This window comes from Mytilus edulis, chromosome 1, assembly GCF_963676685.1.
Source record: "Mytilus edulis chromosome 1, xbMytEdul2.2, whole genome shotgun sequence".
NCBI lineage: Eukaryota > Metazoa > Mollusca > Bivalvia > Mytilida > Mytilidae > Mytilus > Mytilus edulis.
In genome coordinates this window covers 114,428,025-114,551,591 of record NC_092344.1, presented here as the reverse complement: position 1 = coordinate 114,551,591, position 123,567 = coordinate 114,428,025, and the positions used below count along the sequence as shown (strand labels likewise).

The window sequence follows — 123,567 nt, the reverse complement described above, 5'->3', positions numbered from 1 at the left end:
CAACAAACAGAAGGATAGGATTAAAACAGTTGGAAGCGAAACCTGAACATTAGAACTGAAATTACAACATCAACGATTTTCTATCAAATGCATAATTACTCTTGTCTCCAATACTTAATCAATAGCCTACATTTAGTGGCATCTGATTGGTAGAAAATAGAACTTCAGAAACAATGAAAAATGTCACCCTCATATGTAGACTGACTGAAAAAAAAATTCTACGATCTACGGTCATAATATGAGATAATTTATATACATCTGTAGGAAATTAATAATTTCCCGATTTAAACAGCAACAAATAAATAGTGAATCTTTCATAGTTCTTGTACATAATATATAGTATACTATTGTCTTTTTTTGTCTTATTTACTCTGGTTGTACCAATGTTAGATACCTTCCTCTGCTTTTAAACTCACGTTATTGCTTTTATATTTATATTCAGCTGTCCCCGTTTAAGGGAATGACTTAATACAATACAGTATGCGATGAAACGAAATCGTAGTAAAATAAAATGATAAAATATCATAAGTTTGAGAAAGTTCAAAAGTTTATATATGTCGCACTGGTCCGTGTCGTATAGATTCGACGATAACGTGTACGAGTTGTTGTCAGTTGTGTTGTATGTCAGTTATGTATGTTTTCACAGTTTGACTGCTGGATCATACCCGTTTTAAGTTGTTCGCCAGATTTTTTCAATCAACTCTCACACACAAGTTAGTGGGAGGTTTATATATATTTAAAGCTAGGTTTAACCAACCAATGTTTTGGAAAATGTCTGTACCAATACAGGAATAAGACTGTTGTTTTTTTACTCGTTCGGTTTATGAACTTTTCCTTTTGGATCTACCTTGGAAAGCGATGTCTTTGTTATACTTTTTTTCATATCTGTAGTTACTTGTCATAATTGTTTAGCTAACATCATGCTATACAGTTCATATAATTATAGAAGTTCGCATTTCAATTCTATATGCACAGTTTATATTATTTCATTTGCATTAATTTATATATAGTTTAGCTTCAATGCGGTTCTTCCGCTAACTAGTTCAGTTAGTAATATTGAGATGATTTAACAATATAATTTTGCCATTAAGTTCACGTATCTAGTCGTAGGTACATGTAACTCGATAAACTCATAGTTTTGATCGTTGGTTTAGTTTCGTCCTTGATCAAGGGTGGAAATGGAAACATCTATCTGGGATCAACCTAATCCGTCCTAACCATTGGAGTCAACACCATTTGGTATCCATTATTTGTGGTTATAAAACCCGAACATTAACCATTCTTTTTTGATAGCCAAAATTCATTTCTTATATATTTACAGTAAAAAAAATGGCTATTCCATGAAAATCGCAAATAACCCAACTTATAAACCTATCCCAGAATGGGAAAATCTATATCTTTTTAAATTCCCCATAAACTTTACAATTTAAGTATCCACATGTATTTCCTTAATTGTCTTTAGATAAATGATAGTGCTTCAATCTTTTAGTGGATATAATGAACCAAAACGGCGTCCTTTATGATGACTTGTCTGGTTGTGTTACCTTGTTTACTTTCATATGGCGTTAGAATATTAACTATTAAATACGTTGTTTTAAGTTGTTGTACTAAGTCAGGAATATGACAGTTGTTGTCCATTCGTTTGATGTGATTTGCCATTTGATTAGCGACTTTACTATTGAATTTTCCTTGGAGTTCAGTATTTTTGTGATTTTACTAATTTTTTTTATAGATGGCGAGGAAATCAACACCGAAGTCCTTGGTAACATCACTTTTATGAGTACTAAATACATATTTTTGTAATGGTCTCAAATCAAATGTGTTAATGAAACTAATTAGCTTACTCTTAAATGCTTATTAAAAATGATATTCTTACTAAATTAGTAAATGTAGCAAACACTATACATTTATATTCTGATTGATTTTTCCCCAATTCACCGAGGCCTGTTTATATATGTTACAGTGAATTTGTATAATCAGGGATTATGTAGAATCCCTGATTTTTCAGGGAATATGTAGAATCACTGAAACCATTAGTAATTATATATAATCCCTAAAAATGACCAGTGATTTTACATAATCACTGAACATTTTAATAATTATTCTACATATTCCCTAATATGATTTCAGGGATTATCAATAATTTAAGGAACCTTTGTTTGTTAAAAAATAAATAATATAGACAAATTATAATTTTTTTCTTTCATATTCCTTGCCAGATGAAATAATTTTGCTTTAAAACACAGAGGATAATCATACAGATATAACCAACACAGGATTTCGAATTAAAGTTGAAGACTTCAAAATTAATAATAATCAACCTTCCCTTTATAGCGATAACTTGTTGCTTAAAAGCCAGCGTTAAATGGATATTCAAGTTCTATTTGTAAATCTAAAGAGCTTGTTATTTGTAGCAAAGAAGATAATGGAACTTTTTTTTTTTTTTTTTGTCAAATGAACAAGAAAAATCAAACTGAGAGAACTTACGCATCTAAATGTCATGATGATAAAACAGGCAGAACTAAGGACTGATAAATAATTTTTTTTAGAGGAAGCTGGCAATTGGTGTAATATTTTCATAACAAATCCGAAGGGAAAAAAGGAAAGGGAAACCCAAAAAACATAATCATTGGCAATTGTTCACAAAAATTCTGAAAAAGAATATTGTCTGGCCACTAAACATGGTATTTTGCGCGAACAGATTTGAGGTTGCTTATTTCCTTTTTTTCGGGATACCTTGAAATGGTTTTACTGAACACTTTATTTTTCTTGGGTGTGTCGAAAAATTTGATCCGATCTGTGAAGGAAAAAGTGTTTTAAAATGTGGATATTGTGATAGAAACAGATGTGAAGCATATTATTTTAATATATTGTGTTTAACATTTTAAAATATTGTGCCTAACACTTTAAAATATTGTGCCTAACATTTTAAAATATTGTGCCTAACATTTTTAAAAATGGGGATTTCATTTTAATATTTTGTGCTTAACATTTTACAAGTTTATGTTTATAATGATGTTTTAATATGATTTTGTAGAATAAATTATTTGACTTTAATTCATTTTTTTATAAATAAAACTATTTCTTCAATTCAGTTATTATGTATAATCCCTAACGTTTTTTCTAGTGATTATACATAATCCCTGAAAATATTAGTGGTTATACATAATCCCTAAACTAGACAGTGATTCTACATAATCCCTGAAAATTTCAGGGATTCTACATAATCACTGATTATACAAATTCACTGTAACATATATATGACTGGAACTCATACTGATGCCTCACCGAGGCCTGTTTATATATATGACTGGAACTTATACTGATGCTTCACCGAGGCCTGTTTATATATATGACTGGAACTTATACTGATGCTTCACCGAGGCCTGTCTATATATATGAATGGAACGTATACTGATGCTTCACCGAGGCCTGTTTATATATATGACTGGAACTTATACTGATGCTTCACCGAGGCCTGTTTATATATATGACTGGAACTTATACTGATGCCTCACCGAGGCCTGTTTATATATATGACTGGAACTTATACTGATGCTTCACCGAGGCCTGTCTATATATATGACTGGAACGTATACTGATGCTTCACCGAGGCCTGTTTATATATATGACTGGAACTTATACTGATGCTTCACCGAGGCCTGTTTATATATATGACTGGAACTTATACTGATGCCTCACCGAGGCCTGTTTATATATATGACTGGAACTTATACTGATGCTTCACCGAGGCCTGCTTATATATATGACTGGAACTTATACTGATGCTCCACCGAGGCCTGTTTATATATATGACTGGAACTTATACTGATGCCTCACCGAGGCCTGTTTATATATATGACTGGAACTTATACTGATGCTTCACCGAGGCCTGCTTATATTTACTGATGCTTCACCGAGGCCTGTTTATATATACCGATGCCTCACCGAGGCCTGTTTATATATATGACTGGAACTTATACTGATGCTTCACCGAGGCCTGTTTATATATATGACTGGAACTCATACTGATGCCTCACCGAGGCCTGTTTATATATATGACTGGAACTTATACTGATGCTTCACCGAGGCCTGTTTATATATATGACTGGAACTTATACTGATGCTTCACCGAGGCCTGTCTATATATATGAATGGAACGTATACTGATGCTTCACCGAGGCCTGTTTATATATATGACTGGAACTTATACTGATGCTTCACCGAGGCCTGTTTATATATATGACTGGAACTTATACTGATGCCTCACCGAGGCCTGTTTATATATATGACTGGAACTTATACTGATGCTTCACCGAGGCCTGTCTATATATATGACTGGAACGTATACTGATGCTTCACCGAGGCCTGTTTATATATATGACTGGAACTTATACTGATGCTTCACCGAGGCCTGTTTATATATATGACTGGAACTTATACTGATGCCTCACCGAGGCCTGTTTATATATATGACTGGAACTTATACTGATGCTTCACCGAGGCCTGCTTATATATATGACTGGAACTTATACTGATGCTCCACCGAGGCCTGTTTATATATATGACTGGAACTTATACTGATGCCTCACCGAGGCCTGTTTATATATATGACTGGAACTTATACTGATGCTTCACCGAGGCCTGCTTATATTTACTGATGCTTCACCGAGGCCTGTTTATATATACCGATGCCTCACCGAGGCCTGTTTATATATATGACTGGAACTTATACTGATGCTTCACCGAGGCCTGTTTATATATATGACTGGAACTTATACTGATGCCTCACCGAGGCCTGTTTATATATATGACTGGAACTTATACTGATGCTTCACCGAGGCCTGTCTATATATATGACTGGAACGTATACTGATGCTTCACCGAGGCCTGTTTATATATATGACTGGAACTTATACTGATGCTTCACCGAGGCCTGTTTATATATATGACTGGAACTTATACTGATGCCTCACCGAGGCCTGTTTATATATATGACTGGAACTTATACTGATGCTTCACCGAGGCCTGCTTATATATATGACTGGAACTTATACTGATGCTCCACCGAGGCCTGTTTATATATATGACTGGAACTTATACTGATGCCTCACCGAGGCCTGTTTATATATATGACTGGAACTTATACTGATGCTTCACCGAGGCCTGCTTATATTTACTGATGCTTCACCGAGGCCTGTTTATATATACCGATGCCTCACCGAGGCCTGTTTATATATATGACTGGAACTTATACTGATGCTTCACCGAGGCCTGTTTATATATATGACTGGAACTTATACTGATGCTTCACCGAGGCCTGTTTATATATATGACTGGAACTTATACTGATGCTTCACCGAGGCCTGCTTATATTTACTGATGCTTCACCGAGGCCTGTTTATATATACTGATGCTTCACCGAGGCCTGTTTATATATATGACTGGCGCTTATATTGATGCTTCACCGAGGCCTGTTTATATATATGAATGGAACGTATACTGATGCTTCACCGAGGCCTGTTTATATATATATATATATATGACTGGAACTTATGTGGAGCAGAATCTGCTTACCCTTCCGGAGCACCTGAGATCACCCCTAGTTTTTTGGTGGGGTTCGTGTTGTTTATTGTTTAGTTTTCTATGTTGTGTCGTGTGTGCTTTTGTTAGTTTGTCTTTTTCATTTTTAGCCATGGCGTTGTCAGTTTGTTTTGGATTTATGAGTTTGACTGTCCCTTTGGTATCTTTCGTCCCTCTTTTATACTGATGTTTGTATTTGTTTATCCTTTGAATAACTGGTGATATTGTTTTTCTACGAAAAGAAATAAAAATATAATGTTTATAATCTGTTATTGTATAATCAGTTGTTCATTGACGTCAAAGCCAACTGTGAATTCTAGACATATTAATTCTGAAGGCGTAAGCAATGGTAAATCTGCTAAGTACACGATTTTCACAGGAGGCGATGTAACATTGTGATCAGGTGTTCTCATTCAGATAGGCGATGTGGATATTGACCAACCAAATGGACATAAATTTATCTGGCTTCGTATAAAAAGAAACATTAAAAAGATGCTACTGTGCTCGATAATAAGTAACATCAACAAGTGCTGGATACCCGCTGTACGTAAGGAAGGAAAAAACAAGAAACAGAAACAACAATGTGAGTAAATTTAAAAGATATTATTATTATTTGCTTCCTCTATTTTTTCATCGGAATCCTCCAAACTTTTTATACGCAGTTCTGTAATCAATATGATGTTTTTCCCCACCCACTTTATGTTGCAATGTCGACGAAGATGTTTATAAATCACTTATTTGAAATGGTCTTTATAATAATATTTATGTTTTGGAGCTTTTGGGATAATTTATTATCATTATTATTATTATACTAAGTTTCATTGTCAATTAAATTGTATTTTATGCAACTGTCATGACTGTCATACAAGAGAGAGGTTTAGCAGGCTATGAAGCCAACGAAAAATGCCTGTTCCAAGTCAGGAATATGACAGTTGTTGTCTATTCATGTGATGTGTTTGAGCTTTTGATTTTGCCATTTGATTAGGGACTTTCCGTTTTTAATATTTCTTTGAATTCAGTATATGTGTGATCTCACTTTTTTTGTATAAAGGAGAATATCCAATTCCTCCTTTTTTGTTAGAAAATTTATTACTTTATAAAAGAAGTGCTACAAATATGACTCACACAGATTAATACTCCTTAATCAATTGGAAAAATTGAAATCATTTTTTTTTCGCATATCATTGTCAGTTCATTTACACTTATTTTTTCTGTCAAAAAGAATACAATGATCAGTATTTTAAACCAATTAATAACAGATTGTGTCTACCAAAATCCAAAATTCACAGACTTGAGTAAACTTAATCTCAAATTATTCAGAAAGCAATGTTTTATCTATCTAAAACAGTTCTAACATTGTTGGGCTGGTGTTTAAACGAATTATATATATACATTAACTATTCTTTTTTTAATTCAGACTACACCCATTTTATGATTTTTACAGTTCGTACAATGACCATCATTATAGCATCAATATAAGATACAAAAAATAAAACAAAACCATATGTACATTTGCCTAAATGTGAGCATGATCATAATTCTTTAAAAAATTCATATTCAATAGAATGAGAAACGGAACTAACCTTATTCAAGCTATAACAAAGAACTCACAGCGGGTAGTCTCAACAACAGCAGCCAGCAAACAAAGCACAAAAGTACTAACGATTGATGAAGTAACAAGACAAACTGTACGTTGTATATACAGAGTATTAAATTAACTTCTTTTTAAACATCAGAATCATGCACGGTATAATAAAGTTAAATAAGAATGTTGTAAATAATAGGTTTTGCTATTTGCTAATTCAAAATTATGTGATATCACGCATACAAAAAGTGTTTCCAGGCATGTTTGAATACGGTATAGTATTATTTTTATTTAAACTGTATTAAAATTCGATAAGATATTTTTGTTCGGCATATATTTGATTATTTTATTTAGCGTTGAAATCCTGACACTCAGATGTAGATGCTCGATCATTGATTCACTGATGTCCAATAGAAAACACTTCAAATATTTATCGCGAGGATAATTCAAACCATCATTATATCTGCAAAATGTGTCGAACGAATTGAGGTGCAAAAAAATTGAAATACCATGTACAACAGATTTGTTGAGTGGGAAAACATCAAACATATATGTTGCAAGAGATATTTAAATCGCGAACTATAATTTTAAGTCAACACTCCGACTTGATGTAGACAACACTTTGAACATCCACCCACATCTATAATTAGATACAAAAATAAACTACATCTGCATGAGTTAAAAAAAGCTCGGAATTTTAATTCAAATAGAACCAGTGTTAATTTTTATTTAGAAACTTCATATCACATCAGCAGTAATAGAGATTAATATTGAATCTTAGTATAAGACAATATAAGTTGGACTAACTTGTTACTAGTCCTTCTTATGAATTCTTTTGCAAAATAAAATATGTTTAAACTAAACTCGAACAATTATGCATAATGACCAATCCATTGTTCTTTCCAGTGTCCATTCAGAAAATCTCTGGACAAAATTGAAAGCGTTTTGAGACCAAGAGAACAAATCAAATCTTTAATTCCGAATAGTGAAATACAATCGTTTCAAAATGTGCCAGGACCAAAAGGGCTACCAATCGTAGGAACATTATTTGACTACTTCAAGAAAGATGGACCTAGGTTCAATAAAATGTTCGAGGTAAGATATATCAGACAGTATTTACCTTCTGTTTTCCTCGAGTCTCATAAAAGTTCCAACAGATTATTCATTCAGCATCTTATTACACTTTCCTGAAAGTTTTCTGTAAAGTTAATACACAAAAGAGCTTTGAACGCAACACTTTTGTTATATATAATTATTTTTTCAATAATAAATTTCTAGTTATTACCAATATTTCGAATTTGGAATAAAAGTCAAATAAAAAAACTATTCAATTTTTTGTGTTTAAAACACTGCGACTCAAATTCAGATTCATTCAACATGTTGTCGTGTATAAATAAAAACAAAAAACTTTCCTGGCCATCACCCTTCAATTCTCCTCTCCCAAATAAATATAAACCAAGCGAACACAAACCGCAACAGAAAAAAAATAAACATGACACGTGTGTTTAGTATAACCTTCATATGTTTTTGTATCATAGACAGAAATATGTTTATCGAATGTTGATTTGAAAATTACTTATTATATTTTTGGTATGTATTTATCTTTAGGCATACAGACAACGAGCTATAGAATACGGGCCAATTTATAAAGAGAAAATTGGTCCAATATCATCAGTAATTATAAGTGATCCTTTGGAGTATAACAAGGTCATTCGTGCAGAACGCAAGTATCCAAACAGAAGAGAAATGGAACCAATGGCACACTATAGAAGGAAAAGAAACATGGGTTTAGGACTAGTAAATGCGTAGGTATAATTTTTAGGCATAACAAATGACAGATACTACTCGTTACGTTGATCAATTTAACATATTGAAATGTCTAGATGCGTTAAATTTTAATTAAAAGCTAATTTTACATTTTAGCAGCTTACTTATTGTTTTGTTGAATATCATTTGATTGTTTCCATTTTATGGCCATAATCTGATCTTTCAATTTTTCGACTATCCTGTAGACAATGAATCGCTGTATTATCCACCACTAACCTTTTATAGCCGTTCATAGAAGAGATCGCAATAATTACAATCAACCATCTCTTTTAATATATTTATAGGAAAACCAACGTATCATATGCTGACCAAATATTTTTTAACAGTACATTTTTTTGTACATTAATACCTATTATATATGTTTGTTTTGTTAACACATCGTTGTTAATATAATGGAATTGTATTCCACTGTCATACACGTGAGAGGGTTAGCTAACTATAAAACCAGGTTAATATTCCATTTTCTACATAAGATAATGTCCGTAGCAAGTTAGAAATATGACAGTTGTTATCCATTCGTTTGATGTGTTTGAGCTTTTCATTTTGCCATTTGATTAGGATCTTTCCGTTTTGAATTTTCCCCGGAGATCAATATTTGTCTGATTTGACTTTTGAAAAGAAATAAAATGTCAGTATAGAATGAAAAACGAGAAAAAAAAACACAAATTCATATCCTAGTTTTGTTTTTGTAGGCAAGGGGAAGAATGGCATAAACATAGAACAGTAGTCAGTAAGAAAATGTTGAAAATGAAAGAGGTGTTGGGTTACTGTGGTGAAATGGATACAGTAGCAGACGACTTCATGAAACATCTCGTGTCAAGACGAGATAACCACTACGAGATCCAAGGACTTGAAACAGACATCTTCAAATGGGCCATGGAATGTATGAATCAAGTTTCCTGACATATCAATTTCTGTTTGATGCTGTTTATCTTCTAGTTATATCAACGCTTTATTGATAACATTTTTCTACATTTTGTATTTTTTTAAATCTTAATGTACAGTCTAGTTGTACTGTTTCGGAATTTGCATCGTGTATAGGTATATTGATTTCTTAAGTAAGTAAGCCATTTCCCATTTTCTTTTTTGGTAAAATTATTTGTTATTTCAACCTATTTTAACGTATTAAATGTGTTCATGCTCATAGTCATACGATATTTCATTACATACAATACTGCTTATTGAATATAGAAGCAAGAATATTAAGTGAAAATACGTGAAGAAGTTTCAGGACATGTACTAAAATTATTCTCTGTTTATATAATTGCAGCCTATTTCCTTTTCAGCTATAGGTACTTTTTTATTTGAAGAACGAATTGGGTGTCTTGGAGAAAAAACTAATCCACAAGCTCAGGACTTCATCGTTAATCTACAAGGCTTCTTTAAGTTGATGCAACCATTGATGTATAATGTTCCATTGTACAAAATATACCCCACTAAAACTTGGAGACAATACGAAGAGTATACAGACAATATTCTAAGAATAGGACGCTCATTTGTTGACAAGGTATGCCCTTACTTTACATACTAAAATACAGTTTTCGATCACAAATAATTGTATAGTTTCAGCGTTGTTATTTATAGTGTGTATCGGTATGTTTCCCGTTTGGTTAATTCAAGAGATAGGAGCCAGTAAATATGAATAAATTTGGATAAAGTTTAAGTATTAAAGTCGTCAATGAGCGAAAAAGAATTATTGATTGTTGTGAATTGTCTAGTGCCAACTAAAGCATATATATTTATGAACAAAACTGAAAAGTGCAAATCCTGTTTCGTACTAGTTTAATGCCGACACCCTCTGACGGATTTTAAACGTACTAGTTTACACTGAAACCATGTTTTTTGAGGGGTTTAAAAACATAAATAAAATGAGTAGTGCGGGGAGTGTCAGTTGGTGATGCCCGGTTTTTCGAACTGGGAGTTTGATTTTGTACAACTACTGGTTTGCAATTATTAAATGTCAAAGAAAAATATATGTTTTTTTTTGCTTGTATGTTTGTTTGGAAAGGTTGAAAAATATTATGAGATTTTGGATGCAAGTGTAACGGTTTATTTATTCCTCTGTGATATTTTATCCTTAGGATAAACTGTCACGGTAAATATTTTCCAGGCATGGTATTTCACAGGTAGAATTTTTCCAGAGAAGTGAAAATCTATCTGTCTTATGCGGATAGTATGTACCGGTATATATTTGCCATATCGTATTGCATAGAACCTTGTGAAATATCACGGCCGACACTCGGCTAACCGAGAGATTGGTCAGTTAATCTATATTGAGTATGCGGCTATATCGGTGGTTGGTCTGTTAATCGGGTTGGCTAAAGTCTGTTAATCAGGTGTTATCGAGAAAATCATTGAAAGTTCAGCATGTTTCATTGTATAACTTTCTAAATATATTTTCATCATAAAAAGTAAGCATGTCTAACAAAACAATTCAATGTACCGAATTCAGTGGTGTAATTATTATTTTTCTAGCTTCGATGTACGATCTATAAAACGAAAAGGCGGGTTACTCATCAATAAATTTATACACATTTTACACATATAAAATGTACACAAAATGACAAATTGGTTAAATTTACTTGCATTCAATATTTTGAACAACGAAAAAAGAAAGACATTATGTTTGTTAATCATATTGATATCATTGTGTGAAAAATCTACACGAAAATATGTATTTTGGTGACATAAATCAATCTTTATTTAAAACCTGGTCTGTTAATGGGTCGGATGTATAAAACCCGGTCTGTTAATTGGTCTGTTAAGAGTTATGAATGGAAGCAATTTTTATGCAAACAATTATCATAGAACGCAAGATATCTTTTTTATCGAGGACCTTGAATTTCAATATTGTTGAAAGCTGAACAGACATGTATACAACTAAAACCAGGGACTCTGAAAGTTTCTATACTAGTATATACTTAGTATAGAAAGTCCCTGCTACAACGAATGGGAGTGTTTAACTACTAAGGCATTGACCAAAATGTCCTCGTACGATCGGGAGACGTTAATACAATGATCCAACAGCTGATTCAGCCGATTCACAATATAAAGGGAACTTCCTCTGCTTATTTGAGCCCCTAAATAAATGTGAATAGTTAAGTTTTATTCAAAATTGTAGAAAGCAAAGTTTCATATATGTGTTCTCGTACGAATACTGAATAACAGACCGGGACGGCCACACGAAAAAAATAAAATAAAACAAATACTGAAACGGTTCACTATCGATAAAATTTCCGGAAAATGACATATATCACGTATCATGAGAACACTGTTAAAACTGTAAACTTAGGTTGTTTATAATGTAAATTCAAGTTCTTCTTGTACATATTGTCAATATTTCATTTTATTACTTAAAACAAAAAAAAAATCCCTCCCCTGCCTCATAGGTAGTTACGGCCCTAGCTGACAACACATGAGCAATGAAACATAACATATACGGAAACAACACATGAAATTGAAAATTGATAAAAATGGTTTCAAAAAGTGTAATATTAAAGTAATATTAATTTCATCCAAGATTGATCGCATATATCATGTTGATTCTGTTTAATTGTCATGAATGACACAAATTGGTCATCTAAATTGGTAACCAGTATATAAATCATAGATAAACGTCGTAATGTAACTAAACATCAGTAATAAAATATATTGGGATGACAAAATATGAAAAATAAAGAAAGAATAATGAGTAAGATATATAAAATGTAGAAAAAAATGACATAACAATTTAAAGAATACAGAAATAAACAATACCCCCAATCCGGACCCTCATGGCATACATGGAAACGCAGAATATAGAATTAAGAAATAATTCCTTCATGTCATGCTCTATGCTCATTTTAACATGGGTAGGCATTATATTTGTCGATATTTTACACTGAGCGTTAGCGAGGACTATTCTAATAGGACAAATACAGTATTTGTATAGGTCGAAGCGTACGAAAATACAGTAAAAATGATTGGCTGTTCCCGTTTCCTCCCCGGAAGTCTGTACATTACATATCATTTGATAAGTTTTAAAACTACGAGCAGGGTAAATATATGTTGTTTGATAAAGATATATAATAAAAGTTTATGTTAGCTGCTTAAATGTATGTATTTTAAAGGATAACGATGGAAATAACGTTAATATAAACAGTAAGTTCGTGCGCATGTGTCGAACATATGTCGTGCTCATTAGAACACGGCTTTGTTTAAAAAGCGTAATAAGAACGTCATATTAGAATAATAGATAAGGACATTAGAGAGTGATACATTGCTAAAAACGAGAGAAAAATAATACTTTTTTAAGAATACACACATGAAACACCGATGGCTGTTGAAACAGTAACGAATTGCGAAGTACTTATATTGGTGACAAATTCTAGAAGTTTACATGCGGACAACTATGGTGGCAGGTTAATGCCATTTTGCGTTTTCGCCTTTTATATTCTATATGGCGAAAACGCGAAAATGTGAAAGACAATCGATTTCGCGTTTTCGACTTCGCGTTTTCGCGTTTTGGACTTTGCGTTTTCGCGTTTTCGACTTCGCGATTTCGCCTTTTCGCGATTATGCGTTTTCGCCTTTTCGCCTTTTCCACTTCGCGATGTCGCGTTTTCGCGTTTTCGCCCTATAGAATATGAAAGGCAAACACGAAATGGACATCACCGGCCACCATAGACAACTGTAGTTCTCCTCTGCACTCTGTAGAAAGGAACTAAACGAAGTAAAATGAAATGAAACTTAAAATAACTAAATATAGCTGCATTCGCTCCTTTCCATTTACTTCTTTAAAATGATTTGTAAACAACATATGATTAAGTAATAGAACAAAAGAACCAATTGGATGATGCTGACGAATTAGGGTTTAACATCCAGTGACAAATATCATGTTCATATGAGAACGAGAACACGTTATATGTACCCTGTGTTGTATTAGAAAGACACTTTCAGTCGGAATTGAGAACGTGCTACTTCGAACAGACACAAAAATTAAGGCTGATTGAAAACGTCAATAAAAAATTCATGCATATTCCAGAGGCCAATATATAACACGCTATATTGAAGGGACACACCCTTCAATAAAATGCAAAGAAAGTCAAATTAAAAATGCTCTTTCTATGATACTGTGGCACCGTATTGTCATTTTTGTTTACTTAGGAACATCTCATTCTTAAATTTTTCAAGGGGAAAATATAAAGGTAGAAAAGTTATTGTCGTGGCTAAATAACTCTTAACTGACACAATTTCAATTGTCCAACACATTAACAGACTTTATTCCCATAATTTTCACTAAACGTGGTATTATTCACGTTATTTTACAATTATGAAATATTTACTAATGTAAATTTTTTTTTAGAACCACAGTACTATTTTTGTCCTTTAAATGATATCTAAATTTGTTTGTTTCGCCTTTTATTAAAAGAATTGCTATGCGTATAAGCAAAAATACTACATACTTGCGCGACGCCTTTTAGTTTTAATGAAAACTGCGCAGACTAAGAATTGTTTTACAAGTGCAAAATGTTCTATGATAGATATCATTTTGTCAGACACTTTCCTTTTTTTGATTTGGTTCCTATTACATGCCAAAAATCTGTATATTTAATAGAGTTTAACATTAAATTAAGCGTTTTACTCTAACAGACGTATAACCAACCCGATTAACAGACCAATCGCCCATATAGCCGCATACTCAATATAAATTAACCGACCAATCTCTCGGTTAGCCGAGTGTCGACCGTGAATATAGTCCCATTAATTAGTATGTAAGTTACTCGCAATCAATATATACCTGACTTTAATTATAAAATGTTTCACAAAGGTAGAACAAATTTGCATAATTTATCAAAGGGAGGTAATTATGAGCAATTTATATTTTAAAGATATAAATATAATATATTCCAGAATCTATTTCACAGTGAAATTTTTCCTTGAATGTTATTTTTTATATATTCATTTATATAACAAGATGACTTACAACATGATTTTTTAATAATACAGATAACATTTCACAGGTAATACTATCCAGCTGTTTAAATTGCTTTTGTTTCAATATATTGTTATGCTATAATTTATCTGATTTCCATATAATCAACAACACCATCTTTACTATTAACAGTAGTAATGCAACTATATTTCTACCTTCACGTTTTAATTTATATTTGTACTGAGATCTGAAAACAACTCACTTTTACATGTATTTCACTTACCTTATTTAAGAATTGAATGCTTCTTTTTGTAAATTCATTGGGGCTTCATTCTAAAAATGTGCGCACGGTCAACGCTTTTACAACCCTATGAAGTTACAAAAAGAAGCATTCAATACTTATAATTACATTGTTTAGCTATGATCAAGAAAACACGAATTTTATATTGTTTTTATTTAATTCACCTGTGCACTTTATTGTGGGACCACATGCTATCATGAATGAAAAGTTTTATTGAGTGATGCAATTGCTTACGGAATAACACGTGGTGTGCAGTTAGCCAATCAGAATAAAGTATTATAATGAAACATACATCTAATGTAATTATTTAATCATGATATTATTTCACAATTACGATCTTTGAAATTATTCTGGTTTTCTTTCTTATGTTTAATGATAATTTTCTTTTTAAAAAAATGATATTTACTTGAATTTTTTCAGGAAATTTTTTCAATGATAATTTGTGAATTAATTCCCATTATAATACATTTGTGTTTACAAAATAGGTTCAATTCAAATACACTAGTATTATTTCATAGTATTTGTAAAGGATAATGTTTTACTAATAACTATTCAATAAGTTAACTACCCAGATAGAATTTCACGGCAAAGGAAAAAATGTCCCAGGGAAATAATTACCTCCGGATAAAAAATAACAACAACTCCTGTGATATTTTTTCCTCCAGATTAAATTTCACCCGGATATAATTTTGCATTACATAAGCATGAAATATCCCTTAAATGTAAAGTCGTATATGGATAAATTGTATGATTGGTGTTCAAATTTACAATATGATAATATTGAAAATCTATATAAACAAGTCAACATCCTGATTTTTTTTCAGAAAGTTGCACATCTTCAGACTGCAGGAACACAAGATGATGATCGTGTATCATTTCTGACATATCTGCTATCCCAGCAATCTCTCACACCAGATGAGGCCTTATCAACTGCAGTCGATCTTCTAGTCGGGGCAACAGAAACGGTATTGAAATTTATTCTTCTGTCTGTAGCATTCACTTTTAGTGACTTAGTATTTAATTTTTATAGTGAACATTTTTGTTTGTACTATGCCTGTATCAGATGGCATGCACATGATCTTATAACAGAGAGGCAAACAGATACCAAAAGGTCATTCACACTCACATGATCTTATAACAGAGAGGCAAACAGATACCAAAAGGTCATTCAAACTCACATGATCTTATAACAGAGAGGCAAACAGATACCAAAAGGTCATTCAAACTCACATGATCTTATAACAGAGAGGCAAACAGATACCAAAAGGTCATTCACACTCACATGATCTTATAACAGAGAGGCAAACAGATACCAAAAGGTCATTCAAACTCATATGTCGATGATAAACTGATAACGCCATAGCAAAAAAGACCAAAAACACAAACAACAGTACTCAAAATGTACAACATAGAAAACTAAAGACTGAGCAACACGAACCCCTACAAAAACCGAGGTTGATCGCAGGTGCTTCGGAAGGGTTAGCAGACCCTGCTGTTCGAGTTGTACCTGTAGTGTGTTTCATGTAAGTATAAACCCTGTGCTAATGCAATATATACTATCATAGAATAGAGGAAGGGATTGTTGTTAATACGAAAATTGGAACATATCCATCGTACTTTTAACACTACCATCATATTTGTACTGTAATGCCATATCATAATTATTTATATTGCTTTTCTTCTGATTATTTTTTTTTTTCTTCCGCCTAATTTTGTTCTTGCGATAAACATTTGTTTCTCAATATGTCGCTTAGATATTTGGTATATGATATCGAACAGTTTATCCGCTTTTGAAATTTACCCTGTGTAACCGAATACATTTCTTTGTAGGAGTTATCTTCCCAAACACTGTTTTCCTTGTGTCCACGACTCCTTCGCAACTGTAAAAGATTACGACAAACTTATTTTACAAAATTGCTTGTTATATCCTTCTCATGATTTGTCCTATTTGACCGAAGAGATATGAACGCTCCATATGAGAGTTATTTCCCCTTATGCATTTGATATAAGTGATATGCATTTCTATCTTGTAAACCATAAGTGATAGGATCTTTTGATTTGAGGTCCTTGGTCCAAAAAAATGAAAATTAGGTCAAGGTCAAAGGTCAAGGTCATATTCTAATTTTTGAATTTGGCTAATTTTCACTCATTTTCATTAACCTTATAAGATATCGACAAATTATTTTGACTAAATTGTTACTTGCGACATGTCGTAATTTAATAGTTTTAGTTGAAAGGTGCGTAGACAATGAATGTGAGTTTTCGCCCCTATCATATCTAAAATTATGTGTAAAGTGATATAACCAGACACATTATACACATTTGTGTATATATGTCTCTGATATAACTTACTAACCATACATATTAGAGACCTAGGGTCTTTTGACTTGAGATCCTCAGTTTGTGACCTTGAAATTGAGGTCAAGGTCATAGGTTTATTTGACGTTCTAGATTTTAACCTTTGCTTTAAATTCATATCTATATATCATTAAGCCATATGAACTGACATTTTAGACTGATTTTTAATATTTTAATATCAAAATAGATATTAACTGGTGGAAAGACCTTCAATTGTTCTCTGAACAATTGGTTTTTAATTATTATTATTATTATTATCGTTATCTGTGAAAATTATCTTCTAGTACGGTCAACAAAATCGTGATGGTTTCTTTAAAATTTACTAAGAGACTCACCACTTAGAAGTCTTTGTTTAATAGCTTCCTTGTGAGCAGCAACCATTTTTATAGAAATTATGATATGAAATACAGGCCCTGTGGTATCGTATCAACTGGGGGACTGGGGGATATATACTCCGTATGCAAGCTGTGCTGAAATATTGCCAAATAGAAATTAGAACTGAAGCTGAACTCACCCTTTTCGTACAGTTTTGATTTCAAGCAAACATCATTGTTAATTTCTAGATGTCAGTTAAGTTACGAGACTGATAATCTGTAATAATGTAAATCGAATTAAGTAAATAAAGGTATAAATCAGTGAGGATACTTCCCTTATATTACAATATCATTAATTATATATCACATATGTATTCAAATATCTTGCAGACAACAACTGGTTCTTTATGGGTTTTATATAACTTAGCAAAGAACCCAGAGGTGCAAGAAAAACTTTACAGAGAAACACAAAATATACTTCACGACAACGAGCCGATAACGCCTGAAAAACTTAGCCAGTTGTCTTACGTAAAGGCTGTAGTAAAAGAGACATTCAGGTTAGTTAAGACCATCACCAAACACAAATACTAATACAAACGTGATGGCAATCGAAATTATGAACATACATTATAAATAAAAGTAAGGAATTAAAGATCACAATATTGATCTTTCAATGATTATGTACGATATAACGTGGATTGGAATTCTGAAAAAGTGTTATATATGCATGCTCTTCGCTGTTCTTCAACGATTTTCTGTTAAAATTTCGGCTAGATGGTATATGCCTTTTCAGAGTGAATTAAGTTTACTTTGTTTCGCTTCTCTTTCAGTGGTTCAAGATTGATCTGGTTAAGGATTGAAGTCATACCTTTTGGTTCGGAACAGTAATTACATAAGTATTTCTGCTATTTTCTCGACGTTTTCTGGTTGGTTCTATACATACTTTTGATAAGGATCCTATGCTGTACTCGTATTCTTTGATAAGCCGAATTAGTCTTTTGTACGCCTATAACATTGCAAATGGAAAGATGACAATAATATTTGTTGCATATATCCCATCATCAGTTGTATTGTATTGATTTAAACTCGGTGGTCTCTTTTGTGCGCATTTAACATGTTGGAAACGCACCTCATGAGTTTCAGACCATGTACCTAAAATGTTTGTATTTGTTCTACTCCAAACAGTGGTGTTGTTTATTCTCTATAGCACACAAAGTCGTTTTTTTAAATTCCTGACGTCCGATATCACATTCGTTAATATGGACGAGGAACATGTTCTTTTAAATGAGTTGGCCTTGTGCATCAGTGAAGAGACATTTATTCTAGCAATGCGCATATGGTGCAATATAATAGGTACAGCAGTTGTTATTTGAGTCCTGAAAGTACAAATGAAACTTCAGATTTGCTCCAGTTTTCGGTCTCGATAACTAAATTAACAGTTTTTACTTTAATCATACTTTGAACTTTCTATTCAGATTATATCCCATTACATTTGCCACTAGCCGACATATAGAGGACAAACTAGAAGTTGGTGGATATATGCTTCCAGCTGGGGTAAGTAGTTTCAAATTATATTTTTAAGGTAATTATATATGGATTATACCTGATATAAAGCTTTCATTTATCAATGTATTAATGTATATATTCATTGTACACTCATTTAGTTTACTTCAGAAATAGTTGTTTCTGAAGATTTTTTTTATGAATTATGTTGTAGAATACACCTAAAGTATGCATAGAACACACGAGATACCTTTTGTCGTTACATTTTTAACAGACCATCACTGTCTCCACTTAGAAACTACAAAAAAAAGATAAAAATTAGAAGCTGGAGACTTTTGTTGCATTTATGTTAATATGAAATGTTGTTCTTTTTCGATTTTATTACGTTGTCTTTAACGCATTCCGTGTATGTTCTTATTCAAGTACCAACACATGTTAGCATAAGTATAACTCTTTCATTGTAGACACATGTCCAAGCAAACTTATACGGAATGTTCCATGACCCTGCACTCTACCCAGAACCCGAGAGTTTCAAGCCAGAGAGGTGGTTACAGGGAGAAATGGATAGAACACTAAAGTCCCTATCAAATCTGGTTTGGGGTCATGGCGCTAGAATGTGTATAGGTAAGCATAATTATGTGAAACCAATACATTCATATCTTATATCATTTGATGGCGATATTCATAGCCGCAGAAATGACTCATGTCTCTTCAGTCTCCATTATTTACCGTTGCATCTAGAGAAGATGAAAACAACATATTCCTGCAAGATATCTGTCAACAACAATGATTGGGTAGAGACAGAAGAAATACTTCAATATGTACAGATAATTGATTTATTGCCTTACAATCTAGGTTCAATAAACATTTAGTACTTAACACAATTAATTTCATTTGGTAAGCTCTGAGACATGATTTTAGGGAAGCTTTTTTAAATTTCGAACGCGTTATGTAATCCTTCATTAACAAATAGAGAAATTGAACCATAACAGTACACAATAAATGCATTGATCAGTTACACAAGTGTTTGCATAAACAATAAAATATTTTATAGAACACTATTTTTCCCCGTGTAAAAAAGTCTAAAATTATGTTTTTTGTGAAGGTCAAAATCTATGTGTTTGATAAAAATGGATGTACAGATTAAATAAAATGTAATACAATTACATTGAATTCAACTGATTGTTTGAAGGGTTGTAGTATGTAGAGTTTAAACAAGAGGGCTAACGCATATCTGCTGTTTAATCAAAAGGGTTTAATCATATGTTCTTTTTACACAGAAGGATTTAAGCTAACGTTTGTTTCACTACGAGGATGGAAGCATATCTTCTATCAACAATATAGCGTTGAAGCGTATCTACTTATTCTGCTTAAGATATGCATAAAAAGAAAAGATATCAATTTCAGGAGATTAATTATTATCTTTACAATGTATATAATGTGTATTTACTCACATTTTAGGTAGGAGATTTGCGGAACAAGAAATTCATATAATGTTAACGAAGGTAATTAATGTTTATATAACGTAGAATGTTATATATTATAGTTTGCAACTGTTGTAAGAGGGAGGGTGGGTGTCTACCTTAGCTGTATTTAGCTCAACCTTTCAAATACATGTACAACAAAGTCCACATACACAATAGACAAAACGATACATAGAAATCTAAAGACTCAGCAAAACGAATCCCTCAAAAAACTACGGATGATATCAGGTGCTCCAGAATTGTTAGCGGATCCTATTCAACTTGTGGCATCTGTCATGTTGCGCATGGCAAGTACACATTTGAAATAATAATTCATGAAATGCAATTTATAGAGGTACAAAAGGTGTGCTTATAGAGCCGTTCACAAATTTAACAGCTGTTAGACGCCAAATATACAGATGTATTCTTTATCGAAATACAGTTACTCTAAGTTAATTTGTTTTTTAAAGATTCCATAACGACCACTCAAATTTGTCCGAATGCGTTCAATTTACATATAATAGTAAGTTTGAATAACATATATTTAATATTTCTCAATGTTTGTTTCCAGATTGTTCAGAATTTTAAACTTGAATATGACAACGAGGATATCGAACCAGTTCTGAACACAGTTATGACACCCGACAGACCACTCAGGCTGAAGTTTATACCTCGATCTGCTTAATACACATACTCTACTTTCAATCTGTGATATTCAATTCAGCATTCATTGTGATATTCTTACTTCATTCAGTATCAACACAAAATCCATTAAACAATTTACAGCATGCTCAATTTTCAAACTGTCTCGCAATATCAAGAGGTTAATAAATATCATTTTGAATGTAGTTCATCTTTATCTGTTGACTGCGCTATTAATGGTATCTTGGTGATGAATGATTCTTCCCCAACAGAAGCATCATAGTCCTACTAATATGCATACACATCTGAAATATCTTGAAATTTGAAAATAAAACACTTCGGATCACACAGAATTGTTTTGTTCTATGTACTTCTAATCTTTATCCCATTAGCCTACATTTTATAAGTTTTTCTGTCCTCTTTGTATTGTTCTGGTGACAATTTCTGAATGAATATATTGTATTATAAATTATCGTAATATCCTTTTGCTGAAAGGCTTTAGTTGCAATAAAATAAAACATTTTTTTATTATTTGTAACATTTTCTTATCATAGTCCTTTTACATAAAGATTTCACATATAAGATCATATCAAGCATGTCTTCAAATTGTATAGGAAAACAGAATACTAAAAAAAGAACTGTAAAAATGAAAATAAATTGGGTTTCAATTACCCGGAGCAAAATTGACATTAAATAAACAAGGTCATAAAGTTCATTACGTATTTAAGTACTAATAGATCTACATTCTTGGATTCCAATTTTTGTTTGTTTGAACGCTCCTGGTGCAGATAAATTCAGAGAAGTGTTTCGGAAGCACCAAATTGATAAATTGTTTTTTTCATCAGTTGATACACTTTTAAAGTAGGGATTGGAAAATGCAAAATATATTTAAAAACTAATCATATATATCAGGCTTATAATTCGGTAAGCCATATGGACGTTTCGTCTATCAGTGCTCAAATCAAGTTAGTCGAACAACTAAATATGCCATAAAGTTGTGCCAAATTTTTCTCAGTTTATCTGCCTACGTGTTTTGGAACAATACATTTACATGTGAAAATGACAGTTTCAATGATATTGCATAGCAACACAAGAGTGAAGACTATTGGGCTTGTGATACCAACGGGAAAAACTGTTCACCGTTTACAAAACTTTGAATTTTTCGAAAAACTAAGGATTTTCTTACCCCAGGAGTAAATTACCTTAGCCATATTTGGCACAACTTTTAGGAATTTTTGATCCTCAATGCTCTTCAACTTTATATGTATTTGGCTTTTTAACTATTTTGATCTGAGCGTCACTGATGAGTCTTATGTAGACGAAACGCGCGTCTGGCGTATGAAATTATAATCCTGGTACTTTTGATAACTATCACCACCAATTTCATCAACCATGCGATTGTAAAAACTAAGTTAAAGATACACAGCTTATAATGTGTTATACGGAACTAGTGTTTCGTATACAAAAGACTCATCAGATACGTTTTGATCATTACATGTTGATGTCTTATCAAATACGAAGTTAAAGATCATTACAACTTTAAGATGGAGACAAGAATACAGACTATTAAAATAATTTCACAAAATAGCATAGCAGGCTATAAAACTTTTTAGGCAACTATACTACATCTCATTAAATAATGTTTATAAATCGCCAAACCGCATCGTTTGTGTGTGTAACCACATTACATAAGCTGCTTGATTAATAAATTAGGAATTCACAATTCACTTGGAAACTCAATATCTTCTCCAAGACACTTAATAAAGAGAAAATCCTTGATAATCATAAATCTGATCTATTTTCCTTTGGAATTTCGACCAAAGATGAAGAACTTGATCTTCTGTCACTTTATTGGATATTTAAACTACATACGTGTCCTGGCAAAAAATGTTGCAGTGTATTACTGGGGTTTCAAAGTACTCATCAAAACCACTTTCTAAATAAATAACATCAATTTAATTAGCAATCAAAGCCGGTCTTCCAAGTTATTGAAACTATCTATTTATTCTGTAGGTAGCGTGAATACATAAAATCTAAGATTTTTTTTTATCTTGTTATAGTATGAAAAAAAACATTTGATTTGTTTACGCTTTACACAAGTATTCCCTATTCCAAACTAAAAGACAAATTGAAAGAGCTTGTCCTGCTTTGTTTGAAAAAAATGTCCAACGTAAATTCAAGTATCTTGTCTTAGCGAGGGATAAATCCTACTAAAGAAATCACTCTGATTCGAACAAAAAATTCTCAGAAACTGACAATATGCTTGATTTCTTGATTGACAACATATTTATAATGCTTGGTGGAAGTGCTTTTCAACAAACAATCGGCATTCACATGCTAACCAATTGTACCATTCATATGAGGCTGACTTTATGTTTCGGTTGTTCCGTTTTTTCTCCTCTTATAGTTGATCACGATTTCCTTGATAGAGGGTTGTTGCTCACAAAAAAACTATTAAATCAAGAGTTCCAAGTGGTGAAGTTGAAATCATCCCTGCCATCAGTTCATTGTTTTGCAATACAAACATTGTTTCTTAAACAGTTGGATGTGAAACCTAACTTGCTATATGTTAATCTGCAAATAGAATCACACTTGCACATATTAAGTCTTACGTGACTTAATTGAATTTAACTACAAAGATGTTTTATGTAAATACAGATCACAGTGAAGCATATGTCACAGTATGAGAGATAAAAGACGATTAAAGAAGTAAACAGTGCATTTCAATAGAATTATTTCTGGAGACAATCACTTTCATGTATTTATATTTCTATGTGTAGTAAGTCATTAAGTAACGATTCTTTTACAAAATGTACTTTTCCATTCTCAATTTTATTTTGTAAAAAGTATCGTTAGATTAAAATACAGTTCTGATCATTGAATACATTTTTTTTATTAATGTATATGTTAACATTGTTTGGTAAGTCATCATGTTTAGTCTTTAATTAGCAAAATCATTAATAGTTATAATAGTTTAGACATCTGTTTTTTTAAGTGCCGAACATGACTTATTCACAAACATGACTGTTTTGCTATGTGTGGATTTTTCATTGCATACTAGAACACACCCGTGATATCTCGGGTCCGTGACTGAATTAAAGTATATAACTATGCGCAAGCCTTATTTTAGTATTAGTATTGTCATCTGATAAAGTCATGCCGATTAGAAGATACACAGTTTTCTCTGCTTTCAAATCTTTCTGATTGAACCCGTCGAACTGGAACTTATCAATTATTGGTAATATTAATTATTTGGAAAACAAAAGGTCCTGGAATGGAGTATTTTTTAATCAACAGCATTGTCCTATATTAGTTATAAATAAAGTTGAATTCTTTGATTCGCTGTTTTATGTCATGCCCGCTTACAAATTGAAAACTGTACCTATACGCCTTATTTTTAGTCCAAATTTTTTAGTATTCGTATTGTTATCTTAGAAAGTCTCACTGATTAAAATACTACAAAAGGTAACAATTTGACAATTTAGTAGTGTCAACCCTGTGATTATGACCCGTGTAATATATAGCATATTAATCCTGAATACACCGTTTGTTGGTGCGCCTGTCAGATGCGGAACGTAGAGATAAGGTAATAGGTAACAGGTGAATATACTATTGGTATCGGTATCGGACTCGACCCGGAACTTCTTAATTATTGGCAATATTAATTACGTGGAAAACAAAAGGGCCTGGAGTGGTGTAATTTTAATCAACACCTGTGTACTATATAAGTTATATATAAAGTTGAATTCGTTGATTCGTCGTTTTTACGTGATGGCGGCTGACAGATTGGACCTCGTAATTTTAGTATTATAGATAAGACATGTCTCGGTATTTATACATCCAACATTAATGTATTTAGATATTGTTTTATGTCTTATCGATTGCAGTTTTAATTCTATTTTTATGGCCCCGCAACATAGTTGTCGGGGCTATATAGTTTTACCCTTGTCCGTCATTCCGTCATTCCGCAACAAACCATTATACCGACTTTTTTTTCTAGCGCCTTCATATATCGGGCTGATTTTTTGGTATGTGAGTTAATCATCGGGCTGATTTTTTGGTATGTGAGTTAATCATGATGAGTAACAGATCAAGTTTGATTTTCGTTCCGCTCCGCTAATTTTTGTCGAAATTACGGGTTGTGGACTTCGATAAATTGTTGAAAATCACAGTTATACGGACTTTTTTTCTAAACGCCTTCAGATATTAAACTGATTTTGTGTATGTGAGTTTTAATGGCATACGATTTTGGGCAGATTTTTGATATGCAAGACTACCATCATGTTTGTGTCCATTTTAGAGACCGGGCCATTCGAGTCGTTTTGACACATCCAGTTTTATTTTCTATTCTTATGTAAGATGTAGAAGTAAAGATAATTTATCACCTAGTTTATTTATATGATTTCAGTTTAAAGCAACCATATGCACCGACATAGTGAGATGATACAATTAATTACACATTTACCAACACAATTCTATTTTGATATTCTTGTAGAAGAGAAACGTAAGATACCAGAGGGACAGTCAATCTCATAAATCGAAAATAAACTGACAATGCCATGGCTAAAAAAGAAAAAGACAAGCAATAGTACACATGACACAACATAGAAACTAAAGAATAAGCGACACAAACCCTACCAAAAACTAGGGGTGATATCAGGTGCTCCGGAAGGGTAAGCAGATCCTGCTCCACAAGTGGCAACCGTCGTGTTGCTCATGTTATAACAAATCCGGTAAGTATTCTAATTCCGTAGGTCACATTCATGAAAGGGAAGGGGATTGTAGTTACGACGTAAGAAACATATCCGATATCATCTCGGAAACGGGTATTCCAAAACGGTCAACAAACTCGTGATGGTGTCCGTAAAATTAACAAAGGGATGATTTCGACTTCACCATTTGGAACTCTTGGTTTAATAGCTTTCTTGTGAGCAGCAACCATCTATCAAGAAAATCATGATACAAGCACTGGAATATCGTATCAATTTGGAGATATATACCCCGTATGCAGGTGCTTATGGAATGTTGCTACTTAGAAATGGAAAGTTCACTGAAATCATCTCTTTTGCCGTAAAGTTTTGTCTTTAATCGACCCTAAAATGTTTAGAAATTTATCTGTGACGTCACTCTTTGTGGCGTTGATACGTCATGTGAAGCTCAGTTCGTAATTCTATGATGCTGTTTTGTGTACTTACGTAAATTCATTCAAGGTGTTCGTATTTATTCTGTGGTTTGCGTGTCGAAATGTACTATTATATTATTTATTTAGGCATTTCTCGGTAATGGGTGTTCTTGCATTTATTTGTACTGTATTCCTGTCATGTTTTGTTGTCATTTTAGGGGTATTTTTAACATTGTCATCAAGTCCGTGATTTGGCTAGTCATAAAACCAGGTTCAACCCATCAGTTTTTTCTTGAAATTCCCTGCATCAAGTCAGGAATATGGCAGTTGTTATCAAATAGTTCGTTTCTACGTTTGTTGCATTGGCGTTTGTTTTTGTTGCACTTCAGTGTTTCTGTTGTTTTTCTCCTATAGATGTGTTCCCCTCGGTTTTAGTTTGTAACCAGGATTAGTTTTCTCTCATTAGATTAATGACTTTTGAACAGCGGTATTCCACTGTTGCCTTTTTTTTAAGCATATTGTCAAATGAAAATCACGACTGTGCGTCTTCTGTTAAGCAATTACGGAGATAAACAATGTGTCTGTTTAAAGTGAAGAAGAAAAATCCGTTAGAAGTATTTGTCCACAAATGTCGTATTTTTAAAAAAAAATAATTATATGATTGCGTCAGAACCCGGCTTAAAATGGATCAATGGAAATCAAATGGAAGGGTTACAGTATCTGGTATCTGGCGTCTAACTAACCACCTATGGAGCTACAACGCCGCCTCTCGTGAAAAGTCGTGAATGATTCCTATTTTACAGGTATAGTTCGCTAGAAGGGTAGTTCATATTCTGGTAGAGACACTCCTCGTGATGACGTTTGAACAACATTCACCAATTCTACATGGAATCCATTGAACACATTTTCACTGACTGAAGTGTTCTTTCATATAAGTGGATCAAGGTTAGATGATGTAAGTTGTATTTTAAAGTTGTATCGGTAAAACCACAGTAGTATGCAGCGCGTGTCTGGCGTATTAAATTATAATCCTGGTACCTTTGAGAACTGGATCGATGCCACTGCTGGTGGACGTTTAGTCCCCGAGGGTATCACCAGCCCAGTAGTCAGCACTTCGGTGATGACATGAATATCAATTATATTGTCATAAATTTCCTGTTTACAAAACTTTGAATTTTTCGAAAAACTCAGGGATTTTCGAATCCCAGGAGAAAATTACCTTAGCCGTATTTGGCACAACTTTATGGAATTTTGGGTCCTCAATGTTTTCAACTTCGTACTTGTTTGGCTTTACAACTTTTTGATCTGTGTGTCACTGATGAGTCTTTTGTAGACGAAACGCGCGTCTGGCATATTGAATTATAATCCTGGTACCTTTGATAACTATTCACATCATGAAATATTAGCCGATTTAAGATGTTAAAAAGGAAATGTTAATGAAAATAACTTTAACAGTGGATTTAATACATAAACAAGTCTTTGGAAGCAGTGAATTTAAAATGTTTTTCTAAATAAAACTTCAAGATCAGAATCAAGGGAATGCGCGTCTGATGTACCAAATTAGAAGTTTGGTATCTTGACAAATTTTAAAAGACACTGGCTACGATTACATCGAAATGTAACAATAATAAACAAGAGGCTCTCAAGAGCCTGAATCGCTCACCTGAATTTTTTTGGTTTAATCTCTCATCAATGATTATTTTGGCTTTTCAATTTATTTAAATGTTCTTGAAATCGTCCTATTCTCTTCAAAAGCCAAAAAAAAAATCAATTTCTTCTATGTTCTATTTTAGCCATAGGAGCTATGTTTCTTAACATACAAGGAAATGAAATATAAAATTTATACTAGATACTCTGAAACTCTGAAACTCATTTAGCCTAAGTTTGGCTGAAATTGATACAGCAGTTTCAAAGGAGAAGATTTTTTAAAGTACGTCAACATGATGAACAAATTGTGAAAAAAAGTTTTTAAAGGGCAATAACTCCTTAAGAGGTCAATTGACAATTTTGGTCAAATTGACTTATTTGTAGATCTTACTTTGCTGATCATTTTTGCTGTTTACAGTTTATCTTTATCTATAATAATATTCAAGATAATGACCAAAAACTGCAAAATTTCCTTAAAATTACCAATTAAGTGGCAGCAACCCAACAATGGTTTGTTTGATTCATCTGAAAATTCATGTCAGATTTGCTGTAAATGCTTTCGTTTTCGAGATATAAGCCAAAAACTGCATTTGACCCCTATGTTCTATTTTAGGTAACGGCGGCCATGTTTTTTGACGGATCAAAAATCGAAGCGCACACTTTGTGCAGGATACTCTAAGGAACAATCATGCTATGTTTCATTCAGTAGTTTCAGAGGAGAAGATGTTTGAAAAATTGTTAACGACGACGACGACGACGACGACGGACGCCAAGTGATAAGAAAAGCTCACATGGCCTTTTAGGCCAGGTGAGCTAAAAAAGTTATTGCTAATTATTGTTACATTTCAACGTTATTGTAGCCGGTGCCATTTTAAAACCCTGGGGTCGAAGCCACTGCTTGAGAAAGTCTTGTCCCAAGGGTATTTATTACCAGTTAAGTATAGTAAGCACTTTTGTGTTGACATGTAATATATTTGATATATTTATTTTCTGTGAAGATACTATTTATGAAATGTAGATTTTTTACAAACACTTATGTTCCCTATAAAAGGCATAGCTTGCCTTATCATAATATGGTACAACTTTTCTGACATTTTAGTCTTTGGTGCTCAGTCTTCAATTTATTTTGGTCTTTCAATTGTATTGATTTGAGCACAACCAATAAATCTTAAATAAGGCATAGACTAATGACCTTAACCAAATTTGTCACAACTTGTTGGAATTTCCGGGTTTTAATGCTCTCCAACACTATTACGTTTTACTTTCAAAAAAGCAAAATTCCAAAAATACCAAACTCCAAGGAAAATTCTAAACAGAAAGTCGCTTATCAAATGGCAAAATCAAAAGCTAAAACACATCAAACGAATGGAAAACTGATGCAGTATTCCTGTCTTGTTACAGATGTTTCCTTAAGTAGAAAATGGTGAAATCCTGGTTTTAAAATAAATCTATCATTCCTATATATCATGTGAGCTATACATTGGTGTATTCAATAATTATGCCATGTATTTGTGTATTGTGATGTATAATGAAGGGTCCGTTTAATTATGTAAGACTGAGGTTGATTAGTAATTTGGTCAATATGATTGGCATTTAAGGATGTGGGATATCATTATTAAGGCACAACCTAATCTGTAGTTTGGTGATCATGGCAGTTGTCAATCATACTGGTATTGTATCATTATTCTTACCTACTTAAATTAACTGGTTCAACAATATATCCATTTTTTTTTCACAATTCAATTGTGCATAAATACTGTACAGACATGAGAAATATGGAGAATATTTTCAGTGTAGATTAAGTAGCTAACCTGTGAAACATCTTGCTTTGGAGGTTGGTGCCTTAATAAAAGACTTGGAACAACAGTTCATATCTTCCAAAAACTCATGTACAGAAAAATGTTCAACTACTTTCATATTCATTGTTAATTTCCTGAATTTTCAGCTTGAAAAAGAATTTAAACAATTTGTTTAACAAGTTTTATTGATTAAGGCTGATATATTTTCCATATTAAAACAACAGGAATATATCATGTTCCTATTTGTCAGAAGTACACAGTATATTAAATGCAGCCTGAATGTTAATATAAATATAAATATTCTATGTTTGCTTAAAGTATAACAAGGGTGGTACACAATGGGAACACAATAACAAATAAAGTCAGTTCATGCAGCAACATCACTTTAAGAAGGTAAATACAAATATTTTAAAGTCAATTCATTATCGTGTAATCTCTTAAAAGGTATTCTCTTTAGTGACAGAATATCAAGTTATTTCTCTAATATCTCACCTTGCTAGAATGTTAAGTTGATCAACTTTTTTAATATCGTCATATTTTTCTAAAAGTCAAATTTTCTTTAGAAATGCAAGCAAAAGCTAACCTTACTCTTCAAGCATATATATATAAGTCAAAGCCAAATAGTGTAAAACATTTAGGTTAAAAGATAAATACATGTAAGAAAACTTTTCATTCAGGATATTGTCTCTTAATCCATGAATTAAAATCAAATCTCTGTAAATCACATTTTTATAAATTTTGCTCCATGTGGCAAGCAATTCACAGTATCAATAGACAGTTGGCAGTGTAAAAAACAGTTAAATGCCTGAAAGAGTATCTCTAATGCCATGTACAATAAATAATTAACAATTGTTTTTCTATCATTCATATCTAAAGAACATTTGTTAAAAACTTTTTAAATTTAATATCATTTTATAAATGAATGTTCACTTTTAGAACCTTTGAGGTAGGTTCAAAACAAATTTATAAATATTTATAACATATGATTTAACTAATACTTACTACTTTATTGTTACATTTCAATTAAATCAGAATCAATTGTGTAAAATCAACATTTCATACCGTATATTCTATAGAAGCAAATGACACATTTTAAAAGATACATTAAGACTCTTTTATCATCTCCTTGAAATTTGTAAACACAAATAAAATGTTCTTTAAGGATTATGTACCCTTGTATTAATTCAATGCTAAACATATAGAAATTTTATAGAAAATCCACAGCATTTCTCCTTGTACCCTAATATTTGGCAATTTCATGACTGATAGATATAAGATTATTGCATGCAGTGCTAGCATTGATTTCCTTAAACATTAAAACGAATTTATTAATGTAGTGATTGGTTAAAACAAATTAAAATATGGACCAAATCAAGTACACCTTTTAGGGTGTGCTCGACTTTAGTGACTCAGCACGAGGTATTTTGGAAATTACAGGCTGCTTAGAACTTTTTGTAAAAAATAAACACCAGCACATCTTAAAAGCAAGTGAGTTATATATGTTTCAAATTTTATAAAAAAAAAATCTCTGTATTAAAGGCTGTGGATTTTCTATAAAAAATCTTGATTTATTTGCCACAAAGTACTCTTTTTCTATTAAATGCAATGAAACGGTAAATAATAATGCTTTGCATCAAGTTTCCCCTTGGTATATGTACAAAATGGCCTATCCCTATTGTTCATTACATTTGTAGTTTTGATACAATTGAAGTTTGAAAAATTCGTACAAAAATGGCTACAGAAGGGGTCATAAACCTTAATGTAACTATGAATGTATCATTAAACATTCAACAAAAATAATTTACAATCAAAAAAATGAAAACATAACAGATATGATTTTGGCATGTCTTTAAAACCATATTGCTTATCAATATAAATAATTTTGATAACTGCATTTCGGCAGATAGCTTAAAATTCAATAACACACACACAAACAAGTTACTATAAATGCTGAACACAGATAAAATATTACTTATATATCAGATTAAATGCCCATTTTGAAGGAAAATTCAAAAGTTATCAAAGGTCACTTAAGTTTCAAAATGCAGATTGCACTCTTCCAAATGTACTTGAATACCATTGATATACCCCTGATGTAAAGACTACATAATTTTAACATAAAATATACTAGTGTGAAACTTGATAAGAATAAATAAATGCAAAATGTAGATTATTTATACCCAAATGCTACAAATGTGCAAATATTGTATTTCCAATAAAAAATTTAAAATGATTGTACTCAAAGACAAGTGTAAGCGATATACCAATATTTGTCTTGCTTTTTTTCCTCATGAAAAAGGACACTAAACAATACAATACTTTAACACATAGAATAAGTAAGGGGAATAACAACAAAAATCTGCTTTATTGGTTCTTAAGACAGAAAATATGAATGTTGAAGCTGGTTTTTTCTTTATACTTTGAGGACTGAAAAATAACTATATAACATATCACATTACAAATCATTGTCTGCATTCCATCACTGAGTAGTAAATCTAATCACATGACACCTCTTTATAACTTACAGTAACAGAAATGAAAATTTATAACAGAAAAATTTAATTGTTTATATGTCAGTTAGGTTGACCTTTGGTCATTTGTAGTATTTGACTCTTTTCTTTCATCTGAAGTTTGACCACTTTGTTCTGTTGTATCTTCTGATTCTAACATCTCTAGCCATGGCTGGTTAGCTGCGACAGGTTCTGGTGCATTGTTAGATGCCTGGTTCGATTCACTGGTATTGCTAGCACCAGATACTACATTTGGGTTATTAGATTCTGGTCCTGCTGTTCTACATGTGTTGTACGAGCCACACTCAGAACATTTTGATCCCAACACATGGAAAACTACATTACTTTCCTGTTAATTAAAATAAAAGCTAGCTTGATTTATAGCTTGTCATGGTGTTAACTATATATCAAATATCAAGTCAATATCTTCAAGCATGACAAAAGAAAGTGAGGAAAACTGATCATTTGAGTAAATTTTCTAATTTCAAAGACCATAACTCTGCACAAAATCATTAGAAAGGATCAAAATTCAAATTGATCTGTATTTCGCCAAAAAGTAAAAAAGTATTTTTGTAATTTCAGAAGTTATTCTGATGTTTTTATTTATGAGAAAAATGCAATAGTTCTAAGTTGGCAATGACAAAAACTGGCATTTGTAATTTCAGTTGTGATTTTCCTTTATATTGCGTCACATTAATAAGATTTCATGTATGACAGTGGTAAAATTTTCTCAATATAAGAATATCCACTCATCAATTTCTGAAGTCAAAAAATGTAATATGTTATTTTAGTGTATGTCTTTTGCTCATTGTTTAAGGCCTTACAGTAATCTTTAGTTGCTTATATCAATGTTTTTTGTTTCGAGCTGAGAGTTCGACACCCTTTTATAATGATGCATATTTATATTGACAAACCTTATGACAATCTCTACATAGAATCTGTATATGATAATCCTTATACTCATCAGGCATTTGACAGTTAGCAACTTCTTCATCTAAATTTTCCCATATTTCTTTCATATTCAACATTGATTCACCACATATTGGACAGGCGTAATTACTAAAATTAACATAAAATGATAACAATGAATAATTAGTCAACAGATATACTGAACCGGTTTATTCATACAGCTACAGCTGTTTTTTATAACAAATAATATGTAGCAGGCATTACCTGAGAATGAGGATGAAGTCTGTATGAATTATTTTGTTTAATTCAGACATATTTTAATTTCAAAATCTGTTAAAAAAGAACCTGAAATACCGTGACGTTTCCGATTTTGATTCTGTGTTTTAGAGATTTTAGTTGTGATGTTATTTAAGTTATGATATCATATTCCATGTAAACAACAAAACGCAATCATCAGGTAAAGATTATTCATATCAAAGACAAAGAATTGTTAAAAATGAAATTGGTATTGTCATGAGTGTGTTACTTGAGTTCCTATATTTTACTAGACTACTCAAAGTCTCATGACAAGGAGACTGGAAGAAGGAAGTAGATTTCTGCGGGAAAACAAAAAAAGTCTAAAAAAAAGTTAATGATTTGAGTTCATTAGTAAAATGAAATGTTCCCAATTTTTTTTTGTTATTATTGATTTTTCTACTGTGTATTCAATCTAATATTCAATCAAATTGAGTTCAATCCCCTGTTTTTCTTAATGCATTCAATATCATCTTTGATAGAACAGGCAGTCAAGACAACATTTTAAGATGTATGACATATTCAGATACATTTTATCATGATTATACTTACCCTGTTTTTATCATCTCTCTGAAGCACGTTCTACAAAATACACAATTTTACATTTATAAGGTGATACTTTGCATTTATAAATCATAAAACATTTACAATAGTGGCTCATATCAAGACTGTTGTTATTATATATGATATATTATTACTTAAGAATTTATGCAGAATTATATAAGTGATACAGCTTGTTGTTGAAATAAGAATACTTATATCTATAAAATTCATATTTTTAATTGAAACATGAATTCATAATTTCTGGGAAATTCAAAATATTGACAGGAAATTTTGTGACTATTTACATTCTAAAACTCCACATCCACATCAAATATATTGTAAGAGACTGGAGTAGACTTCAATATAATTATAACATTTGGGTTGATCTCTGTTAAGGTCGCAGCAATAACCAATTTTAGAACCTGTATATATTTGTCTCTGGATGATCAGCCATTATGGACCAATTGTGGAGAAATATCTGCCCAGTCACAGGACAACTGCCCAAAATGTATAATCCTAATCTCATGAATTTTGAGTGCACCAGCACTAAGATGATCAGTGACCAGTACAATATAATCTGTGAATAAGTTAACATTGAGGCTATTTATATAACATGACCAAGATGTCCACATTGAGTTTTATATATATGGGAATAAGATATTCCCATCAAGGGTAGTTTTTCCTGTGGTTGAAATGTCCATATAAGGTCACTTATATTACCTTATAGATTATATGATTTCAACTTTGTGATAGGTAATATTACCTGTGAATGAGATGTCCACATTGTGATGTTATATTACCTGTGAATGAGATGTCCACATTGTGATAAGTTATATTACCTGTGTAATAGATGTCCACATTGTGATAAGTAATATTACCTGTGTATAAGATGTCCACATTGTGATGTTATATTACCTGTGTATAAGATGTCCACATTGTGATAAGTAATATTACCTGTGTATAAGATGTCCACATTGTGATGTTATATTACCTGTGTATAAGATGTCCACATTGTGATAAGTTATATTACCTGTGTATAAGATGTCCACATTGTGATAAGTTATATTACCTGTGTATAAGATGTCCACATTGTGATAAGTTATATTACCTGTGAATGAGATGTCCACATTGAGGTATATGAGCCTCTATTCTTGAAGTATGAAGATCTTCTAAACATACTGCACAATTAGAACGTGAAGACTTTACTATACACTAAAAAAAAAAAGTAACCAGTATTTATTATAGTGGGTACATTACTAAAATGAAACTTTCAAAATTGTAATCTTTTCTTCTTTTCAATACATTAAGTTGGATTTTGTGAATTAATTCATTATGGGCATTGCAGTAGATCATTAGATCATACTTATATTACAATCGTATGACTTTTAGTTATAAAGTAAATTTACTAATTGTTAGATGCCTACCTGCTAAGAAGCATGAATTCAAAACCATTGATTTTTATTTACAATGATCAGCCAAACAATAAAAGGTAAATATACACATACTGTTGAATATTACTTTTCAGAAAACATGTATTCACAACCATATATGTGTGATAGTCCTATCCATTAGTGATAAAACTTACAATGAAAACTTTTATAATACTTCAACAGCTTGAAATAATTGCAAGCAGGAGAATTGCTGACTGACATTCAAAGATCACAAAGATCACATATCTTACAATCTATTATTACAGCCTAGATTACAGTGAAATCATTACACATGTTATTGATCTTCTAAAAAAATACTTAAATTGAAATATTTCAGTGAATAATATCTAATGAAAATAACTTTTTTAAAGATGAATGAAATCAAAATTCTGAAATTTGTATTAAATCAAGTTTCCAATTAAGTATATGGTCCATTACTTGAAGCCATTTTCAGTGGTCTTTTTGGCAGTGAAAAACATGTACATGTCATTTCGGCAAGAACAAAGTGTGTTATATTTTCTGCTATGTAGACTAATCATTTTAGGTGAATTACCATTAACTAAATAAAGCTTTGAATGGGGTACAAAATATTAATTTCTAACATGTATAAGTCGTGTGGTTATGAAAGCTGTGTATATCACAAAACATTGTAATAAAATGATCAAATGATAATACCTGTACATGAGATACACACAAATTTGGCTATCACATGTGAAAAGCACCTTACCATTGCTTTATAACTATTGCATTATGTATATTATTAACTTACCTCTTATGAAATAATTCTAAGATTAAATTTTATGTTATAATTATTATACAAGGTGTTTTATATATCTATGTTTGTCAAATTTATCAAAACATGCCAAAAATTAATGCATAAAAACAATGCAGATTTACCAAGAATAAAATAATCTGTCCAAAAGGAAATAACTGAATTTTTTTTTTATATAAATATCCTTTAAAAAAGAAATGTAGGCTTGAAAGCACTTATAATGCAATTTTCCATAAAATTAATATTTCTAAGGGTTATGACTCTTTAAACAAGTTGATCAGCACTGATTTTCAAACCTGGCAGAGAAATTACTGAATTTAACTTTTGTTACAAAATTTGATAAAAAAAACTGACAAGAAGTGTACATGCAAGCGCTCTAACAAGAACAGACACACCAGGTATCTCTATATCTCCCTCAACACATCAAATGGAGGACAATTGAAATAGGTATTTTTATTTATTGTGTTTACAGTTTTGAAAGCACTGCAAAATACAAAATAAGAGGAGATAACTCAATAAAATTCAATATCCATTCTACTGTAACTATGCTTGTAGATAATAGACCTATCGTATATGACTAAAGACATGCACACAGCAGTAAGATAAACAATCAAGTTTCTTTATATCTCAATTATCATAAAACTCTTAATTTTAACAAATCACTTAATTATAATTGGCTTTTCCTGTTGCATGGCAGCCAACCATATATATTACCTTGTGCTGATCTTTCAAGTCTAATGCCAGGCACATATCACATGTTTCACAGTGAAAAAAATTCTCCCTGCCACCAACCCTATATAATAAAACAATTACTCATTAATTATGCATAAAAAGAGAACGTCCATTTTAATGAAAATGTATGTAGTTCTTTTATCAAATTTGGCATAGGCACATTGTGTAATTAATATTTATTAGCTAAATTTCTATCCATTGCGATTAAACCAATACATTTACATTGTCTATCAAAAAACAATTGCCCTTTCATTCACAATTTTAAAGAACACTAAAAATACATAGCAATGACATAGCAACTAAAATAAACGCATTAAAAAAGGTGAAAACACCAACTGGTCAAAATGTTTTGTTCTATCAATTTCATTTTGTTTACTTCACTAATGATTTAACAGAAAGCTTTCTGAAAAAACAAACCATATTGCTTGTTGTATTTTTTTTTTTTTTATAAAAGCCAGGGTTCGTAATTCTCTGGTAAGTAAAACTTAATACTGTAGTGTACTAGTCCCATTGGCAAGTAAAAAATGTGACATGGAAAATACCTATCTCTAGCCTCACAATAATCACCCTTTTAATAACACAATTGGCAAGTTGTCAAATATATTTATGTCTTATCCTGAAAGGGCTCTTCCTAGAAAATGAAGTAGCCTTTCAATTCAACTACAAATGTATGTGAACACAACAACAGCACGTAAAATAAAGTAAATCAAAAATAAATCCTACCTACAAAGACCACAACCTTGACAGTGAAACTGTTTCTTCTCTTCATCATCAAAGAGAGAACAAAATGAACAGAAGTATTTACCAAAAACTATATCACATTTAGTACATTTCTCATGTTTCTACAAAATAAATGTACATACAAATTATACAGATGAAGATGTAATACAACAAACATTACAAAAGAATTAGGTTTGCAATTCATTATCATTCAATACATGGATTGGGCCTAAAACTTGTAAAATATCATACTTTTGAAGCTTTTAAATTTTTAAAACAAACTTTAAAAAGGAAAAAAGTTTGAACTAATTGACAATGTGTATACAAATTAAGGATCATGTAAAATATTGGTTTTAGACAAAGTCCAATGTTTGGGCAAAATTTAATGTTTTCTCATCCAATTGTCAGAAACCATCAGACACATATAGATGTGTCATCACAGCAAGTAAAATAGGATTTAGAATGGAAACAGGGAATCTGTCAAAGACAACAACGCAGACAATGATCAGAAAACAGCTCAAGGCCATCAATAGTTTAAACATATTTATTTATAGTGGATTGGGAAACAAGTTTTGCAACTTATATTAATCCCTTTCCACTTTGGGGGTGCGAGTGCTGCCTTGTAGCGGTATTAGCTTACTCTTTTTCGACATCTACAAGGGTGTCTTTAACGTGCAAGAGCTATGGCTCTCTCTTAACACGGGTCAGCCATTTATCGTCCCCTTCCGACGGACTATCATCAGGCTTCAAGTCATCAACATAAAACTGATTAAGAACATCCTGCAACTGGACACTTGATATAAAATGTTTTTTTTATATAAAGTTATGATATGGTAGGTCAATTGGTAGAAACTAATATATATATCATGTCTATAGACTATATGTGATTAATGTGAATTTCTTCATTTCCTTATATGGAATGCTGATATGTGGAATCTTATTCATTCTTACGTAATTGGCCGTTTCAGAATCTAAAGGACTATGGGTAATTTCATTGTTTGTACCCCAAAATTAAAATAATGTCACGTCATTGGTTGAATTTCCATTGTTTAGGACGTTTTTAACCAATCACGACGTTTTGGTGTACACTTTTGAAAATATTACCCAGAATGCATTAGATTCTGAAACGGCGAATTAAAGTTTACAATTTTGAGTTATATGTAGTTTGGTTATTCAAGTCATTGAAGCATGAAATGTGGGTCATAATGACCTTTTATGGAGGAAAGGATGTTATCTGCTTGAAAATGCATCAAATTGTATTTCAATCATTTAGCATCTTTAAAGGAACGTAGCTATTTAGACCATATCAGATAATCCCATATTTTTTTTCTTCTATAATACCTCTTGTACTTCTTCACATTTTGCACAAACCACTTTCTTTACTGAGTGTCGGTCTAACACATGGTTCTCTTTCTCATCATGACAAATACGACAGAAATAATCGCGGTTACAGCAAGGTGCCTATAAAATATATTTCAACATTTTTAATCTAGAAATTTACACCCAATATACATGTCCACAACAAAATACAAAATGATGACACTAGATGTCTATTTTGGTACTTTACAGTAGTTAGGTTTAATTGATGCTTACACAAGATTTATTCAGCACAAAAAGAAACGTTGTGAGAATCTCATATAACAGGTTGGGAACAAACCAGGGTTTCCCCTGGGTCAATTATTTTTTTCGCCACCTCTTTCGCCAAAACAATATATTTTTCGCCACTTTATTATTTTTTTCGCCAAGTAACATAAAGATATTTTTCCTGTTGTGCCCTTTTGTACTAAGAAGTAATTTTTACAACAAAACAAAAGCTTTTATCACATGAAATTGATCCCTCATTTCATGTGTAGTCATTACATTGAAGGGTTACTCTCATTCGAGGGGTTGTTCACAGCCTTCTGGATAGATTTTTTCATAACGACAGTTTTCTTTTCTTGACCATCGTAAATGAAAAAGTTGAGATGTACAACTATGCTTGAAACACGTGCATGTGTCACTCAAACGACTTTATTAAAGTCAAAGGATAAAAGAATTAAAGTTTTAAATCGGAGATTTTTCTTGCTTTTGAACAATTTTCGTCACAACAACAGCTTTCTTTTCAAAACTATCTTTAAAGGGAGAGATGTCAAAAGTTTGCTTCAAACACGTGCGTTGCAAAGATGTAAATAAATTCTGTATGTGACATTTATAGCGGAAGCCATTTGACCATATCATTTTGTGAAACAATTCAATCAACACCTTTATTAATTAGTCCTTTGTTGTCGATAGCTATAAAATGCAATCAGCTGATTATTGATTTTCTGTCTAAATCTTAATGAGGTCAAGATGAATTCCGAGTATTGTCTGATCAGGTAAAGTCCGAGAAACTCGAAAAAAAGTAAATAAACAAGATGGAGGAAAATAAATCGGTTTATATATTTCTTTCGCCAAATTCTCTCGCAAATGACGAATTTTTATCGCCACAATTATTATTTTTTCGCAAATTGCGAAAATTGCGACCGCCAGCGGAAACCCTGGAACAAACCCCCTGTATGGTGATTATACCTCTATAGAGGGATAATCTCTATAGAGAGGTATTTTTGTTTGCACTGGATTTAAAGCAAATTAGGGCAGAATGGCATTTTCTAGTTATATTGGCTATAATCTCTAGCATTATATGCATCAACATATGCACTTTACTAAAAAATGGGATAACCAGTTTTCTGCTAAAGTGACAAAACTTGCAATCTATTGTAAACCTATCTGAACACCTGATCAACAACAAAAGGAATAGTTGACCTTTAAATTTCATGTTAAATCTAACAATAGAAATTCTGTTCAGTGAGGCATAAGTGAGTAGAATTTACCTGATCATCACAGCTTTCAATCATCATGACATGATCATGGTGAACAATAGCTTTTATATTTAGTCAGATAAGCATCAAACTGGGCATGTGCATATTAAATTAAGTACATCAATTGGTGCATCAACTATTCCAGGTTACTGCCATAATAAGAAGAGAATGCCATTCTGCCCTATTTTGATTTAAATCCAGTCTAAACAAAAATACCCCTCTATAGAAGGATTATCCCTCTATACAGGTATAATCACCATATAGAGGGTTTGATCCCAACCTGTATAATTTAAAACAATGATCAAATGATTTTTTTTAACAATACAGTCTAACCAAAACATGATTCAGATTTATTCAACAACACCAAAAAAGATTGTCCAAATCTCACTTTATTTTGAAACAATGAAAAAAAATATTTATAGAAATACGCTTACCAAATCTTGATTACAAAATGAATTGACACAAAACCAATAAAAAGAGTGTGAACGTACTAAGGGTGCGAATATGAAAGGGAGCTAACATGTTTTTGGCCAAACAGACATGGATTCGGTCTCAATAGCAAATAAGAGAAGGGTGTCACGCCTTTGGTTGCTAGCCATACTCTTCTGCCCTGACATCCTGTTCGAAAATGCCCTTGTTAAGTTTACTAATAAAACAAAATAACTATTGCCAGGGGATCTGTACAATGTATGCTTAATATTCACTAACGTTAATTACAAAAGTTCTATTGAGCAGCACGCATGCCTTGGGGTAACAACATTGGGGTGAACTTTTTCAGCCAATACAAGTTGATTTCTGTTCCGACTTGCAGTCTGACTTACACGAAGTTTGCACTTTCTCTTGTAGTGCTGACAACCAAGATCATCATTAGGCTTTTGAGACTCTTCAGTGGACATTGTCTTTTTTAACAAATCAATAATTTCTACATATGAAAGCACACTTTTTTGTTGTCTTTCAGTAATACCGGAACCTTAAACATTGAAGTCCGATTTTAATTTTAACGACTGCAGTCTGAATCTTTTATGCGCTTTAATAATTAAGTAAATTCGGCCCACAGTTTCGACCCGCCACCAAATCCATATGTCTCCATGCATTGAAAGATTTAGTATTATGCACCCTATGTTGCAATCATAAAAATACATGTTAGAGGAGAACTATTTGATTAAGCATTTAACATGTTAATTGAGTATTGTTGGAATCATTCAAATGAAAAGGTTACGTATTGGATGGCTGAAACATCTCTTTTGAAGATGTAAGTCAAGATATGAGTAGCTACGTCAGATATGAATAAACCTTGTGGAAGTGCACATATACATGTACAGGAGAAGAGGAAGAAGAAGAAGATGGTTATTTTCCGTTACAATATAGTATACATGTATAAGACTTAGATTGATTTAAGAACATTCAAATACGAATCAAAAGATGAGTTTTTGTTGGTTTTGTAGGGTTCTTATATTAGCTCAATTTAAAACAGTTACATACTTCACTGACTTTGCATAGAGATTTTTGTTAATCCGATACAGGTTAACGGATGAATTGATAGTCATAAACTAAGGTTGATTTCTATTCGAAGTAGACCTTCTTTGGTGTATCCTTTATTTCCAGTTCGATGGGATATATGCGTTCAACCAAAGACAAAATATATGTCTTTGGTTCTTAATAGTCACCAAACTTTGAATTAATTAATACGAGGGCAGCACCTTTATAGCAAACGTGAAGTTTAAGGATATGACTAGTATCTTTACATTCACCCGATTGAAAAGCTTCTGTTGGTTCTCACTAGAATACAGATTTCAAAAAAATTGAAAAACATGTCTTCCATGGTAATCCAGAATTCAAGCATCGTGGTAACGGCAGTTTTGGAGATTTTTTGTTTGAAAGTGTGTTTCCTTATACTGAAGTCATTAAGTTCCATCAGAATTTCTAAAATTCGTTGTGTGTTCTTTTATAATTATACATTAAATTCGTTGATCCGGAACGGTTCTTTTATTGCCTCCTTTTGTTCGAAGAAGTGAGATCTAATATTCTTCTGTTTGGTATGAACAATTTATAACAAAATATAATGCCCGTTTACATCTGCATCTGGGTCTGTCTGACAATAGCCTCCTTCAACAAGTCGAAGTTATTTTGACTTACAATGTTTTCTAACACGTTTCATTTGCAAGACAAGACATTATACACATATTTGTGCGGTGATAAAAGAATACAAAAAAAATGCTAAAAAACTTAAAGAGCCTCAACGGCTGTAGTCGGTGAGTCGCTCAAAAGGGCATATAAGGCACCAATTTTGTTTGTCTGGGGGATGTCCGGTGTCGTAAAACATTGTAGTCTGTAATAATCTTTTTAGAAAAAAAAGTCAACAATCTAATAGGTTATGATGTACATTGCTGATACATTAGATGTTTTAAAATGTTTAATAAAATATCTTTTCTTTTCGCTTTTTTAAAAAGTTATATGGAACTTTCATCGATAAATAATTAACATAACTTTTGATTGACAAATCAAAATAAAACAATGATACGTTTTTAAGGTTTTACAGGTGTTATAAATCACCCAGACAGCTGATTGACTGGATATGTAAATAAAATATTGCAGTCCTTTGATTATAACTCTTCTGTTTAATTGTTATATAAACTTGACATTGTCATATATACCAGTAGATTTTACATACATGTACATGCAATTGAAAAACTTCAAGTTATGTTTTGTCATAGCATGGTTTTACTTAGGTTATATACATTGTGTGTTCATGTTGTTGTGTTCATGTTTTGTTTTATAATTTGAATGTACTTTAATCATTCTAATCATTCTAATCAAATAAAACTATCTTATCTTATCTTATCTTCAGACTCACTCCCTATATGAAGGTATATACATATGTGCCGCTGAAATGGGTCCCTTTTTTAATATATAAAATATATCAATGGGGTGCAATTTTACCGGCGAGGAAAATATCTATATGTATTAATGGACCGATTGTAATATATCAATGGATCATAATTCTTCAATATTTCATATAAATTAAAGTATATTATATAATTGAAAAGTGTTTTTTTTATATAGAATAAGATTGTATATGCATATATGTGCCATTTATATAGCTTGCTGTTCGGTGTAAACCAAGGCTCTGTGTTGGAGACCGTAATTTGACCTTTAATGGTTTACTTTAACAAATTGTGACTTGGTTGGAGAGTTGTCTCGTCTCATTAGCATTCATACCATATATCCTCTTATATCTATATAGGTACTATTTGAGCTGATAAATCAACCAAGTTTTTTCCATAAAAAAGGGGGGTCCCTGGTCCCACTTAATCCCGCCTCTGGTATACAATAATTAATACTAGTAATCTAATCCTTATTTGTATGGTGAAGCGGTTTATTGCAGGACTGTAAATTTTTTCAGCACTTATCTACATATATCATCGTTAACGGGATGCCATAAATGTTTTAAATAATAAATGGAAATTCATAGACTGACAAATTACTGAATCCGTTTTTAATACTGTCAGTGAATATCAGTTTTTCAAAAGTCAATAAAACCATATTTTACCTCATCAAAAAACAGTTATTATGTAACAGTTTATTTCTCCCTCTGTGATATTTTATCCTGAGGATAATTTGTCAAAGTAATTTTTCCAGCCATGAAATTTCAGAGGTAGATTTTTTTTCCAGAGGAGTGAAAATCTATCTGTTATGCGGATAGTATGTACCGGCATATATTTGCCGTACCATATTTCACACAAACTTGTGATATAAAGTCCCATTAACTACTATGTAAGTTACTCCTCAATGGCCTCAAATTTCAGGTTCATCTGACGAAAGATTTTGACCACTTTTTAAACACTTAAGTGTCTATTTTATTTGAATTAATTAGTTTATGTGAAAGATTTTAACAGATTTAGTCATTAAAAACGATCCGATTCATGCTCAAATATGAAAAATCTACATAATATGCCGAAAAACAGTGGCGGATCCAGGGGGGGGGGGGTTCCGGGGGTGCGCACCCCCCCTTTATTTTTGCCGATCAATGCATTTGTATCGGGACATATGTTTTGCACCCCCCCTTGCACCCCCCCCTTTTCCCTGGGTTAGCATCCCCCCTTTCGAAAATTCCTGCATCCGCCCCTGCCGAAAAATGTCACTTTTCAGATGGTTTTTGGTAAAAATGAAAGTGGCCGCATCCGTGTTCATCCTCAACCTTTATATATGTTATGTATTATCATTAAATACAACTTACATTTCAATATTAAGGATGAACACGAATGCGGCCACTTTCGTTTTACACGAAAACCGTCTAAAATTTAACTAAAATGCTAGAATTATGAGGATTTCAGTAATTTAGCATGACTTAATGGTGCTAGTTCCGGATATATGTGCATTGTATTGTCAAAAACAGCCCATATTTATATAGCAGAAGCATTCTACTGTCCAATAAATAACTAAAGATTTACATTTTAACAATTTTGTAAAACTGCTATATTTTGGGGCCAAAAAGGGGTCTTACTGAACCTACTCCTTTGCATTAATTTATCAATGGGAGGTAATTACGAGCAATTTATATTTTAAAGATATTAAAATAATATATTCCTGGATATATTTCATAGTGAAATTTTTCCTTGAATCTTATTTCTTATATATTCATTTATATAAAAAGATGACTTACAACATGATTAAATAAGACAGATAACATTTCACAGATAAATACTATCCAGCTGTTAAAATTGCTTTTGTTCCAATATATTGTTATGTTATGATTTATCTAATTTCCATATAATCAATAACTACATATTTGTCCCCAGACAAAACTATTTATGTAGAAAACTATTTATAAAGTTAAAAATATCATTATAATCAAATTCCGAAGTTCCATTACTCAACAGTAGTAATGCAACTATATTTCTACCTTTACTTTTTAATTTATATTTGTACTGAGATCTGAAAACAACTCACCTTTATATGTATTTCTCTTACCTTATGCAGAGACATATATACATGTGTCTCTGCCTTATGTAAACATGATATTATTTCAAAACTACGATCTTTGATATTACTTCTGGTTTTCTTTCTTATGTTTCAGGATAATTTTCTTTTCAAAAGAATGATATTGACTTGAATATTTCAGGAAATTTGTGTAATTATTTCCCCTTATAATACTTTTTTTTTAACAATTTAGCTTTTTATATTCAAATACACTATTATCATTTCATAGTATTTGTGAAGGATAAGATTTTTTCTACTAACTATTCAATAAGTTAACTACCCAGATAGAATTTCACAAACAAAGGAAAAAATATCCCAGGGAAATATTTTCCTCCGAATAAAAAATAACAACAACTAGTTGAACTACTGTGAGATTTTTTCCTCCGGATCAAATTTCACCCGGATATAATTTTGCTTTACAATTACAGGCCGAATATAAATAGGGGCGAGCTGATGTACGGTGTTTTTGAAATGACACATTTCAAGCGTTTACACGACGTCGATGACCAAAGCCGCCGACACAACTTTCACTTTTTAAAAAGACTAAAGCAAAACTTTAAAAGAAATGGATAATTCTGATGAAACAGCTCGTCTCTTCCCTCCTCCTGATCGACTACGCAACGAATCTCATGTTAAATCCATGGATGACTACAAGGAAATGTATAAGCGATCAGTGGAAGATCCCGAGGGGTTCTGGGGAGATATTGCCAAGCAATTTTATTGGGTATCTCCTCCCACAGGAAAATTTGTAGATTATAATTTTGACTGTAGAAAAGGTCGAATATCTATCAAATGGATGGAGGGTGCCAAAACAAACATTTGCTACAATGCTATAGACCGGCATATAAAAAATGGACAAGGAGACAAGATTGCTTTCTTCTGGTTAGTAGTAGACCGAATAAATTCTGTCTCTTGTGTGTCTCATTTGTCATTTCATATTTTCTTTTCATCATTTGGCTATTTATTATTTTTATTTTTTTGTGTCCAAATAGCCAAATGATGAAAAGAAAATATGAAATGACAAATCAGTCTTCACGCTGAACTGCTAAATCTACAGGCCCGCAGCTCAATTTTTGAAATTTTTTAGTTAGATTCTGTTGGCCTGTAGGTCTAATTTTTACAGGCCCGAGAGCAATTTTACCAGCCTGGGCTGCCTTGGCTGCCACTCGGCGTGAAGACTGACAAATGTACCCACACAAGAGACAGATTATTCAGTCTAGGTTAGTAGTATCGTCTTGTATTGTGTTTTCGACCTAATTCTGCTTATACTTCCTGTATGCTGCGCATGCCCGCATGACATCATATTCAGCTGCTATACTTAGTAACAATAGCAAATTATACCACGTGTCTTGAAGATTCTCCAAATAAAGTTATTATAATTAAGTATTTACGTTTTTTTTATTCGATATCACAGTTTTGTACCTTTTCACTAATATGAGGTAGGCATTACCTGCGAATGGGGACGAAGTTTGTATTATTTTTTTTTAATTCAAACATGAGGGGGGATAGGAGGGGTCCTGATCCCGAAATCCCGGACTTAAAAAAACGAATTCCCGAGGTCCCGAATTTAAATAAAGTAAATCCTGATGTCCCGAAATCCGAAAAAAACGATTCCCAGATCCCGAAAGGGTCAATCCCGAAATCCCGAGCTTAAAAACACCCGATTCCGGAGTCAAACATGTTGATAAAAAAAAAACAGAAATACCGTAACGTTTCTGGTATTGGTTTTGTTGTAAGAGATTTAGTTGTGACGTTATTTAAGTTATGACGTCATATTCAATGTAAACAAAGAAACGTTGTTATCCAGGTAACGTTTTTTTCATATCAAACAATTATTAAAAAAGATTGAGTGTTGAATTCCTTCCTATATTTGTTGATATGTTGATAAAATATACATTTTATTCAAAGTCTCATGCAAACGATGCAAACAAGACCGGAAACGGAAGTAGATCTGGAAAAAAAAGTTAACGATTTTGAGTTCATTAGTAGAATGAAAAATTCGGGAAATTTTCAAGATTTAAAAAAAAAAAAATTTTTATTGATTTTTCTACTGTAATTGGGGACTTCGTCCCCATAATACTTTTTTACCTTCCAAAAGAAACTATCCATTCAAAAATAAACAAATTTTCTAAGAATATGGCAATGGTCGTTTTGCATGGGAAGTTTACATCAAGGTCATTAAGTCACATGACTGTCATGGGGTTAGTTGTAATACTTAAAGTTATTTTGAACACTGAAATTTCCATGATCTTACAGCTTTTTACTGAAAAAATGAAATATCAATTTAATTTTTTTAACAGAAAAAACATTAAGGACAATACTCACCAATCTTGCTTTACAATTCCTAAACTAAAATATTAATCAAAAACATGAAGTATACAAGATCCTAGACATACAAGGCTTCCAAAGTACATTGTACATCAAGTAAAATGTGTACAACTAATCAAAAAAATATATCAAAATAATATTTTATGTCTTATAGTTGTAAATATAACCACTTAATTCATTATGTCATAAGTTTAATTGCCTCTAACACTTTCATATAAACTTTGGAATCAAATTATAACCAATTCCGAATTTGTACGACATGTCATTTCCAAGTTTGGACACGTTTCTTAGATAGGTTGAAAACACAAGACGCTTGTTTTTGTCAACAAAGGTGCCATCAACCTAATGAACTCAATTATAAAAAAAAATAAAAGATTGAAATATATTTCAGATACAATTATTTTATGCACAAGTATACCACGTATACTAGTGACTCTCAATATAGAAGCCATGTCTATGTTCAAACAGATAAAAGAGTAATTCAGAAAAATATTTTAATAGGTCGAAAATACAATACACGAGGATACTCTGTAGTACACAAGTGTATCTTATTTACTGGTAGAGATAAAATATTTTAATGATATATTTTGATATGAAATCTGTGCCAAATGCCATCGTTCAAACGTACCGGACCAATGAAATAGACGCAGGTCTGCCAAAATTCTATGTCCAGTGATTAGCCCTCTCAGTTTTGTGACTTGTATTTTGATATGTGTACGCAATGCCCACATGTTAAGGTTGATAAAATGTTCTTGCTAGCCCTTGAAAAGTAACATGACTGTCTGTCTGTCAAAGTATATTTAGTCCACCTAACAGAAGTTCCACTAGAAACTTTGTTATAAACAATGTCATAATATCTGTTCTTGTTGGAACAAATATTCCATACCATTTATTTTGTTTGGAACTTATATAATGAGGAAACTTGTATTCCATGACATGTCTTAGGAAACCAGTGTGTCTCAAACACTATCAACCCAACAAAATGCCAAGACAGAAAAAATTGATTCAGTCAGACCGAAATGTATAGATTTTTTAGTTGAAAATATAGGAGAAAGTATGAGATTTCCTTTTCGGTCAGACAAAACCTAACACAGTTTGGCACAGACTGGAAGCAATCATGAAAAAAAGGACAAATGCAATTTTTGTTAAGGAATGATTGTAATATTTTTTCTGTCTATGAAGAAATAACATAAAAAATGTGGTGCACATTGAATAACGCGCGTTGCAAGATATTTAACAATGTGTACCACATTTTTTATGTTATTTCGAATAGACCGACAAAATATTACAGTTATTTCTTATAATTTAATTCTAAATTCCATTTTTAAATCGGCATAAATCATGAAAAACCGTTGATGACTACAATGGTCACATGATAAAATTGTGTCTATGATATATGATAAACAAAGAGACCAAAAGAGTTTGACATAGACTAATTGTTTTATCATGTTTATCCCTTAGACATTCAAATTTTGTACTTAAACATGTACATGTACAAAGATCATATTTTTTTTCTTTTCTTTAGTTTCACTTGGCTACTTTGCTACCAATTGAAAAATATATACACAATGTTCATGTATATGCAAACAAGGGGGATAATAGGAAACTGTAAAACAAATCTGATATAACTTCCAAATTGGTTTACCTATACCTGTGTATAAAACACTTTTAAATTATACAAGTATTACCCACAATGATAAAATTGCTTTTTGTTGAAGGCTGTGAATTGGTTGTTTATATTCTTGTTCTTTCATCTTGATGAATAAAGGTACAAATCAATGGGAAGTGTTGTAGGCCATTACGCATGTTACACCTGACTCAACCTTTTGAGCCACATCTATTATTTACATATACATGTATTTGCAGGGAAGGAAATGACCCAGCTGACCATGATTCAGGAAATATAACCTACTCACAGTTAAAAGATAAAATCTGCAAGTTTGCCAATATTTTAAAGCAATCTGGTAAGTAAATATTTGTTACATGTAGTCTTGTATGTTTTGTTTTTTTAAATTTTAGTTTATTTATATGTTTCAGAGTTTAGTGTGATGTCCATGTACACATTTTTGTTCAAGGATGAGCTGAAGCCCACCTCCATGTGCTGGGGTTTCTTGCTGTGTTGAAGACACATTTGAATCCTTTGGCTGTTATCTGCTTTTTGGTCAGGTTATTGTCTCTTTGACACATTCCCCATTTTCATTCTGAACTTTATTGAATAGAAAATTTCTCATATTAAAAATATTCAGAAAATATTAACAGCAACCAGAAAAAGTACAATGAATGGTCATTCAGGCAGAATTAAAAAAATAAATTAAACTGTAGTTTTATGTTTGTGCAAACATGGTAATTATTGAAGTTATCAAAATCTTTAGGATAAGTCAGTTTGAAGTAAGTCCTGACTGTTGTGTTATTGTTGATGATTAGTAAAGTTTTTCATCGTTAAAGTCATGGATTATGCATAGAAACAATCAAAAGCCATATTTTATCTGACATTTTGTGCTGGAATATTAGAAACACATTTACAATGTAACTTTAAATATTTTTAACCGGATTTTTGTGACAAAAATGTCGGTTATTGATTTGGGGATGTACGGCGGGTGGCCGGTCGGGCGGCAATCAAATGTTGTCCGTGCATTAACTCATGAACCATTCATCCAAAGCTTTTTAAATTTTAATATGTTGTTCCTGACAACTAAATGAAGGTCAATTTTAATAATGGCGATTTTGACTTTTACCGTTCAGGAGTTATGGTTCTTGAAAGATCGTAAAATGGCGTTTCCATTCACGTTGTTGCATTTACTCATGAACCATTCAATGTAAGCTTTTCAAATTTTAATATGTTGATACTGATGACAAAATGGAGGTCAAATTTGATATTGACGATTTTCACTTTCACCATTCATCAGTAATGGTTCTTGTGATATTGCCAGGACACAAATAAATGTTAATAAATCCGGTTTGCTGTCGTTGTGACAGCCTCTTGTTATAATTAGAAGCAGTTTATCTTGAATAAAAATATAAATAAAAGGCACTGTCATAGTTTTCTTTTCAAATGAACTTACACACCCACATACAAAATGTTTGTTTCATAGTAGAATTTCTTATCCTAACCATTCTTTTTTGCAGGCTTAAAGAAAGGAGACCGTGTAGCCATTTATATGCCAATGATACTAGAACTGACAGTAGCAATGTTAGCATGTGCTAGACTTGGTATAATACATTCCATAGTGGTGAGGACAATTTTTAAAGTCTGAAGTATAAATAATGGGGACTTATCAAATTTTATATTAAATTGGAAACTTGTTAACATTTAAAAAAAAAATACAATCAAGCACTGGATACCAGTTTTCATGTATTTTGTGGGTACAGGTGAACCATAAATTCAAATGTTAAACGAATAACATATTTCCAATAGACTTTGTGTACAAAGATTGGCAAAACCATGAAATTGAATATCTACGAAAACATATGACTGATGCATTTGTTCTTAAAATATTTCATTAAAAATTTGACAGTGGGAGGCTATATGTAATCAGTTAATTAAAACCCTTTCATCCCCGACAATGCCTTGAGTCATCACCTGGCTCATGCCCAACAATGCCATGAGGCATAGATTTTTCTGTATTTTAAAGTTAAAAGAATTGTTGTATTTTTCAGTTTGCTGGATTTTCTGCCGAATCCCTTGCTGACAGAATCTTAGATGGTCAGTGCAGTGCCATTGTAACAGCTGGTTAGTATACAAACTGTAATCATTTGTAAATTGTGTTCTTAATGTGGTGCTGTAGCCTGCAGTTTTATAGATGACTTTATTCATTCAGTCAAAAAATGATGAAGAAAAATAAAAACAGTCCCTTGACTAATATAGAATTGCTCTTCTGACTTGATGATTTCCTGAATAAAACATTGGACTTCACCTCAGTATAGAAAATTAGTTTAATCATTTGTGTTGAATTAAAACCACTCATTTTCTTCATACAATCTGAAATTTTGTCTCCTGTTATAACAAATATTTTATTTGAAGTCTGTCATACAGAATCAAAAGATAATAATAAATATATTTAGATGTACAGTACGCCCAGAGAGTTTGTAATCGTGTACTCTAATCACCGATTTCAGAGTGTAGCGGTGTGACACCACGAATCACGGATTATACTCCAATTTTCTCCAAAGATTCTCTCCCAACACCACATGGCTGTTAATTGGTTTATTGCCCATCCGATGTACTGAAAATTAATGACGCGTGACAACATAATCAAATTAGCCAGATTTATTACCTCTGTACATTTAATCGATCTTGATTGCACCTGTGTGCTTTAAAACACGGTATTAAAATGTCCTTTCTTTGACAGATAACAATGTGACATTATCATTCAAAATAAGATAATTATTCTTGTATGTTTTTGCCCCATGTCCTTGTCATTTGAAATAAAACGTACCAACAAATAAAAATATGAATAAAACACTTATTTTGTATTTTTATTATAGTCCGGTCAGGTCATAATTTGTGTTTTTTCAACAAAGACAATTTTACCACAATTTGTATCTTTTATGACCTACTCAGTGAGGAATATCCGGTTCATTAATTGTTCAATATATAAAAATCAACTGGCTTAAAACGAAATGTTTTTTTTAATAGTAATTTGTCCAATTTTAACCCAAGAGTTAATTTATCGGATCGCCAAGTGAACTCTGTTACTTTCAATTTATTTTGCAATGTAAAATATTATGTTTCACTACCTCCGGTACATTACCGACTTGAATTATTTGAATTCAGAAAAGAAACTGTAAAGTGACAACTCTGTTGAACGAAGGAAAAACGTTGTGTATGCAATGTGCCCTATATTTATAAAAACACAACACTGAGAGACATTCCCCGCCCAGACACAACACAATAATCACAACCTAATTAATTAAATAAAGAAAAAAATCATGTGTATTTTATCTCTGTTATGATCTGTTATTGATCCTTTATTATATAAAATAAAATTGGATAGGCGCAATCTGAATTTTACTGCTCGTTGAAAGTCCTTGGCGAAATAAAAAAAAGAAGTATTTCAACAATCACAATAGAATATTAAAATGAAATTATATCGTGAAAGAAATATGTGAAAAAAAATGTGGATCGGATTTTAACAATCTGAACATTTTCACAGAGGATCTCTGCCTACGCCCAACAGAAACTGAACGACATGCATCATGTTATCATCTACCATTATTGTATATTGTTGACTATGGACGTATAAATAATGTCCAGGTTATACGTTCTGTGTTCACTGAGAAACGTAAAAATTAAAGGCTGGTGTTCCTTTATTCAGAAAAGGATTATGATTTAGATTCCGGTTAATCAATTGTAAAAGGACCTTCTAGAGCCTCAATCTTAACGCTCACAAATGTCAATCATTACAAAGCAAATTTAAACCCTGAATGATTTTTTTTACGGTCAGCCAGAAAGGTGACCGGAGTTTACTGCTACATTATAATATTTCCCGCCAAATAAAAATCTCGTGGACAAAATTGATGTCACTATTTTTAGCGTTCAATATTGTGAGCGAAGTCAAGTTCAAAGTTCAACCATGCACTGTTGATCACTGAGATGTGTATCGTCTTCCCACATCAATTAATTGTTTTAAAAATATTTAATGATCACTGTTCTTATACAACACACAAGTTAACATTCATTGTGCGTAAAGGAATATTATGCAACGACGAGTTGATGCAGCTATAGAGTTATTCCTGTTGTAGCCAAATGTATTATTTATCATTACCGTAGACTTATTAAGCATAAGGAATAGTTAAAATTATTTTCTTTTTTACTTGCATATACAAGTTTTGAGACACGTAATTTCTTTAAGCTGCTCACATTTTAGTTAATTTTTACGCTAGATGTCTCTTTTCATAAGTAATATAATTTACCAATAAAAAAAAAACGAGGTCAAAATGAAGTATATTTTTTTTATATAAAACTTCAATGCAATTGAAAGAATTAACAACAACATTTTGCTTTTAAATCTTTTATTTGTTTCAAGCAATTATGTAATCGTAAAACGAAAATGGCGTAGACTTATTAGCATAAGGAATAGTGAATACTATTTTCTTTTTTACTTGTAAACTAAACTTTGAGACATGTAATTTTCTTTAAACTACCCACATTTATTCAGCGTTAGTCTCCATTTATTTTTACACAATTATATCTCTTTTGTAATTAAATTTTTATTTACTGACCCAAAAAAACCGAAGTCACAATCAAATATAGTTGTTTTTAATAAAACTAATTTTAAATGTACAGTGTTATTGAAAGAATTAACAATAACGTTTTGCTTTTTAATGTTTTATTTGTTTCAAGCAATTAGATATATAACCTGATTATCAATAGACAGGAAATACAATTGTTTTATTACATTAGCTTGACTGTCGCGTGTCGGTATAGATCAGAAGGATTAGGGCAAATAATTACCTGGTGTGACACAACTTCACACCGGACTGGGAGAGATGTCGCTAATACAATAAACAAAAGTTTGCGAATTTACGCGGAAGTCGGAAGGGAATACTCCCAAAGGAGTAGGTCCGGTAAGGGCCGATTTTGGAATTTCAAATTCATCTGACGAAAGATTTTGGACACTTTCTAAACACTTAAGTGTCTATTTCAGGTGATTCAACCAGTTTTTGTGAAAGATTTTAACTGATTTAATCATTAAAAATGCCCTTATTCAAGCTTAAATATGAAAAATCTATCAAATATGCCTAAAAATGTCACTTTTTAGATGGTTTTTGTCAAAAATGAAAGTGGCCGTATCCGTGTTCATCCTTAACCTTTATATATGTTATGTGTTGTCATAACATACATCTTACATCTAAATATTAAGAATGAACACGGATGCGGCCACTTTCATTTAAGACGGAAACCGTCTTAAATTTAACAAATGCTAAAATTGTGAAGATTTCAGTAATTTCGCATGACTTGATGATGCAAGTAACCGATATATGCGCATTGTATTGTCAAAAACAGCCCATATTTATGTAGCGGAAGCATTCTACTTTCCAATACAAACCTAAAAAAAATTGCATTTTAACAATTTTGTAAAACTACTTAATTTTGAGGCCAAAAAGGGGTCTTACTGGAGTCAACTGGACCTACTCCTTTCTCCGAGAATTTAGGGAGGGATGTCGGAGTTTCCTGGTGTCACACCAAAAAAAACTATGTGTTTGGAGTCTGAGAAGGCTTTCACGAAATCTGTACTGTATTGTATTGTATACATTACGTGACAGAAAAACAAATTCCACAAAAATTAGTACTAAATAAATAATATTGAATTCACAGAAAACAGCTCATATGAAAATCAGCTATTTTACAATGACATTGTAGTCATGAAATGGTATCATAGACAACAAAAAGTAGACACTAATTTATTGTGCTGATTTTCCAATCACATAAATTACAAAAGTAATGCTTTCTATGTTTTTAATGTAACAAAGACAAAAAAATGTTTTTTCCATGATTTTCCAAGAAAATGTAAGCTAAACAATTTTTGTTTTGATTAAAATAATAAAGAAATAAAAAGATGTGGTATGAGTGCCAATCAGAAAACTCTCCAGCCAAGTCAAAGTAATGCATGTAATATTGTAACTGTTTACCTGTTTACTGTAAGTGGTTGATCATATGATATTTGTAATCAATAGATGTCTTGTATTACAGATGGTGTGTGGAGAGGGAGTAAACTACTTAATTTGAAATCCATAGTAGATATTGCATTAGAAATTTGTTCAAAAAGGTAAAATTCATTAAAAAATTATTGTTCATCTTAGAGTTTTTTTTGAATTTAATCATATGAGAATTGATAGAATTCACAATATTTTAAATTCAGCATTTACACAGTGTTATTGAAAATGTGAACAATGTAAACTTTAAGTTTAATGTGCATATTTTTAGTATATAGAAGTAATATAAAACCCATTGCAGCACAGAAAAAACTAACATTTATTTATTTTTAAATAAAACAATTTCAGGGACCACAAGTTATCGCATTGTTTTATTGTAAAACATTTGTTACCAAAGGGACATAATGTACAACAGAATGGAGACTATGTAGACTATCCTGAGGAAAAACCTGCTCAAAGACCAACTCGTAGTTTAAAGGTATTGGATGATGGTTTAGAACTTTACCATGCACAAAAAGTATAACAAGAAATATCAAAAATATAACACAGTACTACAGACAACATCCACCAACCTACTCCTCCAAAAAATATGCAAACCGCTATGAACAGTACACAGTCCACTACATATATTGGCTTTTACGCTAAACCGATTTTTATTCTAATGAGATTTTGTGGTATCATTTAAATTCATTTGCTAACAGTTTGTTTACAATTATAAACCTATATGCCATTTCTTTCTAGGAAAGAGCTGTATCATTAACCGACACAAATTTCAAATTTTACTGCACAAGGTTGGCAGAATTGTGAGAAAGCCTGAATTTATTTTTTATTTAGTCTTTTAAATAGTGACAAATTGAGATAGTGTTATTATTAGCGAAGACTTTATTATTCCATTTCTTGGATAGAGTTTATTTCTGAGACTGAGTTAAAAAAACAAAACTGCTTTCATGATGGTTGAATAAAATTGAGAATGGAATGAATTTGTGATCACTTTTATGCACCTGTAATGAGTAGGCAAGGCAATTTTAATTATTTAGATGTGGGAAATTTTGGACAAGGAAAAGCTTCCCTGTGGCAAAAGACATTTTGAAAGATAAAATTCAAAGCCCTGATTAGCTTTATGAGGAATAGAAAATTAAAACCAATTTCTCTTTTATTAAAAAATATGCACCAGCATCATATATTGGCACTCAAATATTTTGAAAATTGAAAATTAATAGAAAAATGAAAAGTTTGCTGTTTATAGTTTCTTTTTGCTTTCCAAATATTTAAGAACCAAAAATAAATGTGGTGTGGCTGTAAGTGATAATTTGAAATTTCTTATTAGATAAATTGGACTGATGGGCGAGATGTTTGGTGGCATGATGTGATGGGAACAGCATCCACTGACTGTGAACCTGAGTGGATGGATGCAGAAGATCCACTATTTATGTTGTACACCAGGTAAGTTGTCATCGGAATAGTATCTGTATTGGACCCCAAAACATCTTGCACATCATTTTGAAAAAGGAATGAATGCATGTTTTTATTCTCCAATGTAGTAAAATGTACAACACTGGTAAAAGTTTCTCCAACCACACTTCTTTTAAATGTTGAAATTCATTGAACTTATAGGTTGCACTTTGTAAATACAGCTGTTTCTCAAAACACGCCTCTTTTGGGGAGTAATTGAATATTCATAGAAAATTCATTTTGTTTACATACTGGTTCCCAGTTATGCTCTCTGTGTTCCATATCGCAGAGACAGAACTTGGGAATGTTACCAGTAAATAAACATGTGCATATTGTTTACATTGAAATCTGTGGTAACCTTTCATTCGAGGTAGGGGTAGTTAAGAAAATTAGTGTAAGTTTAAACTCTGAGAAGTTCAGGGCATATAAACGTTGAAAATATGCCGCACAGCCCTATATTTTGACCTTTGAAAAAAATTGTGGTGCATATGAACTTTCAATTCTAGGATAAGATTTTTTTCAAAACTTCATAGTAAAAGTGGTACCGTTTTAGCCGTAAAAGGAGTTCCTATGGGAAATTGCATTGTCAATATTTACAGAAATGCAACCTATATAGGGTGAAAAAGGGGAACATTCAGAATTTAACCAAATTTACTTTATTTCACAGATTTTAAAGAAATTAACTCAAATAAGAAGTTTTATAAATATTTAATGAAGATTGATAGAATCCTGGGCCTTAAATATGATGACTCAGCATAAATTCACAGTTTACAGTATGCATAGTTTACTTTAAGTCCTGGATACAAAATTAAATCATAATATTTGCATATTTGTAAGTTAAATTGTTAAGAAGTGCTTATATTTACTCTTCGCAGTCATTGAAACTCATAGATCCTTCCTGAATATTATTTATGGGGTATTTGTGTCCTTTCGATAACCTAAAAGTAAGCCGCAACACCTAAATCTGCTTTTTTGTCACCACAGCATAATAAATACAAGCTAGAAAAACAAAAATATCTCAAGAAAACTTACAATAGTGTGTTCTATCCTGAATATGTACTAAATATTCCTAATTGCTAGAAACAGCAGAATTATTTAGGAAATTTGAGGCCCCAGGGGCAAGAGACATAGAAAATTGCCTACCCCCTGGGTCATAAAACAAATAATTTAACTTGTAAATGCTATGATTTTATGATTTTAAAGTTCTTGATATAGAAAACAATAACTATGCTTGGAAGTTATGCAAAAATCAGTTAGCAGTCATCTCTACAACATTTTAAGTGAATTTATATCTCAGACTGGTATCTGCATACATACAACTATTGCAAATATGGCTTTGTTTGAACACTTCTAGTATATATAGTAGCTAAATTGTGTCAGATATATGGTTAAAGATGATACTGTTGTGACAAGAATTCTAAATTGACCATTTGAGGCAGAAAATGTGTTCTTTAATTGACAAATAGGCATTCAGTAAGATGTGGACTGGAGATAGAGGCTGGATTGGATACTTTATATAATCTTGAATGTTGTAATGATTGACTGCTAAACATTACATTTATGATATTCTGATATGCTTTCAATATGTTATCAAAACAGTTTTTAACAGGTTCTAGGCATTTTTTATCAGAAAATATGCAAATAGGGTAAGCTGGCAATAATTAAAGTCTTGTTTTCAAATTCTTTAAAAAATTGAAACAGGGGAGGGGGTATAAAATGTATAGTAAAGAAAAACTTAGAGTATACACAGTGATTTCTTTAAGACTTTAATTCTGATAAATGAGTATTAATGTGAGAAAAACTGATTTTAGAGAGTTTTCTATTTGATTAAATGTCTGTATAGGTTGCACTTTGTAAATACAGCTGTTTCTCAAAACACGCCTCTTTTGGGGAGTAATTGAATATTCATAGAAAATTCATTTTGTTTACATACTGGTTCCCAGTTATGCTCTCTGTGTTCCATATCGCAGAGACAGAACTTGGGAATGTTACCAGTAAATAAACACGTGCATATTGTTTACATTGAAATCTGTGGTAACCTTTCATTCGAGGTAGGGGTAGTTAAGAAAATTAGTGTAAGTTTAAACTCTGAGAAGTTCAGGGCATATAAACGTTGAAAATATGCCGCACAGCCCTATATTTTGACCTTTGAAAAAAATTGTGGTGCATATGAACTTTCAATTCTAGGATAAGATTTTTTTCAAAACTTCATAGTAAAAGTGGTACAGTTTTAGCCGTAAAAGGAGTTCCTATGGGAAATTGCATTGTCAATATTTACAGAAATGCAACCTTATAGACACTCTTTATTATCTTATTTATTTGGCCTTCTTTAACTTTTTTTTAATTCCAGCGTCACTGAATAGTCTTTTGTAGATGAAAGGTTTGTCTGGCGCAAATACAAAATTTCAATCCTGGTATCTTTATTTCATTGTGCACCTGCTTTTAATATTTGATCTTCATATAGCAGCATATGTGATTTAACATATATATGAAAAAAACTATAAGAGCAAAATAAGTTGTACCAAATAAATCTAGAGATGACATGTTATAATTAATTATGAAAATACAATATATTTTTTTTCCAGTCTAAATACATCCATTTTTATACGCCCGTCTTTTAGACGGGACGTATTATGGTATACCGTTGTTCGTCTGCCTGTTTGTCCATCGTCCACACTTCGGACAATAACTCAAAAACACTTTCACCAATTTCCATGAAACTTAAGTGAATTGTTTATATCTATTGACGTAAGCTCCCTTTCGTTTTTTTTTAATTTTCAGATTTTAAGTTTTGGATTTATGGGGCTTTATTCATAAAAAAGGGGGGATTTTCAACACTTCGGACAATAACTCATAAAGGCTTTCACCAATGTCCATGAAACTTTCGTGAATTGTTTATATCTATTGATGTAAGCTCCCTTTCAATTTTTATAAATTTCAGATTTTAAGTTTTGGATTAATGGGGCTTTATTCATAAAAAAAGGGGGATTTTTAACACTTCTGACAATAACTCATAAAGGCTTTCACCAATGTCCATGAAACTTTCGTGAATTGTTTATATCTGTTGATGTAAGCTCCCTTTTAATTTTTATAAATTTCAGATTTTAAGTTTTGGAATTATGTTGCTTTATTCATAAAAAAAGGGGGATTTTTAACACTTCGGACAATAACTCAAAAAGGCTTTCACCAGTGTCCATGAAACTGTGGTGAATTGTTTATATCTATTGATGTAACAAATAATACTTAATAAAATCTGATGAAAACATAAAATTTGTAAAATCTTTAGTTCAATTTAAAACATTAAATTTCTTGTAAAAAATTGGTTCCATGAATGTCATACGTTTGTACTATTATTGAATGGTTGCAAGGATGAAAGCACATTAGCAGTCCCTGAGATACTAACTGTTCCCTGAGGCATATATCATTTTATGATAACATTTTTACTATCTAAGCTATGGATAAAAATCAAATACTGTTTTTGCATATAGGATGTTTTACTCTTGTTAAAATTGGTTGCAATTGAAATCACAAATGATACCTTAGCATTGCAGCTTTTTTATAGAGTTCGGTTTCGGTGGAAGGGTTGAGCGCAATAAAAAATGTTATAAAACATAATAAGTCTACAATAGCACATAATAAATGAACAAGTGACAACATGAAAATCCTAACATGTGACTAAATATTCCCTAAATGTTAAAGGGTGTCATTTTATGAAAAAAATAAGAAAATCAAGTCTCCTAAACATTTATCAATATGATCATCTTGTGAATATTCTAAACAATAAAAAGGTAATAATCATTATCCACCATATTAAGCACCATTTGAACAACTTTTGCATACATCTTTGTATAATTTAGTATGGATTCCTTACTGTGTTCAACAGAATCTAACTATGAGCAATATACCCCAAGAAAATTACCTTCTTTCAAACTACTATAAAATTTGGAAATCAGCCATAGAATTACTAAAACCCATAATCATATATCACTTTCCTTATATTGCATTGAAGACTTCTATGTTATATGCCAATGTTAATGATATTTGTTTTTTATGCTAAATATTGAAAAGCTGAACTAGGTTTAATCATCAGTGTCTTCTTCACTGTAATCACTGTCCTCATCATCAGAAAAATCCTCATTTTCATTCTCAGAAGAGGCCTCCTCATCATCAATGAAATCTTTATCTTCATCATCAATGAAATCCTTACTTTCATCACCTACTTCCTCATTTAGATCATAACTTTCAGTAGAGTCACTTTCACCATCTTCACTTTCCCTGTTATCTTCTTGCTGCTCCTCATTGTCATTGTAGTCTTTTTTGCCATTTTTATATGCTCGTTGTCTTTCAAACAATGGGCGTATCATGCGCTAAAGCGCAGCCCTTGATTTTACCTCTATTTTCAGTGGATCCACAGGTAAACCAAAAGGAGTGCTCCACACTGTAGGAGGCTATATGTTATACTCTGCTACAACTTTTAAGTATGCCTTTGATTATCAACCAGATGATATTTACTGGTGTACAGCTGATGTTGGATGGATAACAGGTCATACTTATGTAGCATATGGTCCACTCAATAATGGTGCTACCAGCATTATAGTAAGAACTTCATTCCATTCAACAAAACATTTTAGGATGAAACAACAAAAAATAAACTTTCACAGAAAATTAACATTGAGCAATTCAAACTGCACCAATAACATTACAAGGATGAACTAAGTAAGGGCATTAAAAGGGTGAACGTTTCATTTCCCACTAATTGAATCAGTTATGTACCTATGACTTGTAATATTCTGTTAACATGTCATGTTCAGTAAAACAGATGAAGGATGAAAATGATCTGGAATGTGAATGCTACAAATGAATAATGATAAACTCTGTGATTTGCAGATGTCATTTGGTGCGAAAAAATAATTAAAAAAAATCCCCTGAAAGAGGTTTATTTGTGTTTTAATATAATTAAAACTGTCAGTTTATGCTGCACTGATTTTTATTCACCTAATGACAAATCTTTAAGGGCACAATGTTACTTTCTGCTGTTATATCTGGGGCAATCATAAAAAGAGATGTTAACATTTACAAAAGATATAAACAGGACATGTATGAAAAATTTGTAGTTTTTTTGCCAGTGGTTTGTAAGTTATCCAGAAGTTACTTTTTGTAAAGTTTTAAATATTGTGCTAACAAAACAAATGATGTTGTAATCTTATCATTCTATTAACTATTACGTTTATATCTGATATATTTCTTTTTTGATTAGTTTGAAGGGACTCCATTCTTCCCTGATGCTGGAAGATTCTGGGCCATCATAGAGAAATATAAAGTGACTAAGTTCTACACAGCACCAACAGCCATTAGAGCTCTAATGAGATATGGGGATGAATATGTCACTAAGTAAGTTTGTATGTTTCTTGAGGTAACCTATTTATATAAAAGTCAAACAGAATTACATTGTCTTTGTTGAAAATTCTTAGAAAAGAATGATTTGATTGAAATATCTTTTTAGACATCATATCTTAAATTTAATGCTTTTTAAGGCTAAGGTTTTTTCTATACCTTAATTTTCACATAAATCAGAAATATCAAGTGAACCGTACTCCAAATTATATGCAAAGTGAGTTCAGAAATGGGTTATTTGTGAAGCTTACATGTGTATTTTGCTAATATCTGACAAATCGAAATTAATAAAAGTTATCATTTTTTTTTTAGTCTTTTAGAGTGTTGAAAATATAAATAAAGATGTTATCACCATACCAATTGATATCAGTAAAAATATAAAAAAAGTTGATAAATTTGGTAATCTATCTATAAGATATAAGGCTAGGGTAGAATCTATATGTTAATTTCAACTCTCTATCTGAAAATCTTTAAATTTTAGATATGACAGATCATCCTTGAAAGTGTTAGCTACAGTAGGTGAACCAATTAACCCAGAAGCCTGGCTGTGGTATCACAATGTTGTAGGGAATAAACAATGTGCTGTAGTGGACACATTCTGGCAGACTGAGACAGTAAGTCAATATACAAAATTATACACATTTAAACAATATATGTTATAAAAAAACATCAAGACTTAGTTGTTCATCACTTGGGTTTCTTCTAACAAAGTGAAAGATAAAATTGTTATGAATTTTAATCAGTGAAACATGTAAACACAAAAAGTAATATGTATTGACCTAAAAAAAAAAATAAGCTCCGTCATTTTGTGCAATTCTGAAGCAGATTCAACTTTTAGCCAAGTATGAGCATAGATCATTCTATAGATATTCATTAATTTAAAGAACCTCAAGCATCTTAGTGCTCAGATGTGTCAAATTCCAAGAATCTCCAGCATCTCAAACATCTAACTTGTCAAAGGTGTCAGAAAAAGTTTTTTTGACTTATATTTAAAGGAATGTCTTGATTTACTCTAGAAAATGGACTTCTGTGGGTTTAATATATTATTTTTACTTTCAGGGAGGACACACGATTACACCATTACCAGGAGCCACACCAACAAAACCAGGATCAGCTGTAAGTCACAATGTTTAAAAACCTTTAAAAAAACTGTTTCAATTTACTAAATGATACTCTTGTATTTTTATGCCCCACCTACGATAGTAGAGGGGCATAATGTTATCTGGTCTCTGGGTCTGTTCCTCAGTTTGTCCATTCATTTGTTGTTATGTTTTCTGGTCTGTTCATCCGTCTGTTGGTACTGCTTCAGGTTAAAGTTTTTTGTCAAGGTAGTTTTTGATGAAGTTGAAGTCCTTAGTACACATGTTCCCTATGATATGATCTTTCTAATTTTAATGTCAAATGAGTTTTTACCCAAATTTCACAGTCTATTGAACATGGAAAATGATAGTGCGAGTGGGGCATCCATGTACTTTGGGCACATTCTTTTTTAGAAAAGGATCTAAAAATATTAATATTGGATGTTAAGTCATTATTGCAATATGCAGCTCAACTATTTTTCAAGAGTTATATTTGTATTGTATGTTGAAGAAGATTATTGTAAACATACTTCAAAGATTAAAAGAGCGGTTGAATATTCATTATCAGACTGCAAGACTACCATACATAGAATAAAATGTAACTGTTTAGTATATATTTACAGACATTCCCATTCTTTGGAATTGTACCTGTTATAATGTCTGACGAAGGAGTAGAAATCACAGAACCTAATGTAGAAGGTTACCTGGTGAGTAGACATGGTAGATAACCCAGAAGTATTAGGATTGTTATATCAAACTTCTGTATTGTTAGTTGATAAATAGATATTATGTTTTACTTGCGCAATATTGCACACCTGAATCAGAGACACATGCCAGCTGTATGTCTTTTGTTTCCATTGTTAATTTTTAAGATATCCTTTAAAACTATTTGTCAAGTTTTTATCCAGATCATGAAATAATAGATAGAATATTTTCAACTTGTATTTATTTAACTTTATTGTTATATTCAGCTGCATGTGGCTAGAATTTTATACTATGAAACATTTTCTTAATAATATAAGTTTTACTGGTATATAGGAGCTAGCTGAGCTATATATGTTCCATGGACCCTCTTTGCAACTTGATATAATTTTAATTTTATAATTATTCTACAGACTCAGTCACAATGTTTTAATACATCACCAGTCATCTCTAATGATAATAAATTGAGTGTTAGGTAACATGTTATTTATTCAAAATACAGTTTATAATCTTCAAATATCATATGAAAGTAGAATTACTGTTGAAAAAATCGCTAAAAAAAGCAATACATGCATATTATAGTACTTTTTTCATTATAAAACTTAAAATAGTTCAGCAAAACTGTAAAAATAAGAAGCTTTGAATTTTTTTTATTGTTACAATATATTAAAGTCAAAATACATTTTAGGTATTTAAACAGCCATGGCCAGGCCTGATGAGAACGGTGTATGGTGACCATGAGAGATATGAAACAACATATTTTAAGAAATTCCCTGGTTATTACTGTACAGGGGATGGTAGGTGGAGTATTTCTCTGAACTCTGTTTTACTTTTAAAACCTGCTAAGAGGCAAGTTGTTACACTTTAAAAAACATTCAGATAAAAACCAGTGGATGAAAATTTTATAATCTTATTTAAAATTTCAAACTGATTTAAAATTTTGAACATTAAGTATGAATAAAAATAGATCTGGGCTAAACATCATGAGAATCAATACAAGTTAACTATAAACTTTTTTATATTATTTGTAGGAGCCAAACGAGACGAGGATGGTTATATCTGGGTAACAGGAAGGATAGATGATATGGTGAATGTGTCAGGCCATTTACTTAGTACTGCAGAAATAGAATCTGCTCTCGTAGAACACCCAACTGTCGCTGAGGCTGCTGTTGTCTCTCATCCTCATAAAATCAAAGGAGAATGTACATACTGTTTTGTCACTTTGAAAGAGGTATATATCACTTACTGTGAAATGGATTTTTTTTTTATATAAATGAGGCAATTAGTTTTCTCGTTTGAATTGTTTTACATTGTCATTTCAGGGCCTTGTATAGCTGGCTATGCAGTATGGGCTTTGCTCATTGTTGAAGGCTGTACGATAACCTATAGTTGTTATTTCTTTGTCATTTTGGTCTTTTGTGGAGAGTTGTCTCATTGGCAATCATACCATATCTTCTTTTTTAAGTTATCATTTAAAAGGTCAGATAAAATTGTAGAAATACATAACTTTGATACTCTTTCAATAGTATTTTCCAATCTCCAAAAATCAATCTTATACTGTGGATTGATTTATTTTTAATGTTAACTCATTTTAGTGGATTGAGAGAAGAAGAAAAAAATAGATGCTTCATTTCATTGTTGTCAAATCCCTCATATAAGCATATACAAAATTTGTATTTGAAAAAAAATCAAATTTTGGGTGTACCTTTACCAAAAAATAATGTTCCCATATGAATTAATGTTAGTTGAAGTAAATAATTGTAGACAGCTTGACTTATACTCTAATCATAAAGTGACAACAAAATCCTATATATTTCAGGGTAAAGAGTTTTCCGATGCTTTGGTAAAAGAACTGATGGACAGAGGTAAGATAATAATAATGAACATATAATACACAAACTTTCCAGTTGTTATTTCAATAGTTAATTACATTTTCTGTAATAAAAAATGAATAATCTTAAATGGAATACACTACTGTTGTTTCAAAAATTAATGTGACGATTTTAATTATTCCAATTAAATGAACATGACAATAATTAAAACTGACATATTTTAAAGTTTCAGTGACTGAATTAATTAGTGATTTACCATGTTTAGTTTTCTGCTCAAGTTAAATTACACCTGAGTTTATCGACCAATTTTAGGCCCTGCTTTATAGATCATTGTCCAGTGACTGAAATCAAAACCAATGTTGCTGTCCATCAGATTGTCTTGTTCTGAATTTAATGTTCACAAGCTAGACATATCTCTGTGTCAACAGTTTATCTATGTACCACATTTTGACAGCAACCTTATCAAATATTGATTATGAATTGCATCATATTTCTTTCAGCACTTTTAAAATTATCTGTTTCTATTAAATCTTTCAGTGAGAAAGAAGATTGGTCCATTTGCTCAACCAGATTTTGTACAGAATGCTCCTGGACTGCCAAAAACTAGATCAGGGAAAATCATGCGCCGTGTACTCAGGAAAATAGCTGTTGGAGATAAAAATGTGGGAGATATCACAACCATGGCTGATGAAACTGTCATAGATAAACTATTCCAACTCCGTCCTCCAGAAGCATAAAACTATTAATTTATGTAAAGAAAAATTCAAATAAACCAAAACAATTACAGACATGACACATCTATGTAAATTGACTTTTTAATGAATTAGGACTTATGTATTTTGGTACAAGTTCAAGTGCTAGTATTTTTACAATAAAACATTTATATATTGAAGGAATTCTAATATTTTCAAACACTGTCAACAATTATTGATTATAAGACCAGAAAAACATTCTTTACTCGGACATGACACATTTATGCCAGTAAATAATTTTCTACTGGCTCATTCTAATTGAATGATGGTCAAACATTCAGATCTGTGCATTAGAATTTATGTTATTGTATGTTCAGAAGTAGAATAAAGTAAAGAGCCAAACAGAAATGTTGTTACCTCCTGTATCACACGTATTTTACTTTTAAAAACAAATCTTTTTCATTTATAAAAATAAGGTTAATATATATTTGTCTGACATCTTTTGATATTATTTAATTAAGTGCTAATAATCATGAACCAAGTATATTTGTTATGGCCTTTGTATTTTAATTGTTATTCTTTTTGTTAAGTCTTTTTTTGAGTGCAATATTATCATCTATGGTGTCATTTTTGGTATTTAAATCATTGGATCTATTTATATATTGAATAATTTCAATGTTTCAAATTTATCATTAAAAAATTATTGTTGTTCATGTTTTAATCATTTCAAAAATAAAAGAAATTGCTCAATACATTTTTTAAACTGGCAATGTTTTCATATTAAAAATGTACTCTTCCTAAATATCCAACTTATCTAGAGTGGCAGTTGGTCAACACGAGTGACCAGTCGTTATCTTATCAAAACCTCTTGAGTTAAAAGTTTCAAAGTTAAAGTTCTACTTCCGCATGAAAACTGTACTCAATACTCAAGAAAAAAGCTAGATATAGGTAATGTAATATTCATGATATGTTTGTCAGAGTTATTTTTCTATGATTTTTTTTAATACAGAATTATATACATTTAGCATAAGTATCAATATTTTTGCCTTTATTTCTGAACAACCTTTTTCAGATATAAAAAAAAAATCAACCTTTAGGTAGTTGAAAATTTTTGTCAGAAATCTTCTTTAGGAGTTACAAGTGCTTTTATGAATTTTAAGTATTCAAGGCATTTTTTGTTATTTCAGAAAAAGGTTTTTGCAGTAGGTACATATTAATGTGGAGTATTTAGTACAACTGAGTCTGTTTAATAACTTTAATGTTGTCTCATGAAATTGATCAAACTATATCTAAATGTGTTCCATTGTAATTTTATCTAGGGCTATTAAAGAAATTGTCAAGTACTGAAACCAAATTATGTTAGGTGAAGGGTTAGTACATCAAAATGGAAAATGACCTTTTGTTAAGATTTTATTATTTATTGTGTATTTATTTTTTCTATATCATATATGAACACTCAAAATATAAGATTGAAATAAAAGATTTTTGGGGAAAAAGTTTGACCGAAATTAAAGTTTATACAGTATTAATATTTGTTGGCAAATATGAGATTTACTTACTTCCTTTCAAAATTTAATAAGAATATTTAAAAACAAAATAATAGGGCATTGTTTCTTTTGAATCTCAAACTGTACTACTGCCTAAGTTTGGAAGATAGCAAGTGAAAATAACAGTCATTTGAGTTTGTACCTTGTTTTTAGACCCTATATTTATTTTGTTTATTTATAGTTTTTGCACACAATCTTTACTGTTTACTTACTAAATTATTTTTAACAATGTATTGTTAGAAAATATATTTCACAACATAGTGTTATTAGAAAATATATTGCACAACATATTAACCATTTGTTTTATTAGATTTATGTTGAAAACTTATTAAATCTAATCTTACAACTCAAGAAAGATTGAAATTTCAAATTATGAATTATGAATTACAAATTATAATCAAAATCATGAATTAGGACTTTTCTTTGAATTTCTTTGAAGAGTTTATGCATTTAGATTTACTTTTGTTTACAGAAGTCCCCATACTTCAATATAATCAGTGAATAAAACAATATTTTACTTTAATAGAAATTACTTTTTTCATTAGATAATTAGATAGATCACTTGAAGGGATTAAAAAAAAAGAAATAGGGATAGGGTATCTTCTTTTCATTTTCATCAAGAACTGAAAACAATGGTCATGTTGCAATAATGTCCACTTTTATTATCTCCCCTGAATGGAATACATTTTTGCATGATGTATCTCCCCTGAACTGAACACTGGGGGGGGGGGGGGGGGGGGGGTGGGGGGGGGGGGGATCAAACAAAACTGATCTATTTGAAGATGAAGTTCAGTTTAGGTATGTCAGTCCATCTTAGACAACAATTTCGTTATAATGATAAAATCTTAATTATTTATAAAGAGTTATTCCATTGTAGTATTTTTCTCCTTCTTTGTAATTTTTACTTTTAATACTTTTTGTTATATTCTTATGTTATAAATGTTTGTTTTTCAAAGGATTTTTTGTCAGTGCAATTTATTTTACTATACATATTTTGAGGTAGCCAAACACTTTTAAGGCTTGGAAATTGTTATTTGACATGAAATTGTTTTTCACTATGTATATTATACTTGTAAACAATCATTGGGACAACAGTTCTGATTAAATTTTTTTATACTTTAAAAACATTAATTTATTTGATGAGAATCCTGCAAATCTTTTAGAGATTGCAATGTGTCCACTGGAATTATTTTTCTTAGATGAACTTAATTCACAAAATATTGCTTGATAATGAAATTCCATATTGGGTATTAATATTGAATTGAAATTGTGAAATGGGTACAGATTATGAAAACAGTTTTATTTTGGTTGTGATTATTGAAATTTTTTATTGTACCAAGCATTACAGGATAGGGTATTTCTTCTAAACATGGTTCAGTGTTGAACAATATATGTTTGTGTTTACTATATAATCACTTTGTATCTACATCTTTTATACATTATAATTTCACGATTGTTTAATCTAAACATACTGGTATATAGTATGCAGGGAGGACAGTTTGAATAATTTGAATATTGATTTTACTAATTGTATCTCCATGCTTTTGCACTCTCAAAAGGTGAATTCAGACGTTGATATATTGATAGGGTAAAGTCACTTGCTGAAATGGATGTGAATTGATATATTAAATTTTATTGATTAAAATGTTAGTACATTTATCAGGTCAAATCTAAATTATATAATGAATATGCATTTCTGAATTCTTTGCTAAAGGCATATTGTGTACTAACCAAATGAATCTCTAGAACAAGATCAGATATCTATACATTAGGCCGTTTTTATTTAATAAGTTGGTTTACGGACATCAGCCCCAAAAACTTCGGGTAGGAGGAGGGGAAAAAAATTAATTTAAACTAGATCTTTCCAGTTTTTGTTTTTTTACTTGGTTTACGGATATCAGCCACAAAAAAATAGGGTAGGAGGAAAAAAAAAAATAATTTAAACTTGATTGAAAAGACTTATTTATAGTTCTGTAAAACTTGAAAAGCCTTTTGATAATACCTTTTATTCAGCATCTTTTGTAGGTTTTGTGGAATTAATAAATGCGACAACAAAAACACATCACATAGAACAAGTCAATATTAAAAGACAAAGGCAAATCTAAGAGCATATTGCATGTCAACACCTATAAGGACAGAGCATATCAGACAGTATTTAAAAGTATAAACAGAAATTTACTGTCAGGAGCCTGTAATTCAGTGGTTTAATATTGTTTGTTGGGGTGTTACATATTTGTTAATTTTTTTTAGTACATTTTTTACATTTAATTAGGCTGTTTGTTTTCTCACGTAAATTGTTTTACATTTGTCATTTTGGGGCCTTTTATAGCTTATGCGGTATGGGCTTTGCTCATTGAAGAAGGCTGTACAGTGATCTATAGTTATTTATTTCTGTGTCATTTGGTCTCTTTATGAAAAATCATCTCATTGGCAAACACACCACATCTTTTTTATATGTATCAACCCTATAAACATACATCTGACAGACAAAGATTTGTATTAAGTGAAATATGCAATTGATGAAAGCAGTAAACACGTTTTTAATTATTAAAAACAAATGTAAATTGTTATTTTTTTCTTTTTTGCCCGACTTTGAGGGCATTTCTGGTATTTGGAATGTTTCCTTGGTCCAAACATGATTGGCATATGGGACGAACAATTCCATACTGGGTCCTCAGTTGTCTAATCAGATCATTTATTACCACCTCCATGTCAATCACAACATTAAAGTTTTCTAATTGTTCATTAATGACTTGACCTATGGTTTCATGACGAAGGCATTTCACAAATTTTTTGTCTGATAATATTGAATTGTTTAGGACGTCCACATCCAGATGGATGTACACTGGTTCATTCATAGTAAACAAACCATGCCCTGATATCGTCTGGTTCCTAAACGGAAGTCAGGGTTTAAGGATGCGCAAACACGTGAACAGCTAACCAGTCACGTTTCCGGTGCACTTGTTCACGTTTTTTTAATGCAGTAATAGGAACCAGAATTACGAAACGTAAACACAAAAATACTGTTTAAAATTTTCTTAGTAAATCATAAATATGAGGTCGGCGGAAATAATTTTTAAGGGCAAATGTGCGTTTATTTTTATTTGAATTAGCGAAAATTCGGGTCGGCGGATCCGTAAACCAACTTATTTAATAAAAACGGCCTTAATACAGTCTATCTAGTTCGAAGTAAATCATAAAGAATTTTTTAAATCTATCTACTGTCACAGGAATAAAAGCTTAAAATGATAATTTGCTTCAATAAGAACAGTAGATTTTATTCATTTTGAATTTAAGAGTTGGGGTGCAGTCCTTTGGTTTCATTAAATACTATTTATGCTTTTCAGTTACATATCAGTTAAAAGCGCTTTTAATCTGTAAAGGATAGTTGTTATAGTTTCAGGGGAGATAAATGTCAAAGCTTAACAGATTTGGTGTGTTATACCAAAATTCAATCTAATTTCAAAATGAACCAGTTTTGCTGACATATTTCTATCAATTTTTTTGCCAAAAAGATACCAGTTTTAAAAAAAAAACTTTCAAAAAATCTTATCGAAATGAAAAACAAATAATTATTTTAGGCCTCATTTTTTCTTAATTTTTTTTTTATGTAACATAGGATTTATATCATCTGAATCTGTATTGACTCCCCAGAATATATATATATATAGACAATACAATCAATTGGGTTTAGAGAGTTCTGTATGAATAAATATTATTAGTTTTATAACAATAACACTTTGTAAAGAATGTGACATTATTTTATTTATTAATCTATATTGATTTTTTTTAAATTCATACATATTGAATTGGAAAAGAAATCATTAGGTGATGATAAAAAAAAAAGGTAATTAGCAACTCTACTGTCTTGAGCTCATCAAATTTTCGCAGATATCTTTTTCCCTTTGGAATTGTTGATTTGATTGTAAATCAACTACATGTACCACATATCAAAACGAGGTTAATCATATAATTGTATACAAATGGCATATTGCAAAAAAAAGGAGCTTTTAAAATAAAATGTTTGTAGAAATAAAAAATAATCAATGAATATTCTGAATAAAGACTGGAATTTTTTGTTGGTAGAAATTAATACCAGCTGTTATAAAAAAAATTAGTTTAAACCAGTACAACCATCAATTCATAAGATAGATATAGTTTTTGACCGTTTGAAAGTTAACAATAGGTCAGAATGAGGGATAAATTAAAAGCTGTCAAAAGTATATGTTTAGTCCCAGAATAAAAAGGTTCATATTAATGTCTTCACCTAGTTTAGAACTAATATTGGATTATGTAGTTATGCAAATAAATTATGACAAAGAGTTGTGTTACGTTTATCTTGAAAGAGGACAACTTGGCATATCATGTCCCAGTTTTATTAACAATATACATATATTGACTGAGTGTGAGGGTGATAGCAAGTTTTGTTGTCCCTGAGAAACCAACTATTGCTCGAGGCGAAGCCGAGGGTAATAGTTGGTATGTGAATAGACAACAAACTTGCTATCACCCACACAACCATTAATTAGGTGTTTTATTATACTGAACAAATCAACTTTATAAAAAGTTTACATAAATCTTGAGAAAGAAAAGAAAAATGTCACATAAACATGCACATGATGAACTATATGTTTTTTTTTTATAGTTTTAGTTGTATTCAAGGAGTCAAGACTAGGAAAAACTCCCATGCATAAAATAAATTCTACTAGACTAGCTAAAGTACTGTACACCGACCCATGTAATACAATTTAATACATTTAGATCTTTTAAAAATTCATCGCTTTTCTTATCCTTTTTTTTAAATGCTTCTGGTAAGTGATATATTAATTTGAAACTAGAACAGACACAAACAGATTAAAAAAATACGATATCATATTGACGTTGCCAAGCGCAAAAAGTGAAAAAGTTTGTGACCTCATTACTGTTCAATGAAAAATAAGTATGAAAAAGTACAGGAAATATGTTGATGAAACTATTAACCAGGGTAATAGTCTTTGAAACTATTGACTGGCAAATAGTCTGTGGAACGAAATAGCACAATTATTTCATTACTTTTTGTATAGAAAAAACATACTGAGGTATGATAATTACCAATATTCCTCTACCGGATATAAGTGTCAACAGGAACTACTATCATCTTCTACTTTGTATCTGCAGTATTTGTCCAGTTTTGCAATAGACATGGGTATCATGTGAAACAAGCAGAACTTAGAAATAGCTTGTTGGAGCCTTGTGATTATCTTGCGATTCCCATGCGATCCGCTTGTGGGAACCTTGTGGTCTTCAGCTTGTGATTGGCATGTGATTATCAGCTTGTGGATGCTTTGTAATCATCAGCTTGTGGATGCCATCTGATCATTGGCTTGTGATCATCAGCTTGTGATCTATAGCTTGTGAGTGCCTTGTAATCATCAGCGTGTGGGTGCCTTGTGATCATTAGTTTGTGATTACCTTGCAATCATTGGCTTGTGAATGCATTGTGATCATCAGCTTGTTGGTGCCTTGTGATCATCAGCTTGTGGTGTCTTGTGATCATCAGCTTGTGGGGTGCCATGTGATCATCAGTTTGTGGTTGCCTTGTGATCATTAGCTTGTGGGATGCCTTGTGGTCATTAGATTGAAGGTGCCTTGTGATCATTAGCTTGTGGGATGTCTTGTGGTCATTAGATTGAAGGTGCCTTGTGGTCATTTGCTTGTTAGTGTCTAGTGACCATTAGCATGTGGTTGCTTTTTTATCATCATCCCCTTGGTGCATTGAGATCGTAAGTATGTGGGTGCTATGTGATCATCAGCTGATGATTGCCGTTTGATCATCCACTTGAAAGAACCTTGTGATTGCCGTGTGATCATCCGCTTTTGGGACACATTGTGGGCATCAGCTTGTGATTACAGGGGGGGGGGGGGCAAGGGGTTTAACTGTTATGCTGTTATGGGGCATTTTAATTCTTTGTTATCTGTTATTCTGAAAATATATTTACTGTTAGCTGTTATTGACTTATTCTTTGTTAGCTGTATAGGACTATTATCTATTTTGTTATCTGTTATTGTGAGAATGTATTTGCTGTTAACTGTTATTGAAAATTGGAATGCTAGCATTTTGACAGCCAATCTTCCGTAGAATTTGAAGATAATTGAAAATTGTGATTTGAATAGATGATAGTGTCATTGGCGCGCTTACCACATCTTCTTACAATGTATATCTATTGGGGTCTTTCTACTGATAATATCGGGTGGCCCTGTATTTGCAGAAGAATTTCAGTAACATACATCACATAAACATATTAAAATCAATTGGACCCAGGACCATTCCAGTATATATTATTATTATACTTTGTATTAAATTCCATCACGGGTGTCATTCGGTTTATCGAGAGAAATGGTCGTGAAAGAATATCTAACGGCGGTCAAGTATTGAGAGACGATCGTGAAAGTTCTGGTAACGGATCGTGAAAGACATTTAATCGAGAAGACATATGAAAGGTCAATACATATTCTAATTTAATAAATTACACAGACAAATTTACGACAAACTAAAACTGTCTGTCAAAATGGTTCAACATTATGATCAGTATGTGAGAATATCCAGTTTTAAAAGTACATAGTTATTACAAAACAACAAAAGGCAGCTTGCTTCTCGACATTTCAATGACATAAAAAATGTAAACAAACATGATTTTTTCACAAATTTGACTAGAAAAACTACTTTAATACGAATAAGGATATTCTATTTGAATTAATCAAATGGTTCTTATAGTTATTTTGTATAAACCTAATCTGAAACTTGGTAAATAAAGAACTATTTACACAAAATTGATTTTTCGGATCGTGAAAGATCACGTACCGCATTTTTCAAGATCGTGAAAAGGATCGTGAAAGATCTGATGCTACGAAGACGTTCAAATTAGTCTTCATTATATCATAATTAATATTTGTTATTGGTATTGAGAAAAGCTATATAGGTCAACATCCTCAATAGGTTTAAGCATTTTAAAGTATTAATATTTTCAGAAAATGAAATGTAAAATAGTTGGAAGATTGTAGGATAAAGCTTTTTATTGTCATTTGAAGTACTCACTTATCACGAGTTATAGGATACCCACATTTTGTATATTAGATCCTATAAACTGCATGTCCAGTGGCTGATCCAGGGGGGGGGGGGGGTCGTAGAGGGCGTACCTTTGCTTGGACTGTTTGTCATGTGATTCGCTATGGTTGAGTTGACCAGTGCGTCCCTCAGTCATTTTGAAATTCAAATCACAGTAACAAATTGCTTAGGCTGAGAATGACAACCATAGTACCTTCAAAGCAAAACAGGATTGAGCCTAAACGTATAGTAGTGACTTCTATTTCATAATTCAGTCAAACAGAAAGTAATACTCTATTACACTGTCATGAAAGAAAAAAAAATCCACAGCAATATTATTTACCTACGAAAACATGTTTTACCCCAAACGCCCCAGTCTATTTTAGAATAACATGATAGCTGAATAATGATCCCCAGTCAGTATCAGCTCTATAGATAGATGTAAAGTCTAAGGTACGAACCATTTGATTTGAGGAGGCAGTCTAAGGTATCTGAGAAAAATAATCTGACTCCGATTTTTGCATTAAATTTTTTAAACTTTTTTGCTATTAGAAACGAAAATTTCCCACAGAATTATTTAGCATTAAATGAACATGATGTATAAAAAACAGGCGTATTTTTTTTTTTTGGTCGGGGGTTTGCATGTCTGACCGGAATGTCTGTTTCGCCGAACTGATATATTGAATACTTTTTTCAAGACAAGACTGCAACCTGACTGCTGAGAGTGGCTTTTATGTCTCCATTTGTCGACGGTCATTCATAAATTCGTCGTCATTTCAGACTCATTCGTAGCCTTTGGTTGATTTTGGAACCCCTCACCTCCCTTGATTTTATTGAGTGAAATATATCAACCAAACATTTAGATAAAAATTGGTTGTTTGACTTTTTTAACTCTCGTATGGTAAATTTCATCGAATAGTTCGGCGTATTTCTTGTTTACAACATCCCACATCAAATATATCAGTACATAGCTTTGGATCCATATTATCATTTTATTATAGACAATCAATAGGGAGAATACAGCATAAAAATGTCCAACCCTTACACTTTACAGCAACTATAGAATATACATGCCCCACGTCAGGAACCGTTTAAAAAGTGCATTTTACACTTATTTTTTTTTTATAGTCCAAAAAAGGTCCAACAAATTTAAAACTTCGCCCCCCCCCCCCTCTATCTAAATTCCTGGATCCGCCCCTGATGTCCGTCATTCAGGATTCACCTGACCCCGAATTTGCCTCATTTCATGGATGAAGATTCAGTCCGTATCGCGGATTCGTTAAGCTTTAGGATAAATGTCTGTTGTTATGATTGTAAGGTGTACATTTGCAGACTTCTGCAAGGTTTATATAACATCGAGCTCATTATCATGCATCATTCGGCAATGTTCGTTTTATGTTGGTTAGCCTTTTGGATATATACCTGTTTGCTATAGCGCCATGGTATTTCGTGTATGGTGTACATGTCTGTCTGAATGTTTCATATATGACCATGATGACGTCAATTGTATTTGATATATTGAATGATAGTAAGATGTCTATGTCTGGCTGTCGGTCAGGGTTCATATACTTTTGACCTTATGTTCCAAATCAATTGGCCAAGCATCACTTTTACATTTGTCATTTTCTAAGGCATTGTAAGGATCGGAACACATATATTTGGTCTACGGGATATTTGTAGAGATCTGTATGTCATGGTTCATCTGTTCTTGCACTCTTTTTATGAACCATTTACAATCCTAATTTTAAAAAAAGAAGATATAGTATGATTGCCAAAGAGACTACTATCCACAAGAGACCAAAATGACACAGACATTAACAACTATAGGTCACCGTACGGCCTTCAACAATGAGCAAAGCCCATACCGCATAGTCAGCTATAAAAGGCCCCGATATGACTATGGAAAACAATTCAAACGAGAATACTAACGGCCTTATTTGTATATAGATAATGTGGCGGGGTTAAACATGTTGGCGGGGTTAAACATGTTAGCGGGATCCCAACCCACCCCCTAATCTGAGACAGTGGTATAACAGTACAACATAAGAATGAACTATAAAAATCAATTGAAAAGGCTTAACTCATCAGATGGACAAAAATACATTAAGCACATTAAGCGCATTTGACACTTCTATTAAAACCCTTGATATTATAGACGTTCAAAAGAATTACTATCATAACTAAAGCAGACGAGATTTACTCAAATTACTCATGAAAGATGCTGTTTTGCTGAAAGTTTTTGTTTGATGGATATCATTTTGGTTTAAACGTTGCATATCCATATTATTGGCTAAATAGTGTCGGTCTGCCTGAATTGCACTTGACCGATTCTCAGAGCTGAATCTTTCAAACTTATTTAGACACGTTTTTAGTTGTTTTGTTTTTTAACTTTCGAGGTAAAGTGTTGAATAGAAAAATATAATAGCTTTAATTTTCTTCCTTATCAAAATAGTTACAGGCTTCAACCAGTTGCAGGTTTATCAAATGGTAAAAAAAAATACTGATTTCTGATTACTAGTAATAAGTCTGGTCACGCATTATCTTTCACGATCAAAATAATGCGTTGCCTGATCTTTCACGATCAAGTTTGATGGATATTCAACAAATTCAAGGTTTTCATATACAAATTAATGCTTTTAAGGGAAGAACATACCTTAATTTTGCTGTACTATCATATACACCAAAGATTAAATTTCAAATATATCACGATAAACTGAAATATGACCATTATAGGTACAAAAAGCGTGTTATTTGTAATTAATTTCATAGACATGCATTGCGCCTTTTGTGTTTTTTCATAAAGTACTGCATATATTCTTTATCTTATTTCACAGATATGTTGAGGAAGTTAAACCATTTTGACAGACATATTTTTTTGTTCGGATTTGTTCCGCGTTTTGAAAATTAAGCGATTTTTTAAAAGATTCTGACCTAAAATTTTCATTAAATGTCTTTCACGATCCGTTACCAGAACTTTCACGATCGTCTCTCAATACTTGACCGTCGTTAGATATTCTTTCACGACCATTTCTCTCGATAAACCGAATGACACCCGTGTCCATTGTCTATGAACATGTAGCATTTCGTACAAATTATTATAATTCACGTATAACTTGTACAATAACTTATAGTATGGATTTTGTTATAAAAAAAGCATTGGTACACCCTATAGATTATTTTTATTCAATGACCACATAATAATCTTTATGATGTACTGTTACACCACTGTCCCTGATTAGGGGAGGATTGGACACCACCTATAGCATGGTAACGTTGACGCAATCACATTCTGTATGTGCCTACTTCCAAGTCAGGAGCCTGGATTCAGTGGTTGTAGTTTGTTACTGTGTTACTAAGTTTCTCGTTCACTATTTTGTGGATAAATAAGGCAGTTAGTTTTTATCCTTTGAATTATTTTACATTACTAAGTGGTATGGGTTTGAATTATGGCTTTTGAAATTATACAACATCTTTTTCTTTTAGCATTTATATTATAAGTGCTACTCCCTCTCTTTTCATTTACATGAAAGAGAACCCTGACCAGCATATTTTTAAAAGTTTTTTAACTGCTTCACATGGCGAAAATTGAAGCTCTGAAACCATTGATGCAAATAAAGATGTGTCTTCAGTTTAATTTTTCGATAAATTTACCCTTTTTAAAAATCCTACAGCTTCTCCCATGCTGTACCCAAATTTTCCATATTCTATAATTTTACACAAGATGCATGATTGGTGTTTCACTTGGTGTCATCCAAATTTTCACTAGGTCCACATTCTATTATACTATCAGAATTGTCACTTGAGGCAATTTCTATTATCAGAAGAACCATAACTGGCATGCGTGTTTCAGTTACATGTCCTGTCTCAACTGATCTGGGTATTTTTGTATTTTATAAGTAAGTTTTATCAGGAGGTCATTAAATAAAAAAAATATATTGTGCATCAATTTTTTTTTTTTATTACTTGTAAAGTATTGCTTTTCAGAAGAAAAAAATCTAAAAATCAAATTGACAATAAAGTGTCACTGGCTGCACTACTATTTTCAAAAATTAAATAAAAAAACCTAAATCTTTAACAATTGATCCCTCAAATTCCCTAGATTAAAAATATCCCTATATCAAAAACAGAAACTAGTCATTTCGTTCAGAAAAATTCAACAATCATACTATAACTTATTGTACAAGTTACAGAAAAAAAATCAACCAAGGCAGAACTGCCTCAATGGCCGAAACGTCTTGTTTACACAAATTACAATTTTCTAGGTCCATACCACAATTTATATACTAAGATCTACGAGTCATCTGCTGGATTGGTCCTGGGCAGATTTATTTTCATATTTCATTTACTGTTATCTGTTATTATCCCTTTCCAATTCCTTGTTATCTGTTTTTCACCAAATCAAATCACTGTTTTGCTGTTATGGGGACCCCCCTTGCCCCCCCCCCCCTCATTACATAGTGATCATTAGATTGTGGATACCTTGTTACTATGAGCTTGTTGTTGCCTTATAATCATCAGCTTGTGGTTACTGTGTGATCATCAGCTTGTGTGTGCATTGTGATCATTATTAGGGTGTCCTTTAAGAGTAGACTAGTCCGACAGATAACCAATCTTCTTTCTTCGTTTTCATGTACTCTACTGATCGCAGCTCACAACACGACTCACTTCTTGGACAAATTATTATGGAAATCCCTGATGAATTGAACGCTAAAGTTAGCAGCCATGAAGTTGTCTGGTAAAGAACCTGATTGGAAGTTTTCGGCAAGTACTGACCAGGTGACCGTACAGTTGACATGGAACAAGGCTAAGGAACCAGAGGCATTCTCCAGTAAATCCAAGCCGGCTCTAAAAAAGAACAAACCAGGAGAAGGGACGCCAAGCGTTACGACCAGTGGGTGCAGGCCAAAAGCTCTGCTGCAACATCAGCTGAGGTCAAACCACCAGGGTAGACCAGAAACAGCAGAAGAAGCCATACCATCACTAGAGGGCAGCAGGGAGATAATACCCACAAAATAACAAGGGGGAAATTAGGGGATCGTTATCAAAACGAATATCGTCATCAGTCCGTTCAACCACAGGAAGGCATGCCATCTCCAATATCGCCAACCAACCAGCGACAGAGACTAGTAAGACTAGACTACTTTGAAAGGAGGGTAACATATCTGAACTAATAATGACTTCAAAGCTCAGCTAACAAACAAACTATCCAAGAATTCTACTGTATTTTGTGTCAGTTGGTCTCTTGTGGAGAGTTGTCTATAGCAATTATACCACATCTACATCTTTTTTTTTCTCAAGTCAATGCCGCGTGCTTAGCGGAGATGCAGCTAATACCAATTTTAAGATCTTTGGATTCACCCGTTAGGGCTTCGAACCCAGGACACTATCCCTCACTCGAGACGAACGCGCTACAACTTACCCACCGGGGCGGTTTGACCATGGAACTTCCGTGGTTTGACTATGTTTCATATTAGTTACAGGAAAAAACTACCAGCGCTGTTTTGTCCTAATTCTTATGTATATGGATGTATCACTTGTTTTGTTTTTGCATTGTTTGAAAGATTTAAACAACAATTTAGTTATGATATTGTTTTAACGAATAACATAAAATCAACAACATCTTTATATCTTTCAAATTGTTCCCGAAAACTTTTCAAACACTCAAGTTTTTTTTATAATTTTTGTTGCCAATTCTCACAATTTAAAGTATTTAGATCATTTGTAACATTTTTTTCCAAAAGAAATATTTACCAGAAAAGCTTTTGTATTTTACGTGATAAAATAATAAGAAAAGATATTCACGGAAACTTTTTTTTTTAATTTCCTTCTATCATTTCAAACTGTATTGTTAGTATAATAGTCACAGCTTTGAATCACAAAACAGTTGATTATGAACCTTGACCTCATATGTGAACAGTTTTCAACCTGAATAGTATAGTGTTATAGTTTATATAATGATTGTCATAGTAAGGTGGATATATCCAAAATGCAGATAAAAAGTAAACAGAATTTGTGTAGTGTTGTTAAAGACAAAAAATATTCTTCAAGTTCACTGAAAGGACTTAACCAATGCCAGCATATTTTACGGAAATACAAACTTTTCCGTAAGAAGTTGGGACAGTTTGCTAAGAGGATTGTAATGCCTGTTTTGGCACATAAAGAAAAGAAGAGAGATGAATTCAAACGTCCCCACGCTATCGTTAGCAGCAGACACAGAAATACATCCCTTAAGAAGGAAGAAGTTGTTCTTGGACGCTTGCTTGGCACAGGTGGATTCGGATCAGTTTACAGAGGTAAATACAAAGATTCAACTGTGGCCGTCAAAGTAATGCACAGAGTAACGAAAAATCCTGCGGCACAGCTGGAAAGCTTCAAGGCTGAGTTAAATACGATAGGATTCGACCATGAAAACATTGTCAAAACTATCACAGCTACATCTTTGGATGTTTTTGATCAAGGTGCTTGGATTGTTATGGAGTATGCTGGACATCGGACATTACAAAGCCTTATAGATGACGATTCCATTTCCCTTGGGCCATGCCGCAGGGTCAAATTTTCCCAGCAGATTGCCGAAGCTCTAAAGTATGCACATGACATGAAAATTGTTCATCTGGATTTAAAACCAGCAAACATTCTCATAACGCCAGATGGTCGATGCAAAGTTGCAGACTTTGGTTGCTCTCAAAAAGTGGAGATTGACACGGGGATTGTCAGTCCAACACAAAGATCCATTTTGACAGGTACTTTTGCTTACAGAGCTCCAGAACTATTAAAAGGTGAAGCTCCGTCTAAAAGGGCAGATATTTATGCATTAGCTGTCATAATGTGGCAGTTGTTGAGTCGACAGACCCCGTTTAGTAACGAAAACCAGCACGTAGTTATTTTTGGCGTGGTAGCATATGGACAGAGACCTAAGCATCCAGAAATTGATGTTGATCCGTTTGAGGAATCGTATAGAGACTTGTATTCACAGTGTTGGCTACCATGTGCCTTAGACCGACCAACAGCTGGGGAAATTGCGGAATTGTTGAACATATGGAGAGGTTACATGTAAAGTGTTGTGAAAAAAGAATATTTTACTTAAAACAAACCAAATAGCAATTTATTGATAAATGATTTGTATGCCAATAGAAACAAGATTTAGTATTTTAATGTCAATTTGTGTAAATATTCATTTGATAATTTTTGCCTGAGAGGTGTCTTTACATACACATCTCAATGTATTTTCTGTTGATTTATTTTTGTCAGCCTGATTTTATGGCTTTGATAGACATTGTACAGTGTATAGCTTATTTTTTACATTAGTTTTTTTTACAATTGTTATCCTGTTTTATGTACAGAATATTATTTACATTTGTTCTCGTTATTTTACATTTGTTATTTTTATTTTGAGAACAGTTGTTTTTACATTTGTTTTCCTTTAAAAAAAAACTACTCGTGAACTATTAAAGTTTGGTATTGAATCCAAGACCCGAGGGTAAATTCATTGTGAAGTGCGATCTCCCGGTCAATCTTTATAATTTTAAATAATATGTGAAACCGAAACTACGTCTTGAATACTGAACGCGCATTTTAGTCAACAACACATGACATGACATGACATGACATTTATTTTGAGATGTAAAAAAAACATTTGCAACCACCGTGACCTTGCATCGAACACATAACTCAAGTATTTTACATTTCATGATTTGTGATTTCCCGCGATTTTATTCGGTGCTTCTCTAGAGTATTTATTGATTAGGTCAAGGATTTGGTATTGCAACTATTTACATGGAGAGAAACACAGGTATGCAACACATTTAATGCATTGTACATGATAAAGAGAGAATATATTGTATAACACGAATTTTAGATAGATAAGGTTTGACCTGTATATTTTATTTTTTAATTGCAAGTGCTTACATTTATTATTTCCCTTTATATTAGCTGGATAAACAAAAATACCGATGAACCATGAATTGTCAACATTGTCGATTGTATGGTAAAAAATGTAACATTAAAGTTCCTCAGACATTTTATTATTTGTATTTTATTAATATTCTTCTTGTGTCAATGTGTGTTAGGCAGCAACCATTTGATTTTCTGGGGGGGGGGGGGGGCTATGGTTTTTTTTTGGAAAAAAAAGTTTGTTTCCAGGTTTTGGTTTGTCGCTAAAAAAATAGATTGTTCTGCGCCGAAGGCGAAAAAAAAAGTTTGCACAGAAAAAAAAACCATAGCCCCCCCCAGAAAATCAAATGGTTGCTGCCTTTTGATGAATGCATGAACCTCTAAACCAATATATACTTTGCATTGATACTAAGGGGGCCCGCTTACTGACCTAAAGGGGGGGGGGGGGGGGGGCACTCCAGTCATAATGGTCAGACAGCATCACTATTAGAATCATAAATATTCTCTCGGATACTATAATCAATAGGGCCACTGAACTTGGTGTATGTAATGATTGTAAGTTGAACATGTCTCTGACTTTGACTTTATTTTAAGCTCCCCTTTTAGAGGAAATGTGAGCCTTTGCCATCACTTGACTTGGCTTCAGTCATCATCCGTTGTTGTCCATCGTTGTCCTTTGGATGTAAAATATATCAAGCAGCTTCTTTGAAACTACAGAAACAATTACAACCAAACTTAAGCTGGATGATTCTTAGGGTATCTAGAATTATATTTGGGTTTTATTTTCTGTTGTGTAAAAAAACATGGCCCCCATGGCTTAAATTAGAACAGAGTGGTAAAGTGCAGTTTTTGGTTTATATATATAATATTTATCTCAAAAACTAGAGCGAAACTCCCATGGAGTAAAAACGTTCCTTTGGTCAAGTTCTATCAGCCCTGAAATTTTCAGATGAATCTATAACAATAATTCATTTGCTAATTACCGATTTGATTCTGTTATTACACACTTTTAAAACAAATTACTTCCTTTTGTCAATTGTAGACTGGATCTATACCGGACAAAATTGGATTTTGTCAATGCACAGCATGATGAATTTAAAGTGATATATCAGCACTTTAACTAATTTTTCATGAAAAATAGTTTCTGACGTCAACAGTGTTTAGCTTTAACAACAAATTAATGTAATCAAAAGATTTGAAAAACTTAAGATTACTCATATTACCCACAAGTGAATTTGCTCTTTCTGCTAGCTCTCAATTGTAAATAAAAATTAATGTCCCTAAGCCTTATAAGGGAGACAACTAAAAAAGGGATCTCTAATTACAGGGTCAATTAAGGGAATTGGCAAATGGACTATTGTTCATCTATACAGATATAAGAGTTACAATGTGGTATGAGTGCCAATGATACAATTAAATCATCCAAGTCACAATTCGTAAAAAGTAAACTATTATTGGTCAAACTACGGTCTTACATAGGGGTAAAATGCTTTTTTTTGATTTTGAAGAAAATATGACAATACATTCAAAGAACATTTAAATATCATTTTTAGCCACACATTATATATACGGTCCAGTATATTGAAAAGCAAAAATAATCATTGATGAAAGATTTAAGCAAAAAATTACAGGTGAGCGATTCAGGCTCTTTAGAGACGCTCGTTATATTCGCTCGTTATAGTTCATTGGCATTGTTGAGTTATTTTGGTATTGTCTTTTTCTTATAAGCTACAGGTTAATTATATATGGTGTACTGAATGATTGTAAGGAGTACGTATACATATCTGTCTGGAAAGATTCATATGACCTTGACCTCTTTTTCATGGTTCATTGGTCAAAGAGTAGTTTTTGTCGAGCCTGTGACTTTTGAAAGCTTGACATAGGGATAGTGATCTGGCGGTGGCTACGGTGGCGGCGCTAGCTAAGTTCATAAAAGCTTTATATTTTAGAAGGTGGAAGACCTAGTTGCTTCATACTTTGTATATAGATGCCTCATGTTAAGAAGTTTCCGTCAGTCACATGTCCAATGTCCTTGACCTCATTTTCATTGTTAAGTGACTACTTGAAAAAAAAAGTTATAAATTTGTTGTAATGTTAAATTCTCTCTTATTAGAAGTAATAGTTTTTGGTATATGCGTACCTTATAAGGTCCTCGTGCCCCTCAGACAGTTTTCACTAGACTTCAACCTCATTTCATGGATCAGTGAACAAGGTTAAGTTTTGGTGGTCAAGTCCATATCTCAGATACTATAAGCAATAGGAGTAATATATTCGGTGTATGGAAGGATTGTAAGGTGTTCATGTCTAACTGGTAGGTGTCGTCTGACCTTGACCTCATTTTCATGGTTCAGTGGTTATAGCAAAGTTTTTGTGTTTTGGTCTTTTTTTTTAATACTTTATGCAGTAGGACTACTATATTTACTAGTGTATGGAATGATTGTAAGGTGGACATGTCTAGCTGACATGTGTCATCTGACCTTGACCTCATTTTCATGGTTCAGTGGTTATTGTTCAGTTTTTGTGTTTTGGTCTGTTCTACTTATACTGTATGCAATAGGTCTACTATATTTGGTGTATGGAATGATTATAAGGTACACATTTAGCCAGCAGGTGTTATCTGACAGTGGCGGATCCAGAACTTTTCCTAAGGGGGGGACCCTCTGACTGACCTAAGGGGGGCCCCACTCCAGTCATGCTTCAATGATTCCCTATATAATCAACCAAATTTTTCCCACAAACGGGGTGGGGGGGGGGGGGGCAAGCCCCCCAGGGCCCCCCTGGATCCGCCTATGTCTGACCTTGACCTCATTTTCATGGTTCAGTGGTCAAAATTAAGTTTTTGAGTTTTGGTCTTTTTTTCTAACACTATATGCAATAGGTCAACTATATTTGTTGTATGGAAATGTTTTATGATTTATATTGCAGTCAGTTGTAAAGGTTTTATTTGACCTTGACCTCATTTTCACAGTTGATTGCTCAGTTTTAAGCTTTTGTGTTTTGGTCTGTATTTCTTAAAGTATAAGCAAAGCAACTTTATTTGTTCTATGGAAGAATTGTAAGCTGTACATGTCTGCCTGGCATTGTTCATCTGACCTTGACCTCATTTTCATGGTTCATTGGTCAATGTTTATTTTTTTGGTTGATGTGAAGTTTATGTGAGATTTGTAATAAAGCTTTATATTTAGGACTGTCAACATGATATCAATTATAAGTAAACAAGGCGAGACATTTCAGTGTGTGCACTCTTGTTGTAATTTTGTCTGTTTATCAGATACTATAAGCAATAGGTCAACTATATCTGGTGTAATGGGAAGATTGTAAGGTGTACAGGTATAAAAAAGAAGATGTGGTATTAGTGCAAATGAAACAACTCTCCATAAGAGACCAAATGACACAGAAATTAACAACGATAGGTCACTCTGTCTGTTTGGCAGAGTTTGTATGATCTTAACATCATTTAATGGTTTATTGGTCGATGTTGGAGTTTTATCTGTTTATAATTTACTATCAGAGTGGGTGGTGCATAATCGCCTTGAACACATTTTTCGCCATTTTGCTATTTTTTTGGTAGAATTTTTGTGCCTTTACCCAATACTTTCCCAAATAGATGGTAACGTCTGTTTGTAATGTTCAAGCTGTTGATACATCTCTTTACCCCATTTTCAAGGTTATTTGCACATATAAAGAAATATGCAGATGTTTTTCAACAATTTTGGCAATTATGTAAGATTTATATGGCAATCACACGGAGTCTTAAAGTAAATAATTGTTAGAAAAAATCGTATAGGGATGGTCTCTCAAGCTAATTCATGTAATTGTAATTATTCATTTTTATTATATACCAGGAAGATGAGGATGGTCATGTCATACATTGCGGCGAAAATGTGTCCCCCATGGCACATGAACAACTTGATTTCCTCTTATGTTTGTGTTCGTTTTTGGAACAATTAACCAAAGTTTTTTCATATAGTTAAATTTCTGAAACCTAAAAAAAAGTTCCAAATTTTCAAATGTAGGTCGGATGTATTAAAGTGGAAATGAACAAATTATGCTGCAAATTTGGGTCCCTCACTCTAGTGATATAATCATTTATTTGGTGAATGGAGTGATGGATAAGGTTTTCATCTAACTGTTGACCTCATTTCATTGGTCATAATTGATAATATAAAGTTGATGTACTCTTAAAGTAAAAGCTTCATATTACAGACTTTTAGTGTTCTGCCTCTTATAATTTAGAAAACTACTACAGATAGACAGACACTTTGAATAGAAAAATGATCAGCAAGACTAGATCTATAAATATATCACCATAGCCGAAATCACCAGTCAATTACTTATTGGAGTTCTTGCTCATTAATGATGTTTGTTACCAATATTTAAGGTTTATAAAAATAAGAAGATGTATGATTGTCAATGAGACAACTCTCCACAAGAGACTAAATGACACAGAAATTTACAGCTAAAGTTCACCATATGGCCTTCAACAATGAGTCAAACTTTCCCATTTCTTTGATGATTGTTCTCATGTCTTTTTGGACAATTCTTGTTTCTAGAGGCAAGTCATTGTCAATGATCCACCTAGTCAGCTATAAAAGGCCCTGAAATATAGATAGATAGGTTAAGTGTCTTTATAGGAGTGATTGCCATTTTTGTCGAGCCTGCAACTTTTGTTGCAGAAAGCTCGACATAGGGATAGTGATCCGGCGGCGGCGGCGGCGGTGTTAGCTCACTTCTTAAAAGCTATATATTTTAAAAGGTGGAAGACCTGGATGCTTCATATTTTGTATATAGATGCCTCATGTTACGAAGTTTCCGTCAGTCACATGTCCATTGTCCTTGACCTCATTTTCATGGTTCAGTGACCACTGGAAAAAAAAGTTCAGATGTTAAATTCTCTCTTACTGTAAGTAATAGGATAACTATATTTAGTATGTGCGTACCTCGCAAGGTCTTCATGCCCGTCAGACAGTTTTCACTTGACCTCAACCTCATTTCATGGATCAGTGAACAAGGTTAAGTTTTGGTGGTCAAGTCCATATCTCAGATACTATAAGCAATAGGTCTAGTATATTTGGTGTATGGAAGGACTGTAAGGTGTACATGTCCAACTGGCAGGTGTCATCTGACCTTGACCTCATTTTCATGGTTCAGTGGTTATAGTTAAGTTTTTGTGTTTTGGTCTGTTTTTCTCATACTTTATGCAATAGGTCTACTATATTTGTTGTATGGAATGATTGTAAGGTGTACATGTCTAGCGGGCAGATGTCATCTGACCTTGACCTCATTTTCATGGTTCAGTGGTTATAGTTAAGTTTTTGTGTTTTGGTCTGTTTTTCTCATACTTTATGCAATAGGTTTACTATATTTATTGTATGGAATGATTGTAAGGTGTACATGTCTAGCGGGCAGATGTCATCTGACCTTGACCTCATTTTCATGGTTCAGTGGTCAAAGTTAAGTTTTTGAGTTTTGGTCTTTTTATCTAATACTATATGTCATAGGTCAACTATATTTTGTGTATGGAAATATTTTATGATCTATATGTCAGTCGTGCAGGTTTTATTTGACCTTGACCTGGTTTTCAAGGTTCATTGCTCAGTGTTAAGTTTTTGTGTTTTGGTCTATTTTCTTAAACTATAAGCAATAGGTCAACTATATTTGTTGTATGGAAGCATTGTTAGCTGTACATGTCTGCCTGGCATATGGTTCAACTGACCTTGACCTTATTTTCATGGTTCATGTTAAGTCTATGTGACAGTCGTAATAAAGCTTTATATTTAGGAGTATCAACATAATATCAATGATTAGTAAAGAAGGCGAGACATTTCTGTGTGTGCACTCTTGTTTCTGTTGGTGAGGTCATTTTGTAAGTATCTAAAATGATCACTCAACTGGAAAAATCTATAGTTGGTCATGATTGATATTATCAGTTCACTCCATTTACAATGATTTAGGAGTTATTGTACGACACAGACACTATTTCTAGATTACAAGATATTTTTACACATTTAAGAAAAAAAAAATAATTTTTTGATATTATATTCTAGTCTTCAAACAAAATGTATGGAATGTTATGTATGGGAAGAATGGATCTTCAGAACATTCTGACAGTGAAGGTGAAGGTGAGATAACTCCACCCATCCAGGCTGAAAAAGCAGTACGTGAAGTAAAAACCTACAGTGTGCTTCCTCCTCCTGCAGACTATACCCCAACTGAACCACTGGAAGATAACAAAGGAGAGGATGAACCATCAGATTCCTCATCAAGTTTGTAAAAATACGTAAAAAATCTACATTGTTCATTTGTGATATGTTAATTCATTTATTGACATTATTTGTTTCAGTGAGAAAAAACTGATTGTATATATTCCATTTTCTTCTCAGAAAAAAATTCAGAATTATATAAACTGACTATTTGCAAAGAATATTCTTTAAACTTTCATTTTAAAACTTATTTTTCTTCATATTAACCCTAATAGATATTAAAAGGAATAGCAATATAATAGTATTTCTACATGATTTTACATGGATATCATTGTCATGATTCTGTATTTTTAGTTTTGATTTAAGTATCGTACATTTAACAGGCTCTGAAAGTGACAAACCAGCAAGAAAAAGAAAAAGGAAAAACAGAAGACACACAGAAAAATGTAAAGAGGAAAAAAGCCACCAACATGACACAAGCGACAAAAAATTGACAAAGAATCAAAAGCGGAAATTAAAAAAGAAAAGAAGGAAAGAGAAGCAAAAAAATAAAGATAAAAGTGTAACATTTTCTTTCCTTCCCTCGGAAGATAATCAGATTTCTGCTGAAACAACAAGTAATATTGAAATACAGGATAGAGTTGCTGACTTATCAAACTTCTTTGATGCTGTGTGGGATGTGTATAAACTTCAAGGTAAAAAAAACACTAAAAGACAGCTTAGTTATGTGTGTGGGAGGAGGGGTTGGTAGAGGGCATAGAGGGCATAGGTTCATTTTGATTGGAAAAAATGTTATTTTTTTGCATCAAAATCATAAATAAAAATAAAATATGTTTTCAAGAATTAGACCCCTTTTAAAAAAAATACATGATCTGACTCTGATAGCAAGAAGCAAACAAAGGAAGAACACCAATAGAAGTCCTGTTCCTCTGATATACGGATTTATTAGTCCCCCACCGACAAAGTTAAAGGGAACTATAGGTTTGCACTCTGTCTGTCTGTCTGTTAGTTTGATTGTCTGTCCGTTAAAATCAGTTTTCTACACCCCTTTTCTGCATGCTTGAAGATATTGATTTGATATTTGATATATTGTTTTATCATGACAAGTTACAGATCAAGTTTGAATTTTGTTACTGATTGATGATTTAGTGCAGAGTTATGGACCTTTGCAATAGAAAATTCACTTAAATAATCAGTTTTCAACATTTTTTTGTCAAGCTTTAAGATATTGACCTGAATTTTATACAACCACAAAAAATGTATTTGGATCGTATAATGGTATCATGTCGTAGTTGTCTGTTTTGTCGTCTTTGTCCAAAGGCACATTGGTTTTTGGATAATAAATTTAGTTTAAGTGAATGGATCCCTATGAAAGAGAAGGTTCAATACCACTAAAGGAAGGTTAAGATTGATTTTGGGGATGATGGTCCCAATTCTTAAGAAATTAGGGGCCCAAAACAAGCATTTTTCTAGTTTCAGGACAATTACTTGTGAATAGGTATTTTGATTGCTCTGAAATTGTACCAAAATGTTAAATACCACAAGCAGATGGTTGAGATTCATTTTAGGAGTTATGGGGCCAACAGTTTAGGAATTAGGGGCCAAAAACAAGCATTTTTCTAGTTTCCAGACAATGACTTGTGTGTAAGTGTATGGATCTCTCGGACATTGTGCCAAAGGTTCCATATAACAAAGGGAAAGCTGGGATTGAGTTTTGGTTTAATTGCCCAAACATGTAGGAATTAGGGGACAAAAAAGGGCCCAAAACAAGCATTTTTGTAGTTTCCAGACAGTAACTTGTGTTAAAGTGTATGGATCTCTCTGAAATTGTACAACATGGTTCCATACTACAAAGGAAAGGATTGGATTGAGTTTTGAGGATATTGCTTCAAGGGGGGTTTCAAAAATTTGAGAAGGGGGGGGGGTCCAATTTTTTTTTTAAGGAATTCACATCTTTTTCAAAAATTTTTAAATTTCAAAATTTTTGAAAAGTTTCAAGAAGATATCTTCAATTGCACAGTATTACACAATAGGTTTGTAAGATCTTTGACCACACTTATTTTGTGTCAGTAACTTATATTATTGCATAGCAATATAATTTTTCCCACAGAAAGTAACAAAAAGTTAGCGTGCAATAAATTCTAATATTGCACTAGTGCAATAAATCTTCAAAATTCATGACGTTACCAACGACAAAATCTTAGATTAAACCATTTTTTACTTTCAAATATTATATTGCTATACAATAAAAGGGTTATTGCATGAATATTGGGGAATATTGTCCCTCGTAGAACATATAAGCACTCACAAGCTCGTGCAATATAAAATTCTCCTCGGGACAATATTCCCCAATATTCATGCAATAACCCTATATTGTTAAATGATATGAGCAAATAAGCCTTAATACAGATAAATCAGCATGTGCAATACAGAAAACCTTTCCACTGTCAATATAAATCAAGATTTAATATTGCTCTTTGAACAGGGCCAATACTGAAAAAACAGGGCCAATGCGAAAAAAAGCAGGAAAAAAGCTGTATTGGCCCATGGCTTAATAAGGGACGTTCACTTCCAGTTTTCAATTTTCTTACGCATTACTTAACTTTGGAAGTATCGTTATGATTTAAAAATATTTGTTTTATATTTTTTAAATCAATTCATAAAATAAACAGGTTAAATGATTTGTAACGTCTTAAAGTTTTGAAACTTAAAAAAAGGGCCAATATGGAAAAAAGCCGTATTGGCCCATGGGCATTATATTTGATAAAAGTGTTATGAACTGGCTGTTTCTGTATTGGCCCTGTTTTAGATTCTCGATCAGCTCTATTGGCCCTCGACTCTTTGAGTCTCAGGTCCAATACAGCTAACCTGGAATCTATATTATATAATAGGGCCAATACAGAAACAGCCAGTTAATAACACTATATTTATATGTCAAATATTTGATCACAATCCAAATTCATACAGTATCAAGCTTGAATAGTGTGTCCAAATTTGCCCCAACTGTTCAGGGTTCAACTCTGTGGTTGTATCAGGCTGCTATCAGTGAAGCATTTTATTGTTATATAGTTTCAAATTTACACCATGACAAGTTATAGATCAAGTTAAAATTTTGTTCCATACTATGAATTTTTAACCCATAAGGGTATATGTATTGCCATTCAATACCCACAGAATGCTTGTTTTTCCCGTTTTTGTTTCATGGTTATATCATCCGCTCATCTTATAATCCCTAAAAGAGGCAATTCACCATATTAACCAAATGAATGACTAAGTAAATGAAGCAGGGCACTGAAATGATATTGCCACAGATTTTATAATCTCTTCCAAATAACACTCAAATCAAGGATCTGCATAACTCTTAAATTTAATGTTCAAATGAGAATTAGTAGTCTGTTTTTTGTTTGTTTTTTGTAAAAGATGAATTTGGTTAAATATTTTTTTCTTTTTTTCAGAGAGGGAAAAATCAGATGAGCAGCAAGATGTTTTTGATGAATTACATAAATCACTGAGCTTGTTAGATGATCACAATAAGGAGATGGAAAGTCAATTAAATATCATACACAATATCAAAAGATTAATTTTACTTGGTGATATGAAGTCTGCAGGAGATTTAATGTCTAGCATGAAATCTGATGGCTGTTTTATGTCTGAAGGTAAGATCAGAAGTCAAATCATTTATTTAGTAGCCCACAAATAAAAAAAAAAAGGATTGAAAAACAGTTGTAATTTTAAGTTAAAATTTCATAATTTTTTTCATTTAAATATAGTGGGTTAAATCAGTTGCATTCCTCCTCAAAATTAGCCTTCATGAAATAATCTAGGCCGATTGTTTTCTGCTATATTACATCCAAGATGGCAGAAAAGTACCATATTTATTTTAGTCAAAAGTTACATTATTTTTGTTTTCTTAACTGGTTTAACATTTAATGTTAGTCAATTAAAATCTGTAACAAAGAACTGAGTGTAAATTAATTATATTTTTGTACCGTCATAATCTCAGCACATCTAATATAAAACTATGTGTTCTATACCTTTTATTCTTTATTTTCTCTTTGAAAGATGTCATGAAGGGAGTATAGCAGTAAACCACAAAACACAAAAATAAGTTACACTACTCTACATTTATATCATGTCTGACTTGGTTGCCACATGTTGAGCAGGATCTGCTTTCCCTTCCGGAGCACCTGAGATCACCCCTAGTTTTTGGTGGGGTTCGTGTTGTTTATTCTTTAGTTTTCTATGTTGTGTCATGTGTACTATTGTTTGTCTGTTTGTCTTTTTCATTTTTAGCCATGTCATTGTCAGTTTATTTTCGATTTATGAGTTTGACTGTTTCTCTGGTATATTTAGTCCCTCTTTTATTTATTTTTTTTTGTCTATTATCAAATCTGTATTAGAAACATTTGTCGTTTCACCATTGAAGTTAAATTACCGTTTGAAAAGAATAAAAGATCTAGTTATGGTATTTGTTAATGATAGACTATATAACACCCACAAGGAAAAGGAATCTTCTGGTCAACATATCGGTCTTTACTCTTCAACAATAGACAGATGAAATTATAATATATTTTGATTAAAAAAAATTATTATCACTTACTGGTAAGCTTTATCAACCCTGATTGAGGAACACCCAGTAAGCAAATTGTGTAATCATATGTTGCATATATATTTACAGGTGTGAATCATTTGATCATCAGACTTTTTGAATACTGGATGAAGGATATTAGTGATAAAGGGTGAGATGAACAAATTAATGACGGAATCAGTGATTAAAGAGAAGCTCAAAGTACACGACTACAGTGTCTTAGATGTCAGAGTTGGAAGGTAACACATGAACAGTCGCACTGGATTTATAGCATGGATTCAGACATGTTATATTTTGCAAAGGCATATGGTCAAATAATTTATTATAAAAACTGATGAAATGTCATTTACAAAAGTGATATTTATTAAATGTATGAAAACTACTATATGCTTTCATTGCCATGCAATATGCTCATGTTTAATTAAAATGTATGATACTGATTACAGTTTACATGGAACAATTTTCTGACATAACTTTTATCAGGTACTCTCAAGGTCTAAAGTTGGGAAACTGAATGACCTTGGGGTAATTTTACCTGAGCGGACCTGTCTTCAGTTGTGGTTGATTGTTATATGATAAATATACACTGAAATTGTTCCTAAAGGATGGACAACCATTTCAAATTTCTAAAATTAAAAAAAAATTAAAATAAATCTGGTTGTATGTGTTTGTCTGTTGTTTTCCTTCATTGCAAGTTCTTATTTGCTCGACCTAACATCTTGTCAATAGTTATAGTTTCCCTGCTATGAGCACAATATGCTTTGTGTCCTTGCTGTCATTGAGCTATTGTCAATTTTATAAAAGTGAGAAGGGAAACAGGGAATTATCAAAGAGACAACAACCCCACTAAAGAGCAGTAAATAATCCAAGTCCACCAATGGGTCTTCAACACAGCTAGAATATCCTGCACCCAGAGGCAGATTTCCGCTGGCCCCTAAACAAAGATGTGTATTAGTTCAGCGAAAATGAACGTCACTCTAAACACCAAGACATACAAATGAACCCAAATTATAAAAAAAAACCACAAGACTAACATAGGCCAGATGTAAAAAATTCTGCTGGTTAAACATGTTTTATACAAAGATTAGATATCAACCCTCTTCTATATCTACAGCCAATACAGATTAAACAAATGCACAGCAATACCCACAAGGAAAATGACAGTGATCATAAAAGAGGGACGAAAGATACCAGAGGGACAGTCAAACTCATAGATTGAAATAAACTGACAACGCCATGTCTAAAAATGAAAAAGACAAACAGACAAATAATAGTATACATGCCACAACATAGAATACTAAAGACTAAGCAACACGAACCCCACCAAAAACTGGGGGTGATCTCAAGTGCTCCGGAATGGTAAGTAGATCCTGCTCCACATATGGCACCCGTGGTGTTGCACATGTTATCAAAAACCCGGTAAATAGTCTAATTCGGTAGGTCACATCCATGAAAAGGGAAGGGGATTGTTGTAACGACGTAAGGAATATAAATAAGAAAGGACCACCAGCAGTTAATAAAGGCAACAGTAATATACCGCTGTTCAAAAGTTATAAATCAATCGAGAGAAACACATCAACTATAAGAGGAAAACAAAGGAACAACAGAAACGTTAAGTTCAACAAAAACAAACGTCAAGGACTTGCTAGGATTTAAACATGATAACTTACATTCCAATTACAGACCTAAATTGATTGAAAGATTATTTCTTCAACATAGGAAACTCAAGCACAATTTCTCCTGATAGAGCTTAGTATTATACCATCATAAAATATACGAGAAGAACATAACAAGTTTCATGCCAACATATGTATGACAATTCTTAATTTCAGAAAAGCAAAATAACTTTATCATGGTCACAAAATATTAAGACATAAAAACAAAGATACGGCAGTTTTAACAATGAAACTGACTTGAAACTGCATTTTGAATTCCTATGCATTTATGATGACAATGTTGTGTTGAATATGGTTCTTTTGTCCTTCCGAAAAATGATGGAGATTACCAAATTATGAGAGTCTATTGTAAATTTGGAAATCTTTGCAATGATAATATTAATGTGAGAAATGCATATAGATACTTGCCAACTGTCACTATTAGCGGGGGATTTCCCCCATGGAGGCTCCCAAATGGAAATTTTAAAACAGCAATATTGTCCACAATTTTATACAAAACAATTAATTTTACAATGGCTAAAGGCTTGTAAAAGTATAAAGAAGCAAAAAAACAACATTAAAATATATTTGAAGGCCCCCTTGAAGGTTTTGTGGGACTGTGGCAGCCATTTTGCACGTAAAACCCCCATGGGCATTTTGAAAAGTTGGCAGGTATGAGATAGGTTTTACAAAAAATAAAAACGGACTATTAATTATATGCAGCATTTTATAATTTTGTGATAATTAATCTTTTATTTTTTGTCTGATGTTCATCATTGGAGTAATAAATGCATGTACACATTTCTGAATTTGCAGTATTATGTGGTTAAAGATCATGTCTCCGCTGAATAAAAACCCAGCCAATAAGATGGAAATGACAATAATAAACACACCTGTTATTTATTCAAGGTTATGGTTTACTTTCTGTAATTATTTGTAATATTTCACAGCTGTATACTACTGTTGCTTTTATTTATTCACCCCTTATTTTATTGATTTTGTATTTCATTGTGTCATAGATCAAATTTATTCGTTAAGTGTATGTTCATTTGTGTTTATGTGTCTTTTGATTGAGTTTAGCCCTTTCAATTGATATTTTTAGTGTGTCTTTTTATGTTGTGATGTTACACTATTGTTTCGGGTAAGGGTGAAGATTGGTACATATTTAAACGTTTAAAGCCGCTGCATTTGTTTGCACCTGTCCTTAGGCAGGAACCTGATGTTTAGTAGTTGACGTTTGTTGGTGTTGTTCATAATTGTTTCTCGTTTGTCGTTTGTTATATAGATTAGACCGTTGGTTTTCCCGTTTGAATGGTTTTAACTTGTCATTTTTGGGGCCCTTCATACCTTACTGTTCGTTGTGAGCCGTGTTGAAGACCTATAATGGTTTTTCTTTTACAAATTTTGACTTGGGTGGATAGTTTTCCGATAGGCACACATACCACATCTTCTTATATCTATACACACCCATAAATCTAACCATACTAAATAGTTTGATGCTTCTTGAATTTTAAATATTGGATCACTTGGCCTAAATGATCTATGTAAATACCTTATAAGGTCATAAACAGTTTTGAACCTATAATTCGAACCAGTCATACCTGCCAACTGTCACTATTTGCGGGGGATTTCCCCCATGGAGGCTCCAAAATGGAAATTTTGAAAGAGCAATTTTGTCCACAATGTTAAACAAAACAATTACTCTAACAATGGCTATAGGCTTGTTAAAGTATGAAGAAGCCAAAAAACAGCATTAAAATATATTTGAAGGCCCCTTGAAGGTTTAGTGAGACTATGCTAGCCATCTGGCACATAAATCCCCCATGGGCATTTTGAAAAGTTGGCAGGTATGACCAGTTAGAACGAACATTCAAGAAAAAATTTTAAACAATTTTGTCTATCACTTTCACTGATATTCCACCATTTTTGTATGTTATCTTGATTTATTTCTTCTGATTCATTAGGTAACAACTTAATAGTATATGTAAAATCAGTACTACATAATCTATGCAATACATCAATTACTTTTTTGCCTCTACCAAAGATTTTTTCTGACATGCAATGGTAATTTAATCAGTTTAAGGGAGCTACCATTTGATTTTTAGGGGGGGGGGGGGGCTAGGATGAAAAATAGGCAGGACAGGAGTTTTGAGTAAAAAAAAAGGCAGGATGAGACACTTGCAAAAAAAAAAAAAAAGTCAGGACGACAATTTAGGTAAAAAAAAGTCAGGATAAACTAAAAAAAAAAAGGCAGGACCGAACAGAGTGAAAAATAAAAAGGCAGGACAGAGATTACAGCTAAAAAAAATGCAGGACAAAATTTTTCATCCTAGCCCCCCCCCCCCTAAAAATCAAATGGTAGCTCCCTAAAAGTTGGGCACTCATAAAATTGAGGCAGAATATACCATAGGAATTGTTTCAAGTCGTTGGTCAATAACGAAATGACAATGTCATAACAAACAAAAATGTAAAACGACTAACAGGGTTGATCTCAGGTGCTCCAGAAGAGTTCATAGTTATCACCAGGTAATTTGACATTAAACAATCGCGATGGGCAATTGCCCCTTATCTAATCCTTAGACATCGCAAGAATCGTAAACCATCGGTCATGTAAATATTTTTACCCGAATTAGATTTATCCTGGAACTATTTTACTAATATGTTTTGTCACAGATTTATTCAATCGAATTAATTACGAAGAAATAACAAGGAAAATTCCATTTTGAAACGTAGATTAGTTTTTGGTGGCCTTCGTGCTGCTTAGTCTTTAGTTTTCTATGTTGTGTCTTCTGTACTATTGTGTGTCTGTTTGTCTTTTTATTTTTAGCCATGTCGTTACCAGTTTATTTTCTATTTAGGAGTTTGACTCTCCTTCTAGTATCTGTCTTCCCTCTTTTAGATTATGTACATGTAGGTAGGAGAAAAATATATATTTTTTTTAAATCTCACAAAACAACATAACAAACATTAGTGTACCCTTTTGTATATTTTATAAATGTTTTAAATGCCACCATTTTCCGATCTGACAATAGAAAACAATTCAAAGTTTGAGCTTTGATAGTTTAATTGATTTATTAGCATTGTGGTAAATAACGCTCATCCGAACTGCGGTAGAGCAAACATCGAATACTACAAACTAAGACATATCTTTCACTATTTCAGATATTCGTTTTGATTGTTGTGTAGTTCATGTAGGTCGGCTCTTACAATGATTATTTAATCGTGATCATCGGGATGTATCACGATGTTCTTATTATTTCTGTACATGTATACCCATTCAAAGTCGCATAATAAAAAGTGTCGTAAAGTAGACACATATATATGCCATCATAACATGGACGTTACGGATTTGATCAGGTGCGTCAGATTCTCTCCACGTGTTTCCTTCACTGATTTGAATCCAGGTGAATCAAGTAATGCAGGACGTTGTCTGCTAAATTTGATATAGTGGTTTTCATCGGGACAATATCCGTCCATCCGTCCACCCGGTCTACCCGGTCTTGTGAGCGCTATCACAGGTACAATTCTTGCCAGATGTTTATAAAACTTATACTATAGATTGATATGAGCAATGTCTGGGACAAATACTATAATGTTGGACATTTGACTTTTGTTAAAAGAGTTATGCCTTTTGGAGATATAAAATATGTGCAACATTGGACAGGGGACATTGGAACACTGTTCATTTATTTATGTTTACATTTCACTGCGAAAGTAGTGAATTACAGCTTACAACTTGAATGTAAGTAGGTTAAATAGATTATAAGACGTCAGTATTCGGTTTAAAGTGTATAAATTAGCAATAAGGAGCAGTTGATAAATTGCTGATAATAAGAACTGTGGTTCAAAAATGAAAAATATCAAACGAGAATAATAGGAGGAAATAAGACAGAACTTGAACACTTAGATAATGATGATTCTGTTATAGCGATTATATGAGTACCCTAAAGCAATGCTATATTTGGTTGATAGTGATGTAGAAAATCAGTACATTCAAGGCATATTAGGCAGTCGAAGATCATTGAAATTAGATAGATACATCGTAAATCATCTCTATTATGCAGTTTAGGAAATATCCAATATACCACAACCCAAAGTCTTGCAGAACTACTCTATAGGTTTTAATTATAACAATGAGATTATGATATATATTTTGAATTATGATAATCGTATATTTCTTATTATGAATGTTTTCAATTTCTTTAAATGCTAACTAATTCTTGAAATGTCGCCAGCATTCTCCTCGTGTTCTTTACACTAAAAACTGTCATACAAAGGTCTCATTAAGAAATTTCTTACTCCTAAATTATTTTATAGAGTGTCTCATGTTCTTTATTATATCTTAAAGTAAGAAATTAAAAAAAAAAACCCCGTGTGATTGAGTAATCTCTTGATGATTAGAAAATAAATTCCTCTAAGCAATAACAATAACACAGACCGGACGTGGCAGGGGGTTTATACATCCCTTACAACAAAACAACACCTAATACACATCTTAGAGTGCTTGCAGTCACTGACAGCTAGTAAAAAGCCAATAAAAACTAATCTTTTCTTATGTAAAATTGAGAAAGGAAATGGGGAATGTGTCAAAGAGACAACAACCCGACCATAGATCAAACAACAACCGAAGGCCACCAATGGGTCCTCAATGTGGCGAGAAAATTCCGCACATGGAGGCGTCCTTCACCTGGCCACTAATTAAAAACAAATATGTATACTAGTTCAGTGATAATGGACGTCATACTTAACTCCGAATTATACACAAGAAACTAAAATTAAAAATCATACAAGACTAACAAAGGCCAGTGGCTCCTGACTTGGGACAGGCGCAAAATTGCAGCGGGGTTTAAATGTTTTTTGATATCTCAACCCTCCCCCTATACCTCTAGCCAATGTAGAAAAAACAAACGCACTTAAACGCACAGTAAAACTCAGTTGAAGATAAGTCCGAGTCCGATGTCAGAATATGAAACAAAAGAAAATAAACTAAATGTCAATAATACATAAATAAAGACAGATTACTAGCAGTTACTGACATGCCAGCTCCAGACCTCAATTAAACTGATTAAAAGAGTATGTCTTCATCATATCAATATCAGACACAATCACTCCTGTTAGGGGTTTAGTGTTATACCATCATGAAATATATGAGAAGAACATAACCCGTGTGATGCCAGCAACTGTTTTTATAATAAATGTGTTTAATTCCGATGCAAACACCCTATAAGTGAATCAATATTCTGACTTTTAAATGCCCAATTAATTAGGGACGTGAATTTTTTCTTAATAAGAATATGAGGCAAAGTGGTATATATAAAAAACAATCACTTTAAAAAACTTTCACGTTAATTACACGTGAAGTGATTTCACGTGAAATTTGCGTTAAATTTTCACGTTTAGGTCATGAAAAATCTTACTATGTGAAGAACCTCACTGATTCCAAAAATAAATACACCAAGGATGACATCATCGTAATCATGGAGTTTTTAATCGAAAACATATTTGTTGAGTTTGATGGATTGATATTCCAGCAGAAGGTAGTTTATATTTTGTCAATGGGTACTTATTGTCCACCTCTATAGGCCAACTGTTTTTGAATTTTTATGAAACCTGCTGAAAGACCAATAGTTCTTTAGTTTCACTTTCAGATATATTGATGTTTTCCTGTTACTCAATAACCCACATACCAGTTGTTACTTGCATGTTATATTATCTTAAACTTGAGATAAAGCATACTTCCGAAATTTTATCCTCGAATATTGACATAATTAAACGATTTAAAAATAGAACTAATATCAAATTTGAGGATTTTACTTTTCAATATTTCAACTTTCCGTTTCTCAGCAATAAAGTTCGGTTGACCTCTATTCTATTGTATGGCGTTTACAACTTTAATTGATATGTTACGACTATGTGCATATTCATGTACCATACGGATTTCATTAGCAAGGGAGTGTTCATCAGACAAAGCTTGCTCCAACAGTACTATGAGGAAGAACGGCTAAAATCGACACTATATATAGTTTACGGTCACCACCACAAATGTGTTGACCGATACGATATGTATGCATCTCAATTCACTAGTGACATGGTTTCACAGTCTTAGATAATTTGATACCATAAAAGCCTGTTATTTTACCGATTGTTTCCTATTCCTGATTGAAACAGTTTTACAGAGTGAGGATTCGCATGGAGGTGATGCATTCATATTAGGATATACTTATCCTGTTGAAGCTCCCGGTCTCTCTCATTTTGGAGTTCATGCAATTGCCTCATTTATATGTTCCACCTTGATTTTTCTTTTTATCGATTTATGAGATTAAAACATCGATAAACTACTGTTGCCTTCATTTAGCAACACACTTCTGACCGATGAAAGGTTGACAATGTATTACTGAAATGTCACGTTTTCACAGACCCAAGTTCGAGGTCGTCCATCTGTGTGAATATCAAGAAAGAGTACATTGCTATGAAGTAGATCTTTTACTTATTAAAGTATCTTAACTATCAAGAAAGTGTGGTTGAGAAATTCATTTTATTTGCTATAGATTCTAGAAATAAAACCTGTTGATTTGTGTTTCCATTTTGAAGCATAATATACTTTTGGAAAAAAAAGACGTTGTGTCAGTGATACTATGTAACCTATATAAGCATAACTGTTAGGTGTAAGTACCCTATTGAAAGAGGGTTGTGGAGTCAAGCGTTCAAGTGGCGCATCTTCTTATTTAGTACATTTGACATATGGATATCTAATTATAAAATGTATATATGACGTTATATAAAAAGTAAAAAAAGTAAAAAAAAGTAAAATCACAAATAATATTGAACTCCGACGAAAATTCAAAAAGGGAAAGTCCGTAAGCAAATGGCAAGCCTCTAATTAAACGGCAAGTCCCAAATCAAATGGCAAAATCAAAAGTTCAAATTCATCAAACGAATGGACAACAACTGTCATAATCCTGACTTGGTACAGGCGTTTTCTTCAGTAAAAAATGGTGGATTAAACCTGGTTATATAGCTAGCTTAACCTCTCACTTGTATGACAGTCGCATAAAATTCCATTATATAAGTGTGAAGTTCACTTTGTTATTCAATCGTTCTGACGTCAGTGTGTGATCAAATATACTATAACTGTGACGAAATTAATGTTTCTATGTCATTAAAAAACAACTGTTTATCAAACATCTATGTTTTTTTGTACTTATTTTGATTCGATTTTTAATTTTAGAAAAGGATATGATTAAAGTACGAAATGACGTCCATTTCTCGCTCTCAACATTTCTTTGGTGTTATTTCCCTCGTACGCATTTCAGTTTTACCATTTACATTTGACCATGCAAAAGTTCATAAAACTCACATTATATGTCATGCTGGTTTTTCTAAACTAATAATGTGCATGTAATGCTTGTGTTTCTACACTGACAACATATGTTATGTTGGTATTTTTCAACTGACAACATGTATGCAGGACTCTGAATCGCGATTGTCCTCCAAACCGCGATTAGGACGCTGATGTGCGATGGTTTGACGCTGATGTGCGTTTTTTTAAAACGCCGAAGTGTCATAGTGGCATTGTGACTATCTTGTTGACAGTTACACTAAGGTGCGATGGTGTTCGCGCTAAAGTGGGATGGATTACATGAATCATATTTTTAATGATTTGCATGTTAAAATAACATGTCAATGAATAAGTATAATTGTCTGTTAAAAGTAGCTTTTCGTTGTTTTTTTTTTAATGTAAACATTTATGGTGTACCCTTTTAAATCAAAACAGTTATGATAAATAGTTATTACAATTTCTATCCTTGATGTACTTAACGTTGTGGTGTAGTGTGAACTATACTTTGTAAAAACAAGTAGCTAAGACAAAAATATACAATCTTCAAGAAATTGGCACAACATGCAACATTTATAAAAACTGAAATTGTCGAGTTTTCAAAGATTTTATTTCGAAGTTGTGCATCTACGTCAATGCTACAAAAGAGACCCAGATAAGAAAAAAAATGTATCGTCGGTAGCATTTTAAGATATAAAACAAACAACAGACACAGCTTCTTCTGTCTCATTTTTAAACTTATACCTAAAATTTGACATAGACGACATCTTAGTACCATAATGTATGACAAACGAGACATTTTTGGTATCCAAGGGCTTGCAGCTGCTATTCAGATTTTGTAAAACGTCACCAGTGTCTGAGCAGAAAGTTGATGAACCAAGGATGTATCAAAGCACGTCTCGTTCTTTTGCTAAAAAAAGGTTCATCGGAAGATACCAACACCTTGTTGATAAATATTCCGTATCAACTTCACAAATAATACACTATGGTCTTGAAGTATAGATACTAGGTACTGATGTTTTTTGTTTTTTTTTATCATAATCGTAATAACGTGTGATAGTATTCTTTTATTTTTTTATTTGTCTATGTAAATCATTACTTTTACTGTTTAGTATTTTTTTGGTAATATCAATTTGACATAAATCAATACTTATTATTGTGCTATTGTAATTTTTGTACTCATGTATTTTGTTTTTGTATCATGTATTTTTCTAATTTGAATTATCTTTATGCCTTATTTTTCTTCTTCTTTTTTTTTTACATATTTGTTAGTTTTTATGTTGATTAAGATTATAACATTTATGTTGACTACTGTACCCCTATGTTTGACATTTTTACCTATTATGTCTGTTTTTTTCTTGTATACACATCGTTGTCAATATGATGGAATTTTATACAACTGACATACAAGTGGAAGGTTTAGCTAACTATGAAACCAGGATTTATCTACCACTTTCTACATAGAAAAATGCATGTACAGTTGTAATCCATTTGATTGATGTGTTTGAGCTTATTTTGCTTAGTGACTTTCCATTTAGATTTTCCTCAGAGTTCGGTATTTTTGTTATTTTACTTTAAATCCTTTCATTGTTATAAGGAACTGACATTTAACTTTTGTAGTTCAAGTCATTACATTTGCTATAGAGTAGAGAATCAACCTGTTGATTTGTTTCAAATTCTCAGAACAACAGGTTCTTATGGAGAAGAAGGGCGAAAGATGCCAGAGGGACAGTCAAACACATAAAATGAAAATAAACTGACAACGCTACGGCTAAAAAAAAATAGAAATCTAAACAATAAGCAGCAAGAACCCTACTAGATTCTAGGGGTGATCTCCGGTGCTCCTGAAAGATAAGCAGATCCTGCTCCACATGTGGCACCTGTCGTATTGCTCATTTTATTACAAATCAAGTTAATAGTCTAATTCGGTAGGTCACATTCATGAAGAGGGAAGGGGATGGTAGCTAAGACATAAGGAACATATCCAATATCACCATAAAATTTACGATTGAATGATTTCAACTTCACCATTAAACTTTTGGTTATATAACTTCCTTGTAAGCAGCAACGAAATCATTATAGAAAATACAATCCCGGGAATATCGCATCAATTGGGAGAAGATGTACAGTAACTTTTATTTGACTGTATTCAAATTACAAAGTTTTAGGATCATCTATTGTGCGATGAACGTACCTCGTTGAAAGAGGGTTGGCGAGTCCAAGCACATGTTTTCTTTGTTTGAAAAGACGTCTACTTACTACAAATTGGTATCTTCTTTTACTCATCATAAAAGGAACCTGCTTAATTAGAAGTTTGATACAAAGATTTCAGTGAAAAGTGCACTTTCATTATTTCTCAACCTTTTTTGTTGTTTTGTTTTTAAACCAAAACAGTGACGAATTAATATTCCTGTGTTTTAAAAAGAAAAAGTTAATCAAACACGTGGGTTCTTTGTACTTTTCCAGATTCGTTATTGTTTCCAGACAAGAATAGGATTAAAAAAAATGATGACGTCAATTTCTCGCTCTCAGATTTTCTTTGGTGTTTTTTTTTTTGTCGTGCCAGTGTGATATGTCATATCACTATATTTTAAAGAATTCAAATAATAGTGTGGGTAGCGTAAAAAATTAACAAAACTGAGAACATATGTCATGTAAGTATTTCTATTTTAAGATTTCAATTATGTCTATCCAATTATTTCATTTCCAACATTTGCCCTAAAAATAAAATAAAATAATATAATAAAACGTATGAAAATCGATAAAACAAAACTACAAGAATGCAAATAAGCAGTTTATTGAATGGTCACTTGGCGAGGAAAAGTCAAACATTCTGCCTTGAGTGTATTTTTCATCATGGAGTGAAGTCTTTTGACCTTTTAGTTAATTCCCCGTTTCATGTGCTTACTGTGAACCTTATAATTATAATAGTTGTATGTACTTTAGTGTTTCAGAACATGCATGATTTATTAGTTGTGATTGACTTTGATACTGACTTCGGTAAATACGAGTCCCCATAGATCGGTCACTTTGTGTCTTTTATCTTTATGTTAGTTATTTCTTTGTATATGTGAATCATGCTGCTGTGATGACTTACGGCCTTTTCCAACTGATTTTTACAGTTTGTCCTTATGTTGTACTATAACATCACTGTCCTATGTGCGCACAATATATTTAAGTTGTGCGCACAATATATTATTTTGTGCGCTCAATATATTATTTTGTGCGCACAATATATTTAAGTTGTGCGCACAATATATTATTTTGTGCGCACAATATATTTTTTTTTCTTTGCATGTCCCTAGCGGGGCTCCGTAGTTAGGGGAGTTAACGGTTCACAAATATGTTTAATTTTGCCTCATGATTTGTATGCCTGTCCCAAGTCAGGAGTCAATGGTTGTCGTCGGTTGTTGTCTGTCATATTTGTTTTTTCGTTTATTGTTTTGCAATAAATAAGGTTGTTTGAATTGCATGTCACAATTGACTTTTCCTACCACATCGTCTCGTTTTAAAAAATGTACCAAAATTATAATTATATTTTTTTTTATAGATTTGGCAATTCTATAATATGATGTATATATTCCAAAAAATAATGTAGAGAGGAATTCATCAAAAACAAAGTGTTAGTGAAAAAGCTGTTTACTTCCTTTCCGAAAAGAAAACCAACCCAACAGGACAGGCACTTTAATTTTCATGTATAGCAAACAAACAATGTGCTATGGTTGTCAAAGAGATAACTATGACAGTGAAAATATTTTAATCTTTAAGCCGATTTCATTGAGTGTGTAGGCAAAGGTAATTTCTTTAGTTAGCTTACTTGTAAGCTAAACCGTGAAGTCATTGATCGTCATTGTTAGGTTAGGTAAACTATCCTCCTTTAAGAATAGACTAGTCCGACATATATCTTATCTATCGGTTTGTTGGACTAGGCTTCTTCGAAAGGATGGTACTATACCTGACCTTGTAATGACTTAACGGTTCAGCTAACAAGCAAGCTTACCAAAGATATTACCTTTGCCTATACACTCAATGAATTCGGCTGTAATACTAGAATATGAAGTGGGAAATTGAAATTGAACCAAGTCTGGTTAAAACATGGTAAATGAAAATAAGACTTTATTACATTGTTGGGCATTTTTCTGGATTTACCTAATCAGAAACGCTCAAATCAGAAAATTTTAAACCACTGGGTGTATGAATATTTGAGTACTTTAAGATCTAAAAAAAAAAGGCACCTAAATGATTAACCAGATCCGCCTTAGATCAACTTTGCCTGAGGAAGTCGGAAATAAAGGCAATAATAGAATACCGCTGTTCAATAGTAATACATCGATTAAGCGAAAACACATCCGGGTGAAACTCAGTCTCTTATTGTTTCAAAATTCATTAATAGTAGATGCAAGAAAGGTATGTTATAAATAATGCCCATTCGACAAAGCACAGCTGATAATACCCACAGGAACGTACAGTCTACAGGCAGCGGTTTTGACTAAGCGAAAGATTATTACTTCTAAAAGTACTTATAAATTGTGTGATTCAGAAGAGCTTTATCACAACACTCATACCCCGAAAGTTGAAAGACAAGAATCTATAACTACAAAATTAGGCGAGAAGCTATTTGATTAAAAAAAAACAAGAATGTGTCCATAATACACGGATGTCCCACTTGTATTATCATTTTCTATGTTCTGTGGACCGTGAAATTGGGGTAAAAAAATCATATTTGGCATTTAAATCAGAAAGATCATATCATAGGAAACATGAATACTAAATTTAAAGTTGATTGGACTTCATCTTCTTCAAAAACTACCTTGACCAAAAACTTTTAACCTAAAACTCACACATCATTTTCTATGTTCAGTGGATCGTGAAATGTGGGGTCAAAAATCTAATTTGGCATTTAAATTAAAAAGATCATATCATAAGGAATATGTATACCAAGTTTCAAGTTGATTGGACTTCAACTCCTTCAAAAACTACCTTGACCAAAAACTTTAACCAAAAACTTCAACTTGAAGTCCTATCAAATTGAAACTTAGTGCATATATGCATATGTTCTTTATGATTATGATCTTTCTAATTTTAATGCCAAATTAAGAGTTTTGACTACAATTTCACGGTCCACTGAACATAGAAAGTGATAGTGCGATTGGGGCATCCGTGTACTATTGACACATTCTTGTTTTTTGATAATTTCTCAATTCATCAAGACTTTTTTCTACGAATGATTTATATTGCAATTTCGATTAGATTTACAATATGAAGTTAGGATCTAATGTTGCAAAAAAAAAAATGATTATGTTTTGGCATTTTAAGCATTATTACAGATTTTTAGTCTAACAGTTAAAAAATTGTTTGGCTCTCCTGGGAACCAATTTGTGTATGTGAATGGCTTTAATGAGTCTGCCCACATCCATATTCCCTCTATGAGCATGTCCGTGCCTCCCATCCACACTTCCGACGTCGCTATGGAATCTGAAATGATGAAGCAACTATTTCTTTTTAAAAAAAGACATATATTTATAAAGATGCTTTTGTGTTACAAAATACTGAAACTAAATATGTATTTGAGGTACAACATGATCATGAAACTTATTTTTTTTAATTCAATATCAAAGAAGTTTTTTTTAATATTATTTCTTTATATAGAACGTAATTGATAACCGTTCATAATTTAACAAAAACTGTTACATTCCATACGATAGGTTAGAAACGCTTCATTCGTGGTCTTCTCTCGTGTATTCATGAGACAAAATGTTTCCTATGATATAATTTACATTGGATAATTCAGATATAAAATACGAGTGGTGTAATTATTAAGACTTAATTACATACCATGGTATCTGTTCAGCATCCCTTCAATAAACTTATCTTCTATTGCACTGTCTATCCAGGCTAACTTGGCTTGAAAAGCCTGACATAATCTCTAAATAGAGAAAATCAAGTTTTGATAAGATAGCATGTAAGTTGTTCAAAATATATTGAGAAAAACATTTCACATCATCAGTAAATTCCTTACATTTTGAATATATCACTCTAATGTATGCCATCATTTAAAAGACTGATGAACTGTTTCGTGTTTCGTTAATTTTTTAGCTAAAAAATATAGTACTTAAAGATGATGAGTCAGCGTTATCTTGCAGCTACAAATAACTTATGACTTAAAACGGACTTGTTTTCAATATGATGTGTTACAAATTAATACACACCAGTGCTTCTGCCCAGGAAACTTTCACTGGTAAAATGGCATAGCAAGATTCTTGAAATCTCATAAAACCAAGAGGACAGTCAGAACGTACTGAAAAATAAGATAAACTGTAAGTGTAAAAGGCGATCGTTGATATATGGATTGCAAAGGAGTTTTTTTTTTTGTTCACTAGAGAACAGATAATTCGATAGACAAATGAAAACAGCACTACAGTGCGTCTGAAGCGAACCCATAAAGCCGATATTACACATCATATCAAAGTCTTACATTGTTACCGAGACCCTGATAGTTTTAGTAACCAACTTTTTACTAATTAATTTAACTACTAGTATAACTCGGAAATATTAAACTTAAATACATATTCTGTAACTGCAGTTGTAAACATCTGCCATACATTGCAAAACAGATGTCACCTATTTGTCATGTTTATTTTACAAGGCAGATCAACAATTTTGTAATAAATCACTTATATTGACACAATAATTGAAAGACTTTGACTTTTAAACTTTTAAGTTTATAAAAAAGTAAACGGTATCAACTAACTGATAAAAAAGTGAAGATTCTTTGCGATTGGATAAATTTGGGCGTTATATAGTTTCTGACAATTCTCTTTGTGTACCTGGTGTTATATAACTTTGTGTTTCATTTCTTTTGAGTTTTTAGTCTCCGGTGCTTTTCATTCTCAGTAAACTTTGGCAGTGTGAGATATATATATATAGATTAAAACTGACGTGGAAAGGTAACACACGGCCAGCGAAAGCTCCTTTTTTGAGAGCCCAGGTGGTCGTGTGGTCTAGCGGGACGGCTGCAGTGCAGGCGATTTGGTGTCACGATATCACAGTAGCATGGGTTCGAATCCCGGCGAGGGAAGAACCAAAAATTTGCGAAAGCAAATTTACAGATCTAACATTGTTGGGTTGATGTTTAGACGAGTTGTATATACATTATGTACACAGCCATGTATCACCATCATTGATGGCGATCCGATGGATACATCTGTTGTAGAGTTGTCACTGACTCAGACGTACTTATAAATATAATTATTTTCTGTGACTGTATATTACATTAATTTGTAGGATCCTTTACTATAGAGAATTTAGCTGATCTGTAACAATAACATCTTCATGCCTAATATATCATGTACTGCAGTACGCCGCTAGATTAAAACTGACGTGGAAAGGTAACACACGGCCAGCGAAAGCTCTTTTTTTGAGAGCCCAGGTGGTCGTGTGGTCTAGCGGGACGGCTGCAGTGCAGGCGATTTGGTGTCACGATATCACAGTAGCATGGGTTCGAATCCCGGCGAGGGAAGAACCAAAAATTTGCGAAAGCAAATTTACAGATCTAACATTGTTGGGTTGATGTTTAGACGAGTTGTATATACATTATGTACACAGCCATGTATCACCATCATTGATGGCGATCCGATGGATACATCTGTTGTAGAGTTGTCACTGACTCAGACGTACTTATAAATATAATTATTTTCTGTGACTGTATATTACATTAATTTGTAGGATCCTTTACTATAGAGAATTTAGCTGATCTGTAACAATAACATCTTCATGCCTAATATATCATGTACTGCAGTACGCCGCTAGATTAAAACTGACGTGGAAAGGTAACACACGGCCAGCGAAAGCTCTTTTTTTTGAGAGCCCAGGTGGTCGTGTGGTCTAGCGGGACGGCTGCAGTGCAGGCGATTTGGTGTCACGATATCACAGTAGCATGGGTTCGAATCCCGGCGAGGGAAGAACCAAAAATTTGCGAAAGCAAATTTACAGATCTAACATTGTTGGGTTGATGTTTAGACGAGTTGTATATATATATATATATATATATATATATATATATATATATATATATATATATATTCCCTGACATTTCTCATTGGATTACCTAGTTTGAAAGTTTGAAAAATATGCACCTTACATTAAAAAGTATAACGGCAGTGTGAGATATATATATATATATATATTCCCTGACATTTCTCATTGGATTACCTAGTTTGAAAGTTTGAAAAATATGCACCTTACATTAAAAAGTATAACGGTTTGCTTCACTCACCTGAAACCAATATCGAAACATAGAGAAGGCATTTCAAAAGCGGTTTAGTCATTGTTCTATTTGTTAACCCAGAATAGATAAGATTATAATGGAATTGATCGAATGCTAACATATCTTATTATATTCTTGGGAATAGTGAAACAGATACATAAGACGATTAGAGTTATTATCGGAAGGCTAAATGTAGATATGATTTTTAAACCATTTGTTCACAAATTCAGTTGACGGTTTTATATAAATGGATTTTTTTCTAAAGAAATTTATTCTGTACTGTTTTGAAGATTTTTAAAGTAAAAATTCAACATTTCTATTACGAATGAATTAAATTGAGAATGGAAATGGGGAATATGTCAAAGAAACAACAACCCGAACAAACAGCCGACGTCCACAAATGGGTCTTCAAAACAGCGAGAAATCCCGCACCCGGAGGTGGTCCTCAGCTGGCTCCTCTATATATAGGTATAATTGTGTACTAGTTCAGTGAAAATGGACGTCACACTAAACTCCAAACCATATAAATGAACTAAAATGTAAAAAAAACCAAAACATACAAGACTAATAAAGGCCAGAGGCTCCTGACTTGGAACATACGCAAACATGCGGCGGTGTTAAACATGTTTTGTGAGATCTCAATCCTCCCCTTTACCTCTAGCCAATGAAGAATAAAAAAAACACATAGCAATACGCAAAGTAAAAGAAGTCCGAGTCCGATGTCAGAATAGGTAACAAAAGAAACTAAGCAAAATGACAATGATACATAAATTAACAAAGGACTACTAGCAGTTACTGACATGCCAGCTCCAGATCTCAATTAAACTGATTGAAAGATTATGTCTTCATCATATGAATATCAGGCACAATTCCTCCTGTTAGGGGTTTAGTATTATACTATCATAAGGTGGATTGGGACTATTCGACTGCGCATAATTTCACGCATGAATTACCATTACGCTAGGGGTTTGGTGGTATCATACCATCATAAAATATATGAGAAGAACATAACCCGTATCATGGTTTTAGAATACATGTGTTAATTTCCGATGCAAAGGCCCAATGAGTGTGACAACAGTATCGAAACTATATCCTTTCCGAATAAGTCTTTTTATAGGTTTGGTTAGGTTTTAATATGCCTGTCTGTCTGTCTGTCTGTCTGTTTGTTTGTTTTATTTTGTTTTGTTTATTTAGTAACAATCCTATTGTTTGGATTTTAAAATAATAAAATTCTTATTCTTATTCTTATGCATCTTTTGGTTTCAAATGTTCGGCCTGGAGCGTGAAATTTATCATAGTGTAAAGTATTTTGATATTTTTTACCAGAATTTGGTGTATATGCTACTTCAGGTTGAAAATACTCATATTGATTTTGATGTCATTAGGTCAAAGGTCAAGGTCGAAAAAGCAGTAATCGTCTGCAATAAGGAACAAGTTTGATTTTCAAATGGTATACTAGTAATATAAATCTATAATATGGTTATGTCCAAAAGTCCCCACATGTTGTTTGAATAGAATAAGACGCCTTTAAATATTGGGTCTATAAGTCAAAGGTCGATATGGCAGTGCCTAAAAATGGAGAGAAATTTTGGGACAATATCTTTTGATCTACAGATCAAATTTGTACAAATATTTGGTTGAAATGCGTCATGTGGTAAACAAGACCGCTAATGATTTTGAGGTCAGATGGTGAAAATTGCAAGGTTAGGACAGCAAGTAATAGACGGAAATTTGGGTACATTCTTGTTCTTTTTTAATTATTTGAGATTAAACTATCAGCAGTAAATGTACCAGTATTGAGTTTGACTTCTTCGGTAGTGGGCTGGCATTATGCAAGCAAGGTATTCTATATTTCAAACAAATAAAGAATATTTTGGGAATGTCAATGAGATAGCTAATCAACAAACGAAATGAATGTAAAAACTCATCATTCATACCTGGCTTAATAAAATTTTCCTCAAAAGACTTACCAGTGACGTTCGATCAAATTAACAGCAATTAAGAATCATGCAATATCACTGAACAACGAACAAGCTTAATTCTATGCGACTGTCATACAAGTGATAGGTTTAGCTAGCTATAAAACCAGGTTTAATCCACCATGTTCTACATATGAAAATAAAATTGAGAATGGAAATGGGGAATGTGCCAAAGAGACAACAACCCGACTATAGAAAAAAAAAACAACAGCAGAAGGTCACAAACAGGTCTTCAATGTAGCGAGAAATTCCCGCACCCGGAGGCGTCCTTCAACTGGCCCCTAAACAAATATATACTAGTTCAGTGATAATGAACGCCATACTAATTTCCAAATTGTACACAAGAAACTAAAATTAAAATAATACAAGACTAACAAAGGCCAGAGGCTCCTGACTTGGGACAGGCGCAAAAATGCGGCGGGGTTAAACATGTTTGTGAGATCTCAACCCTCCCCCTATACCTCTAGCCAATGTAGAAAAGTAAACGCATAACAATACGCACATTAAAATTCAGTTCAAGAGAAGTCCGAGTCTGATGTCAGAAGATGTAACCAAAGAAAATAAAAAAAATGACAATAATACATAAATAACAACAGACTACTAGCAGTTAACTGACATGCCAGCTCCAGACTTCAATTAAACTGACTGAAAGATTATGATTTCATCATATGAACATCAGGCACAATCCTTCCCGTTAGGGGTTAAGTATCATACCATCATAACATATATGAGAAGAACATAACCCGTGTCATGCCAACAACTGGTTTTTGAATAAATATGTTTAGTTCCGATGCAAAGACCCTATAAGTGAATCAATATTAACGCCAAAATATGCAATCTTTAATGACCTGACAACAGTATCGTAACTATATCCCTTCTTTATAAGTCTATTCAAAGGTTTTGTTAGTTTTTGAGGTGAATACTGACACCTTTGTGCTTTATAAAGAATATTTCCATAAAAAATTGGATGTGAAATACCTGAACGTATAAGAAGTCTGCATGTTGAGCTATATTTACGAATGATGTCCTTATACCGATGATAAAATTTAGTAAATGTTTTGACTAGTTTGTGATATCGAAAACCCTGGTGTAATAATTTTTCAGTAATACATAAATTTCTCTCGTTAAAATCTAAAACATTGTTACATACACGAGCGAATCGTACAAGTTGAGATATATAAACACCGTAAGATGGTGACAAGGGAACGTCACCATCTAAAAATGGATAATTAACGATAGGAAATGAAAAATCATCTCTTTTGTCATAAATTTTAGTATTCAGCTTTCCGTTAGTGACATAGATATCAAGATCGAGGAAAGGGCAGTGGTCATTGTTAGTATTAACTTTATTTAAAGAAAGTTCAACATATTGAAATACTACTTTTTGATAAATATTCCTAAAGTAATGAACTAGAGCAGTTCTCGCTCGGACACACACTCCATAATCTAGTATATTATAAGAGTATAAACCTGAAGTACGGGGAGGCACTCTACTGACTCCACACGGCACTAAAGACAAACTCTGTAAAAAATAAAATTGAGAATGGAAATGGGGAATTTACAATCTTAAAATTTAGTTAACCGAGTGAAAAAGAGGAAATATATATTATTTTTTTCTAACACATTCAGGTGTGCAATGAAGCTTATAAAAATCAATTTTGAATTGAGAATGCATGCATGATTTTCATCATCTTTTAAAAAAGAAAATATTTGTTTTTCAAAAATTAAGTGCATATCGCTGGTCTAAGCGCATATCGCTGGTCTTTACTTGTTATGACAGTCTAATTTGTATGTCTTATGCATACTCAAAAGGAACTTTTACTGTAGTAAATAGAGAATGAAGACCAATTTAAACAGTGTTCCAAATGGCTGAAGTCACAATCAAACCAGTATCAATCTTAATTCTGTCGATCATCTAAATACAAATACATGTTAATATGTAGTGATTAGATGGCCATTAAATGAATTGACCAATGATTACAAATCAATATACTAATATCCTGTGTCGTGATGCATACGGAGAAAGAATGAAGTTCCGTGTTACTTCCACATCGTCTCAACTTTATTCTAATGGGATAGAAAAGCGAATCTTATATTGTAATATAGATTAGTTAGACTTTTGTTTGATTAAACAGTGTATGTGATAGGGCAATTTGCAAAAGTATTTTGAACCTAAGAAAGTTCTTGCAAGCTTAATCCTCGAAAAATTCGTTACAAAAAATAAATCTTTAAGAAAAAAAAAACCGCTCCATTGTAAACAAAAAAACAAAAAGCATTTGTGCACACACTTACTAGTAGATGCTTTCAATATAATATATTGAAAAGGTTAGGTTATTTCTAATAAAGTGGTCAAACGGTTCTAAAGTTCTGTGTATCAAATTTGATTTTTTTCTGTGCTGTTTTTCTCTTTGAATATTTTAATTGTATTACATATTGTTGTGTCGACCTTTTATCGATTGTTTTGCTGGTTGGGGTTTGCTCATTGTTGAAGGACATACGGCGACTTTGATATTATTGTTATTGACCTCTGTACCATTTGTTCTTAAGTGGATAGCTGTATCATTTACAATCATACCACATCTATTTACTTTACACGACCAATGAGCAAACAAGCAGCTAACGCCATTTCATTTGCTTTTATTAAAACAACAGAGAATCTTTTAAAGAAAAGAGCATGCCGTTTCACTTAACATTAGCTTTTTTTAATTATAATTTGCCTTTCAATTCTATGGTGAAACATACACTCAAGTGACAACCTAAACAGTCTTCCTCTTAGTGGTCTCCTGGTAGCTTGAGTATTGGAGTTTTCAGTTATATCCCCAGTCGGGTTAAACAAAAGACTTTGAAATTAACATTTACTGCTTCTCGCCAAGCACAAAAAAATCAGGAGTAAGAGCATACAATAACGAATCAATTGAATAAGAATGATTATATTATACCTAAATTGTCATGGTTGTCTAGTTCAAAGCAAGATAACGTATTTGCAAGAGAGAATACCAATATTTTATTTTTCGGACCGTTGAAACAAAATCAGCAGCCACGATATTATACAAGCAATACTAATACTTATACTTTTCTCTCGAACTGTTTCGAGCGCCATTTTTTATGTTTTTTTTGTAGGCGAAACATGCGTCTGGTGTACCAAATTATAAGCATGATGTCTTTGCTAAGTTCTTCTATATTGCACATGAAAATGCTAAAGTCAAATAAAAGAAAATAGACGGGAAAAAATATACAATGAATAATAATTGACGTGTACTGAGATACAGTATATATAATATGTAATATTTATTGTGCGTATATCTATAACCATGTTATTAAGTTAAGATGAGAAATAAAAGTATTAGTAAGTAAGATATATGGATTTACTCAAAGTATAGTTAGTGGTGAAATTTCTAGCCTTTTTTTTCTTATAAAAACCCAACAGAAAAAAATGGGGAAAAACCCCCAAAACACGAAAAACGATTTTTTAGTTTTAATGGAAGCTTAACACTGTATATGTAGTTTAAATGTGTTCAATTTTGAAATACTTTAAGGTTGAAACAATAAAAAAAATTGTATCATGTCGTTTTATACGTTTTTGATGCAGTGAATATCGGTGTTTAAAATTGTATCATGTTTTTGTCGTTTTATACGTTTCTGATGCAGTGAATATCGTCGTTAAAAATTGTATCATGTTTTTGTCGTTTTATACGTTTCTGATGCAGTGAATATCGTTGTTAAAAAATGTTTCGACTAGAAATCTAAAAAAATGTGTTACTCAATTAGCACATTTCAGCAATTAAAACAAGGCATGCGTAATTGTGGAGAAATAAAACAAATCATTAAACTACGACAAACAATTAAGTGTCACTCAGTGGAGGCCGGTGGCATATCACACCTTCAACTACGGCACGAGACTTATTTAACATTGTATTTTCCACAGTTAGTTTGAAGGATCGTTATATTTGTAGTTAATAACGTCTGTATTAGCCTATTTTTGGAATATATCCTACTTTATAAGGTTTAATTATTATTTTATTTTTTTGTTGTTTTCTAAGCATCGATGTACGATTGTATACTTTTATATTAATTCACTGAACATATCAATTAATTTGTTTAATGGTATTGTTCTTTAATCTTCGTGTAAGATGTGATTTTCTTTTTTTTAACATTTCTGAGAAATCATTATTTACAGAGAGATTGTGTGATTTGTCGCCTAGAGAAGATTTGTAGCAGATGTTTTAACGTTGCTCATCATAGATAATTTTTCGTTGTTGACTACAGAGAATACTTCATTGTGGTGTAAAACCTCGGCGCGGCACCTGTTCAGGTGAAAGGATTATACCTGTAACTAGAAGGTAAGCAGCTTTATTTTCTAATTAAGACTAACATTAAATCTTAACAATATGTCATGTAATAAAATGACATCAAACTCTTCACGTCCAAATGTTCCGGCTTTAAAGAGCTTCCGGAACAGTATGGATAAGCTGAGTTATAATTGGTATTTTTCTGTATTGACTTGTTCAGATCAATGTTTTCTCTGTGACAACAATAGTATAATTATGTAGATAAACGAACGTTTTAAACATTTTTTTTGTCATGAATGTAAAATAATATTCACTATTAAGCTGGGCTAAACTTGAAATCTGCATGTAAATCATGAAAATATTATGTTTAAAATTGCACACATATATATTTATATTAACTAATAATACTGTAATTTTTGTAAAACCATACACCAAGCAATATAAATATAGGATGAAATTTGAAAAAAAGGAAAGGAGTTTTGAGTAAAAAAAAGGGCAAGACGACAATCTACCCTAAGGTAAAAAAAATCGGGATAAACATATAAAAAAAGACAGAATTGAATTGAGTGAAAAATAAATAAACAGGGCAAAGATTTAAACTAAAACAAAACAAAACGCAGGACAATTTTTTTTTATCCTAGCCCCCCCCCCCCCCAAAAAAAAGCCAATTTATGATAAATCATGTCCCAGAATTAAATATTAATAAGACCACTTTTAACCGACTATTTGTAAAGGTGACATAAAAATGGGAGAAAATCATGACTTTGTACAAGTATATCAGGATGAAGGATCATAAGTAAAAATATATTCATAACTATACAGTAAAACATATCATATATTGAAAACCAAATCAACATTGATCTTATCAAAATTAACAGACTCTTTATCTGTTTATACAAGGTATGTATATACAAAATGTCCGTAACATTAGGATGCGATACTCGTTTACAATTAGGGTTTCTTGGCACTGTCCTAATTCCTAACCTAATTTATTTATATACATATATGAAATAATACTTTTACGGAATCCCTGACTTAATTACTTATCAGTAGTACATAGATAACGACGAAATCCAAAACTGATATCAATATATAAAGGATCATAAAGGATAACTAGTTAAACTGGTCTTATAGTACTCACACTTCCCTTGTCATCTGATTTTCGATCAGTTTACACAGAAAGAGACGTAAAAAAATCAGTTCAGAAAAAGCATTTCAATAATATGTACTATTACAGAAAACTTGAAAGACTTGCAAAAGTATAAACAGATCCATATAATATCAAAGAATGTTTCCGGTAAGAAAGTTCAGGATAAAAAATCCCTTAAATACCGAATTCATTAAGCGTCTGAATAAATAAAAACCGATTTATATATATATATGTAACATTTATACTTCGAAAGATACATAACATTGAAAAAATAATTGTGAAATAGGTCTACAAATGTACAGAACGTATGTATAAAGTGACGAAACAAAAGCATTTTTCCACTTTAAAAGAATGGCCCAAAACTAAGTCAACAGAAATTTGTTAAAAAACGAATTTGTTGCTGTTTTAAACATTTCCGTCAATCTATGATATAACAAAAAGAATAGGTGTGGTATGATTGCCAATGAGTGGATGTTAGTAATTATAGGCAATCATACATGAGAAAAGCCATACCGTATTGTCGGCCCAGATATGTAAATAAAAAAATGTATAAACCTATTTCATGATTTTTTTATGACCGTATTTTAAAAATATTAAATGCTACATATAAATTTTGTTTCGATCATCAGATGCAGCTCAACAAGTTCTTTCTACTGCCCACACATATAGCCCAATAACTGATACACTACAGTAAGTTATGCTGATTGAATACCCCCAGGGAAAGTTGACATTATCGAGTCAATTTTTTATCAACCAAGTGTTTTACAACATATAGGTACATACGTTGGGTGTTTATTTTTGGTCTGTTGATGTAACATAAACGTAAAATGTCATTGTTTCCTAAACATTTGATAAAAAGTGTACCTTTTGGATGCTAAGTACTCCAGATAACGTGTTGTGTGCGCGCAAACCATTTTTGTTTTGTTTTTCAAGTGCACCTTGTTGTAATAGACTGATTCCGACGGAAAATAACCATTTATCATTATAAAAGATGTAACATTAACTCCATAAAGATCATATAATATGGAACGCCAACACTGTCTTGTTATGACCATTTTCATTATATGATGTGCATTTACCTTTATATGATGTGCATTAACCTTTATATGCTGTGCTTTTATCTTTATATGCTGTGCTTTTATCTTTATATGATGTGCACTTGTCATTACATGATGTGCACTTGTCATTATATGATGTGCAAACACCTTTATATGATGTGCAAATATCCTTATATGATGTGCAAATATCCGTGTATGATGTGCAAACATCAATATATTATGTGCCAACATACTTATATGATGTGCATATATACTTATATGATGTGCAAATATACATATATGATGTACAAACATTCTTATATGATGTGCAAACATTCTTATATTATGTGCAAACATTATTATATGATGTGCAAATGTACTTATATTATGTGCAAATATCCTTATATGATGTGCAAAGATCCTTATATGGTGTGTACACATCCTTATATGTTGTGCAGTTTTCTTTATATTACGTGCAAACATCTTTATATGATGTGGTTGTGTCATTATATTATGTGCTTGTAATCTTATATTATGTGGTTAGGTTTACTTCATTATATGATGTCAAAACGTCGTTATATGATGTGCTTTCATCGTCGTTATGGTCAATGAACATGATTACGATTAGAATGATTTCTGTCTACGTCATAACTGATTCCGATCTGCTTCTGTAAACTATTAATCCGGCTCAAATATGTATCTATCGCTAGCTTCTTCTTCTCTGGATCTTTACACCCTTTATAGGGTAACCATACTTCCGTATGTCGAACAATTCCACCACCAAAAAAATAAAAATAATATATACATGAAGAATAAATGCTTGGAACTTGAAAGGACCGTTTTTTTTTGGACGGAAGCCAAAATATATCCGATTTTTTTTACAATGATACTAACATTAAGATGATAAAACAATATAACTATTTGGGAATTGTTGTTACTAGAACGGGAAATTTTAATATGACAAAAAACATTTATCCGATAAGGCTTTAAGCCATGTACGAAAACTTGAAAAGAGGAAGGATGTATAAGATTTCTGTAAAATGTCAACTTCAGCTTGTTCGTTTATTAAAAAAATATATAAACACGTGCGTTTGTCCTCCAGCTGGGTTAGTAATTTTGAAACCTCTCTCTCTTGTTTTGTATATACTGTAAATAGTTATTATTTTTATCTCTGTATACTGATGTCATACATTGACTTTGTGAGACCAAATATATAGATTTAGAGGCCATAAGTATACCGGTATGGATTATTGATTGACTGTTAATTATTTAGCGCCACTTTCAACACTTTCATGCTACGGCGGTGAGTTTATATTGGTGGAGAAAGCCGAAGTGTCCGGAGAGACCCCTTGACCTTCCTTTGGAAAACAGACAATTCTGGTCAATTAAGATTGGAATCGAGCTTACCTGTCACGTGCGGATTTTGAAATCACACACCTAAGTGTTGACATGCTAATGATACAGCAGTTCGACTACTTATAAAAAAGAAGATGTGGTATGACTGCTAAAGAGACAACTCTACACATGAGGTCAAAATGACACAGAAATTAACAATCATAGGTCACCGTACGGCCTTCAACAATGGTCAAAGCCCATACCGCATATGCAGCTATAAAAGTCCCCGAAATGACAATGTAACAACTCGACCACCGAGCGCCCATCACTTTCACCCGAAATGGATTAAAGGAGATATGGAATGAAGCTGAACTTGGTGCATTACATTTACGTGCAGCTTTTTATCATGTTTTTGTGCATATATTTCACAGTTTCAGCTATAGATGATTATGGGTGGATTCCTGAGGTCCAGCGGCATATTCGTACAAGAACATGTTAATGTGATATGAATATTAACTCTGTTTTGTACTAAACCGACACACTGAGCCGGATTTTTTAACATTCTAGTTCAAAAGGTAGCATTCCGAAGGAAGACATTATATCACCTTACCGGACACATTTATCTGATTCCGAGCCGACCAGCTTTTGCTCTTAATCCTTAATCCCGCGTGCTTATATAATTAGCTGAGAAGCAGCATGTAAATATGAACTTTAAAGTCTTTGGTTTTGACCCGGCCGGGGTTCGAACCCACGACCTCTCTCACTCAAGGCGAAAATGCTACGACGAAAAGGGGGGGGGGGCGAGTTGTTTTGTAAATGTTTGATTCTAAATTTCTTGAAAGAGATTTTATCTATTTCAGAAGGGAAGCGAAATAGTTTGATTCCATTTAAAATGAGGAAAAAATAAAACAATGATGCAACTTAAAAAAAAAGATAAACCATGTTTTTTCGTGTGTTTTTTTTTTTTTTTTTTTATTAATTTCGAACAAGGAATACACGTGCTCCTTCCCTCAAACTAGAGTCGGTGTCTACCACATTTATTTATTAATATATAATGTACAGATCATCTGTTTAAGCTTTGGATACAGAGGTCTGACAACACGCCATTTTATTTTCTGTCCTTGTATATATTACATCAGCCAATGAAATTTCAGCCTTCAAATTTTTGAAGGTGTGTATCAATCCAACAAAACCGGAGAATTGAGCGTTTTTAATCTGGTGTCTAAATGAACTTAAAACACTGCATTTATTTATTTTTTACTGAGACTTGTTGTTCTCTTACAGAAAGAGAGTGGTGTTTTGAATATTTTTCAAAGTGAAGATTTACGGCAGCGGCTTTTAATATTTTGCGTACATCCTGGAAACATAATAGATTTAAAAAAAACAAATAGTGCAATGTGTCTGAATTATACTCTATAGTAAAGGTTCTTTTTTGGCAATTTTGGCTTTTCAGAGTTTTGTTGGCTATTATCTTGATAACTAATAATAGAGAAACCTTTTCTTGCATGGTATAGACAAGAACATGCATATATAATCAAAGTATTGAAGTATGAAAGTTGTTTGCGACTTCAGGGAACTGAGTTTGGATTTGCCGTTTGTGGTTTCATTAATTTTACCACGCCTTCATTCAATAATAGCTACGGATGAAAAATTCTCTGCTAGAAGAAATTGTTGAAACTAAATTTTCAGGTTTTAACAATTCAGGTGAGCAAAACGAGGCGTTAAGATTGATGCCAACGGTTGACGAAGAATTCGCAATAACATTATACCGCGGCAAATTTATAACTATATAAAATTGAATGTCACTTTTCCATTCCAAAAATGATAAAATGAAAGGCCCCCTTTATTTTTTCCTATCCCCTCTTTTTTTTGGTTTCAAATGAACGGTTCCTTATATGAAGCATTACTCTATCAGAGTCCGGTTTTTTTCCCAATTGTTTGTGTCTATCTTGATAATATACAAAGAGAAACTCCAATAGCTAAAATGATCGGAAAGGCAATATTTACATAAATGACAATACTAAACTTCGTGTATTATCTTCTAAAATTATAGAAAAATGCTAACGTTAGGTATACTGAAAATGACAAATATAATGCCTTCCCTCGTTAAAACGTTCATAGAGCATGACATAAAAGAATTATTTATTAAATTTAATAACCTTATATAATAACCGTATTGTAGACTTCGTATGAATATGTTTATCATCAAAGTCCCGTCGATTTAACGTGACAAAACTTTGCAATTCATATATATTTTTACAATTTTCCAACAATACCAGATGTGATTT

General features: G+C 32.3%; 6 protein-coding genes across 7 annotated transcripts; 4 read left to right on the top strand and 2 right to left on the bottom strand.

Moving 5' to 3' along the window:
* Nucleotides 1-5,998: 5,998 nt before the first annotated feature.
* On the top strand, nt 5,999-21,696 carry LOC139500839 (cytochrome P450 10-like). Its single transcript, XM_071289717.1, has 12 exons — nt 5,999-6,166; nt 7,148-7,271; nt 8,075-8,263; nt 8,777-8,973; nt 9,688-9,878; nt 10,282-10,502; nt 16,035-16,175; nt 18,273-18,439; nt 19,358-19,436; nt 19,850-20,009; nt 20,847-20,890; nt 21,420-21,696. The coding sequence occupies exons 2-12, from the start codon at nt 7,149-7,151 to the stop codon at nt 21,531-21,533; spliced, it is 1,626 nt and encodes a 541-aa protein (XP_071145818.1). The 5' UTR covers nt 5,999-6,166; nt 7,148; the 3' UTR covers nt 21,534-21,696.
* An 8,529-nt stretch (nt 21,697-30,225) lies between these two features.
* LOC139500938 (RING finger and CHY zinc finger domain-containing protein 1-like) lies at nt 30,226-41,804 on the bottom strand. Its single transcript, XM_071289864.1, has 8 exons — nt 41,627-41,804; nt 39,310-39,429; nt 37,972-38,090; nt 37,231-37,309; nt 35,423-35,526; nt 34,324-34,353; nt 33,483-33,627; nt 30,226-32,917 (listed from the first exon to the last, which is right to left on the bottom strand). Exons 1-8 carry the CDS (start codon nt 41,699-41,701, stop codon nt 32,636-32,638), a joined length of 954 nt encoding a protein of 317 aa, XP_071145965.1. The 5' UTR covers nt 41,702-41,804; the 3' UTR covers nt 30,226-32,635.
* A 4,462-nt stretch (nt 41,805-46,266) lies between these two features.
* On the top strand, nt 46,267-72,789 carry LOC139500921 (acetyl-coenzyme A synthetase, cytoplasmic-like). Its single transcript, XM_071289824.1, has 17 exons — nt 46,267-46,667; nt 49,980-50,077; nt 51,240-51,343; nt 51,771-51,843; nt 55,807-55,882; nt 56,118-56,247; nt 57,097-57,212; nt 61,625-61,817; nt 62,479-62,612; nt 63,097-63,229; nt 63,675-63,731; nt 64,318-64,401; nt 65,085-65,193; nt 65,428-65,627; nt 66,216-66,261; nt 66,766-70,239; nt 71,642-72,789. The coding sequence occupies exons 1-16, from the start codon at nt 46,351-46,353 to the stop codon at nt 66,963-66,965; spliced, it is 2,070 nt and encodes a 689-aa protein (XP_071145925.1). The 5' UTR covers nt 46,267-46,350; the 3' UTR covers nt 66,966-70,239; nt 71,642-72,789.
* Nucleotides 72,790-81,461: 8,672 nt separating this feature from the next.
* On the top strand, nt 81,462-83,572 carry LOC139500936 (serine/threonine-protein kinase mos-like). Its single transcript, XM_071289850.1, has one exon. The coding sequence runs from the start codon at nt 81,538-81,540 to the stop codon at nt 82,603-82,605; it is 1,068 nt and encodes a 355-aa protein (XP_071145951.1). The 5' UTR covers nt 81,462-81,537; the 3' UTR covers nt 82,606-83,572.
* Nucleotides 83,243-94,614, top strand: LOC139500945 (NF-kappa-B-activating protein-like). Of its 2 annotated transcripts, none has more exons than XM_071289884.1 (5): nt 83,243-83,340; nt 89,489-89,707; nt 90,028-90,339; nt 93,100-93,300; nt 94,323-94,614. In XM_071289884.1, the coding sequence occupies exons 1-5, from the start codon at nt 83,325-83,327 to the stop codon at nt 94,385-94,387; spliced, it is 813 nt and encodes a 270-aa protein (XP_071145985.1). In that variant the 5' UTR covers nt 83,243-83,324; the 3' UTR covers nt 94,388-94,614. The 2 variants fall into 2 exon arrangements, with proteins under 2 accessions (XP_071145985.1, XP_071145977.1); XM_071289876.1 differs by lacking the exon at nt 83,243-83,340 and adding an exon at nt 83,483-83,535.
* Nucleotides 94,615-108,534: 13,920 nt separating this feature from the next.
* Nucleotides 108,535-111,627, bottom strand: LOC139500867 (perlucin-like). The gene is made up of 4 exons (XM_071289793.1): nt 111,499-111,627; nt 109,433-109,521; nt 109,059-109,149; nt 108,535-108,698 (listed from the first exon to the last, which is right to left on the bottom strand). Exons 1-4 carry the CDS (start codon nt 111,608-111,610, stop codon nt 108,535-108,537), a joined length of 456 nt encoding a protein of 151 aa, XP_071145894.1. The 5' UTR covers nt 111,611-111,627.
* Nucleotides 111,628-123,567: the final 11,940 nt, after the last annotated feature.

What these genes read in the sequence shown, in the direction of transcription:
- LOC139500839 (XM_071289717.1), top strand. Translation starts at nt 7,149, where the DNA reads ATGAGAAACGGAACTAACCTTATTCAAGCTATAACAAAGAACTCACAG. An exon ending in GGTTTAGGACTAGTAAATGC is followed by an intron (nt 8,974 to 9,687) that starts GTAGGTATAATT and finishes TTGTTTTTGTAG; the next exon opens with GCAAGGGGAAGAATGGCATA. An exon ending in GATATATGCTTCCAGCTGGG is followed by an intron (nt 19,437 to 19,849) that starts GTAAGTAGTTTC and finishes CTTTCATTGTAG; the next exon opens with ACACATGTCCAAGCAAACTT.
- LOC139500938 (XM_071289864.1), bottom strand. Translation starts at nt 41,701, where the DNA reads ATGTCCACTGAAGAGTCTCAAAAGCCTAATGATGATCTTGGTTGTCAG. An exon ending in AATGTGAAGAAGTACAAGAG is followed by an intron (nt 38,091 to 39,309) that starts GTATTATAGAAG and finishes TTTATTTTGTAG; the next exon opens with AAACATGAGAAATGTACTAA. An exon ending in ACTTGAAAGATCAGCACAAG is followed by an intron (nt 35,527 to 37,230) that starts GTAATATATATG and finishes TTTTTTTTTTAG; the next exon opens with TGTATAGTAAAGTCTTCACG.
- LOC139500921 (XM_071289824.1), top strand. Translation starts at nt 46,351, where the DNA reads ATGGATAATTCTGATGAAACAGCTCGTCTCTTCCCTCCTCCTGATCGA. An exon ending in CAACAAAACCAGGATCAGCT is followed by an intron (nt 63,732 to 64,317) that starts GTAAGTCACAAT and finishes ATATATTTACAG; the next exon opens with ACATTCCCATTCTTTGGAAT. An exon ending in TTATTACTGTACAGGGGATG is followed by an intron (nt 65,194 to 65,427) that starts GTAGGTGGAGTA and finishes TATTATTTGTAG; the next exon opens with GAGCCAAACGAGACGAGGAT.
- LOC139500936 (XM_071289850.1), top strand. Translation starts at nt 81,538, where the DNA reads ATGCAGATAAAAAGTAAACAGAATTTGTGTAGTGTTGTTAAAGACAAA.
- LOC139500945 (XM_071289876.1), top strand. Translation starts at nt 83,508, where the DNA reads ATGAATTGTCAACATTGTCGATTGTATG. An exon ending in GGATGTGTATAAACTTCAAG is followed by an intron (nt 90,340 to 93,099) that starts GTAAAAAAAACA and finishes TCTTTTTTTCAG; the next exon opens with AGAGGGAAAAATCAGATGAG. An exon ending in TGGCTGTTTTATGTCTGAAG is followed by an intron (nt 93,301 to 94,322) that starts GTAAGATCAGAA and finishes ATATATTTACAG; the next exon opens with GTGTGAATCATTTGATCATC.
- LOC139500867 (XM_071289793.1), bottom strand. Translation starts at nt 111,610, where the DNA reads ATGTTAGCATTCGATCAATTCCATTATAATCTTATCTATTCTGGGTTA. An exon ending in TGTTTCGATATTGGTTTCAG is followed by an intron (nt 109,522 to 111,498) that starts GTGAGTGAAGCA and finishes CTTATTTTTCAG; the next exon opens with TACGTTCTGACTGTCCTCTT. An exon ending in TTTCCTGGGCAGAAGCACTG is followed by an intron (nt 109,150 to 109,432) that starts GTGTGTATTAAT and finishes TTCTCTATTTAG; the next exon opens with AGATTATGTCAGGCTTTTCA.